The sequence below is a fragment of the Astyanax mexicanus genome, chromosome 22 (assembly GCF_023375975.1).
Source record: "Astyanax mexicanus isolate ESR-SI-001 chromosome 22, AstMex3_surface, whole genome shotgun sequence".
NCBI classification, from domain to species: domain Eukaryota; kingdom Metazoa; phylum Chordata; class Actinopteri; order Characiformes; family Acestrorhamphidae; genus Astyanax; species Astyanax mexicanus.
In genome coordinates this window covers 10,448,589-10,580,813 of record NC_064429.1, presented here as the reverse complement: position 1 = coordinate 10,580,813, position 132,225 = coordinate 10,448,589, and the positions used below count along the sequence as shown (strand labels likewise).

At 38.7% G+C, this 132,225-nt stretch overlaps 1 protein-coding gene across 1 annotated transcript; it reads right to left on the bottom strand.

Moving 5' to 3' along the window:
- Positions 1-10,832: 10,832 nt before the first annotated feature.
- LOC103024614 (E3 ubiquitin-protein ligase rnf213-alpha-like) lies at positions 10,833-98,685 on the bottom strand. Its single transcript, XM_049470847.1, has 47 exons — positions 98,182-98,685; positions 95,862-96,018; positions 95,439-95,656; positions 93,855-93,998; positions 93,263-93,430; positions 90,537-92,013; positions 85,377-85,570; positions 84,764-84,919; positions 77,752-81,318; positions 77,528-77,664; positions 71,366-71,464; positions 59,722-59,837; positions 58,676-58,798; positions 56,946-57,007; positions 56,631-56,772; positions 56,414-56,552; positions 55,643-55,822; positions 55,154-55,284; positions 54,873-55,033; positions 40,834-41,019; positions 40,364-40,545; positions 38,632-38,752; positions 38,449-38,546; positions 30,349-30,516; positions 26,905-27,056; positions 26,400-26,487; positions 24,790-24,895; positions 24,500-24,680; positions 24,225-24,421; positions 21,396-21,506; positions 20,860-20,961; positions 20,173-20,385; positions 19,954-20,026; positions 19,058-19,092; positions 18,845-18,939; positions 17,188-17,341; positions 16,827-16,992; positions 16,200-16,291; positions 15,105-15,347; positions 14,866-15,004; positions 13,642-13,719; positions 13,367-13,523; positions 13,022-13,220; positions 12,521-12,592; positions 12,001-12,198; positions 11,813-11,902; positions 10,833-11,040 (listed from the first exon to the last, which is right to left on the bottom strand). The coding sequence occupies exons 1-47, from the start codon at positions 98,683-98,685 to the stop codon at positions 10,867-10,869; spliced, it is 11,745 nt and encodes a 3,914-aa protein (XP_049326804.1). The 3' UTR covers positions 10,833-10,866.
- Between the last annotated feature and the right edge of the window lie 33,540 nt (positions 98,686-132,225).

Sequence of the window (132,225 nt, the reverse complement as noted above, 5' to 3'; positions counted from 1 at the left end):
TGATTGAGGAAACTTCACACTAGACCTCGAGCAGCTTGGACTGTGTCTCTCTCCACTCTTCCTCCAGACTCTGCTCCCTTGATTTACAAATGAAATGTAAAATTTACTGATGATCAGTGATGGTTTGGAGAGTCATATCTTGTTAATTGTAAAATCAGGAACAAATATAAACTAAGCAAGGAAATGAAACCCTAAACCTTTATTTTGTGTCTATAAACAGTGTATGATTGAACTTCTTTCTATAATCATTACTCGAAATAAACACTTGGTGGTAGTTTTCCAGACAGGGATTAAGACTAGTCTTGGACTTCACAGCATTTTCACAGAGATTTTTGCATAGAAAGGAAAATAAAATCTATTAGACTAGTCTTAATCCCTGTCTGGAAAACTACTGTCGTTTACCGCTGTCTCTTTGCTGTGAAAATGCTTGAAGATGAGGAAGAAGACACCGCAGACATTGCCTTAAGTGTAATACAATTATTTATTACAAAGACTAAGACAATATCTTCAAGGCTTCCTAGGCCAGCCTTGGAGAGAGAGGTTGCCCGATCTGATCTTGTTCTCTGTTCTCTCTCCAGTACAATGTGTAGGAACTGCTTTTAAAGGTCTGTGGTACACATCTGGAAACACTTAAACCTACACAACCATACATAGCCATAGGCGGAGCCTACAGTACATGCATTAGAGAAAAAGTATAAAGAGAAATAAAGGAGAATATAGCCGCAAGCGGCAATCATCGGGTTCAAGCACCAACTTGCACAATGGTGCCTACTGGAGCATTGAATGGTGATGTGTAAGAAGGTCTAATATGATTGGAGATGCCCTGTCACATTTAGAAATTATCAAGTTTTTCACCTGTTATTAATGTTGAGCAGAGGCCTTTCAACCTGATCAGTGCTTAAATTCACATGTAAATCTAGTGAACTTTGTAGGATATTCATTAAGTGAGTTAGAACTAGTCAAAAGGTGTCTACATGTTATTGGTATTGATCAGGTGGCTTCAACCAGAATGTTCACAAAGTGGTATTCAGATTGACCTTTGAACCTTTGCAGAACAAGCTGAAATGTTTGACCAAACAAGTTTAAATTAACACAAAGGAGTGAATGTTCTGATATGACATGTAATTACGAAGTTATTATAAATCTAGTTCTGAATTAAATGGCGCTTCATCAAGCACCAACTAGCACAATGGTGCCTACTAGAGCATAGGATGGTGATGTGTAAGAAGGTCTAACACAATTGGAGACATTCTGTCACATTTAAAATGATCAAAAGTCTTTCACCTGTTATTAATGTTGAGAAGAGGCACAAAGGAGTGAATGTTCTGATATGACATGTAATGTCAAGTTATTCTTAATCTAGTTCTGTATTAAATGGTGCTTCATCAGAGTGATATTGTACAGAGGTCTTTAACATTGTGAGATTACAGCAAATACTGCAGAGTTACAGCAATTTAGGTTAGAAATTCCAAGGACGCACAGATTGCTTGATGCCTGGAGAGTATTGTATGTGAAATTTTCACAAATGTTTTTAATGAACATTTACCTAGAGACTCTACAGTGTGCAGCAAGACTGAAATGGAGGTGATAGGCCAAATATCCAGAGAGTAGTTTCAATATAGCTATTTTCAAACAATTAGCAATTATGAATGAACAAAGCACTTTTTAAACATAGTTGTATTGAGAAATTTGTCAGAGCCACTGTACTAAATATGGCAAAAACAATTAGATGTCAAAATAGTACAGCATGATTGACATATACTCGTTTTTTTGGAACAGCGCCCCCCAGTGGGCGGATTGTTTCAGCACTTTGCAGGTCACTACAGTGTCTCCACCTGAACATAACTGCCAAATATCATCCAGATTGGGCAACGTTCAGCCTGCCAAAATGTCTGCTGAATGCTGATTGGCTGATGGTGTTCAGCCATGTTGATTGATTAAGTTGCCCTTTGAACATCCTTTAGAGGCTGTATGTTAGATTCTGCATGCAAAGTTTCAACTTGCTAGGTTGCACGGTTGCTGAGAAACAGTGCTCCAAATTTACCTCTTGAAGTGAATGGGGCATATATCCGGAAGGACTAATTTGCATATGGCGGCCATATTGTTTACATATTTCAACTTTTTCTTAATGAATATTGAAGCGCATGCTCTCACGAGTGTTTTGATACCAAACATGCCAGGATTGGTCAAAAATCCTAGGACTAGTTTGCAAAAGTAGGTTTTGCATATTATGCAAATTAGCACAAAATCTATATAGACGGAAGTGCATGGTCCAAATTGGAAAGTTGTTGGTATTGACCCAAGGAATCCAGCAAAAAAAGAATTTTGAATGTAGGTCTTATGGTTTTTGAGTTATTGAGAAAATTGTGAAAAATGAATTTCCTTGTTTATAGCGCCACCACTTGACCAATCGGTGCCATTTTTGTTGTCCACCGAGATGCACTGATCCTACATCTACCTACCAAGTTTCATTTCTCTATGACTTACGGTTTAGGCTGCACAACTGTTTTTACAGGAGAAAAAGAATAATAATAATAATAAATATAGCCGCAAGCGGCGATTTACGGGGTTCGAGCGTTACAGGCAAAGAGACCCCTGGAGGCCAGTTAGGCTTAAAACATGTTGCCGGTTGACCGGCATCGCCAAACTGGATGAGGATGACCAGCATGACCGTGAAGACCAAGCTAGATTACCAGTATGACTAATCTGGATGACAAACTTGTTGACCATATTGACCAAGCTGGAAGACCATAATGACCAAACTGGATGACCAGCATGGCAAAGGTGGTTGGCCAGTATGACCAAGCTGGAAGACCACCATTACTATGAGGACAAAGCTGAATGACCAGCAGGACCATAATGACCAATGTGAATGGCCAGCATGACCAAGCTGGGTGACCAGCATGACCATAAAGACCATAATGGCAATGCTAGATGAGTGGTGTGAGTAAACTAGTTGAAAAGCATTGATAAATTGAGCTGTAGTGTTCATCAGGTTTTATGTGGTGTCTTACTGCACTCTAGTGGGCATTTGGTGAAACAAATTCAGTTCTTAAATTGAAAAAACACAAGGCATAAAAAGGGCATATAAATAACCCATATATAGTATATAAGTTTTGACCTGATTAACATTCCGCCTGTTAAAAACTTGCTGGAATGTGATTGGCTAATAGTGACCACAAAAGTGTCCATATCAAATTTTCATTTGGTGTACCATTAGTGCATGGGCCATAGATGATAATTGGCTAGGATGACCTTGATAGCTTGTATGGTTCTAGAGAAACAGCTATCGAGCATTGGCCCCGCCCCCTGGGGGGGTGTATGTCTACTTAAACTGACAGGGTATCTGAGAATCATGTAATGATCAAAGAACTGAAGTGGTATTAGTGTCAGGTTAAGCATTCAAAAGTTATAAGTGTTAAAGACATTTTACTGCACCATGGTAGAACTCATTTGCATATGGCGGCCATATTGTTTATAAATGTAAATATTTTTTTCATAATTATTGAGGAGTAAGCTCTGCTGAACTGTTTGACACCAAACATGTCATGATTGGTCAAGGATCCAAGGACAAGATCTCAAAAGTAGGTTTTGCATATTATGCAAATTTAAAAAAAAATTAAGTGGGTGGAGCATAAACAAGAATGACCCAGGCGGCTGACCAGCATGACCAAGAAGGATAAAGATGTTCAATTAAGCAAGACAAGCAAGATTGAATAAGTTCAGCAGAGCTTTAATTTAGATTAATTCACCTGTAGCTGTTTCACCAAATGACCACCAGAGCGCAGCAAGAGACCACATATAACCTGCTGGAAATCTATCACTCTATCAGAAAGACAGAACATTCCCTATCAGTGTGTTTCTATTTATTAAAAAGAGAAGAAAAGTCCGATTGGGCTCCAAATTGGTACTCATGATCAAGTGGTCTGTATATACATGTATGTAAATTTGTGTGTTGATAGGGTCAAAGGTTCCTGACTTCTGACCATTTAGGTTTGAAAAAAGTGATAATACAGGCTTATGGCCTACAAAATGGCTGTTGCTCTTTGGCCATATTAGAGGCAAAAAATATCTGATTTGGCTCAAAATTTGCAATCAGGATCACAATATCAGTCTATATATGTATGTCAATTTCTGTGTCAGTAGGGTCAAAGGTTCCTGACTTCTGTCCATTTAGATTGGAAAAAAGCGATAATACAGGCTTGAGGCCTACAAAATCGCTGTAGTTTTCCAGCAGTTGTAGAGGCAAAACATGTCCGATTTGGCTGAAAATTTGCAATCAAGATCAGATTATCAGTCTATATATGTGTATAAATGTGTGTGTTGATAGGGTGAAAGGTTCCTGTCTTCTGTACATTTAGGTTGGAAAATAGCGATAAATAGAATAAATTGAAAATAGTTATTTTTTCACTGTAGAGCCTACTGAAGACTTATTTGGCTCATACTTGGCACATGTACTTCAAATGTCATTGTTAATTAGTAGCTTCAACAGTTTTGGCATGTTTTAAACTTTGACAGAGTTTTGGCCAAATAACTCTGAAAAGGCTTTCACGTACATGTTTGATCAAGGTTTATGGGCCTCAAATAGTTAAAATGTCAAGATTTTTTTGATAATTATTTACCTACAGGGTCTCAAGATTGCATCAAGACCAAATTTGTTTTGATTGATTAAGGACTTAAAGACAAGTTCGAAAAGAGCAATTTTTACTCTTTTGGCCACTGATGAAAATCTTTGCATTTTTGGTAAACATATGTAATTACAAAGTTGTAAAAGCTACAGCAAAGTATGCAACTAAAAAAGAATAACAAGCCTAGGCTACTTGTACCTTTAGATATAACTGATTTTCTGCTATAGCGCCCCCTTGAGGCCAATCAACGCCATATTTTAATGGATGATAGAAGGCCCTGAGATACATGTAGGTTATAAGTATCGTCCTGATTGGTGATTGTTTAGCCTGTCAAAAGCTTGCTGGAATCTGATTGGCTAATAGCGATCGCAAAAATTTGCATATCACATTTTCCTTCTGTCAAACATTAGAACATAGGCCATAGATGATACATGCCAAAGGAGAGCTTCGTAGCTTGTACGGTTCCTGAGAAACAGATTTTTAGCTTTGGCTCCGCCCCCTGGAGGCGTATGTCTACACAGATTGACAGGCTACCTTAGAATCATGTTGGCATCAAAGGTCTAAAGTGGCATTAGTGTAGGTTTAAGCATTCAAAAGTTACAGCTGTTAGAGTAAATTTAGGTGTGCTACGGTAAGATTAATTTGCATATGGCGGCCATATTGTTTACAAATTTCACAATTTTTTTGATAATTATTAAGGTTGGGACTCTGTTGAGTTGTTTGACACCAAATATGACAGGATTGGTCAATGACCCTAGGACAAGTTCTCAAAAGTAGGTTTTGCATATTATGCTAAATAGCAAAAAATCTAAGTGGGCGGAGCTTAGTGGTTCTATTGACCTTTTTGATTTGCCATTAACCAAGGAATCATATAATGCAAGAATTTTTGCTCTAGCTATCAGGGCGTGGGAGTTACAGGGCAAAAGGCGTTTTGCTTTGCCATAGCGCCCCCTTGAGGCCGATAGGGCTCATCTTTTGAATCTGAGTAGCGGTGAGAAGTACTACCATATGACCAAGTCTCAGCCCTGTGGGCCTTACGGTTTCTTCTGCCCGATCACTTCTATGGCAGAAAAAGAATAAGAATAATAATCAGAACAATTACAATAGGGTTTCTAGCACTACGTGCTCGAACCCCTAATAATAATAATAAATATAGCCGCAAGCGGCAATCATCGGGTTCAAGCACCAACTGGCACAATGGTGCATACTAGAGAACTGAATGGTGATGTGTAAAAAGGGCTAATATGATTGGAGATGCCCTGTCACATTTAGAGATTATTAAAAAATTTTCACCTGTTATTAATGTTGAGCAGAAGCCTTTCAACGTGATCAGTGCTTAAATTGTAAATTGTAATTGTAATGTCAATCTAGTGAAGTTTGTAGGATATTCATCAAGTGAGTTAGATCTAGTCAAAATGTGTCTACATGTTATTGGTATTGATCAGGTGGTTTCAACCAGAATGTTTACAAAGTGGTGTTCAGATTGACCTTTTGACCTTTGCAAAACAAGCTGAAATGTTTTACCAAACAAGTTTACATTAACACAAATGAGTTCATTGTCTGACATGACATGTAATTACAAAGTTATTCTAAATCTAGTTCTGAATTAAATGGCGCTTCATCAAACAGCAACTGGCACAATGGTGCCTACTAGAGCATAGGATGGTGATGTGTAAGAAGGTGTAACACAATTGGAGACACTCTGTCACATTGAGAAATTATCAAAAGTCTTTCACCTGTTATTAATGTTGAGAAGAGGCACAAAGGAGTGCATGTTCTGATATGACATGTAATTACAAATATATTCTAAATCTAGTTCTGTATTAAATGGCGCTTCATCAGAGTGATATTGTACAGAGGTCTTTGACATTGTGAGATTACAGCAAATACTGCAGAGTTACAGCAATTTAGGTTGAAAATTTCAAGGACGCTCAGACTGCTTGATGCCTGGACACTATTGTATGTGAAATTTTCACAAATGTTTTTATTGAATCTTAACCTAGAGACTCTACAGTGTGCAACAAGTCTGAAATGGCGGTGATAGGCCAAATATCCAGAGACTAGTATCAATATTGCTATTTTCAAACAATTAGCAGTTCTGAATAAACAAAGCACTTTTTAAACATAGTTGTATTGACAAATTTGTCAGAGCCACTGTACTAAATATGGCACAAACATTTAGATGTCAAAATAGTATAGTATGATTGACATGTATTCGATTTGTTGGAACAGCGCCCCCCAGTGGTCGGATTGTTTCAGCAATTTGCAGGTCACTACAGCGTCTCCACCTGAACATAACTGCCAAGTGTCATCCAGATTGGGCAACATTCAGCCTGCCAAAATGTCTGCTGAATGCTGATTGGCTGATGGTGTTCAGCCATGTTGATTGATTAAGTTGCCCTTTGAACATCCTTTAGAGGCTGTATGACAGATTCTGCATGCAAAGTTTCAGCTTGCTAGGTTGCACGGTTGCTGAGAAACAGTGTTCCAAATTTAACAATTGAAGTGAATGGGGCATATATCCGGAAGGACTAATTTGCATATGGTGGCCATATTGTTTACAAATTTCAACTTTTTCTTAATGAATATTGAAGGCCATGCTCTCACGAGTGTTTTGATACCAAACATGCCAGGATTGATCAAAATTCCTAGGACTAGTTCGCAAAAGTATGTTTTGCATATTATGCAAATTAGCAAAAAATCTATATAGACGGAAGTGCATGGTCCAAATTGGAAAGTTGTAGGTATTGACCCAAGGAATCCATCAAACAAAGAATTTTGAATGTAGGTCTTATGGTTTTTGAGTTATTGAGAAAATTGTGAAAAATGAATTTCCTTGTTTATAGCGCCACCACTTGACCAATCGGTGCCATTTTTGTTGTCCACCGAGATGCACTGATCCTACATCTACCTACCAAGTTTCATTTCTCTATGACTTACGGTTTAGGCTGCACAACTGTTTTTACAGGAGAAAAAGAATAATAATAATAATAAATATAGCCGCAAGCGGCAATCATCGGGTTCAAGCACCAACTTGCACAATGGTGCCTACTGGAGCATTGAATGGTGATGTGTAAGAAGGTCTAATATGATTGGAGATGCCCTGTCACATTTAGAAATTATCAAGTTTTTCACCTGTTATTAATGTTGAGCAGAGGCCTTTCAACCTGATCAGTGCTTAAATTCACATGTAAATCTAGTGAACTTTGTAGGATATTCATTAAGTGAGTTAGAACTAGTCAAAAGGTGTCTACATGTTATTGGTATTGATCAGGTGGCTTCAACCAGAATGTTCACAAAGGGGTATTCAGATTGACCTTTGAACCTTTGCAGAACAAGCTGAAATGTTTGACCAAACAAGTTTAAATTAACACAAAGGAGTGAATGTTCTGATATGACATGTAATTACGAAGTTATTATAAATCTAGTTCTGAATTAAATGGCGCTTCATCAAGCACCAACTAGCACAATGGTGCCTACTAGAGCATAGGATGGTGATGTGTAAGAAGGTCTAACACAATTGGAGACATTCTGTCACATTTAAAATGATCAAAAGTCTTTCACCTGTTATTAATGTTGAGAAGAGGCACAAAGGAGTGAATGTTCTGATAAGACATGTCAAGTTATTCTTAATCTAGTTCTGTATTAAATGGCGCTTCATCAGAGTGATATTGTACAGAGGTCTTTAACATTGTGAGATTACAGCAAATACTGCAGAGTTACAGCAATTTAGGTTAGAAATTCCAAGGACGCACAGATTGCTTGATGCCTGGAGAGTATTGTATGTGAAATTTTCACAAATGTTTTTAATGAACATTTACCTAGAGACTCTACAGTGTGCAGCAAGACTGAAATGGAGGTGATAGGCCAAATATCCAGAGAGTAGTTTCAATATAGCTATTTTCAAACAATTAGCAATTATGAATGAACAAAGCACTTTTTAAACATAGTTGTATTGAGAAATTTGTCAGAGCCACTGTACTAAATATGGCAAAAACAATTAGATGTCAAAATAGTACAGCATGATTGACACATACTCGTTTTTTTGGAACAGCGCCCCCCAGGGGGCGGATTGTTTCAGCACTTTGCAGGTCACTACAGTGTCTCCACCTGAACATAACTGCCAAATATCATCCAGATTGGGCAACATTCAGCCTGCCAAAATGTCTGCTGAATGCTGATTGGCTGATGGTGTTCAGCCATGTTGATTGATTAAGTTGCCCTTTGAACATCCTTTAGAGGCTGTATGATAGATTCTGCATGCAAAGTTTCAACTTGCTAGGTTGCACGGTTGCTGAGAAACAGTGCTCCAAATTTACCTCTTGAAGTGAATGGGGCATATATCCGGAAGGACTAATTTGCATATGGCGGCCATATTGTTTACATATTTCAACTTTTTCTTAATGAATATTGAAGCGCATGCTCTCATGAGTGTTTTGATACCAAACATGCCAGGATTGGTCAAAATTCCTAGGACTAGTTTGCAAAAGTAGGTTTTGCATATTATGCAAATTAGCACAAAATCTATATAGACGGAAGTGCATGGTCCAAATTGGAAAGTTGTTGGTATTGACCCAAGGAATCCATCAAAAAAAGAATTTTGAATGTAGGTCTTATGGTTTTTGAGTTATTGAGAAAATTGTGAAAAATGAATTTCCTTGTTTATAGCGCCACCACTTGACCAATCGGTGCCATTTTTGTTGTCCACCGAGATGCACTGATCCTACATCTACCTACCAAGTTTCATTTCTCTATGACTTACGGTTTAGGCTGCACAACTGTTTTTACAGGAGAAAAAGAATAATAATAATAATAATAATAATAATAATAATAAGAAAAATCTTAGCAAAAACAATAGGGTTCTACGCACCTTCGGTGCTTGAACCCTAATAAGAAAAATCTTAGCAAAAACAATAGGGTTCTACGCACCTTCGGTGCTTGAACCCTAATAATAAGAAAAATCTTAGCAAAAACAATAGGGTTCTACGCACCTTCGGTGCTTGAACCCTAAATATAGAGAAAATACATATGCTGAAAATATACGTCACTACCACCAAGTGTTTATTTCAAGTAATGATCATAGAAAGATGTTCAATCATACATATTCAGTTGAACACATGAATAAAAACAAGGCACACTGCATTTTATTAAGTATTCATTTGCTTGAAAAGAGAAGTACAGTAATGATTAGTCAGAGAACAGCAAATAAAGACAAGAAAAAAAGCATCCTAAACAACTTTCACCATTTGCATTTATATAAAACATTTAATCAATTTCTCAATTAACCTCAGCTCATACTAACAAATTTTTAATTTCAGGTTTTGGCTTTCTCTGAAGGATAAGCTCTTCTCCTCGTTTTTACAGAATACAGGAGTTTTGTGTTTTCAAATCTGAATCACTTCAAACCTGTTTATATATTTGATCCATTTTAAGTTTAGAGCTACCGTTTTATAATGTTGTAAATGTTTTTTTTATACCAAGTAAAATAACCTCTCCCAAATAAGTATAATTAAGAAATGAGTACAATTACGAAAAGTAGAGAATAAAAATCATATTTTAGAGAAGAGTTAGATAAATCCACACACGGCTGCAAGAAATGAACATTATCCTGTTTTAAGGTCCTACATGTGAGATACATTTGCATATGCAGAATATTTCAGTGATTTTACCAAATGCTAAATTTCTTTCACTAAACAGCATGATGAAGCCTTTGTTGTCACATGTAGGAAATGCAGACAGCCATTTTTTTTTCAAAGATATGCATGATTATGGAAATTATATATTTTTTAAGTTTTAAGCACTAAAAATTTATAATTTGACTGTCAAGCTATACGCATAATAAATCAGAGTATATAAAATAATGTAGAGTACATAGAAAATGAACATTTACTAATGGATAACTGTACTCATATCCTTATATCCTTATTCACTTGGAGAGAGTGCCTTTAACACCCTTCTTTATCTGCACAGCTAGTTTCCACAGAGCAATGCCATGGCTCATCTTCAGGTCCTGAAGATCCTCCAGACACTCCACAGCCTTAGTGTCAATCTCGTTGGAGTCAACAAAGGCTTTAAAGGTGTCATAGATTCTAGAAAAGGGAAAATATGTAATCAAACTAATGTACATAAATGGACATTTGAGGCACAGTTGGGTTTATATAAAACATGAGTGATATGAACAGTGTATGCAGTTATGGAGAAATTAAGAAAAACTTTGAGACCAATTTCAGTTAAACACTTACGGCCAGTCTGGACCGATTTCTTTGAACTTGATGTTCATGATCACATAGTGGAGCTCAGTGATGAGGACATCGATGTTCGTGAGATGAGCTAGAGTTTCTTTCTTCTCCTTCTTTTGCTCTTCTGTAAAAACTTCATGAAAACGTTGATCCTCAATCATGAAGAATGGATTCTGAAAGACGAGAGATTTTTTTAACGTTTAAGTTTGATATAACAGAAATTGGACTTGGGACAGTAATATTGCAACATTTTAGGGCTAAAGCAATACGAGTTGATCAGAGAGATGTTGTAAAATGTTGATATAAACCAGTGAATTCATGGCCTTGCCCCCCCTCGGTTCAAGACCGCCCACAGGCCCGACACTGTCTCGTTTGCTATAGGAGCTAGCAGGTCTGTTTACTTCGTTTACAGCTTCTGTTTACAGAGCTAGCTAATGTTAACTGTTGATTTTGTAGTGGATTAACTGGGATTTCCTTCACTACTTGGACACACGCACAAACACTACCCCCCACTTTATGGTCTAAAAGGAACTTTAACCCCATCTAAAAGCCTTGGGGTAATCTTTTTCAAACAGCTTTAAATTTCAAAATGACATTTACTGACTTCAGCCTGGCTAAAGAGCCATAAATGCAAGTTTAGGGTAAACACTTTAAATCTTTTGACATTCCTCCAGACTCCTTCTCTTTCTCTTTCTTCCCCCCTGTGTCTCTTAACAGATAAAGCGGTATTGACGATGAATTAATAATATTTTAATAATGGAAGTTTAAATGTTCTTTGTATAATAACAACATTTCATATTCAAACTACAATTTTTGTTGTAACTGAAATTTCCCGAAATGAATCTCAAAAAGCAGTTTAAATATGTTCAAACAAAATACAGTGTCTGAAAAAAAAATCTACAATTTCTTATTGTTCATCTCTTTTGCAGGTAAAGTGTAACATACCTGATTCATCTCAATGAGTAGCGATGATTGTCTTAAAGACAAAACTTCCCACAGAGACTGAATGTGTTTTACTTTGCTGGTTCTCAGCACCTGAAAATTAATTGATATTATTATTTAATCAGGAATGGGACGATCTAAGAAATGCAGAAACATTGAATTACAATAAAAATAAAAAAAAATCATTCTACCGGTAAGCTTAAATTCTGCGCTTTGTCCTCCAGTTTCAGGTCTTTCTTTAAATATGTCATGAGAAACTGGTCTGGTTGGGGAAATGAGAGCTTCATAAATCCAATAGCAATGTTCAGGGTTGAAAGAGCTGAAGAGATCTCGTTCAGAAATCTGAAATCATTCATGATGCAGTTTCTGTCATTGGTATTCAGGGGCTCCTAAAGTAAACAGAGGGAGAGAGAAAATGCTTTCATGTTTCATGTTAATTTTAACAGTATCATAAAGATCTTTTAAAGGTGATTTAAAATTACATATAACTATCATGTTATATAAATAAAACATTTAAATATATCAATCAACTTGTTAGTTGCTAAAATAGATGCAACAATTAATATATGTATATATATATATATATATATATATTTTTTTTTTTTTTTTTTTTTTTTTTTTAATAGTTTAAATCTATTCTACAATACTTCTTATATAGACTTGTTCGAATGAAAATAAACAGATATGTGTGTATAATTAATTGTTTTGTACCAGCTGGTCTTTCACTGTGCTGAAGAAGGCACGAAGAGTTGTTCCGGTTTTGTAATCATACACTGGAAGTGTCTGGAACACAAAAAATTAAATTAAATTTAATGAAATCTAAAGATTTGGCAAGTTGACAATTTGCAGCATGACCATCAACACAAAAAAACTGTGGATAAACCTTAAAACAGCACTGCAGCAAGAATCTCAGAGAACTAGAGAAACAAATCCTCAAACTGAAAGACTCTAAATAGAAAGCTGTGATTGTCGTAATACTAAGCTAACACTCCTGTTTAGAGTAAGTGAGCAGTTGCTGATGCTGTAGTTTGTCTGTTAAATTGTTTGTTGGACTTAATATAAGCAGCTTTAACTTCATGTGGTTGTCTTTGAACAAAAGTAAGAAAATGTGATGTTTTACTACAATACCATGCTTAAGATCTCACTGAATTCAGCATTTTCCACTTTTAATGTTTTTTTCTGTAAATTTAAAAAGTGGTCAGAAATACTTACAGAGAGCTTGATAGTGGGTTTCTCCATGAAGAACCGGTCAACCAACTGTCTTTCTACAGCTCTGAAGTTGTAGTTTGTACTTTTTTGCCTGTCCTCAAATACTATGTGGTCGATGTTTGAAATTGCAGTAGTCAGGAAATCATGCTCAGGTATACAAGTAATAACATGAGAAGGCTTGACTTCACTGGCACTGATGTACCTTAAATCAACAATAAAAACAGAATAAAAAACAAATACTTAACCATGAGATACTGAAATCATATAAAAAGTGGGATAAAAATACTGATTTTTTAATAGTAATAGGAAGTGCAGTTGTACGTAATTATCAGGTAACTGTAAATGTACCTGTCTGCTCCTGGGTTGGTGAGGTTTATGAAATCGTTCTGTGTTCTCACAAGGTACTCAGTTATAATCTGAGCAACAGATTTCTCCGTTGGTAATAAGTCCAGAATCATTAAATCCGTCACATCTTTATCCACAAGTTCCTGTGGTAACTTGGGGTCTACAACAAAACATATAATTGTTCTTTAACAAATAGTTTTCAACTACAGATTAACTGCTGGCATAAAACTCCTCTGAAATTTCTGTTATTAGAAATGATTAAATATTTAAAACCTTACATTTAATTTTCTTTAAATGTCCCCATATCTCCTTCATAGCTGCAGCATTTTCAGTGAAAGCCTGTTTAGCATCTTCCCCTGGGAACAGAAATTTGGTTTAAAATGCTGAAAAATAATATTGTAAATAAACCCAAAAGTGTAACAGAGACCTTTGTTTCATTTATTTGTTTTTTGTGTTTATTTGAATATACTGAGTCTAGTGATGAACCAAAAATAAAATTTGTCCAAAACCAACCAAATGAACATTTGACCAAAGGCTGAATACTGAATACCCGTTTCATCCCTTTTTAAACCATGGTATAATAGCCTAAATGTAAACACAACTACAAAACAATTACAAAACACAATAAAGGACATTTAAACTTTAAATCTGATTATATTCGATAAGTAACCATAAAATCTGTTGCACTTTGAGGCAGAGTGTAAGCAGACTCTGAACCGACTCATTAAACAGGTCATTAGCTCTGATCTGACCCGCCCCTCTCGCCTTCTACTACACATGCACTGGAAGGCTGATATATGCTTTAGTTGGATTTTTTTTTAGTTGGATTTTTCTGAGCAGCTCTGCACAGCTGGATTACTCGCTGACTCTTGACAGGTTCCAGCAGCATTTTGTGTAATTCATGATTAGTAACTGTGATTTGTAGTAAAGAAACTGAGTAATGTATTACGCAGTGAATATGTTTACTTCATTGGTAATACGTTTTTAAAGTGCACTGTTTAAACTCTATTATAGTATAGCTTCATTTATTGGAGGTCCAAAATACAGGAAGAAAATACTGTGGGTGTTCTAAAACCTTTGACCAGTAGTGTACTTACTTTAATAAACATATCCTATAAATGAGTGAAAGGAAATTATCTTTTAAAATATATATACCCCACATTTTGTCACCTTACAACCACAAACTTTAATGAGATTTTAGGTGACAAACCAAGATTTTTATTTTATAAAACCTTTAAAAACAATGTTTAATTTCTTTACAATTATGTCCTACTTTGTGTTGGTTTATCACTTAAAATCTCTATAAAATAATTTTAAGTTTGGGGTTGTAAGGTGACAAAATGTGAAAAAGTTCAAGGGGTATGAATACTTTTGCAAGCCACTGTATGACTCTAATTTTAGTCTTTGCTTGATGTTTTTATTTATTTTTAATAGTTTTAATTGTTCTTATTTATACTTTTAGAAATAGTCATGGGCTATACAGTTGATCTTTTTCAGCTCACCTTCTACATTCTCCCTCATAAATGTGTTTATGGACACATCCTTGTAACACTGAGGATCCACATTTTCAAACTGACACATCAGTTTCTGCTGAAGACTCAGAACCTGAGGCAGATATCTGATGTATGGAATGTGGAAATGCTGTGAAGGAAAGAAACACTCAGATTAGAGATAAAAAAAAAATGCTAAACTTTTTTACTGAATAAATGTGTCTTAAGTATTAAAAATAAAAGATTCATACTTCTTTGAGGAGTTCTGAGAGAACAGGAACATTTTTCCTTCCATCGTTCTGCTCGATTAAGTGAGTCAGGTGCTGAATGGTCATTCTCTGCTCGAAACTCCACAGCAGCGGGCGGTTAAACACTCCAGTGGTTGGAAGATTCTTCAGCTGAGGCTCTTTACTGTAGATAATCTGTGCTAAAGTGTTCATTCCACCCGATTCCAGAATGTTGCTCTGCACACTGGATAACTCTGTCTCAAAATTCTTTAAAGATAAGGAGGTAAAAACAACAATCACTCACAGCATTTTAATATAATACACCAATTAAAATAATGAAACAGAGCACAGTATTCCCCCACAGATCATAGGGGATATATACATACACAGAGAAGCCAAAACATTATGATCACTTACAAATAAATAAATAATATTGATTATTTTGCAATATTGGTCCATGCCAAGAATACCTGTATTTAAGAACAGCTGAAGTCATTTCGTAGATCATGATTGTTATTTGAGTATTAAAAAGGTGTTAAATATGTTAACCATTTTAATGAATATTATATTAACATAAAAGCGGGAGTGAAAAAAGAATAATACATGAATACATTCAGTGTATAAATAGATACAATAAAAATTAATAGATTTGTATTTTCATAAACTTTATTATTTTAATTTCTGCATTTATATATTCCTCTATCAAATTATTTCTTTATTATTTACTATTTGTGTTAATACCAATATTCGTTTTCAACACTTTCCTGATACACGTTTTTAACTTTTGTTCAGTTTATTTGTTTAATCTTTTTTTTTTCTTTAACTTATTTCTGTATTTCGTCCTTCGTATGGTAATGAAGGGGTGTGCTATTGCATTTAGGCTTAGCAATCGAGACCAGAGAAGAGGAGCTGCTTGTAGGAAAAATCCTGGTAGTCCACTAAGTTCAAATTTTAAGTTATTCACCTGGAATGCCAAAAATAAATGGGGGAAAAAAACTAAGGGTGTTCTAAAACATTTGAGCAGTAGTGTATTTACTTAATAAACTGATCCTATAAATGAGTGAAAGGAAAATATTAGTTCAATATCTCATATAAACATGAACATTTTGTTTTTAATACCTTAAAGAAATCCTTCAGTCTTTTTTCAATGGAATCCTCCCACTCTTGCCTTTTCTTCCCAGTGTCCATCATCTGAATCCTGCTGTTCGGTTCTGCCAGCACAGCACGAAAGATTATTAGCATCAACAACATTCTAAAATAAGCCTTGTGCGGCTCGAAACACGCAAAAGGCATGAACTAATCCTCTTCATTAATCATGGGTGTGGTTAATTTTGGGCGTAAAGTGAAATAAACCAATAAGTGTGCCAGTAGTCATTCACTTTAAGGGTCAGGTGAGCTCTGACTTTGGTGGATTGCTATTGTAACGGTGCAGCTACCTGGACGTGTCCAACAAATGCTTCTCTTAAAGCAGAGGAAACTGAGCTGCTGGTTGACGCTGTGAAGGAGCTCCAGCAGCTCATTTACGGGAACAGCAATGTTATTTTATTTACAGCCCATTGTCTCTTTTTATATCTTGTATGTAAATATATATTGCACAGCCCTAGTCTATACTGTTCAATTCTAAACTAAATATGTATGCGTTGCTGGAAATGAAGAGGTAGATTAACAATTTCCTATCACTTTAATGAATGACTGTAAAAGCCCAATTAACCCCAGCTATTTAACAGACAACTCAGAATGTGTTACCAGAGCCATTCTCCAACATGAACTTTAAAAACAGATGGACTGTAATTATGGCGTCTTCAGTGTTCTTTCCAATGACTTTTCCAAGCAGTTCAATGTCCTTTTGAAGATGACCCAAGAGGTGTCTCCTGACATCATCAGGTCGAGTTTGAATGACATTCTGGATCTCCTAGACAAGGAGTAATTTAATAATACAAACATTAATATCATAAACTAAAACACTAATAAAAATACACATACTAGTTCTACTAAACATAGTTTTCAGGTGTGTTTTAATCATTTAAAATAAGACAGTGTTGTGTGTAAAACCTGTACACATTTCCATTGCTCTTAATTCCTGAGAATTTATTCTCTATTTCCATACCTCAGGTTGTTCAGTGGTGCCCCAGAGCATGGATGAGTGAAGGATTGCTCTGACCAGGCAGAGATTTGCCCCGTAAAGATTCCTCTCCCCATGTTGTTCCCTCCGGCTGTTCGGGTCACCAAGGCTGTGACCCCTTCCACTTTTATCTGTGTTTCTGTAAGCACCATGTATGAATAAATTGATCAGTATATTGTAAATACTGAAGCAATTGTTTGAGAACATATAACAGATTTAGCGTTTTTATATATTAATCTAGTATGTGCTTATTATCAGTCACTTTCTTGTTAATGAACACCAGAATAAAGAACTTTAAAACTATGTAGAAAATTGAAAATCTCTCGCCACATCAGTATCAGAGGGAGGTTAACATACTATATATTAAATAATTGTACAATTTTGCTTTTGAATTTTGAGAGGTACACCTGGTAAATATTTTCTTGTAAGTGTTCTATTTATTATCATCAAATGTAATAAAAAAGATCCCTCTCCCAAACATACACTAATAAATTATGCATAACATTCTGCCATCAGACACGGTAGAATAATTATAAGAGACCATCAGGTTTCATTTTTCCCAGACCACCAAAGATGTGATGTACCAAAAAATTTTACAACTTTGGTGTGTACAGGCACAAAAGCTGTGGCAACAGCTGTGGATCTGATACACAGTTCAGAAGATAGCACTTTCTCTCTGAATCCACCCATTTTTTTGTGAGCAAAAGTATTGGAACATGTGACTGAGAGGAGGAACCAACATGAAAACCAGAGCGCTGTCTATGGGTGAAAAACAAGGAGTTATGAAGCTGAGAGAAGATGGAAAATCAATCAGAACCATTAAAGCACAAATATTGGCCATGGCCAGAACAACCGTTAGGAATTTTCCTAAAGAAGAAAGTCGTCACTGGTGTGCTACGTAACAGCTGTTGAACAGGTAGACCAAGGAAAACCACAGCAGTTGATGGCACAGAATACAGATAGAAGCCTCAGAAATTCTGGGACAAAGATTCATTGATTGATGAGATAAAGATGAACCTTTACGAATGGCAAAGAAAGGATCTTCTCATGATCCCAAACAAAATGCTCGTCTGTGAAACACAGTGGAGGTAGTGTCCCGGCTTGGGCTTATTAATCTTCACTGATGATGTCATGATGGCAGCATAACTGATTGGGAGATACTTCTTCATGCAGCAAGATGACCAAAAACACACTGACAAAACTACAAAGGAGATCATCAGAGGAAATCTCCAGACCTAATCTGCAGATCTAAACCGTATACAGCGTCCATTTTACCTGCTAAAGAGGGGACTGAAAAAACTAACCCCCTAAAACAAACAGCAACTGAAAGAGGCTGCAGTGAAAGCCTGTAAATGCATCATAAAAGAGGAATGTAAATGTTTAGTGATGTCACCGGCTTAAGGCAGTTAATGTTGCAATACATTCGCTCACAAGAAAATGGGTGGGTTCAGACAGAAGGTGCTATCTATTTTTAATGACAAACTCAAGTATTTTCAGTCTACAGCAGAAATAAAGGGATTGGCCTCACAGTTCCAATACTTTTGGAGGGCACTGTATATCAGAATTGAACAGAAGATACTATAGGATGTGATTTCCTGTAGTGTTTTTAAAAAACAGTGCTGTATAGATGCATATTACTCACTCAAATTCTTTGAAACCATCTACTGCATTGTGGTTCTCTCCACCAACTTCACTCTGACAGTTAAGGCACTTCCCTTTCATATTTGGCCATCCACACTGTGTTAAAACAGAATGATTAGCAGACAACATAATAGTAGAGCTTTATTAAAATATTCAGTACAAACAAAGAAATATGCAGATGAATATTAAACGGATAATAAACTGATAAACTCACTTCGCCAATGAAAACAGGCTCACCACAGTTACACTCTAAAGAGAAATGGTTTCGTTAACATTTTTGCTAAGAGATCTTTACATATATGTGAATCACAGTAAATTTACATTAGATAAGATGTATAGAAAAACAGAAATAAAATGCAGCAACTGGTTGTACAAGTAAAAATACTAAAAATATAGCAAGCACCATCAACTGACAATTATGATGATGCACTCTACTCACAATTTGATTCAATTCACGAGTTTTGGATTCACAATTTTTTCCTGATAATTAAAACACATTTGGATACAACTTTTTTTTATTGTATAAACAACTGTATAAGCAATGCCAAATGCATCTTAGATAAATGCTCCATGTATATGTATTTGTAGACATGCTTTTTATTATTAAGTATTTAAGGTACTGTTTTAAGCTTCAAGCAACAAAAATGTTCAACAGCGAAGTCTGACTGTTGACTGGCTTAAAAAAGCAGTTGTGTGATCTGCCTAAAATGATGTCCTTCGCCCTTTGCTTACGCCAACTGGTTCTCCGGCTGGAATTCTGTCCTCTGTTGTTCAAACAATATAACTGCATGAAATTTATAGTAACAGTACATGTTCCTGTGATGCACATTGTAAACATTTTCCAGTGTGTCGCATCGTGTCCCTGAGTGCTCACCATAATGTTTGGGGCAAAGAGACAAACAAATCAGAAACAAAATTACAACACTGTTTTACACAGCTCCTCATTTTTGGGCAACATACTGTTTGGGGCATAGCAATGATTAAAATATTTTTGTTAATAATCATCAACAAATATGTAATTTCACCAATGTTTCCAAAACTTGTTTAAATTTAAATAAAGCTGGTTGTAAATGTTTCCTATGTTATTAGAAATGTATTCTGAAAACTGACCCCATATTTTTACGTTATCAGCCCAGTCGTTTATTTCATTTATGGAACTCGGCATAGTCGGGAAAAAGTAATCCTGTGAACAGAAAAATCGGTAACATACGTGTTTATAACAATATATTTTTCATTCATTATAAAAAAATCAATGGACTATAAAGAAACAACATATGAAATATAAAAAATAAAAGCATGCATGCATAACACCAGTTTTAAAGGGTGTACCTTGGCATTTCCTGGACTGAAGCACAGGGTCTTAAGCAGCTCCATTTCTGGTGCTGTGGACAGTTTTGCGATCAGTGCCGTGTGGAAAATAATCTGAGACAGACCAGCAGGGGCAACTTCTGCCAACTGATCCTGATCCAGCACTTTTTCACACAGTGTAACCAGTTCACTCCACTTGCAGTCTGTGGTCGACATTGTCTTCATCCTTTCCATCTGAAAAGAGATGCAGAATGAGACATATTCAGTTTAATTCAACTTTATTGTCATTATACTGATACTGGGTTGTACAGTACAATGAAACATGGTTATAGATACAGCATGTACATGAGGATATTGTTAATCATAATGAATTTAAGTTACTTAATTGTATATAGAATGCCTATATTTGGATATACAATGAAGTACAATACATGGTTGAAGTTGTACAAGTTGTATTAATACAAGTGGAAGTTGTACAAGTTCAGTTTATGATTACTTGAAATGAAAACAACATTGTAAAGTCCAAAACTATTTTTTATTTAATACACAGAGCTGTGTGTTCAATCATTGCAGCCTATGAATGTGTGGAAAGCATTGAAAATGAAGGTTTTCCTCGTAAGCTTGTCCCCCAAGCTTAGCAGTAAGCTGTAATCAGTTTTTGGATTTTTCTTTTTTTTTTTTAATCATTGCAATTGTTTCAAATCTCACCAGGGATCCTTCATTATCTCTTGAAGATCTGTTTAGTGTAGTTTGCCTCACTGCGGCTAAAGCCATACACACCCGAAAAGCTGCAGAGGTTTCATCAAACGCCTGTATGAATAAGAGCATAATAAAATAAATAACAGATCTAGAAACAAACGATAACAAGTGCCATGAAATTCCTGTCTCTGTTTTAGGTTACTCTTCTGTTGGTAAGCTCTTAGGACAGCAGCAGTGTGTGGACAGGCATTGTCCTGTTGAAACAGCCCACCAGAGTGTGTGTTCAGAAAAGGTGCGGCCGCTGGTTGCAGGGCCTCACTGACATAACTTTGGGCTGTTAACGTGCCTGTAATGAAAACGGTCTTCATTACAGGCACTTTAACAACCTAATATTCCGTTAATGAGGTCCTGCAACCAGTGGCCGCACCTTTAACAGAAACGTTTTTCCTGGTAACCTTTAAATTCCTTTGAGGAGAATTACAATCCAACACTTCCTTCTTTCTAATAAATAAATAAAGTATGAAGTATGAAAATATAAAATGCACCGTGGTAATGTCATATGATGAGTCCTCCAGTGCTTTGACAGCTTCACATGTAATCTTCCCATACATTTCTCCATAGATGAGGAAATGATCCACTTGCTCAGCCGGCATGTTCTGGTGGGTTGAGTTCAGAAAAGTTAAAGTCAAAACCCCCTCACCCCAACCAATCAAACAATAGTAGAGTTTGTGCTGTTTATGGCTCATTTTCCATTTCTAATTATACATGAATATTAACCTATTAATATTAATACAGTACAGGCCAAAAGTTTGGACACACTTTCTCATTCAATGCATTTTCTTTATTTTCATGACTATTTACTATTTATTGTAGATTCTTACTGAAGGCATTAAAACTATGAATAACAACATGTGGAGTTTTGTACTTAAAATAAAGGTGAAATAACTAAAAACATGTTTTATATTCTAGTTTCTTCAAAATAGCCCCCCTTTGCTCTGATTACTGCTTTACACACTCTTGGCATCATTCTCTCAATGAGCTTCAAGAGGTGGCCACCTGAACTGGTTTTCAGTTCAGCCTTATCAGGGTTAGTTAGGGGAAATTCTTGCTTTATTAATGGGGTTGGGACCATCAGTTGTGTTGTGCAGAAGTCAGGTTACTACACAGCCGACAGCCCTATTGGACAACTGTTAAATTTCATATTATGGCAAGAACCAATCAGCTAACTAAAGAAAAACGAGTGGCCATCATTACTTTAAGAAGTGAAGGTCAGTCGGTCCGTAAAATTGCTAAAACTTCAAATTTGTCCCCAAGTGGAGACGCAAAAACCATCAAGCGCTACAACGAAACTGGCAAACATGAGGACCGACCCAAGAAAGAAAGACCAAGAGTCACAAGTTAATCCGAGTCACCAGCCTCAGAAATCACAAGTTACCAGCAGCTCAGATCAGAGAGCAGTTGAATGCCACACAGAGTTCTAGCAGCAGACCCATCTCTAGAGAGGAGAGGAGACTGATGCGCAAATCAGGCCTTCATGATCAAATAGCTGCTGGGAAAACACTGATCAGGAGATGCAACAAGCAGAAGATATTTGTTTGGGCCAAGAAACACAAGAAATGGACATTAGACTAGTGGAAATCTGTGCTTTGGTCTAATGAGTCCAAATTTGAGATCTTTGGTTCCGCTGTGTCTTTGTGAGACACATAAAAGGTGAACGGATGGATTCCACATGCCTGGTTCCCACTGTGAAGCATGGTGGAGGAGGAGATGTGATGGAGTGTGTGGGGGTGTTTTGCTGGTGACACTGTTGGGGATTCATTAAAGGTCACCTTCCGTCGTTTTTTCTTTCATTTTAAAATGTCTAGTTGTGGTCTCTAGTATGAATGAATGACATGTGAGCCGTTTTTGTAAAAAAAAAAGTGCTCAGGTGTCTCTGTATAGCTCTTTTTTAATGGACTGTTTTAGGGGTGTGTCCAAAATGACCGGATTCCAGCTTTGCTCATGAATATTCATACATGCAAACAGCATGCAAATATCTCTCCTCTGATTGGCTAGGAGCACTGCCACGCCCCTCCACCGCTCTGCCGCTCACTGCCTCCCACCTCCTAACTGATGAGCGGTGATGTTGCGTCGCTTCAGCTCCGCCTCTGGGAGTTTCTCGAGCCAAGGTGGGCTGGTCTGTGAGTTTCTGCCTACGTAGGCAGAAAGATAATTCAAAATTCACCCGTTTTTCGGAGGGGGGGAGGGGGGAGTTCTTTGCTTAGCTCCTGCAGACAATGGGGGCTGCAAAACAGTTTAATGTGCAGGTGTACACATTCAACTCGGAGAGACCTACTGTATTCCACAAAAAACAAGAAAAATCGGATTTTCGCGGAAGGTGACCTTTAAAAACTGAAAACTACCACAGCATCCTGCAGCAACATGCCATCCCATCTGCTCTGCGTTTAGTTGGACGATCATTTACTTTTCAACAGAACAACGACCCCAAACACATCTCCAGCTGTGTAAGGGTTATTTGACCAATCAGGAGAGTGATGGAGCGCTGCAGCAGATGCGCTGTCCTCCACAGTCACCAGACCTGAACCCAATCCAGATGGTTTGGGGTGAGCTGGAGCACAGAGTGAAGAAGGCAAAGAGCCAACAAGTGCTAAACACCTCTGGGAACTCCTTCCTTCAAGACTGTAGGAAAAACATTTTCAGGTAACCACCTCTTGAAGCTCATTGAGAGAATGATGCCAAGAGTGTGCAAAGCAGTAATCAGAGCAAAGGGTGGCTATTTTGAAGAAACTAGAATATAAAACATGTTTTTAGTTATTTCACCTTTTTTTGTTAAGTAGATAAAACTCCACATTTGTCCATTCATAGTTTTGATGCTTCAGTGAGAATCTACAATGTAAATAGTCATGAAAATAAAGAAAACGTGTTCAATGAGAAGGTGTGACCAAACTTTTGGTCTGTACTGTATATACATTAGTGCTGGGTGATATTTAAAAAAGAAAAAATCTGAAAATTCTTTAAATATATGAGCGATTCAAGATTACAACAGAAGCAAATCTACTGAGATTCACTCTGCAGCTTATATATGAAAAGATGTACAATCTCCATTATATTATTTAGAAAAAAATATATATTTGATGTAAAAATAAATCATTTTTCTCTTTCAACTATTCTTGCAACATTACTAAAAAGTGTTACAGTAACATTTTAACATATTTACAATTTTTGTCCTTTTTAACACACCACTTTGGTGAATCACAGTGGTTGCCTTACTGTAAACGTTTGATTCATTGGGATATATTGTACTACTATTTATATAATTGTTGGGTAATGGCTGTTTCTTTCTAATGCTTTGTAGTATTTTATAATGAGTGTACCTGTTCTTCCAAGACTTCAGTTGGTATTGTCCACTGAAACCTTTCACTCCTCCCAAGTTGATGTATAAAGCTGAATCCATTCAAGTTGCACAAGTTCCGTAACAGGAATATCTGTATCCATGGATTTCCATTCTTCAGAATGAGCTCTTTCACACTTTGCAGAAGATATTCACTCTCCTCAGGATCAGCTGGTTGCTCTACAAAATGTATTACTATATAAAATTAAATTATTTAGGGTTTCCAACCAAACAACACTAATATGATATTATGATTACCTTCAGACAGTGCAGTTGTGATGGTGTCAGCGGCGACTGAGATGGCGAATCTTAATTTTGCAAGTGTGTAAAGCTGATGTGAAATTATAGCTTCATCAGATTTCACAAACAGACAGGAATCGAGACATTCTTTAGCCTTTTTGATGAGACTTGAGCCTAGGCTTGAGAAATAGATGTGATCCTGAAGAAAAAAAATATAATTATAATTACATCACAAAATCTACATCCACAGTTAAAGTGTAATTAGTTTTTGGAAAAAACATTAGAACTGGTGTAAGTGAGAAACGAACCTTAATGCTGCGCACCACCATGAAGTACAACTCATCAGAATTCCTCTCATTAGATTTCACAACTTCTTCAATGAATCTCTGTAACTGAGGGGCTGTTTCTTCCATTCTAGCCAAGGAAAGAATTTCAGATGAGTAAAAAAAAAAAGCATTAAAAACTGAAATGAGAGAAGTCTAATAAAGAACAATAAAAATATATATTAAATGGAGGGTTTTGCCCTTTAAAAGTTGTACAAAAAAGTTCAATCTGTGAGTAATCTTGTGCTTTTGGATGGTGCTTTGAGTTTTAGTTCCCCTGAACTATTTTAGTGATCTATAGGTGAGCTGCTCCCTGTACACCGTGCAGCTTGATTTTGGGTGTCAGTGTGTCTTTGCTATCATAACGCCAGGAAAAGTACACCTTGCGTGGCTTGAAATGCAAAAAAGCCATGACGTAACATGTGGTGTGTCTGTGTTACTAAGATATGTGGACCTGTGTTTTCCGTTGTGAACACAGCAATAAGCCAGAAATGTACCTGAACACACCTAATTTCCAGACCACCACACCCATCAGTATAGATATATTCAGAAGCTCTGCTGCTATTTAAACAACGCAGATGGAAGGAGTGAAAATAGACTATTGGCACGATTTAAGAAAGCAATGGGTATCACAACGCACCTTGTGCAGGGTGTAAGATAGGACAATTGTGACAATTGTGCTTTTATTGAGGAGCAATGTTAGCCATGAGCTAACATTTTTCTAGTGGTTTAATTAACGTTTGAACAGTGCACAGTAGTCTATTGACAGACAGGTGATCCACCAACCACAATCATTTATTTTAAAGACAGCAAGTTTGGGCATCCATTATGCTTTCATGCAAAAAGCATTAGTAAAGAGCATTCTCTTCCCGTGGGCTATTTTTATTGGCTTTGTGAAGACAAGACGGCATTAGTCTGGAGCCCTGAGTTTCTGCTAGGGGTGGGTTTAAAAAAATGATTTTCGATTCAAACAGTCTTCTAATCTTAGCCTTTTTTCTGTGGGCCATCATCACCATCATCATCATCCATGAAAAGACAGCTGCAGCTACAGACCAGCAGTTTCAGACCAGTAGTTCCAAAACATGTCGTAGTTTTAGACAAGCTAAGCTAACATTAGCAGCATGTTTTATTCCTCACTCAGAGTTACTAAAGCCTGCTAGAGTAGTTAACCCTTTTTTTGTTTTCATTTCCACCTTAAATGTGGCGGAAGTAAAAAAAAAAGTAAAGGAAATTAATGCAACCATTTTTAATAATAAATTCAAAGCATTTTTTGGAATTGTGTGGTAGTGTGTGTGAATTACATGTTGAGTAATAAAAAAAATATTAGGGTAACTGTGTTGCGTTAATTCCTTATGTAAATACAAATTTTTGTAATAATAGTGATGATGTTTTCCTTATTCAGTTAGTTATCTGAAAATCTAATAGAATCAAATCTAATTGCCTTGGAAACAGAATCATATTGGGACCTTGTGAACTGGAATTGAATTGATTCTGTAAATCAGTGGTGATACCCAGCCCTAGTTTCTGGTTGTTACTTCTGTTCACTTAGAAAATGTTATAATTTGCTGAAATTTGTAAGTAAATGAGAACAGTACCCGCATTTCAGTAGAATCTTCAGCACGTAGGACTGCAGAACGTGGTCTGGTTTAATACAGTTCTGCAGTGAAGAGTGCTCAGCTGTACCTGTGGACATGCAGGATTAAATGGTAATGAGAATAGTTTCTATCATCAGTTTAAATAAATCAAGTTTTTCTTTAACCTAATCAATATAATATTATGACCACCTTGTTTCTACACTCATTATCCATTTTCCAGCTCCACTGATTAAATAGGACAGACTGTAGTCCTGTATCTGTTTCTTTTGCTTACTTGCTCATTGCTTTAATTGCTTATTAAATATGGTAATGGAGACAATATTTATTATCACATAATGTGAATTTATTTTACTTGAAACTAAAAAAAAAACATTAAAATAACCAGTGCAAATATCAAACAATGTGCACCAACTTTTCTTAAGCTTTTAATAAGGTATATTTAAATGTGAATAAAAGAATCAGTGTTTGATTGGATAAATAAATTTATATTAGTGGTGTTAATTACCTTCAGTAGATGGAATACCCTTCATATAGTCCATGAGCATGTTCAATACTGAGTCAGTCAGCTGGTCTTTGCTGCTTACAAAGTTCCACATGAATTCCACAAAAAATGAGTTGCATTTCCTCCTAAATCTGTTCACTTTCAGGAATGTTTCTCTAGAGGAAGAAACAAAAATGTTTATTTATTAGTAAAGAGTAGAACATGGTCATATAATAATTTTGGATAAAGTGCTTGCAAATGCTTAGATTGTATGTCTTTCACAACAAACAGCTATCTGACTAAATAGTTTGCCTATTAGATGGAGTAAGTCCCAAAGCCTAAAATAAAAACTGCTGTGTGTGTGTGTGTGTGATAGTGATTGAAATTCTTGCTATTTTCTAAAACCTAGCAGTGTTTTTTTTCATTAGAGTGACTGGGCGACACCTCACCAGAACATTAAACCAGTGTTAACGTAGCTGTGACTGTTCTGGACATCCAGTCCTGCCTCTGAATATATTCCGAGTACTACATCTTTTGTTTCGAGGTCTGAAAAATGCCCAGATCTCTCGCATTTACAATGACATAAAATCTGATTAATTTGTTGTTTTTTCTCCACAGATTTGTTTTTCTCATTTTTTTCTTCCCTCCTCCCTGAGCTCAGTTCCAAACCCACACACCACTGCAGTCCTGACATCATTTTGTACTCAATCCCATGTTGTTTATGCCCATATTTGGAGTTCCATATTTCTAAATGGGCAAAATTAATAAATGAATTTAGAAGAATGAATTCTGTGGTAAATAAATAAGTTCAGAATGTTTTATTCTGTGCACAGTTTTCACCTGAACAACACTCAATCCTCTAAATTACAAGATCGTTTAAGAGTCGCAATTAGAGTAATGCTAGCTATAAGCTAATGCTGCAATGCACTTAATTGACCTCACAGCACAGAACACGAGTGTACTCGATTTTGTGTAAAATCGCCAAACACTTTTTACAAAGAATCCTTTTACAGCATATTAGAGCCCAGCTGGTCCAATTAATTAACAAACTACACCAAATATAGGCATAAACAACATGAGTGTTAAATGAGTATGTAGAAAGACGTATAGGAATGTATAGCTGGTTAAGGAGTGTATATAATGGTGTATAGGAATGTATAGCTGGTTAAGGAGTGTATATAATGGGTTACAAGAATTTATAGCTAGTTAAGGAGTGTATATAATGGTGTACAGGAATGTATAGCTGGTTAAGGAGTGTATATAATGGTATATATGAATGTATAACTGGTTATGGAGTATATATAATGGTGTACAGGAATGTATAGCTGGTTAAGGAGTGTATATAATGGTGTACAGGAATGTATAGCTGGTTAAGGAGTGTATATAATGGTGTATATGAATGTATAGCTGGTTAAGGAGTATATATAATGGTGTACAGTGTTGGGAGTAAAGTCGTTAAAATTAACGGCGTTACTAACATTTCCGACACCCCGTTACTGCACGTTACTTTAGCCGCTCAATTAACTTTTTTTTTTTTTTACTTCGCTGTACCCTGGTTAATTGTGAGGCACAATTGTGACGATTTGCTGCTCTAATCAATTCAGTGATTGCCGTGGACAGGCCAAGTTCCGATTTAAGGACGTAAAGCTCTTTTTAGCTGCTCCGGTTTTTGTGGTGCTGCTGCTTTCTCTTTTAGAGCTTAGATTTTCTGCCCGAACCTGACCTGACCCGAGGACCGACCCAAAATCGGGCTCCTATTTTTATTTTATATAAAGCTCTGGTGTGATAATCACAATGTTGCTAAGTAACCAATTATTATTGTTCACTAAAGCGAACGAAATAGCAAAAACTGAAAGTGAAAAAAAAATTGTGTTAACTGAATCTAATAAGAAAAAAGGTAATTAAAAGGAAAAAACATAACTATCTCGAACTGTATTGTGTGTTTATAAAACTAACAGAAACAAACTGAAATTACTGATAGAATACCCTCATTTTCGTGTTTAATTTATTTATAGGCGCTGTTGTACAGCGGAGTTGTACAGCAGGCGGTGTTGTGCCGATTCTGTTTGTGAAGCGGAGTCGGATTCGGCACAGCAGCGGCAGCGCGCGGCACCTCGTGGTCCGTGGCGTTAGTTCTTGTGTAAAGCGCTCGCGCTAGCCGCAAAATATGAAAATATGGGTTTGACTTGCAGCACTGTGTGTAGCTGTTCTTAAAAATCATTTTAATTAAAGAAGAGTTCTATGCTTCTGTGTTACAGTGTTAATTAACATAATTCTGATTTTGCTCATTCAATCAGCCCGAAAACAGGCAGTTTATGGGGCGGGGCGGGTCGGGCTCGGACTCATAATGACAGTTCATGGTTCGGGTTGGGTTGGGTCCGATTTTTTGAGCCCGATCTAACCTCTAATCTCTTTTGGTGAAGCTGTTTGATCCAGCTGTTAAATTGTTATCTAATACCATTTTAACGGTCATTAGATTGTTGTTTTTGTCCATTATTTTGTTTTGTTTATATATACTGTGGCGTGAGGAGGCGGGGGAGTTGGGGGTCCGCCCCACGCCAGAGCGCACAGCCCTATGTGTCCCAGCTGGCCCTCATGAGGACTGATTAAGCAGCCAGCTGGGACAGGTATAAAAACTCAGCCTCTGCTCACTCAAGGGAGAGGACTCTTGACTGGGGAGCTGAGGGCTGAGGCTGCACAGATCTTTAAAACTAAACTAAAGTTAATTCTACAGACTCTAGAGCCCCAATTGGGCTGAGTTATGTTTTAAGTTTGTTTTGGGTGTGGTGGAGGGCATTTTCAAGCCGAATAAAGGTATGATTTGAGTGCATTTACTCCCCGTGTATTTGTTCTCTGTGTGCTTCCTCCTTCCGGGTCACAGTGGTCACGCCCCTAACCCCAGGGGCCTACCACAATACATATTTCCTTTGAGTGTGGTTTGGTTTGTTTAATTTCATCCCCAGACGCGTTTTTCCTTTTTTTTTTTTCGTTTTTTTTCAGTATTACCAATTTTAGTCATTTTCTTTGGTTGTGTGGAGAATTTAGTATTTTTTTTTTTTTTTAATTCGTTAGATTATATTTTTGTCAACATTTTGGGTTTATTTTCGTTTGTTATTTTTCTAATAATAATAGTAAATACATAATTGATTTCCTTTTTTTTTGACGGGCGAATAACAAAAGTAACACAATAGTTACTTTTACTGGTAACTAGTTACTTTTATAGTGGAGTAACTCCGTTAGTAACTCAGTTACTTTTTTGGAGAAGTAACGAGTAACTATAACTAATTACTTTTTCAAAGTAACATGCCCAACACTGATGGTGTATAGGAATGTATAGCTGGTTAAAGAGTATATATAATGGTATATAGGGAAAAGCTCAAAAATAGATACTGAAAGTGCTTAAATTTGACAGTTTAAAAGATGAACACTGAACAGTGCAAAAACAGAAACACTGTAAAGTTTTCATACTTATCCACAGCTCCACATGGTTTGTGGTCATGCTTTATTTCCTTTTTGCACTTCTTGCAGTGAGTGTCATTGTTGGCCTTTAAGCAGGACATATGGAACATGTGTCCACACTGTAGTTCTGCTGTGTCGTCCTCTGTGAAATCTTTATCACAGTACAGGCATACAACCCTGCAAACAAAATCCAAATATTTTTTTACTGTATCTGAAAAACAGTTGAAAGTTAATAAAATCATCAGTAAATAAAATTATGCAACAGCAATAAAACAATATTCTAGAATAAGCATCATAATTGCAGCTTGGAAGGAGTAGAATTGTTCACTTTTCTGAAAAAGTACATTTATTCTGAAACGTCTTTACATTTGTTTAGTTTTTTTCACAACAATTTTATAGACAGACCAGTGGTATTTATACTAAATATAATGAATACTAATTGACGGGTTGATGTAGACACGGTGCTTTTCCTGATCGACTCGTTTTTCTGAATATTTTCTTTTACTAGCTGCTGCAGACAATGGAGGATGAGGAAGAGTTTCATGTGCAGCATCACAAACAACTCAGAGACCAAGTGTATTTCACAAAGAACAAGAAAAAGAGGATTTTAGCGGAAGGAGACCTTTGAGCTTCCATTTTCATGGGAAGCTTTCAAATTAATGAGAAAAATGTAATTATATTAGTAAATAAATTAACAAATGAACAGAGGTAGAAAAAGTACTGAAAATTTTTAATTAAGTGAAGGTACCTTTACTATGCAAAAATTCTACTCAAGTAAAAGTACCCATCTAAAAATCTACTCGAGTAAAAGTAAAAAAGTACTCAATTTAAAATTTACTTTGAGTAAAAGTTACATAGTTACTTTTAATTATTTGATGTAAAAAAAGTACAAATCATAAATTAAATAATTATTAAATTGAATAATTTGGACCACCCCATAAAACAAGAACAAGTGGTATAGGTTTCTATGATCCATTTTTTTCTTTACTGTTAAAAATTGATGGTCATATAGGTGACTATAAACCGTAATTTTATAGTTTTACAGTTCTTTTTTTTTACTTGCCATTGCTATGCTTTAACTGCTATTTACATATTTTTTTAATGTTCAGATTGTTTAATGTTCCCAGTTAAAACTTAAGGAATTATCATTAAAAACATGAAAACAAAAAAAAAATGTTGGTTAGTGCATGCGCAGTGCCGTAAAGAAGCACATGGGTAGCATAACTCCACAGAACACCGGTTCCCCCGAGCACAGCTGATTTACACAGCGTCTCTCCCGCTAACCGTGATAAACACTGCTGGGAAAAGTTTAGCTGCCCTGCCATGGAGAACAAAACTCTTTTTTTTTTATTCAATCTATTTGTTTCTTTTTACCCAGCATTTAATTTTTTTACTCAGTAATTGGGAGTTTTAAAGGAGTAGTAAAGTAAATTACTTGTGTCAAAATGTACTTGAGTAAAAGTAAAATTACCTAATTTAAAAACTATTTTAAAAACTACAAATTACTCATAAAACGTACTCAATTACAGTAATGTGAGTAAATTTTTAAATTTTTAAAAATTTAGTTACTTTCCACCTCTGCAAATGAATGAATGAACAAATAAGTTAACAAGTAAACTTTTTAAATATTGTTGTCACTGTTTCAATGCTTTTGAATCACTACTCAACCCTCCGCCTCCTCCTCCGGCTACATGCCTTACGGCTGAAACACTTGCCTCATTCTTTACTGGCAAAGTGGCGGCCATCAGCAACCAGTTTACTGACGCACAATGTAGCAGTCCTACTGCATCCTCTACTGCCCGGTGTCCCTCCACCGAAGGCGTTGCTTTCTCCTCGTTCACTCCTCTCACTGGGCGCTCGTTCAAGGTGTCGTGGCAAGGACAGCTGTCCTCAGCCCGCTCCTTATCCACTTGGGTTCCCCAAGGTTCGGTACTGGGACCCCTTCTCTTCTCCATATACACCACCTCTCTTGGTCAGGTTATCCGCTCACACGGATTTTCCTACCATTGCTTTGCTGATGACACCCAGCTATACCTGTCGTTCTCACCTGAAGATCACTCAATCTCTGCACGGATATCGCAGTGTCTCTCTGACATATCCTCATGGATGAAGGAGCATCACCTTCAATTAAATCTCTCAAAGACTGAACTTCTGGTTATACCAGCAAAACCATCTTTTCAACACAACTTCTCTATAAGTATCGACTCTCTCTCTCTCTCACCGACAAAGGTTGCTAGGAACCTGGGTGTTCTGGTTGATGACCAACTCTCCTTCACGCACCATGTGGCCTCAGTTGCTCGGTCCTGCCGCTTTGCGCTCTATAACATCCGAAAAATCAGACCGTTCTTGACGCAACAGGCCACCCAACTCCTGGTGCAAGCGGTCGTCATCTCACGCCTCGACTACTGCAATGCCCTGCTAACTGGCCTCCCGGCCTGTGTAGTAAAACCACTCCAGATGATCCAGAACGCAGCAGCACGTCTGGTCTTCAACCAGCCAAAACGGGCACATGTCACCCCGCTGCTCATTGAGCTCCATTGGCTACCAGTTGATGCTCGCATCAAATTCAAAGCTCTTACAATCGCCTACAAGGTGATGACAGAACAGGCTCCTTCCTACCTGCACTCGCTCCTGAAGGCTTACGCTACCTCCCGGCCGCTGCGCTCCTCCAGTGAGCGTCGCCTCGCTTTGCCAAAAACTCACACAAAGCAATCCAGACTGTTCTCATACAGAGTTCCCCAATGGTGGAACAAACTACCTTCCACTACCAGATCAGGAGAATCTCTCGCTATCTTTAAGAAACTCCTGAAGACAGAGCTCTTCAAAGAGCACTTACTCTCTTAACACCTCTAACACACTAACTACTTCTAACCTCATTTCCTTCTTCCTCTCCTTCACTCCTCTATCCTATTACTCCCCTTTGTCCTCCTTTTATCCCTATCCAAAGATGTTTTACCTTTAAACTTATTTTACATTGTACTTGACTATTGTAAGTCGCTTTGGACAAAAGCGTCTGCCAAATGTAATGTAATGTAATGTAATGTAATAATGACAGTTTATGGGTCGGGCTCATAATGACAGTTTATGGGTCGGGCTCATAATGACAGTTTATGGGTCGGCTCATAATGACAGTTTATAGGTCGGCTCATAATGACAGTTTATGGGTCGGGCTCATGATGACAGTTTATGGGTCGGCTCATGATGACAGTTTATGGGTCAGCTCATAATGACAGTTTATGGGTCGGGCTCATAATGACAGTTTATAGGTCGGCTCATAATGACAGTTTACGGGTCGGGCTCATAATGACAGTTTACGGGTCGGGCTCATAATGACAGTTTACGGGTCGGGCTCATAATGACAGTTTATGGGTCGGCTCATAATGACAGTTTATGGGTCGGGCTCATGATGACAGTTTATGGGTCGGCTCATAATGACAGTTTATGGGTCGGCTCATAATGACAGTTTATGGGTCGGGCTCATAATGACAGTTTATGGGTCGGGCTCATAATGACAGTTTATGGGTCGGCTCATAATGACAGTTTATGGGTCGGCTCATGATGACAGTTTATGGGTCGGCTCATAATGACAGTTTATGGGTCGGGCTCATAATGACAGTTTATGGGTCGGCTCATAATGACAGTTTATAGGTCGGCTCATAATGACAGTTTATGGGTCGGGCTCATGATGACAGTTTATGGGTCGGCTCATGATGACAGTTTATGGGTCGGCTCATAATGACAGTTTATGGGTCGGGCTCATAATGACAGTTTATGGGTCGGCTCATAATGACAGTTTATAGGTCGGCTCATAATGACAGTTTACGGGTCGGGCTCATAATGACAGTTTACGGGTCGGGCTCATAATGACAGTTTACGGGTCGGGCTCATAATGACAGTTTATGGGTCGGCTCATAATGACAGTTTATGGGTGGCTCATAATGACAGTTTATGGGTCGGGCTCATAATGACAGTTTATGGGTCGGGCTCATAATGACAGTTTATGGGTCGGCTCATAATGACAGTTTATGGGTGGCTCATAATGACAGTTTATGGGTCGGGCTCATAATGACAGTTTATGGGTCGGCTCATAATGACAGTTTATGGGTCGGGCTCATAATGACAGTTTATGGGTGGCTCATAATGACAGTTTATGGGTGGCTCATAATGACAGTTTATGGGTCGGCTCATAATGACAGTTTATGGGTGGCTCATAATGACAGTTTATGGGTCGGGCTCATGATGACAGTTTATGGGTCGGCTCATAATGACAGTTTATGGGTCGGCTCATAATGACAGTTTATGGGTCGGGCTCATAATGACAGTTTATGGGTCGGGCTCATAATGACAGTTTATGGGTCGGCTCATAATGACAGTTTATGGGTCGGCTCATAATGACAGTTTATGGGTCGGGCTCATGATGACAGTTTATGGGTCGGCTCATAATGACAGTTTATGGGTCGGCTCATAATGACAGTTTATGGGTCGGCTCATAATGACAGTTTATGGGTCGGCTCATGATGACAGTTTATGGGTCGGCTCATGATGACAGTTTATGGGTCGGCTCATAATGACAGTTTATGGGTCGGCTCATAATGACAGTTTATGGGTCGGGCTCATAATGACAGTTTATGGGTCGGGCTCATAATGACAGTTTATGGGTCGGCTCATAATGACAGTTCATGGGTCGGCTCATAATGACAGTTTATGGGTCGGCTCATAATGACAGTTTATGGGTCGGCTCATAATGACAGTTTATGGGTGGCTCATAATGACAGTTTATGGGTCGGGCTCATAATGACAGTTTCTGGGTCGGCTCATAATGACAGTTTATGGGTCGGCTCATAATGACAGTTTATGGGTGGCTCATAATGACAGTTTATGGGTCGGGCTCATAATGACAGTTTATGGGTCGGCTCATAATGACAGTTTATGGGTCGGGCTCATAATGACAGTTTATGGGTCGGGCTCATAATGACAGTTTATGGGTCGGGCTCATAATGACAGTTTATGGGTCGGGCTCATAATGACAGTTTATGGGTCGGGCTCATAATGACAGTTTATGGGTCGGCTCATAATGACAGTTTATGGGTCGGGCTCATAATGACAGTTTATGGGTCGGCTCATAATGACAGTTTAAGGGTCGGGCTCATAATGACAGTTTATGGGTCGGGCTCATAATGACAGTTTATGGGTCGGGCTCATAATGACAGTTTATGGGTCGGCTCATAATGACAGTTTATGGGTCGGCTCATAATGACAGTTTATGGGTCGGCTCATAATGACAGTTTATGGGTCGGCTCATAATGACAGTTTATGGGTCGGCTCATAATGACAGTTTATGGGTCGGCTCATAATGACAGTTTATGGGTCGGCTCATAATGACAGTTTATGGGTCGGCTCATAATGACAGTTTATGGGTGGCTCATAATGACAGTTTATGGGTCGGGCTCATAATGACAGTTTATGGGTCGGCTCATAATGACAGTTTATGGGTGGCTCATAATGACAGTTTATGGGTCGGCTCATAATGACAGTTTATGGGTTGGGCTCATAATGACAGTTTATGGGTCGGGCTCATAATGACAGTTTATGGGTCGGCTCATAATGACAGTTTATGGGTGGCTCATAATGACAGTTTATGGGTCGGCTCATAATGACAGTTTATGGGTTGGGCTCATAATGACAGTTTATGGGTCGGGCTCATAATGACAGTTTATGGGTCGGCTCATAATGACAGTTTATGGGTCGGCTCATAATGACAGTTTATGGGTCGGCTCATAATGACAGTTTATGGGTCGGCTCATAATGACAGTTTATGGGTCGGCTCATAATGACAGTTTATGGGTCGGGCTCATAATGACAGTTTATGGGTGGCTCATAATGACAGTTTATGGGTCGGCTCATAATGACAGTTTATGGGTTGGGCTCATAATGACAGTTTATGGGTCGGGCTCATAATGACAGTTTAAGGGTTGGCTCATAATGACAGTTTATGGGTCGGCTCATAATGACAGTTTACGGGTCGGGCTCATAATGACAGTTTATGGGTCGGGCTCATGATGACAGTTTATGGGTCGGCTCATAATGACAGTTTATGGGTCGGCTCATAATGACAGTTTATGGGTCGGCTCATAATGACAGTTTATGGGTCGGGCTCATAATGACAGTTTACGGGTCGGGCTCATAATGACAGTTTATGGGTCGGGCTCATGATGACAGTTTATGGGTCGGGCTCATAATGACAGTTTATGGGTCGGCTCATAATGACAGTTTACGGGTCGGGCTCATGATGACAGTTTATGGGTCGGCTCATAATGACAGTTTATGGGTCGGGCTCATGATGACAGTTTATGGGTCGGGCTCATAATGACAGTTTATGGGTCGGCTCATAATGACAGTTTATGGGTCGGCTCATAATGACAGTTTACGGGTCGGGCTCATGATGACAGTTTATGGGTCGGGCTCATAATGACAGTTTATGGGTCGGGCTCATAATGACAGTTTATGGGTCGGCTCATAATGACAGTTTATGGGTCGGGCTCATGATGACAGTTTATGGGTCGGGCTCATAATGACAGTTTATGGGTCGGCTCATAATGACAGTTTATGGGTCGGCTCATAATGACAGTTTATGGGTCGGGCTCATAATGACAGTTTATGGGTCGGGCTCATAATGACAGTTTATGGGTCGGCTCATAATGACAGTTTATGGGTCGGCTCATAATGACAGTTTATGGGTCGGGCTCATAATGACAGTTTATGGGTCGGCTCATAATGACAGTTTATGGGTCGGCTCATAATGACAGTTTATGGGTCGGCTCAGTTTTAACACTCTGCTTACTAAAAAAGCTCAGTTTTAACACTCTGCTTACTAAAAAAGCTCAGTTTTAACACTCTGCTTACTAAAAAAGCTCAGTTTTAACACTCTGCTTACTAAAAAAGCTCAGTTTTAACACTCTGCTTACTAAAAAAGCTCAGTTTTAACACTCTGCTTACTAAAAAAAGCTCAGTTTTAACACTCTGCTTACTAAAAAAAGCTCAGTTTTAACACTCTGCTTACTAAAAAAGCTCAGTTTTAACACTCTGCTTACTAAAAAAGCTCAGTTTTAACACTCTGCTTACTAAAAAGCTCAGTTTTAACACTATGCTTACTAAAAAAGCTCAGTTTTAACACTCTGCTTACTAAAAAAGCTCAGTTTTAACACTATGCTTACTAAAAAAGCTCAGTTTTAACACTCTGCTTACTAAAAAAGCTCAGTTTTAACACTATGCTTACTAAAAAAGCTCAGTTTTAACACTCTGCTTACTAAAAAAAGCTCAGTTTTAACACTCTGCTTACTAAAAAAGCTCAGTTTTAACACTATGCTTACTAAAAAGCTCAGTTTTAACACTCTGCTTACTAAAAAAGCTCAGTTTTAACACTATGCTTACTAAAAAAGCTCAGTTTTAACACTCTGCTTACTAAAAAAAGCTCAGTTTTAACACTCTGCTTACTAAAAAAGCTCAGTTTTAACACTACGCTTACTAAAAAGCTCAGTTTTAACACTGCTTACTAAAAAGCTCAGTTTTAACACTCTGCTTACTAAAAAAGCTCAGTTTTAACACTATGCTTACTAAAAAGCTCAGTTTTAACACTGCTTACTAAAAAGCTCAGTTTTAACACTGCTTACTAAAAAGCTCAGTTTTAACACTGCTTACAAAATAAAGCTCAGTTGTAACACTTACTAAAAAAGCTAACTGCTAACGTGCTAACTAACCTAATGCTAACCTCCTACTCTTTCCTGATTCACAGCATTTAAATATTTCAGACTGACAGTTTACCAATTATTAAATGACTGATTTAAAAGTGTACATGGCGGTCACTTAGTCAGTGACCTTGTGATGGAACTTAATGCTGTATCTGATAAAAGTCTCATAAAATACCACTTTAACATGGATATCGCTCTAATGTGTTGTTTCTCACAGAAGTCCTCTATTATAACATATTCCCAGTTGTCTTCTCTTTATTGCATTTTGAGGTGTTTCTTTAGGATTTATCTCTAACTCTGCACACTGAACCCTGAGTTCCATCATTAATATCATACACAATAATAAAAACTAGAGACTCACTTGAACACATTGCAGGCATTTTTGCTGCATTTATTGAGTGCTCCTGTGACCTGTTCCACCACATACTCCATCTGCTTTCCTTCCTCTTTGTTGAGGCTCTAAAAACACAAACACAGTGTTATTATATGAAAATGATCTTTTCTTTATCCTAATATATTGAGGTTTGAAATAAATAAATCTTACCTTCCATGTGGATGTTAGGCGTCTTACAAGAACGGTCAGCAGTTTTATTTCCATTTCCCACTCGTTCTGAAGGAGATGATCCATAAGAAGGTAGATGATCCACGTACTCTGCCAGGAAAGTCTGAAAGTATATGTTTTTGTGTTAATCTAAATCTAACATATGTGTAATAAAATCTGTATGATGTGCTTTTAACTGATTGAAAATTCTAGCCTTATAGTTGTATGTGAACCCATTTATAGCTAAGGTTATCAGTCTTACAGTGAGGAAAATAAGTATTTGAACACCCTGCGACTTTACAAGTTCTCCCACTTAGAAATCATGGAGGGGTCTGAAATTTTCCATGTGCCATAATCTAAAAAAATCCGGAAATCACAGTGTATGATTTTTTTTTATAATTTCTTTGTGTGTTTCCACTGCAGATAAGTATTTGAACACCTACCAATCAGCAAAAACCTGTTAGTCCACCTCTAAAAATTCCACCTCCACTCCACTTATTATTCTAAATTTGAAGCACCTGTTTGAGGTTGTTAGCTGCAAAAATACATAAGTTATTTGGGTAAGTTACTGTGGGTAAAATACACTAAGACGTCATAGTTTAAAGGCATGCATGGCTCAGAAGGTTCCCCTGCTTAAATCAGAACACGTCCAGGCCCAGCTTAAGTTTGCCCTTGACCATTTGGATGATCCAGAGGAGTCATGGGAGAAAGTTCTGTGGTCAGATGAAACCAAAATAGAACTTTTTGGTCTTAATTCCACTCGCCATGTACCATCCCAAAAACACCATCCCTACTGTGAAGCATGGTGGTGGACGCATTATGCTTTGAGGGTTTTTTCTGGGACAAGACTACTGCACTGTATTAAGGAGAGGATGACCGGGCCATGTACTGCAAAATTTTGGGGAGCAACCTCCTTTCTTAGAGCATTGAAGATGGGTCGTGGCTGGGTCTTCCAACATGACAATGACCCAAAGCGCACAGCCAGGATAACCAAGGAGTGGCTCTGTAAGAAGCATATGAAGGTTCTGGAGTGGTCTCCAGTCTCCAGACCTAAACCCAAAAGAAAACCTTTGGAGGAGCTCAGTGACAGCCCAGAAACCTGGCTGATCTGGGGAAGATCTGTGTGGAGGAATGGACCAAAATCCCAGCTTTTACATCAACAATAAACAAAATAAAGAATAACATAACATTGCTGTTCCCTTAAATTGCCTGTTTGCGCACAGCGTGAATGCACAAGTCACTTTCCTCTGCTGTCTTTTTTGTTTTAAACTTCAGCTTCAGAATTATTGTTTTATTTTATTTCATAAATTGTCAAAAAACTGAAAGTATCAGAGGACTTTTCAAATGCACTGTATAGTTTTAGGCTAGTGACCTGGTCTGGATAACATACATACAATTGAAAATAATAAAGTGTTTGAATCACAAAGAGCTGCTCAGTCTGCATATGCTACCAATTTGCATACATGTTGAGTAGCAAAGCTAGAAACAAACATACATTTAATTTGTAGCAGAGATGTGCAGATTAAAAAAAAGTCTTGTTCAAATACAGCAAAAGGAAGTTGTGTTAGTTTAAACCCTGATTTTCCATTTCACCATCAATACTGCAGTTTTAGTGTCTCTGTCAAAGTAAGCCTATACTGGGTATTTAATATATTTGAGTTAACATATGAGTATTGTCTTGTCCTGTGATTAAAATTTATTGTAATACATGATTTGTTTATATATTAGAGCGTACCTGATTTCTGTGTTTATCTCTGTTGCATTTTCAGAATGGCTTGTAACTAATGAATCCTCTGAAAGGATCAGGTCCACAGTCAGGGACAGTGACTTTACTCTGTGTAACCACTCTTGGCAGCTGTCAAAGTCTTTCAGTACGCTCTCCTTTGGCTGAAGGTTCTTAAGTGTCTGTCTGAGTGCCTTAAAAAATGAAAAAGCAATCCATTACACATCACACCAAATTAAAACCTGAGGTTTAAATAAGATAAGCCTCCTCCAATAATGATCTAATCATATGCAGCATTTCTATATATTTATATACAGAATACTGTTGTAAAGGAGCTCATATAAATAAGTATAAGTTTAAAAAGAGAAAGGGTTTAATTGGATGTCCTAATTTTTTTACATGATTGTATTGTCAGTGTTATTATAATGATAATTATTTTGGTAAGATGTAATTTTAGAATGATACCAGTGTAAATGTTCTACCTCAGTTGCTTCTCCTGCAGCCACCAAGCTGTTATCTTGGAGGTAGAGGTTGTAGAAGAGCTGATGGTTGTCATGCATGTATTCATTAGTGACAAACAGCCAGGGCAGAGAGACGTTTTCAGGCTCATCCTCAGTTAAATCTTGATAGAGACGTGATGTGAGTCTGCGGACTGTCTCTGAAAAACACTGCAAGACAAGCACACATACACATCTTTAAATACACTATAGGGTAGTGCTGGGCGGTATACCGGAGGGGAATTTAGAACCAGTATGCATTTTTCACATACCGCCATACTGCTAGAGGCGCTGTGGAGCGCCGTGTAGAACAGCACCACCAAAAAAGCACAACAGCAGAGCTTGGAGTTTCTGCTGCTGCTACTTACAATATGAGTAACTATAGCCCTGTTTAATTAGTAGTAATACTGTAGCTTGAAGGATAATATTAATGCACACTGAACTGAATGAATTTGTTAAATGGAGAACCAAGGGAATTGTGATAAACTGATAAACAGCTACTAAAATATAAATATTTTAATGCCTTTAATGGCTTCAATAACAATGTAATTTTATATTAAACTTGAGTCTAACTTGTGCAGTAGAACATTTGAGAAATATATCTGTTGAATAAACATTGAGTATTTAGGTCTGTTTACAGTGTTTATGAAAATAAAAAATTTAGCTAGACTTGAAAAGGGAGCCGTGTTTGAGTTGCTCTTTTTAAGGTGTATTGTTTACATTCTTCAGCTGTTTTTCTGCTAATAAAGTTTGATTTCTTCATATACTGTGTAATTTTGTGGGACAAAGTAAACCCAATACTAATCAAAGACTTAATTTAAAGCCTTTTTATATTATATGCACTACTAACAGTAACACTACAGTAACTCACAAATCTACATTAAAGCGCAGTCATGTAAAAAACTATAAATGAATAATAATAATAAAAAAATTCTGTGATATACTGTGAAACCGACAGAATCTTGCAAAATACCGTGATATGCATTTTTGGTCCGACCACCCAGCACTACTATAGGGGAATATTTACTCAAACAGGAAATAATCATCTACAGCAGAGGGGTCAAACTAATTTTCACAGAGGGCAACATTGGCATAAAGGCTGTCCTCAAAGTAATAGTTAAATGTATTATTTATTCAATTAAAATATTACAGTCACATGGAAAAAAATATGTTTGCTTGTTGCTCTGTTACAACATAAATCCTTTTAATTTGTCATTTTATGAAATCCACAAACTCCATCAATCAAAGATAGAACTATTCAAGTGAATAAAAAATAACATCAAACACAAGTTATAATACTAACTTTCAAAATGTTTGATATACTGAGGCTTAATTAGTATAAAATCAAAAATTGTGAGCTGCTAAGAACTGCTCTTTTAAAGTTATTAATGCCTCGGTTTAAATGTCGGGGCTCTCTGGATTCTACCAATGAGGTGTGGAGCTACTTTGAGCCTGAATAGGTGTAAAAAACAATTTATCTGCAGGGGCAAGTGCATGCTCCGAAGCGGCCGTTGTAAAGAGTGCTGGGAAAAAAGCACAAAATTACTGGATCTCTGGAACGCTGTGGGAGAGCGGAGGTGTGCTATTCATCAAAGGTAAGAACTTTATATCATGTTTTACTACAACAAAAGTCAATTTAACACCGGAGTTCTCCTTTAAATAAAGTACATTATTGCATCTGTGCATGTCTGACTTCTGTCCAGCCATAACAGAATCCTCGGCCTACATAGGCTATATACTAACCCATCTAGCCCACTAGTAAACACAGCTATGCCCTTACCACGCACTCCTACATCTAGTTTTCCCATTTGCAAGCCTGTAATGTTCAATGGTGATCCAGAAATGTGTAATGGCCTTCTCTTACAGTGCTTGGTTTTTTTTTCAACAACTCACAACTGACCCCTGATAAGGCTAAGATAGCTTTTATTATATCCTATTTATCTGGCAAGGCACTGGAGTGGGCTACTGCTGTTTGGGACACTATGCCCAAGATCAGCTACACTGCTTTTTTGACTACCTTTCACAGTGCTTTTGATCACATGCTGTATGGATATTACAGTGGTTTCTGCTTGTGAACTTGAGTTTTGCACACTGGCAGCTAGCAGTGGCTGGACCAACCCCACACTCATTATTGTTTTTCGCAAGGGACTCAACCAGAACATTCAAAAGGAACTTGCCTGCCGGGATGAGGCACTTACCCTGGATCAACTCATCTGTGCAAACCCCTCCAGCTGTTAAACTCATGCCATTACCAGTTCCCGAGCTACCATTGTCCCATATTGCAGTTGATTTTGTAACTGATTTTCATCCATCTGAAGGTTTCATGACAATAATTGTGGATAGGTTCTTTAGGGGAGTTAAATGTGTCCCATTTCCCTCACTGCTTTCCAGACTGCTCAGGCTATATACATCCAGGTTTTTAGATATCATGGTATCCCTGAGGATATACTTCCTGACCGAGGCCCACAATTCACCATCAGGATATGGAAGGCCTTCTTTAAACATCTGGGGGCTCACAAAATAGGCGAGTGCAGTCAGTACACTGTGAAGTGGAGCAAAGCCAATGCTGAAGGCAGGAGAGTGTAGAGATGTAGAGGTCCGAGAAGCAACAGAAGAAAAAAGGATAAAAGCAGTGGGGCCCGTTGATGCAGTGGGATTAAGCACTTGATCGACCACTTTCCTGGAAGGAGCTCTGGAGCACTGACCAAGGCAAGTTGTCCTTCTTACTACGTGCTGTGTCTAACCTCTTACCAACACTAAGTAATTTAAAGATCTGGGGAAAGGAGGAAACTCATCATGCATAAAATGTGGTGCAGTACTGTGTACACTGAACCATATCTTGATAGGATGTCCAAAAGCACTGGCAGAGGGCCAATACAGATGGAGTCACGGTAAGGTAACAACAGAAACTGCCAAATAGGTGGAGACAAAAATAACCAAGCACCTCCCCCTGTAGTTACCAGTTTCCATCTTCAGGGCGGGCAGGCTCCCAGGGCAAATAGAGGTCAGGGCAGCTACAAACATACCTTCCATTTTACAGCATCCATTTGACTGGGAGTTGCAAGTGGACCTAAAAGAGGTAGCAATGACCTCACTTTATCCTGACATGGTTTTGATATTCAGGATCACCAAGACAATTATACTAGCTAAGCTCATCGTACTGTGGGAGGAGAGGCTGGTCATCTCACACCAATAAAAAAACTAAATACCAGGACTTGATAGACAAGGCTGTTATCAAAGGTTGGTGTGCAAACTCTTTTCCCATCAAAGTAGGCTGTTTAGGTTTCCTAACAACATCCCACTAAGGAGTATCAACATACAGAGTTCTTTTGCATCACCATTTGAGTAGCACTAGCAGTTTCTGCTTGTAGCAAAGCATCTTCGATGTTTATCTCATCTTATGTCAGGCCTAGTAATAGGAGTAAAAGACTTTGTTCATTCTATATAAGACTCATTTATTGATACGTTCTAAACTTAAGTGTGGTCATTGCAAAACATTCTTCCCAGTATGAACAAATAAGCTTTGCAGCATATAGGGTGTAAACTTCTCTTTCACAACTGGCACAAATCTCATTGACATGCTAATTATCTCCAATCTTATCTAAAGTCTTTGTGAAGAGAGCCAGAATACTATGTGGTTTAGTAATTACTTAGACAATTAAAACTCTCACATTATACAAAATATTAAATCACGTCACTATGGGTCAATGTGTGCTTGTGATGTTCTCATGATTTAAACTCTTTTGAATAGTTCATGCATAATCAACAACATTAAGGTCTTAATGAGCATTTGGTAATTTTCTGATTGGCAGTTTTGTCTTGAGGTGGGAGGAGTTTATGGTGGTGCAATATGGATTTTAGTATTGAGGCATTTCTGCAGAATCCATCTTTGGAGGCTTTGTGTGGTTGTCATATGTCTGATTTATTGTTGATTGCAGATTTTTATGATATTTCTGTGTCTAAATCAGCCACTAAACAGGCAATAATGGAAGTATAACAGGAGGGGTTAGTTTCTGCTGGTGTTTTGCCTTCTGAAGTTGTTGGTTCAGAGCCAGTGTTAGATACAGCCAGTCTTGATTCATCTAAACTTTCTGGTCAAAGCTCCTGTTTTACATCCTCTTATTGGCTTAGGTAATGAAGATCTCAAGTTAGCTATTAGTTAAATGCCAGGAGCATGAAACTCAGCTCCTGCGTGTTAGGCAGTGAGATGCACATGGAGCTGAAGTTGCCTCTCCTGCTCCCTGTGCAGCTTTGTCTCCACCTATGCAACCCTCTGTAGTCTTAGCAAATGCTTCTGTTGCCTCACCTGCGTTACCTTCAGTAGAAACTTCAAGTTTGGATATTAGTAAGCAGATTCATTAGGTTCCCACATTCAGAGAATCTGAAGTGGATTCGTATTTTGGTCCTTTTGAGTGCATAGCTAGTGCTTTGAGGTTTGGCCACTCTTGCTGCAGTGCAGATTGACTGGGAGAGCTCAAGAAGTCTGTTCTGCATTGTCTCTTGAGGATAGTTTGAATTGTGTTAAAGCGTGCTATTTTGAGGGCATATGAGTTAGTGTTTGAGGCTTACCGTAAGATTTTAAAGACTGACAATCAGACGTTTACAGAGTTTGCTTGTGAAAAAGAAAACCCTTTTGACAAATGGATTCAGTCCAGCAAGGTGACAAATTTTGAGCAGCTTCGTGAACTCGTTTTATTAGAGGATTTTTTAAAAATTCGTTGTCGAATAAAATTGTAATTTATTTGAATAAACAGAAAGTTTCCTCTGTAGCACAGGCTGCGGTCTGTATTGATGAATTTGTTTTGATGCATAGGGGAACTTTGTTTCGTCTCCCAGTGGGGGGACAGTCTGAAAGTCGGCAATGTTTTTATTGTCATGAGACTGGTCATCTTATTGCCGTTTGTCCAGTGTTAATAAAGAAAGTGCTTCTTTCTAAAGAACATACTTCAAAAGCAGTTGGTTTTGTTCAGGTTACTTGTGATTCTGTTGCAGATAGACAGGGCATTGATTCAGTGTATGTGCCTTTTTGAGCATGTAATTTTGGACTGTGTAGGATCATTGTCGCTAACAAAATCAGTTTCTAATATTGTAAAATGTGTTTTAAGGCAGAGGCATTCTTTGTAGCCTTTTCAGTACCTAGACTTAGCTGCTCAACCATTATTTGGATTTTGTTTAGTTTTTGTTAATCCCTACATTGCAGTGGTGATGTGGTAGGACTTTCTATAGGATCTTAATGATCCAGTTCGGTCAGGTTTTGACATTTAGACCAGAGTGCCTATGTTTGTTTTTAGATGTACATGCTGGGCTCCTAGTTTGTATATATGTGTTGTGCTAATTTTCTCTGGAGAAGACTTTTGTTTGGTTCCCAAGCTCATTGATTTAAATTTTAGTATGCAAGTGACTTTGTTTCCATTCTGTCTGTTTTTAAAATGTCTCTTTGGGAATTAGCTTAGGTTCTTTAATGAACTTTGACATTTATTATTTGCCTAATCTCCTTGTGCCAAAGCCAGATGGCACAGTTCGTTTCTGCACTGCACTGCAATGCTATTACCAAACCAGATTCTTTTCCTTTGCCTCGTATGGAGGACTGTGTTGCCAAAGGGGGGTCTGCTTTGTACGTTTCTAACAAGTTGGAAGTGGATACCAGTGCTACCGGAGTTGGTGCTTCTACAAAAGGATTTGTGTGGTATTGACCATCCAGTCTGCTATTATAAAAAAAAAATCTGAAACATCAGCTCAATTATAGCACCATTGAAAAGGAAGCCCTGGTCTTACTGCTGGCATTACAGCATTTTGAGGTGTACGTTGGGTCTAGTCCACTGCCACTTGTGTACACCAACCATGATTCGTTGATTTTCCTTTCTCGGATGAGAAATTCAAATCAATGCATTATGAGATGGGTGTTAATTTTTTTAGTTTAACCTTGAAATTTGCTATAAAAAGAGATCTGAAAATGTTCTGGCAGATGCTCTTTCTCGAGCTTCGAGTTAGAATCACACGGTATGTTGATTTTGGTAGTGGGGGTGTTACATCCCACTTCTTCACCAGCAGGAGCCCCTCCCACCTCCCTCCACCATAAGGGAAGAGGTCGCCACAAGTAATCCAGCAAACTGATATCTTTTGGGTCCGTGCTGCTACAATGGTAATGTCAGCAGTACATGTTTTCAAAACAAGTACGGACCCTGTGTGCCAGTTATCTCCCCCATTCCAGTTCTTATCAGAAGCAGAAAGAACAGAGAGTATAGGTCAGATAATGTGAATATATCCAACTTGCAGTATGTAAATTGTAACCCACAGTCTTTGGAACAAAACGCACAGGTTATTAAGTTAGCTCTACTAAATATCAGATCTCTTACAAACAAGTCTTATCTAATTAATGATTTTATTACAAATTATGGGCTTGATTTTCTGTTTTTAACAGAGACATGCTTAAATTTTTGTAGTGCTGAAAGTGTATTAATTGAGTCGGCTCCACCAAACTTTAACTTTTTAAATGTCTCACGTACCGGCAAGAAAAGGGGAGGTGTAGCTATGCTGTTTGATGATACATTCCAATGCAAGCAGTTATCACTTCGTGACTTCATATCTTTTGAATATTTAGGTGCAGTTTTATAAGGGGCACCAAGAATTTTACTAGTAATTGTCTACAGGCCTCCAAGGTACAATGCTGATTTTATTGATGATCTTACAGATATGCTGTCTTTTATTTCTACTGAATTTGATCATTTTATTATTGCTGGTGATTTTAACATTCACACTGATAATCCCAAGGATAATTATGCCAGAGAACTCTATGATGTATTTGACTCTTTTGAACTCTCTCAGCATGTGACTGGAAGCACACACTGTCATGGTCACACTCTGGATTTGGTTATTTCGAAGGGTGTCAACATATCAGCCTCTATTAAGGATGTTGCACTGTCAGATCACGACTGTGTCTTCTTTGAAATGTGGACTTCAATACACAGTGAAGCCAGAGAGATTAGGTACAAGAAAAGGCAGATAAATGACATGACAGCTGAACTTTTTGTGAGCAAAGTGTGCTCTGCACCATGCAAACCATCAGACTCTGTGGATACTCTGCTGTATAGTTTTAACTCAAAAACTGCTAGAGTTTTAGATGACTGTGCCAGTGACCTGTGGTGTACCGCAGTGTTCAATTCTTGGGCCACTCTTATTTAATATGATATATGATTCCTCTGGGTGAAATCATGCGTGACTATGGGATATCTTACCACAGCTATGCAGATGACACTCAGATCTACATGGCCCTCTGCCCAAACAACTATAGTCCCATTGACTCACTGTGTAAATGCCTTGAGCAGATAAATAAATTGATGGGACAGAACTTTCTGCAGTTAAATAAAGATAAAACAGAGATTATTTTATTTGGGAATAGTAATGAGAGGCACAGACTAGCTGCCTATCTGGATTCAAAAAGCCTAAAATCTAAAGAACTAGTGCGTAATCTTGGTGTACAAATGGACTCTGATCTTCCTTTTAACAGTCATGTCAAAGCCGTCACCAAATCAGCGTTTTATCACCTCAAGAACATCAATAAGATCAGAGATTTACTGTCTAAAGCAGATCTGGAGAAACTAACTCCTAACTGGACTTCCAAAAAAGACCATCAAACAGCTTCAGCTGATTCAGAATGCAGCAGCCAGAGTTCTGACTAGAAGTAAAAGAAGGGAGCACATCACCCCCATCCTTAAATCCTTACACTGGATACCAGTATGTCACAGACTTTAAGGTTCTGTTACTGGTCTATAAATGTCTTAATGGTGCAGGACCAGCATATTTATCTGATGTGCTCCAGCAGTATGAGCCGAGCAGAACTCTCAGATCATCAGGAACTGGTCAGTTAGTGCTGCCTAAAGTAAAAACTAAACATGGAGAGGCAGCGTTTAGCTACTTTGCTGCTCTTAAATGGAACCAGTTAACAGAGAGCATTAGAAGAGCACCAACACTAAACACTTTTAAATCCAGACTAAAAACCTACATGTTTGATCAGGCCTTTAGCTCAGCTTAAAACACTGCAGCTCTGCCCACTTTTATTCTGTAACGGCACTTTTGTATCATGTTTTATTCATGCTTTATTCTTATTTTATTTTTATTTTTAATTCCTTGTTGTTACATGTTTTTAATTTCACTTATCTTTGTTTTAATCATGTTTGAATCAATCAATATTTCCATTTTTACGGTTAGTCTTTTACATGTTTTTTAATTTGACTTCTCTGTGTATTTTCTAATTTGTAAAGTACTTTGAATGTGTATGAAAGGTGCTGTATAAATAAACTTGCCTTGCCTTGCCTGTAGTTTTGGAGATCTGTTTCTCTGTCTGTTCTCAGGTCTGCTGCTTTGGTGATTGGCTGCTCTGTTGGCAATTGGCTGTTTGTTGCTCCGCCTATGCTCACATTCTATTGGCTGGATCTACTGGCGGGAGATTTGAAAAACCTCTTTGTCTGCGAGTCCAGCTGAGCTGCACCTTTTTCCCTGTCTGAGCCGACATGTGCTGCTCCAGTGAAGGCCCACCAGCACAGACCAAACCTGTTTGTAGTGTTTTGTTTGTTTGTTTATTGTAATGTTAAGTTTTCAGGATTTGTAGGGGTGACCTGCCCTTTTTGTTGACACCTTTTGCCTCTGTTTTTTGAAGAGAGTAGGCAGGGTAGTTTGTTTGTATTTTATTTTCTTTGTTTTCAGGGTAAGTTAAATGTTTTTTTTTGTTTAGATGATTTTGTTTGTTGTTTTGGCCTTGGGTCACCCTGAAGTTATTGAATCCTGTCTTTTTTTTGTGAAATGGTCAAACGTGTCATTTAAGAGCAAATAAAATTTTACTTAATTATTTTGAGTTGTTTTTGCTTGGACTGATGCTGAGTGGGCACTCACTTGAAACCTTTTATTGCGTCCTACCCCTAGAAGACGTAATAGAATCCAAAAGAACTTACAAGGCCTTGCGGTCTGGGATTCGTCTCCCTTCCAGAGGTCAAAAAATGACTATCCCATGTTTTCTACCACAACAAGACAAACCCTCTCTCGGCCAGTTTTTTTCTGCAGATTTTCTACTAAGCTTATATTCTCCTCTGCTTGTATTTTCATGGTCTGGCCCAGTCGGTACTGATTAAGTGGTCCCATAGGTATAGAGGAAGCTCTGTTTGAGCCACTTGACATTTAAACCGATCGACTGGTTTTTGTAGGCAGTAAAATTAGCGTATTTTCTTTATATACCCTTTCAATCTCATTATTGGATATTATATCTTTCATTTCATTTCATTTATTAAATTTGACAAGGCAGGACACAACAGCATAAAACTATTTTTAAGCAGTGGGACCTGAAATGTGTCAAATATTCAACAATCAGTATCAAAACAGAAACGATTAACTTTAGAGCATTACCATAAAAATGTCTAATACATAAAACTAAGTAAGTCACTTAGAATACAATTTAAGAGCACGAGGAATAAAAGAGAGTTCATGTCTTTTAGTTTTGCTCACAGGTACTACAAATTCCCGCTGCCGACGAAGTGAGTAAGTAGATGTTGGGGCTGAAGGCAAAAAGTCATGTAGAGGGGATGATTCATCCTTAAGAATGTCGGTGAGGACGCGCAGGGTAGCCTCATCACGCCTTTCACTGAGTGGTGGAAGAAATGGGATGATGGGATGCCGATAATTCTGCAGCAACGTTTTTGAACCCTTTCCAGCTCTTCTGAGAGTTTTTTTGTCAGTCCACCCCAAACTGGGCTAGCATATTCAAGGATTGGGCGTATGAAAGTCAAGTATATCTGTTTTAGCACATCACAGGGAAGACCAGCTCTTTTGGCAACAGCGAGATAATGTATCCTGGGTCTTGTCTTTAAAATCAAATAGTTAATGTGAGCATCCCAGGATAGATCAGACGAGATCTGAACTCCGAGCAATTTGAAAGTGATGACTCTACTGATGTTTTGGCCAGAAATGATCGGAGAAGGTGGAGAGGGGATATTGTCCTGACGTCTAGCACTGATTACCATATCCTTGGTCTTAGCTCCATTCATTGTCAGTGAGAACTCCTGTACCCAGTCAGCCACTGAGTCTAGGGCTTTCTGAGTCAAGCCTGGTAGAGACCCCATCAGAAGCTCTGTGATTCTAAGATCATCTGCATATTTCACCGGAAGAAGAGAAGTAGGCAGACGAGAATCCAGGCTGTTGATACAAATAACAAAGAGCAATGGAGATAACAGACCCCCTTGTGGGACACCAGCAGGTATTGCATAGGGCTCAGATATACAGGAACCCCACTGAATCCTCTGCACTCTGTCACTCAGATAACTCCTCACGGTGAGCCAAAGGGGGCGTCTGATGGCCATATTAGCAAGTAAATGTAGCAATTGACAGTGCTTTATGGTATCAAATGCACGTGAGAAATCAACAAACACAGCATGAACATCCATCTTAGGTTGATTGTTAAGTGCTTCATGCCAGCTTTGCAGAATCTGAATCAGAGCAGTCACAGTTGATCTTTTTTTTCATGAAACCATGCTGGGAAGAGGCAATTTTAGAAGCTGTGTCCTCCAAAAGGACATCTCTTAGGATCCCTTCATATACTTTGCCAACACAGCTGACTAAGGATATCTGACAATAGTCAACTGGAAAGCTAGGCCTAGCTTTTTTAGGCACAGCTTTGACCAGTGCTTCTTTCCATGGCTTAGGAAATGTATTGTGTTGGATACATGCATTGAATATATCACACAGCACAGGTGCAAGTTCTTCATGAAAGGACTGTAAAACCCAAGAGGGTATACAGTCAGGTGCCTTTCCCCCTTTGACTCTACGGAGTCTACCTTTGACCTGACCAATACTCAGAAGGGGTATGGAGCCATTCAAGAGTTTGTTGGAAATATCCTCCTCAGAGGGAGTAGTATGAGCCACTTGGTCCCATACTGACGTGAAGTGGTTGACCACATCACATTCCTGCTGCAAAGTCTCAGGATCTTGTGATATTATAGCCTGCTTAGAATTCTCTTTTCCCATTAGTGCTGAAATAGATTTGAACCACTGTTTTGAACTGGAAAACCGCAGTTCCTCCACCTCTTTCTGGTAGTACTCCTGCTTTGCTGTCTTGATCTTTTTGACAATGACTGATTGTAGGTTTCTGTAAGCAGTTTTATTTCCAGAGCAAAACTCAAGCTGTCTCTCTTTTATCAGATGTTTAATTTGCACGGTCATCCACGGCTTGTCTTTATTAGTAATCGACACTTTCTTCAGTGGGACAGCTGTATCCAGAATAGACCCCATCATAGAGGAAAAAGCTTTAACCTTTACCTCTGGGTCTGTGGCCTCAAAAATGGGAGAGAAATCAGTAGTGTTCATGAGAAGGCCCAACTGCCTCAATGCCTCAGGAGTACGTTTACGGCATATGATGGACTGCGTGTGCTGAGAGGGCATTCCACAAGATGGTTTGATGGTCAGAAGTGCCAACTGGGGGCAAATGCACTGGTAGATCATACATGGAAGGAATGTTGGTAAAAATTGCATCAAGCTGGCTGGCCTTTCTTGTTGCCCCAGCCACCACTTGCTTCAATCCATGTCTGACACAGATGGTTTCAGACCTATACCTGTTAGTTTCCCCAAGAATGACAACTGCAGCATTCTGATATTTGCATTCAATATTCTCAAGACAGCGATCAAGATATGATGTAATCAACAAATCTGATTTTGCAGATGTTGAAGAGTGAGGTGGAATATATAACACTGCACCAATGATGCAATTTAGCCCTCGAGGTAGACGCTTAGGTCGCATCCAGAACCATAAGGCTTCAAACTCCTCTTCCTCCAAGTGAGACAATCTCTTCTGTAAGATGTCACTCCTAGCATACAGGGCTACCCCCCCTCCCCTGCTGCTCTCCCGATCCCGCCGATGTAAAGTATATCCAGGCAAAGTGATAATAGAGTCTGGAATGTCAGGATTCAACCAAGTTTCTGATACAGCAACAACAGCTGAATTGTTGTTTACTGATACCGTATACAACTCGTCACATTTGTGGCGCAGTGAGCGCACATTAGATAGAAGAAATCCAGGCAGAGATGGCTTTGGCTTATTATGAGCCATTTTTATGTGGACTAAGTTCATAGGGTGAGAGAGTCCAGTAGATGTAACCAATTTTTGACAAGTCAGCTCCGGCTTGGTGCCAATTACGGTTACACAGTCATTTGGACGGTTCCCTACAATTGTCTTTATTGGTCGAATAACATTTTTTCCAGCTTTCTTACCCCTAGGGCGAGATCTTAGTCTCAGTATTCCCAGATACTTAAGTATTGACTTAACATCCGAGGGCAAGGGTGTAGCAAATTTCCTTAAGCTTTTTAGAAAATAATTTTCAGTGCTATAATCAAACTGAGCCATTGTCCCAAAAACAGTGTTAAAAAAACAGTGTAAAGATCAGCAATGGTCTCCATGCAGAAGTAGGCCTTGTTTCCTAGAATCCATCCAAAATCTCCAAAAATAGATTACATCCAGACATATTGGCATTCAAATTCCATACCCAGGCCTACAAGGTTTTGACTTGATTGAGTATTTAAAAAAAAACAAATTGTATTAAAATCAATGTAAAATTCAGCAATAGTCACCATGCAGCAGTAGGTCTTGCTTCCTAAAATCCTTCCAAAATCTCCAAAAGTAAATTACATCCAGACAAATAGGCCTTCAATTTCCATACCCAGGCCTACAAAGTTTGACTTGATTATGTAAAAAAAAAAAAATTGTGATTAAAATCAGTGTAAAATTCCAGCAATAGTCACCATCCAGATCCACCGTGAAGGCCAAGTTTCCTAGAATCCATCCAGCATCTTAGAAGGTGTATAACATCCACAGCTCTTAGTCCCAAAATTACTCATATTCACTCTCAGCAGTTTTATTTCCTAAGTAGTTCTCAGGAAATCAATAAAAAAAATCTATAAAAACTAAAAATATTAAGATCCTTATTCGATCTTGCTTAAGGTTTCTTAATAATCTTTGAAGTTAATCTTTGTTAGCTGAATCCTTTTAGTATTGTCATCCGATACCTAGTTCATTCATTGTTTACACACTATTGTTTCAATCCAGTATCTTCTATTATCGTTTTTACTGCTTGACCATATATGTGCTCATATGTCTGTGTGTTTCAATAAAAGGCTTTTTATATGCAAGATCTGTGATTTAAGTTATTGCTTAATTGGTGGTGTAAAAGGCTTCAAATTAGTGATAATACCAAATCACATCAGTTATTACTGTCATTATGGCTGTTATTAATATTCACAAATCTATGTTATGTCTATGTTATTATCAGTACAGTGATGGCGGCGCTCGGAGCTAAAGCTAGTGTTATAGGATGTAAACAGTGGTTTTTAATAAGTTTCTTCTGCACTTTTTAAGTTATTAATGCCTCGTTTTAAATGTCAGCACTCTCCGGATTCTAGCAAGGAGGTGTGGAGCTACTTTGAGTCTGGATAACGGTGTAAAAAGTGTAATGGAATACCGTGGTATTAAATGATTCATAATACTAAAGTGTTTGAGGATGTGTAAATAGTAACATCTGGTTTTGTATGAATACTAGGTGCTGGTAGTGGGGGAGGTTTGACACAGTAGGGATCCAGAGTTTTAGTCACGTACATCAAATACAACACAGATCGGGGTGAGGGGCTGAGAGAGCGTATAAAAAGAAATGAGAAGGGTAGCTGGGTAAGCAGATTCTCGGTGTATGCAACACTGTCTGACTTCAATAAAACTTTGTTACTCGCTTCGATCCTGAGTCAGCATTCAGCATTATTCTTCCACTCCAAAACCACCAATTTTCCACAACAAAAGTGATTTATCGGGGTAAATTATGCCCCGTATCACCCAGTCTGAAGGGTGTTTGGATAAACTGTTAAAATTTCTGGATCTCTGAACGCTGTGGAAGAACAGAGGTGTGCTATTCATCAAAGATAAGAAATTTTTTATAATATTTTACTAAAACATGTTTAACCAGTGCAATGATTTGGGAATGTGGTATTAAATTTACTCTGACCTTATTCAGCTCAGCTGGGTAAGTTGGCATGAACATGTTCACAAGATCTTCAGAGAACATGGTGAAGAGCTCTTGGTCTTTTCTGATGCTTTTGATCCAGGGCAGAGTGATGTATTCCTCAAATTTCTCCAAGTATTCCTTATTTGGTTTAGTCAGTGGACCTTATGCAAATACAGAGGAACAATAAGAGATGGCCCATGTAAATCTAACTAAAACAAGATGCTTTTATTTGTCTGCCTACAGATCCAGTGCACACAGTAAACAAGGTGATGGGATGGTACCTTTTACATTGATGATGTTTGACCAAATCTGCTCAAATCTCTCTTTTATCACCCAGCTAAACGGGAAACAGCAGGTCCTTGACTTATCCTTCTGCCCACTTGTGGACAGAACAGACACCATGCCCTGAAACCTAAAGAAAAGAAAAATAGAAAAACACATTTATGAATTAAATCTTCAGAATACGTTTTACTTATTATATTTAATGTTATCAGATAAGGGAGGTCATACAACATTGACTCTGCATTTATCATACAGCTTTATGTTATTTTGGGCCCCCTTTCTATTTGACACATTTTTTCATTGAGTAACGTTACTGAGTAGTGAGTAGAGCCTCTGTAGCAGATCAAACATTAAACAATATTTTAGTGTTTGCCTAATGCACATTTGCTTTGTCTTTAATTCACTGTTTCTTGTTTATATTTTTAATGTCCTAAAAAATTAAATTACAATTAGTCATGAACAAAATCAGATAACTGTCCTGCACTTACTGAGTAACTGGAATTTTTAACAGATTACAGTTGTTTTCTTTGAATACATTCAACCACAGTTCAGACTTTTCAGAAGGCTGATCAATCAGGTTATCCAGGTTGTTGTCTCCATCAATGACGGCCAGAATCTGAGCGAGAGCCGAGGCTACAGTGTCCTCCAAATGAATCCAGAGCATGTGTCTGCAAAGAGAAACATTCAGAACTTTACTATCAATTAACATTTCCATAATTACAAAGTCCTTTAAATACCATACATATACAGATGAATGGAAGATAGGGCCCATAGATTGGGGACTAAAATTACCAGCAATTTGGATGATTATGGATTTACTGTTACAGGAGCACAAAACCTCAGTGTAACATATTGTATTTTTTGGGTGGACTGGATTATAAGGTGCACTATCAATAAAGGTCTATTTTCATACATAAGGTGCACTGAATTATAAGGCACATTTTAAGTGGCACTCACCACTGGGGGGGAGCAAGACTTATTGATATGTTATATACATATACATATATAGATATGTTAAGTTTAGTAAACAAAATTGTAATTCTTAAAAAAACAGACAAAGTCAATCGTGTGCTGAATGTTAATCTACACAGATTATCTACACAAACTGTTTAATTGGGTGAGAAAATTGCTTCTGTTTATTTACAGTAAGCTAAGATTAGATTTCCAGATAAAAAGGGTTTATAAGGCCCACTGACGGTTTTTGGGAAAATGAAAGTATTTTAAGCGCGCCTTATAGTGTAAAAAATACTTTTAATTACCTAAAAGAGCCACCTTCAGCAACAAAACGATCAGACGAGGCCTGATTAATAACCCAGTTCACTCTGTCCTTCATTTTCTCTTGGTCGTGGAGAAGGCTGATGATTCTTCTCTTCAGTGCTTGTATGAAAATTTCAGACTCTGCTTAAAACAAATTCACACCATTAGTCACCTTGTGCAATAAAACAGAGCAGATTAACTGAACAGAAACATTCTCACCAGGGTGTCTGTTATGCAGCAATCCGTGAAGCATTTCGATACGCTTCGTTGCTCTTTGGGTGTTATCTGCTTTGTCATGTAGCAGTAAAATGCCCTTCTGCAACGACGACTTCACCAGGAAGAGCACGTCAACCAGGTCAGTCTGTTATACAAATAAAAACAATTCTGTGTTTTAAAATGTATCCTATGGAACTTTACATTTAAATACTCTTTATATTATTTATTTAATGCTCTATCTATGACGCTATAAATAGGGAATTAAATAAATAAAATAAAGGGTATTTATATCACAACTATAAGAATTTTACTCCCAACATCACTTAATTCTACCTGTTCCTTAGGAAATGTGGTTCCACAGCTGTCTTGGTCATGAGCTCCTGTAAAAGTGTAAAAGTAATCTTACTTTCTGATGCAACATTGGGGAAAACGTTTATCTACATAAAATAAATGCATTAAGCATAATTTATTTTTTCATACAATTTTGATACAGTTGCAGTTATATTTGCCAAAATATTTACTAACATATATATATATATATATATATATATATATATATATATATATATTTTTTTTTTTTTTTTTAATTTAGTCATTAATTTTATTTCATAAGTACTCTCCTAACAATAAGCTGCAAACAATTCTATACCACTGATATGTATCTTGTTTGCTTTTCTTTTGTTTCTTGCTTTTACCCTGTTTCTATTCAAACATGTCCACAAACTTTTGTCTATAAATTCAAACAGATTTTTTGGTCCCTTTCTGTAGCTAGAACCTTGAAAATCATAAACTTGAAGAACCACTCGTGCCGTTTCATATGACATGCTTCTCAAACCATTATGATTAAAAGTTTTTGTAAAATTATTGTATATTCTCTCCCCATAGGAATGAATGGCAGAGAACACACATGGCACCATTTCTCTTAATTTTAATCCTAGTACAGTCTGTGTATGGAGGACAGCTTATGTTCTGATATTTAGGCTGATGTTTTTGGATTCAACCACTCTGCCAAATGTTTTTGGATGCAGCTCTATTGTCCAAACATATTAGTATTCTGCTATTTAAAGAAAAGTTATTGGACGCAGCTCAATTTTCCAAGTGTAAAAACTGCAGCATCATCTCTGAGTTTCTCCATGGCTGTGTTTACACCAGCTCAGAACCTCATATCAACACATGAGCTTGTGAACAATTTTTTTAATCATTGATTCCAATTTGAAGTAAATTCTTGAACCGATTCACTCAATAAGAGTTGACATGTAGGAGGGGCTTTCCTCTCAGACAGCTCCCAGACAAAGTTCACTATCAAAGAATGTCCATAAACTTATGTTCTTACGAATAAACATAACTGTTAAATAGTTTTTATTTCTACGTTTCTTCTACGATCTTCTATTTTTCCAATAATTTCTAATGATTTGGGTTTTTGCTGTGATATTGTTTTAGTATTGCATAGTATGCATAGTTAAATTTCATGCATAGGTTCGACACAGAGGTATAAATTGGCCTTTAGTCAAAAGCAGCAAATTGAACTGTGTAATACTTTTGTTTATCTGTAGCCAAGCTATCTGGGCATAGGCTAGCAAAACCATCACACATGAGAAAATAAAAAAATAATAATTTCAGCTTTCTGTCTGCCCAAAAGCAGTCGCTCAATCAAAGTAGTTCCTCTCAGCAAGAACTAAAAGTGTTCTGTAGTGAACAGCATGCTTTCATGCTAGCTAAGCTAATGCTAACCAGCTTCCCTCTATAGCTAACAGCTAGTATAAATTAAATCATGTACATCAGTGTAATAATTACACCAGTAAATTTACCTTAACATGCCATTCACCCACCATTATAGGTAAATTCAGGATAATACAGGCAGAATAAGTGCATTTTATAGACTGTATATACCCTGTGTTCAGAACTAAACTTAACACTGCTCTGAAACCAAAGAGAGAGCTAGAGTTTAAATCCCGCTCACAGAGAACACTCATAGTGAACACTGAAGTGAAACAAGCTAAACTAAAAGTTTGATCATACGTCTGAATGCTTGTGAATAGTGGTATTACCTTTTTGAGAGGTGAAACTTTTCTCCAGAATCTCAGCGATGGTCATGTACTGCAGTGTGTATATATCTCCTGGAAATCCTGGAGGTGGGATAAGTTCATCCAGATGAAAGGACGTCCAGTCGTCTAAAACCCAAACCAAAGGTTATTTATTAGTTCCAGAGAAGAATGAAGCCACAATGTGTAAAGACGAGATAAATAAATTAAATAACTTACACTACGATAAAAACGCACAGGCTAAGAATTAAGAATCTTAGCCTGGATCTATTGGGAAGTGAAATCTAGTACTGTGTAACGTGGCGTGACCTGGTTGTAACCAGCAGCTGATGCAGAGGCAGCCAATGAGCATGAGCGGGAATAAACACTGGCCTTGAACATGTGAGGAGAAAAACTTGGGAAATATTGTTTCACATCAAAAAGGTGTGAAAAGTACCTCCATTCTTTACTCTGTAGGTAGGAGTATAGATACTAGTGTTTAAAAAAAATACTTCTGTAGAAGCAGAAATACCAACTCAAGATTTTTACTCTTTAAGTAAAAGTGTAAAAGTACTAGTTTCAAAACTACTTAAAGTATAAAAGTATTGTAAGGGGAAAAATAAAGCCATTAAAAACAAATGCTTAGGCCACGCCCCCAGAGTCCTATAGCGCTCCCCACACCCACCCAGCACACATTTTTCTAAAAGCCATAATGATTATTTAGTAGAATGTAAATATATAAAAAAAGCTTAGTTGGACTGGAGTTTATCTGGAGTTCTCTTGAGTCTCTGCAGGGATCATCTTCATACTAGACTACATACGTCTGCTATGTTCGTAACTTGACACCCCTGGTCAACATATACACAGTGTGTAAAGTCTTGCATATATTTTTGTGACAAAGTGTATTTTAGAGTAAACAGACTGTTAGTTTCTTCTCTGGTAATTTGAGACCCTGAGTAAAACTGAAGTATAATAGTTGGATATACAGATGAAACGTTTTAATCACTTACAGGTCCACAACCATGCTACAGTCACACAAAGCAATGACGTTCCATACATAAAGAAGAAATAACCTCCAAATGAAGCAATGTATCCACATCCTCCTGAAATCCGTGGCAGGCGTGTAAGAAGAAGAACATCAAAGGTAACTCCTGCACGAATCGAGCTTCTGAGCTGAGTAATGCTGTGTCTGAAATTACAACACAGACACTTTAGATTAACATGGAGATTTTTAGAATAACATGAAGATTTCTGAGAAAGAAAAGAATCTTTGTTGCCAGGTTTCTAATAATCACAGCTGCAAGTTATTTAGATCTTAATAAAAAAAAAAAAATGTAGGTATTTGTCAAGATTAGACAGTGGAAATAGTCACTTTAGCTTTTGTCATTGCATTTTATATGTACAGGCAACTGACTTTGAACATTTCCAGGAAAACTCATTTTGTTTGTGTGGAAGGCATTAAGTGCATACACATAATTATTGGCACCCCTAGTTAAAATGTGTTAAAAGCCTTCAAATGAATATATGTTTTATTGCAAAAGCACAATCTCACCCTGGAAAAAACAATGAATAATAAAAAGGCAAATAAAAAAACTGACTAAGAAATAATTATTTATCATAAAATTACTTGTTGCACAATTATTGACACCCTTAACAATTTCTTGAAAATAAATGTATTTAAACCATTTATGTCTATTGTAGTTTATGAACTGGATCAAAGTATCTAGGAACCTTTAATTAGTAATCTTGTTTCCATGGAGTATAAATATGGTGTTACACAGAGGCCTATTTCTCATAGGCTGCGTCCGAAATCGCGTACTTCCATACTAAACAGTATACAAAAGCAGTATGCGGGCGATCGGGTAGTGTGTTCGAATGCGCAGTAGGCGAGTTTGAGTACGTGAAAAGTTCCCGGATGACGTACTGCACCGGGAGACATTTTTAAGTATACAAGCCCAGAACACTTCACCCGCTAATATTTCCCACAATCCACCTGGAGCCTCGCTGAGGGACCTGGCAGTGAGCGGCGGAGAACAGAGAGAGGGGGGCAGAGAAAGAAGTTTATGAGGTGAGGAGATTCAGATATATAAACTGTTTTGGTTGTTTGTGATATCAGGCTGTAAATGAGAGATTTATGAGGGTTAGTTTAAGTTAAAGTAGCGAGTTATAGGTGTGAGGGTTTATTATTAATGCTGTTGCAGACAGAACTTTATTTTCGCATCTGAACTGCTTTACTGAGCAGCGTTAGCCCTGTGCTCCTGAGATCAGTTAGCTTAGCTAGAGTTATCAAACTTATCACAACTCTTTATTAATCTTCTATTCTGCAGCACCAGCATTTACTAACTCACTACAGCCCTGTATAGTGCTGAAGTGCTGAGGAGCTGGGGCAGGTTTACTTTAATACCGAGCAGTCTGTACAAACTCATCTGAGGAAAAAGGCTGCTGATATCAGAGAGGCTTTTCAACAGACAGACAGACTGCGAAAATCACATTCATAAATTATAACCAAAATCTGACCATTTTATTTAGTTTTATTAAATAGCTAGCTAACCAGCCAGGATGGTTAGATGGTTAGGATGTTGTTCAGAATTTATATTATATTTGTTTAATGCCCAAGCTAAACTGATTTAATTTGTGTGTGTTTCAGATTCAACTATCCTGCCAGTAGAGAGAGGATGAAGACGAAAAGAGGGAGAAAAATGAACGATAACGAATAATAAAAAAAATAAAACCACTTAAAAGACTTGTCATTCTTGTATTTTGTGGGGAATTTATTTTATTTATTTATTTGGTAGCATATTTTATTTACATCAGTAATACATATATGTTGGCCTTTATGTTTAATGCTGTCAGTAAAAGATTATGTATAACAACAAGGATCATGTGTTATTTATGCTAGAAAAGGGAATTTTGAGGTGAAATGGTAAGGCAGGAATTAATTAACATTTGTATTTATCTTTGAAACTTTCTGATAATTGTTTTGTTGCATACGCAAATATTATTAATATACTTCATGAAAATTAAACAAGCTGTTTATATTTATTATTAAATATTTCATATTTGAGGAAAATATTAGTTTTAAGTTTTATTTACAGTCAGTGCTTATTAAATAGGACAGGTTGGGGGTTTATTTATTAATAAGAGCTGATTAATGAGGGGATTTTTATGAAATTAATTTGGGTAAAGCTCTGTAAAGTGTGCCGCTGGTTAGGAGGGGCGAGATGTGAAAGGGCTTCTAAGGTAAGATGGTGGATGTAGTGCGTCCGAGGCTGCGTGCGTACTGCGGTCTGACGTACTGAAAAAGTGTACTGCTTTGCCTGGCGAGCAGTGCGTACTCACCCCCAATCCAGTACATACTGCTTAAGTACGCGATTTCGGACGCAGCCCTACTCACTCTTAAACATGGGAAAGACAAGGGAACACACTATTCGAGTAAGACAGATGTGTGTCTACTTTCATCAATCAGACAACTGCCTTTATCTACAGTCAGAGCAATCATCACAACGTTTAAATCATCTGGATCAGTGACAAACAAGCCTGGAAGAAGGTAAGAGAAGTAAGAAGTTCTCCAAAGCTCAGTGTAAGAGATCTGAATCAAATGGAAGCATCTTGGGGATAGAAGATCTCCCAAACAACCATCAGGGGCTTTCTAAGCCAAGAAGCTGTTTGGGAGACATGCAGCACAGAGAAAGCCTTTTCTGAGTCATAATCATAAGCGTAAATGGGTGGGGTTTAACAAGCGGTACTGGGATTTTAACTGGGACAGATGAGACCAACATACAGTGCAGCCGGAAAGTATTCACAGCGCTTTCACTTTTTGTTAGGTTACAGCCTTATTCCAAATTGTATTAAATTAATATCTTTCCTCAAAATTCTACACAAAATACCCCATTATGACCATGTGAAAAAAGTTTTCTTGAGAGTTTTGAAAATTTATTAAAATTAAAAAACAAAGAAATCATATTTACATAAGTATTCACAGCCTTTGCTTAATACTGTGTAGAAGCACCCTTGGCAGCAACTACAGCCTCAAGTCTTTGAATATGATGCCACAAGCTTGGCACACCTCTCTTTAGGCAGTTGCCCATTCTTCTTTGCAGTACCTCTGAAGCTCCATCAGGTTGGATGGGAGACGTCTGTACACAGCCATTTTCAGATCTCTCCAGAGATGTTTAATCGGATTCAAGTCTGGGCTCTGGCTGGGCCACTCCAGGACATTCACAGAGCGGTCCTGAAGCAACTCCTTTGAGATCTTAGCTGTGTGCTTCGGATCGCTGTCCTGCTGAAAAATGAACCGTCGCCCCAGTCTGAGGTCAAGAGCGCTCTGGAGCAGGTTTTCATCCAGGATGTCTCTGTACATTGCTGCATTCATCTTTCCCTCTATCCTGACTAGTCCGCCAGTTCCTGCTGCTGAAAAACATCCCCATAGCATGATGCTGCCACCACCATGCTTTACTGTAGGGATGGTATTGGCCTCGTGATGAGCAGTGCCTGGTTTCCTCCAAACATGACGCCTGGCATTCACACCAAAGAGTTCAATCTTTGTCTCATCAGACCAGAGAATTTTGTTTCTCATGGTCTGAGAGTCCTTCAGGTGCCTTTTGGTAAATTCCAGATGGGCTGCCTTCTGCCTTTTACTAAGGAGTGGCTTTCGCCTGGCCACTCTGTCATACAGGCCTGATTGGTGGATTGCTGCAGAGATGGTTGTTCTTCTCTCCACGGAGGAACGCTGGAGCTCTGACAGAGTGACCATCGGGTTCTAGGTCACCTCCCTGACCAAGGCCTTTCCCCCTCTATCGCTCAATTTAGATGGCCGGCCAGCTCCAGGAAGAGTCCTGGTGGTTCCAAACTTCTTCCATTTACGAATGATGGAGGCCACTGTGCTCATTGGGACCTTCAAAGCAGCAGATATTTTTCTGTATCCTTCCCCAGATTTGTGCCTTGAGACAATTTTGTCTACAGACAATTCCTTTGACTTCATGCTTGGTGTTTGCGCTCTGACATGCAGTCAACTGTGGGACAGCGCGGGAGAGAAGGGCGGGGCTAAGCTCAGTACAGGAGCCCGCAGAGGAGCGTCGGTGGTGAAAATTAAAACTCAGAGAAAATCGATTTTCATAAAAACACATCGTCCTTATCTGTAAAAAATCTGATAAAATCGATTAATCGCCCAGCTCTAGGTTCACAAAACACAAAATCAAGCTCCTCTCATGGCCATATAGAACCATATAGAAAAGCTGTGGGGTGAGCTGAACAGAGTGCATAGGAGAAGACCCAGGACTCTGGATGATCCACCTCACAGGTATGGAGGGCTTTCTGTAAGGTGCTGAACATACATGTGAGTCTCACTTCAGGTTACCATCCTCACTCCAATGGTCAGGTTGAGAGACTGTGGGCCCTAAATTGGTGATCAATATATGCTATATTACCTTTATAATAGTATGTTTGGATAAAAAGTCTAGAGTTCACTAAGTTCTGTTAAAACAGGTGTCTGACCCTTTCTCTGAGGCCTGTACAGTCTGTACCAAGGCGTGAGGTGCTGGTTGAGGCGACCTTGGGTTTTGTCTGACTTCAGCTGAAAAGCCCAGACGTTGCTCAAGGTCAGCTTTCTCTCACGAGAAGAGTGCCCAAGCTCCCACGGGAAAGTGGAGCTAAAAGCCCCCACCTTTGTTCACCCAAATACTGTATAAAAGTGTGTGTATTCCTCTGTATTATCAGAAGACTGAAGCTTGTACCATCAGAAGACTGAATTCTCCTGACTGAAGAACAATAAAGAATCATCTTAGAAAACTTGAAGAACTTCGTCTTCTCCTTTCTTTAACTCAAGGCACTCGTCTGATGTTTATCTTCTTTCTTTTGAATTTAAAGCTTTGTAGTGATGCATGACTAGATAACCTCTTAAGAGTCTATTTTAAGCTAGCCCAAGGCTTCCCTTTAAGGGAGGCCTTAAGAGTCGTCAGATTACGAACGACATTTTGACGCCCATAACGTGGGGCACGATAAAGAGCCCATACGCAGTAACGATTAGAGACAAACAGCTGTGACATCCTGTGGCGGAAGAACAGACAATCCACTTCAATGCTGAAGGAAAGGTGAGCATAAAAACCTTTTTCAATTTAACTATTGAAAGAGAAATTTTGTGTTTTCTTGGTCACAAAGATGTCATTGCCTTAGAGGTTAAAAAGAAAATTAAAACTTTCATAAAAGACAATATAACCACTAAGTGTATTTGTAATTTAATTGTATTTGTAATTGTAATTGTAATTGTAATTGTAAAACAAGCAGACGAGCGCTATGATTTAAAGAAAGATATATACATGTTTAGAAATATGTATATAACATTATAAATTGAAACCAATTGATCAAATTTAATAAAAAAAAAAAAAAATACTTGATGAGCATTTTTAGCGTCTAGACGCCTAAATTCCAATAAATTACAATAAAATAATTATATGTTAATATCGGTCTACTGTATGTTGTATGTTTTATCTCCCGGGCGTTAAAGACGGGAAACGTCATGAGGTGCGATCTAGAAAGCACGACGTTAGACTTGATAAAAGAACATGAGAAAAAGAGAGTAATACAGAAAAAGAAAATAAAGAGAATAAAAAGAGAATAAAGAGAATAAGTATAAGAGCGACGCCAGAGAGTGAAGCGTGCGCTGAAAAGAGATATAATGAAGCGACGCCAGAGAGAGAGCGTGCGCCAAAGGCCTAAAAAGAGTAAGAGATAAAGGGGAAACGGCTTGGACACCGTCTGTTTAACAGAGGGTCGTAAGAGACCAAGTCCGTCTCTTTGTTCCATGAGCGTAAGTTGAGACACTCTATCCTTGACTGTATACAGCGGAGATTAATTCTCACTCGGAGAAAAACGCTTAGTGCAGAACGCCACTGTAACTGACGGAGAGACGAGGAAAACTATCCTAATCGGCTAGTGGGGTATATGTTTTGTGTTGTCTGTTTACTGTCTGTCTTTAATAATGTCTGAGATCTCCATATTTGTTAAAATATTAAAATAATGGCTGTGCAACATAGAGGTACCTATGATCATTTTGTGTAAATTCTTATTGTCACATGTATGAGTGTGTCAGTGTTGAAAGGGTTTGTGATGATTGATTCCCAGGAGAGAGGTGACTGCATGTATGTAAATGTTATTAGAAATGGTTGAATTTGATATATGTACATTATTGCTGTGCAATATTGCTGCATAGAATGAACTACTCTAATTAGCACAGACGTGTGCTGAGAAGAGTTGTTAGAATAGTATCTGTTAACGTAAAGCTTAACAGGAAGTTTTGATAGAGTGTTGAGTGTTGACAGAGAGAGAGAGAGAGAGATAAATAAATAACAGAGATCTCTAGAGACCTGGGAAATGTAAATGTTATGTGTTTGTTTGTCACTGTCTTTGTTTAAAAGCATATGCTGTGGTTACCATCTTGAATGTTTTTAGTATATACAGAGCTCTTAATATATGTAAATTTATAAGCACAAAGCAAGAAAATACACAAGAATTAAATAGATATATGACACAAGAGAAAAGCGCTAAAAACATAAATGTTTGTTTGTTTGTTTGTCTGTAAATTATATGTTTGTTTATAAACTATCATGAGCTTCTTTGAGCCCGAGCAGTACAGCTAATATAACGGGACAAAAACAGTTATTATAAGTATAAAATATTATTGATTCCATAGACCCCAATACACTGTATTTAATGGTAATATAACTTTTATGAGCTCCTGAGCCGAGTCATAACGGTTGAGGAGACATAGACTGAGATATTCCCGATAATGAGCATTTTGGAGAGACAGAGATGTTTGCGGTTAAACGCTGATCAACGAAGAGTGTTGAAAAATAAGCTCTGATCTACCTCTAAAAGGACAGAACAGTGAGTGTCACTGATAATTATACTAGTGAAGTGTTTAGTATTACTTATCAATAAAAATGTGTTAAAAATGGATGCTAATACTTATGGAAACATGCTTATGAGCTTCAAATTTATATTGTTAGGGTGATTATATAAGAATTATGACTATACTGAGATTGAATATGATTTAATTTTTCAGCTCTTGCTCAATATGTTTTACAAGTGAAAGTGCTATTTTCCTTGAAAAGTCGTTAGGAACTTAACTACGCTACAATTAATAGTACGTAAATTAATAATGAATGTTTAAATTAGTCTATGTTTGCAAACAAAGCCATTACTGCCTAATAATATGTGCGTCTCTTAGTCTATTCATTTTTACAGGTATTCAGTTAACCTCAGTTTGCAGAGGGAAGGAGAGACCGGGGGCGAGAGAGGGGCAGACAGGCCCTCACCCACACACACACACACTCTCACATACTCTCTTGCAAACGCACACTGAAAAACACTCTTACACACTGCGCACCTACACGCAGGCGATACTGCAAGTCAAATTATCCTGTTTCTTTCACACATGGAAAGACTTTAATCAAATTCTTTCAATATGGAAAACCTTCTAAAAAGAGTACCATAAATAATGTGACCTTTGCTGGTACTATTCCTCATCTGTCACGTTGATGAGGTTATGATAAATTACAAAATCCTTATTTTTTAATTCTGAAACTCACACCATAAGACATGGTGTCACACCATATGACAGATCACATCACACAACAATCTGAATGCAAAAATCTGTATTGTCTGCATTCAGCTAACAAATGAACTTGGTTTGGCAAATGACTGAAACCATTTTTGGTTACAGCAGAATCACAAAATTGTTGAATAACATGTGAATCATGCTCAACATAGAATACATTAGCTACTCCACTTACTGTATTCATTACACTTTAGATACAGGAATTCTATTTTTTTTTTTTTCCTTTTTAGTAAATAATTGCATTTTTTTTTTATGAATATTATTGACATGAAAATAAGCCAAACAATGTTGGATCTGAAAGCTGTTGATGTATAATTATAAACAGTGGGCTAGTAAACATTGTGACACATTTTGGTTTCTACTTAAAACACAAACTGAAGACTCATGTGTTTATGATATATGACTCTACTGTTGGACTATTTTGTGCTGAAACTGAATGTTCCGGTGTACTATAGTGAACTGCAACTGTGTTAGATGAGCGAATGCTATACAAGTATTTAATTTGTGAATAATATGCTATGAACATGAGTTAAAAGGACAACTGCTGATTTAAAAAATAATAACAATTATAATAATTACTTAATTAATAAAAATGTGATATGGCATGGCACCATATAACATTCATTTTGGGACAAAATGTTTTTGTTAGGGGTGGATTATCAATACATGATTGATAAATAAATTACTTTTTTTGTTTATTTGTATTACAGATCTAACTTTGTGAAATGTGATTGGGACAGTCACTTCATATAAATTTTTTCTGGTTTTGATTGTAAATTATAAGAAATTAAATGTTAACCCCCATTAATGCTCTGTAAGTTCATATGAAACAGCACTTTGTACACAATCTCATCAAAGTTTTTACATATTCTTCTGTAATTCATCTATATATATTTGACACGCCAATGTACAAAACTCACAGGCTGCTCAATTTCTTTGTTTTTCCTGGTTATTTTCTGGTCAATAGAACGCTATGTTAATTACTTTGGGTATGATTCTTTCGTATGTTATTTTATTTTGATGTTTGTTTTGTTGTTCCTTGTGTTAAAAATTTTGGTTAAGCAAAATATTTCTGTTCTTACTGTCCAATGCGCTGTGATTCACGTTTCCTTATTCTTCTAATGTCGGACTGACTTGTCATTTTATGTCCTTCGACCCTTTCCCTGGAGACTACAGGTCAGGGTGAAGTGCTAGTAACCTCTCCCTTGACCTGCACCGTGCCTTTCTACGTGGCGTAAAGTCACAAAAGGCGGAAGACCATCGTTTTACCTTTTTTTTGCTACTTCCTGTTTTCTGGATTTGAACTTTGTACTCGTTTCTTGATCTTTGCATTTCTTCTCCAACTCTGTGGACTACTTAATCGAGCACCCTTTGCATTTTTGTCCCAATGCTCCATCTTAATTGATTGTGTGTTTTTATTTTTTATAAGAGTGCCTTTCACTGTTTGGTGAAATGTTTCACAGTTACATATGTGTATTGTGCGCAAGGGGGGACAGGCTTAATTGGCACTTTATTGCCTAGGCTTATTTCTGGGTTATACTTTTTCTCTGCTCGCATTCCCAACATCCTCTGAAGAGGCGTGAAGCGGAGCCTCTTGACTGTGCATTGTCTTGGTAACGCTACACAATCCCATAGGGGACCTATGAGGTAGTTTTTCCGGGAAGCCACCACATGACGTTGGTACTCCCTCATCAGTAATGCGCCTTTGGTTCTAGGGGGGGTTGGCCATCCTTGACTTTGTTCCAGGGTGGTTTGCCTTAACCCTTGGTTCTTGGGGTACGCTGCTGCATGTGGGGTCACGTTGGGTCGCTTTGCCTGGTGCCATGTTTGACGTGCCGCTCTATGCTCGATTAGTCGCCAGTTACCAGCGAGGAGAAAAAGGGGAATGTGGGGTTTCTAATTAAGATACTTATGTCAATTTTGTGACAAGACCATCTCAATACTGGAGATGTGTAATTTGGACCTGTCTGACCCTCCTAGTGGACAATATATTAATATGGAACTTAAACCATATATGCTATTCAATTTATATATCATATGTAATCCATTTGTATATGTGAGTCTTCATACCTTTTGTAGTTACACCATCATTTATTCATCTGTTTTGGTGTTATAGATGCTATGTATAATCATGTATTTCCTACTACTCTGTCATATTTGCTCGCATTTTTGCATGCAAATCGTGTCGGATCAGCATGGCTTGATATGGGCTTGGGACTTATAAATAGCACGGAACCTGCACCTTAAAAATGTTAAAACTTAGTTCAAAACTTGATCTTTATTTACTAGATAACAGCAAATAACTTAACCAATCCCACCACAATTGATGCGTGGGATAAATCCCACGCAAGGGGGGAATGTGGGCCCTAAATTGGTGATCAATATATGCTATATTACCTTTATAATAGTATGTTTGGATAAAAAGTCTAGAGTTCACTAAGTTCTGTTAAAACAGGTGTCTGACCCTTTCTCTGAGGCCTGTACAGTCTGTACCAAGGCGTGAGGTGCTGGTTGAGGCGACCTTGGGTTTTGTCTGACTTCAGCTGAAAAGCCCAGACGTTGCTCAAGGTCAGCTTTCTCTCACGAGAAGAGTGCCCAAGCTCCCACGGGAAAGTGGAGCTAAAAGCCCCCACCTTTGTTCACCCAAATACTGTATAAAAGTGTGTGTATTCCTCTGTATTATCAGAAGACTGAAGCTTGTACCATCAGAAGACTGAATTCTCCTGACTGAAGAACAATAAAGAATCATCTTAGAAAACTTGAAGAACTTCGTCTTCTCCTTTCTTTAACTCAAGGCACTCGTCTGATGTTTATCTTCTTTCTTTTGATTTTAAAGCTTTGTAGTGATGCATGACTAGATAACCTCTTAAGAGTCTATTTTAAGCTAGCCCAAGGCTTCCCTTTAAGGGAGGCCTTAAGAGTCGTCAGATTACGAACGACAAGACTTAATCAAGAAATTGGACATTTTCTGCGTTCGTACTGCCACCGTAATCAACATGATTGGAGCATCTTTCTTCCCTGGGCAGAATATGCCCAAAACTCACTGATTAGCTCATCTACTGGACCCCTTTTCAGTGTGTTTTAGGGTTCCAGCCCCCATTTCTTCCTCTAGATGCTGAACCCAGTAATGTGCCAGCAGTGGATGAGTGGAAGAACAGGAGTCAGACCTGGGAGGAGGCCCATGTCAGGCGACAACGAGCCGTTCGAAGGATGAAGACCCAAGCAGATCGGCGGAGGGGGCCTACTCCACGGTTCCACATAGGACAGGGTCTGGTTATCCACTCTGGACTTGAAACTCAAGTTGCCTTCAAAGAAGTTAGGTCCACGTTTTATTGGACCATTTAAGATTGTCAAGCAAGTCACCCCAGTGTCATACCGTTTAGAACTACCATCCCAGTATCGCATTTCTCCTACCTTTCATGTGTCCTTGCTTAAACCTGTTTCTCCTTTTTCTCAGGACCCTGGGTCTTTTTCGGAACCTCCCCCTCCACTTGACATCGATGGGGCCCCGGCATACAGCGTTCACACCTTGCTAGACTCTATGCGCCGGGGACGCCAGCTTTTCTACCTGGTCCATTGGGAGGGTTACAGAACCGAGGAACGGTCGTGGGTTCCTGCGGGTGATATCCTCGACCCTTCATTAATTGAGGATTTTCACCACGAGCACCCCGATCGCCCTGCTCCATGTCCCAGGGGTCGTCCTTGGCGCGGTATCGTGAGGTCAGCCGGGGCCGACCGTCAGGTGGGGGGTGATGTTACTGATGAGCCAGGTGTTGCACCCCCACGCCTCAGGAGGTCACTCTCGCCTCTGTTTTAGCTCCTGCACACCTGCGTTCTATTGTTTATTACTCTGTGTATATATTGGCGTCTCACGTGGATTCTGGTGCGACGTCTTGTCTGGTTTACCTAGCACTTCGAAGCGTTTATATACTCTGTCTATCGTGATTACTGTATCCTTGCTCACGTTTTTTGACTTTGATTTTTTGGTTTGCCCGTCTGCTACTGTCTGCCTGGATTTTGTTTTTGTTGGAAAATAAACCTGCTTTTGGATCCTTACCCTGGTTTCGTGTGACAGTTTTTTAATTAAAATGTTTTCTTTTTACCTCACACAGAAGAGAAGTCGCTGACTTTTTTTCGGTTCATCAAAGAAAGTCTGCAGTATCAGCAGCTTGCGTCCTCTTACATCAGAGCGGAGGAATTCACTAGAATAAAGCATAAAACATACAGTGTCATGAAAATGTATTTGCCCCCCACAGATTTCATTTGTTTTTGCATTTTTGTCATACTTAACTAATATCAGACAAAATTAACCTAAGCAAATATTAAAAAAGCACTTTTTAAATGTTTTCATTTATAAAAAGAAAAAAACTATCCACACCAATCTAGCCATGTATGAAAAAGTGTTTGCCCACCATAAATTAACTGTGATTAATCAAATTTTGAAAAGCTGAGTTTAATTTCACTACTAACCACAACCAGGCCTGATTACTGCCAGACCTGTAGAATCAAGAAATCACTTAAATAGAACCTTTCTGACAACATGAAGCAGATAAAAGATCTCAAAAACACATTATTATTAAACCCCCATCTGAAGAAACTCAACAACAGATGAGAAAAAGTTATTGATCATCTATCAGAGTCTGGAAAAGATTATAAAGTCTAAATTTCGTCTCACATTTACCAACTAACATCAAACACAACATAACCACCCGTCTCACATTTACCAACTAACATCAAACACAACACAACCACCCGTCTCACATTTACCAACTAACATCAAACACACCACAACCACCCGTCTCACATTTACCAACTAACATCAAACACACCACAACCACCCGTCTCACATTTACCAACTAACATCAAACACACCACAACCACCCGTCTCACATTTACCAACTAACATCAAAAACAACACAACCGCCTGTCTCACATTTCCCAACTAACATCAGACACACCACAACCACCCGTCTCACATTTACCAACTAACATCAAACACACCACAACCACCCGTCTCACATTTACCAACTAACATCAAAAACAACACAACCACCCGTCTCACATTTACCAACTAACATCAAAAACAACACAACCACCCGTCTCACATTTACCAACTAACATCAAACACACCACAACCACCCGTCTCACATTTACCAACTAACATCAAACACACCACAACCACCCGTCTCACATTTACCAACTAACATCAAACACACCACAACCACCCGTCTCACATTTACCAACTAACATCAAAAACAACATCTTGATGATCTCCAGGACTTCGGCCACCAGTGATGGAATCCTACCAGCTGCGGTAACCGGGAGGTTAAGCGTGCAGCAAGCCAGTGGGGTGGGTTTGACAGCTGGCCCGAGCACATGGCTAGGGGGCATATGCGCGCAAGCTGTCAACACAAGCACATGGCTAGGGGGAAAAGTTGCTTAACACCACACGGGTTGCAAAAACTAACAAGCATGACGGAAATCACCCACCGCAACACAACAAAGAACACAAACACAACTGCTACCTCTGTTCTCTCCCTGCATGCTTCCTGGGTATGTTCCTGACTCAGCCTCCCCAAGGTCAGTAGAGCCCCTAGCCTGGGCTGGAAGGCTCCCCAGCCTTCCGGGAAAAATTGGGTGGGACTGGTTAAATTTTGCTTTTCTATTCTCCCCCCCCCCCCCGACACCCCCCTCCCCCTTTTTTTTGGCAGACCTGACTTTGCCCCTCTTTTTTTTTTTGCTTGTAAACCCTTGTGTTGTCGTGTGGCTCAAAAGTGACCCACTAGCATGTTTAGTTGCAGAAAAAATACCTTAAACTATTTTTTTCCAACTTGAAATTGTAAGACTTTTCCTAATGGCACCCCATCATTAGAAAGAGTGATTTTTAGTTTTTAGTTTTTAGTTTTTAGTTATGTTTCCATGTAGGCTGTGCAGCACTAGGGTACAAAGATTGTCTTACGGGTCATTTTTGACCCATGAATTATAAAAGCATTTAAACACCAGAAAACACACTCTCTCTAATACACACAGCATCAAACATCATCAGAATGACTCCAGGGCCAACAGTGTGTTCAGCTGCTCATGTGCAGCACATTTCATCCCATCCACCTTTCTCCTGTTCATCACACCAGCCATTCAAAAAATCATACTGGAGAAACAAATTTGGAGGATAAAAAATTTAATTAGGCTGCTTTATTTTGGGGCTTTGGTAGGGTGGGTCATTTTTAACCCGTTGGACTAGGGGAGTAAACAGAATGTTAAGATCACACAAGAGTTAATAGGGGTGTAACAATACATCATGGAACAATGCATCGTGAGTCAAAAATGTAGCAATGTGCATCGTAGAGATTTATGATGCACGATGACGCGCCAAAACGTGGTCTAAGGTCTACGTCTGGTAAGTGGAGATATTACTGCTTTCAGATGCCAGTCACAGCAGGCAGTATGGCTTTCTATATGCAATGTCTTCAGGATTTACAAAAAAAACAAAAACAATAAATGAATAAATAAATGTAATCGTTCAAATAATTAAAGGTCATGCTGACCTGATGCCTCCTCACCACAGGGGCTGTTTGTAGATCTATCAAGGCTGTTTCGCTGATCGTATGGTTAATAAAGGGCAAAGCCCATCCCATGAACAAACAAACAAACTTTTCTGTACTACTTGGTAAGATGATGTTCAGCTAATCATTCGAGCTTCCAGAGCAGCAGAGTAAGCGAGAGAAGGGCTTCAAGGGATCTTCATGCTGAATGACACCGCACGCTGCTGCATTTCCCACCACTGAAGTTCCATACAGTGTTTATTATTATTAATAAACATTAATATTTTTACGTTTTATAACGTAAATTTGGGAGTTTGATCCACACCCTTACTCCTCCCACTCCTCTCTACCTGCGTGTCGAACAACCTCGCATGTGGTGTTGGCTTCCGCTCCTTACCTGACCCGCGGTGGTCCTTCACCTGTATATCTCCTGCCACCGGCCGTTCCCTTCCACCCCAGCTCGTCCACCGCCACTGCTCCCGGCGCATTCCCTGGTGATGGCGTGTTTTCCCAACTGCCACGGCTGGCGTCTCCTCTCTTGGCTCCTCGGCCCGATCTGGCCACTCCCACAAGGTCGACCTCAGACTTCAGTGACTGCTTTCTCTCCCTCTCCGCTGCCCCACCCGGCGTCACCGCCGCTGCCCCACAAGGCGTCACTGCCGCTTCCCCACCCAGCGTCACCGCCGCTGCCTTTCCCGGCACCCTCGTCGTTACGGGCGCCCCCGCTGCTCTACCAGACCTCTCTGTATCTGTGTCGCCGCTGCCTGCTCCCCTCCGGTGGCTCGCCGTATTGGTTCATAGCTGTCTCTGGTTTACAGTTGGAACTTCGGTTCCGCGGCGTTCTTTCACCCGGACCACCAACTCCCGCGGCCCGTTTTCCCCCTCCGGCTGTGGCTCCGCCTCTCTCTCTCCTCATCACCATCCAACTCCTCCCCTCGTCATCCAACTTCTCTCTCTCTAATTCCTCATCATCCAACTTCTCCCCTCGTCATCCAACCCCCCCTCCATCATCCAACTCCTCCCCTCGTGATCCAACTTCTCTCTCTCTCTCTCTAATTCCTCATCATCCAACTTCTCTCTCTCTCTCTAATTCCTCATCATCCAACTTCTCTCCTCGCCATCCAAACCCCCCTCCATCATCCAACTCTTCCCCTCGTGATCCAACTTCTCTCTCTCTCTCTCTAATTCCTCATCATCCAACTTCTCTCTCTCTCTCTAATTCCTCATCATCCAACTTCTCTCCTCGCCATCCAACCCCCCCTCCATCATCCAACTCCTCCCCTCGTGATCCAACTTCTCTCTCTCTCTCTCTAATTCCTCATCATCCAACTTCTCTCCTCGCCATCCAACCCCCCCTCCATCATCCAACTCCTCCCCTCGTGATCCAACTTCTCTCTCTCTCTCTCTAATTCCTCATCATCCAACTCCTCCCCTCGTCATCTAACTTCAATCGGCGTCATTGTCGCCATGATCGACAACATCGTCAGCATCACCTTTGCCATCGTCGCGCCATCTGCGCCACCTTCATCGTCCTTACCTTCGCCATAATCACAATCATTGCCTTTGTCACCATAGCCATTGTCGCCATCATCATCACTGCCTTCATTAACGCACTAATTACCTTTAGTGCCGTCTTCGTCTTCATCTACCCGTCATTGTCACCGTCATTGCCTTCATTGTCTTTGTCTATGATCATCTTCGCCATGATCTTTGTCCTCCGAACGATCATCGACCTACTTCTCATCACTATCCTGGGTCAAGTTGGACTGCCATGGGCACCCTGTCTACCTTCATTGGTCACACCTGCTATGCGACGCGGAGCAGTGGCCTTCTCTTGGGGCCTTTAAACTACACCACGCGCATCACTCCACAAGTCGTTTGACACCATACTCCACTTGAACCGATTCTGACTCCCTGGACCTCATCCTCTATGCTGTTATTCCATTACACTCCATATTCGGATAGGCTGGCAGCACCTCAAAACACCTCACTCTCTCCCGAGACCTCCACACTGCCTTCATCATCTTGCCAGCATTTGTTCTTACCTGTTCTTCCTTTTACCTCTCTGCCTTAATTATCTCTGCCTCAATTCTTCCTCAACTGCTACTACAATCTCTTCACCCTTTCCAACCACCACCTATTCTCTGTTCATCAGAGACATCAACGAGAGCCTCGCAATCAGCACCCTCTTCGCTTCTCATATTCTGTCTTACTGTATTCTATGCCCTGTGCAGGTTACGTCTCTCCCTTCACGCCAACATCTTACCATTTCCTCCCTTCTACTTATGTAAATCTGTCTGACAGATCTCACTATCCTAGATTAAGTAACCTTACCCTCAAATCATACACATAAATTCACCAGCTCGAATCAGCGCAGCCTAAGGCTCTCCCAAGGCCAAGATCCCAAGCCTACCACAGCTACAGTCCTGCTCACAATCTTCTTGCCGTACTCGAACTTATGATCAAACTTTTTGGGGGTTCAGCTTCATGCTTTTCCAGCGAAGCTGCCCCGAACTCCTGCCCAATCATCTGAGTTCGCCCCCCTTCCTTTTTCCTTCTCTTTCAGTCAAGGGCATGGGGAAATACTAGCAAATGTTTATTATTATCATTGTATGAAACTCTGCTGGCGGTAAGTGTTGCAGCACATTTTTAGTTCTAAGTGCAATTTATAGTTCTCCCTTTCAAATAATATTTTTAGTTTTAAGTCTATTTTGGATCGGGACTCTTGCAGAAAGTTCACAGACTCGTGCCGGGTCAGGCTGGATATTCTGGTCCGAATCTAAGCTCTACCGTGAAGTAATGCGCACTCTCCACACATGGGGAACCCAACCACAGCAAAATCTGGACAATGTTGTAAAATCTAGCCCGACCTGGACTGAGCCCATGTCCTGCCTGAGCCCGCCCAATAAACTATTATAAACACACTTCTACACCACAGACCATTTTCTTGAGACTGACCCAAGTCCGACAAAATTGATGAGAAATCTTGGCCCAAACCAACACAAGTTCGGGTAGGGCATCGGTTCAGGCAGAGAATCTAAACTCTACTTCACCCGGATATTGCTGCATTTTAGTTCAGGTTTTGCGACCAAAGAAACATAAATACAGTCAATTCAGGTCATGAAAAAAGAAAAAAAAACTTTTACTGATAACAGATGACTGTCTGCGTGTTACTGCAGTAAGCACTGAGATGCTGTGGATGATCTTAAACAGGACGTTTCATGTTGGAAAATCCTTCAATGTGTCTGAATTAAAACAAAGAAGAGTGGAACTAAATTCCTCCACAGAGATGTAAAAAACTTGTTGCCAGTTATCGGTAAAGCTTGATTGCAGTTGTTGCGGCCACAAGTGAACAACCAAGTTATTACATTTAGGGGGCAAACAATTTTTACACAGGGCTCGATTGGTTTGGATAGATTTTTCCCTTAATAAATAAAATCATAATTTAGTGTTTTTTATATTTACTCAGGTCTTGTCTGATACTAAAGTTAGTTTGGTAATCATTAAAATATCTATACGACAAAAAAAGCAAAAACAAAAGAAATGTGTAGGGGCAAATACTTTTTCACACCACTGTATTTACCACATCTAAACTACATTACTATGTTCAGTCTATCATATTGTCTCATAATTTAAAGTCTTTGAAATGTAGTTAAAATAAGTAACTAAAATAAATAATATTATGAGGAACACTAAGCTCTGTTGTCCAGTAAAAAGTATTACCTGACTGTTTGGGAAAACGACTGCTCTGTGTAAAATTCATCAAGTAGAAACAGACAGGAATGATCTTCACAAATGTCAAGTTCCTTATTGATTTGTTCCACATCTCTCTTATTGAGGAGTCGAGAATACGTAGATACCTGTACACCATTCAAACAAATGTATTAAAAATGGTTAAAGCATTTATGATCTACAAACAATATTTATTATGTATGTGTTATGCATACCTCAATAGATATTCCTTCATTGTTGGTCTCCCTGTATTTTTTCAGCATCTCGATCAGGCTGCCGTGTGGTTGCACTGCAAAATACACCTGTAGCAATTTCTCAGAATTCTTCATGTACTTTGTTGCTCTCAGCACTGAGTCTGGAGTTGCACACTGAAGAAGCATTTCTTTTGCTTTTTCGAGAGTTTCTTCTCTCATTTCAGCATCCAGTTCCTGTTGCACAATCTCTGGACAGCACTGCAGAAGTACTGATGCACATATATCTTCTGTATATCCGACTATAATGTCATGTTTTTTCCTGGAGATGTTCAGATGTTCTTCGGACTGGTAAATATCAGTTAAACTGTTTGTCACAAACGAGTCGAGCCAGCGTTCCAGTTCAGCTTGCATTTGTTTAGCGTGCTCTGGAAGTATATTACTGATCTCCAAGCAGTGTTTCTCCAGTCGGTTCAGCAGTGGTGTAGGAAACTGTTCATACACTGTGCTTTTCTCTTCAATGACAATTAGTCGAAATTCATCCTTGACTCTGCACTTCACTCGATGAGATCCAAGCCCAAGGTCAACATAGTAACTCCCCCCTAGTTTAACATAACACTGATTCAGAGCATCATAGAGGCTCTCATAAAGGCTCTGAATATTTAGTAGGACAACTGATCTTCCAGTCTCCATGCAGGTCTTTACTCTGTTTACAGTGCGGCAAACCTGAGAGTACTCTTCGTCCCGTGGAAATCCTGATCCAAAAATGACTTCAGTATTGTTCTCATTAATAATCTTCTGAGTTTTCAGAATCTGAAGAGCAGCATGATTGATTGTTGGGAGTAGAAGGTACCTGGATGCGAAGCCTGAAGTTTCCATATCAAGGTTTTCTCTCAGCAGGGAGATTGTGTCACATTTCTGTGTTTTGTCTTTAAGAACTTCCCAGAAAATGTTCAGAACATCTATAGAGTCCAAACCTTCAAAATTCCGTTGCACAGCCCTTGTTAGATCTTCATTGCATGGTCTTCCATTTGCTTCTGTAGCGTAGGACACAATTAACTTCACAAGACTGTAGAAGTCTCTGAGTCCAAAGAATTCACTGGTCTGTTCGTTGAGCACTCTTAAGTAAAACTTGGTCAGTGTGGGAATTAAAAATTTCATCTCTGTGTTGATGTTTTCATTATCACTTGAACAAATGTCTTTAGCTGTGTTTTCTAGATCTTCTGATTCAGGAGACGTTCGCAGAACTAAAATCCCACGGTTCATTTTCGCTGGATCCAGTGACCAGTTGGAAATTCCAATAAATCCAACTTTTTTGAAGTCCTCTGCATGTTCATCATCAATACATCCATATTCAAGCAGAGGATGTAATGTCTTCAGAGGCATTTTTGGAGAGTCCTCTGCTAATCCAATTTCATCAAGCACAACAACAGAGACATACTCATCCAGATTTTTGCCTTTCTGAAACTGTGCACATTGCCTGAATACTGAGACGATGCCATCAGGAGACGAGTGTGGGCTACACTGAAATGAGGCCAGCTGTGCCTGCTTGTATTCTTTGAAAAGGTCATTTTGGGAGGCCTTGCCCTGCATCGCATGAGCAGCGATTGTTTTGGACAAAGATTTTGAGCTTCCAGGTTTTCCAACCAGGAACAAAGGAATTCTTAAGTTCATGCACACAACCATCATGAAAACATTTTCCATAAGAGCATCATTCTTTGCCACTTTCGTGGGACAGTCCACATTCGAAATGAATGCTTTTTTGCAAAGATCGATCTCTGTGTGAATGTCAGCGCAGGACGGAGAAAATGCATCTGAAACTCTGTTCAGGAACGCCTCTCGGTTCTCCAGCGATGCTGAATAGCAAACTCCTACTGCAAGAATGAGAGCTCGGACCAGATCGTCCACAGTTCCTTTCTCTCCTCTGATTCTGTCAATTTCAGGAAATAAAGTCTCTTTCTGATGATAAAACCACATGACCGTTTTCATGCAGCGCTCTATATCTCTGAGACTGACCATCCTGCATTCATCCTTTAACTCCATCATGTGCTTCTGAGACACAGAGATCACCTTTGTGAACAAAAGCTGGTGTTCATTAGGAAGTTTCTCTTTACGAAAGAATGTCTTAACCATCTGTGTGATGTAGAGCTCCTGTGTTTGCTCATTTAGCTTTCCAAAGTCCCACACGAGGGGCGTCAGACTCGGGGGTAGAGGCTGAACTCTGTAGACAAGCTGTCTCATTGGTATTTGGCCAAGTTTCTCCTCTGTGTTCTCACACCGAACCCTGTATCCCAATCCAGCGCGTTCCAGTTGCTCTATGGCCTCCTTCGAGTGTTTTCTGTAGGGATTGCATGCAGCAATGATCTTAAGGCGAGGTGCATCGATTTCTTCTCCATTGACTGACTTGTCACAGATCACCTCCTTGATTGCATTTACAGCCTCTGTTGTGTTCGCTTCATCAAAAAACAGCACCGTGTCCAGGTCATGCTTTTCATTTTTCTTTGCGATTTCAATGGCATCTCTCACTTTCTTGTAAATAATCTCTGATGTTGTGCCGCCATGGACCCGCACCACAATCAGGTTTTGAATTTGCCTCCCTGATCGCATCAAATCACACATGAATTGAACCAGCCGAGTCTTTCCACATCCTGTTTCACCCATGATTATTACGGGAATGTCAGACTCAAATCGGAGATGAATGGCCAGCATTTTCATGACGTTATCTAATGTCAGCTGATAGGTATCATCTGGGTCTTTCACATTCTCTACTCCAAGGACTTTGCTTATAGTATCAAGCTGCTTGTCGCGATCCAGCGTTTCAAAGCCAATGTTAAACGGTACTCCTTGTTCCTTTAACTGGGCAAACAGTTGACTATCAATGATATTCTTTTCCACTATTGTTTTAGTTCGAGGATCAATAGCATCTAGATAGCCAACGTGGAATCTAGCTAGTAGAATGGGGACTTTAGGTTCTGGAATGTGGAATCCTAAAAATGTCATGGAGTTTTTATCATGGTTGAACAAGATGTATGGATGAGCCTGCTGTTCCCAACGTCTCCTGAGCTGAAATTCACTCAGAACAGTGTCGTCTTCTGCTGCTTCTTCCTCTGTATCATCACTGTCATCAGATGTTTTAAGTGAGCGCATGGAGAAATCCTTGGACATTGTGATCATGAATTTAACCACAAAGGTCTTGAAACCTTTCAGATCATCTTTTAAAAACTCACTACAGAATACGGACTGTTCACATTTCTTTAGTTGGCTGTTGAGAAAGTGTGTGAAATTCCTCAGTTCTCCCCAAGAAGGATTCTTGATGTCACAGAACTGTAAAAGACACTCCAGCCATTCCTTTGGTGAATCTTCAGGGGATTCAGATGAGAAAGTGAAGCCCTCGACTTGATTTGATCTGTATCTTTTGAAGTACTGATATGTACGCTGAAAGGCTTCACTAATGAATTCTGAATGATCCATTAGTTGATTTTCTTCATCACCTGACCCTCCTTGCTCTAGATATGTTTGAGTTTCCTCAGGTGACAGGCATTTCACACACGGGAACATTTCAAGAAACGTTTCTTCCATCTGAAATGAAATCTGGGAGTAAAAAAAAAAAATTTGGTAAACCTAGAGAGGGAATTCAAATTTAAATGTACCTTATAGGAAGCTGTACTAGCTAACACAGTTGTGAGCTGGAATACAGTTTGGTAGATGTGCAATGCTTCTGCACTTCTCAGCAGAGGAAACTTTCTTTATGCTGTAGGTGTGTGAGCAGCTTATTTACGTGAACAGCAATCTTACTTCATGTTGTATTCTGTTTATTGTTGATACAAAAGTTGGGTTTGCATGCTACAGCACGTCCTTATGTATGTGTAACGAGCGGGGGTGTACATGCACATGTGTAGCCACGATAGATATGGACGTCTCCTGTGTTTTCCGGTGCCAAGATAGCAATACCCCAGAAATTTTCCTGAACATACGTCATTTCCAGACCACCACGCCCATCAGTGCAGATATATTTGTAAACTCTGAAGCTATTTTAACGGCTCAGGTGTAAGGTGAGAACATAGACTGTCAAAGGGGTGTAAGATAGCAATGAACATCACAACACGCCTTGCAAAGATGATGGGCAGAGATTGTGAATTGCTAGTCAATTCAAAGTCTCTGTGTCTCAAAGTGCCCAAACACAATAGATTTTCCATGATTACTCACAAAATATCAGCAGATTTAAAATCTTAATTGTCCCTTTAATGTTCTCTCCAGTGTTTTAAACCATGTTTAGTCATTTTAAAATTGTAAAAAAAAAACTTAAAAAGAAGAATGAAAATTAATTTAGGTACTTTCTCATGCATTGGTAAAAAAAGGTGGCAAAATAAATGAAAATCTTTATAACAATATTTGTTAATCTGCTAAAATGGGGCATTGTAATTTCAATTATAAGTTTTGGCTTCCAAAACCAAGCATCTTTCTGATAGCATTATATATATTTAGGAAATATTGGTATGATCAATAGTGATATGAATATGATATCATTGTGCCCCCCTGACAAGTCAAAATGTATATAATGTTTACAATATAAAGACATTGGATGTGGGTGTAGATTGGAATCAGACTAAATAATTGGGGAATTAATTTACATAATTGTTTGATGTGAACCAAATGCAACACACTTTACAATTTTGTGACTATTTGTCCAGTAGCATGTTTATAACTAATACACTGCATTACAGAGGATGAGGAACAGCTATAGGCTAGTAGGGTTTGTGCCGATGGACGATATCATCGTCATTTATGACCAACCATCGCAATGCCACGCCCACTTTTTTGTTTTTCCAGAAACATGCACTGACCTTCTTTAGGTCTCCTTCACCTAAATCTTTAGCAGGGATTGTATGGAAAATGATCAAATCAGGTATATAACTTAAATGATTTAGAGTCAGGGATGAAAATTAAAATACCCTAATGCTACAAATATGCCTATTTGGCATATTATTATATTATTCATTATTATTCTGTTATTATAAGGATATTATTATTTATATCTAGGTTACAGCTTGTCTTCGTTTTTTTTCTACATGTCTGTATTCATTTTAAACATTTCATGTTATTCACGCAGATAGAATAAGCCTGCTGGTTGTGCGTCAGGAAACTTGCTGATTGTCAACCAGTGTTGGGCACGTTACTTTGAAAAAGTAATTAGTTATAGTTACTTCTCCACTTACTAACAGAGTTACTCCACTATAAAAGTAACTAGTTACCAGTAAAAGTAACTATTGGGTTACTTTTGTTAATCGCCCTGTAAAAAAAAAAATCAAAAGAAAATAAATTATGTAATTTCTATTTTTATTAGAAAAATAACAAACGAAAATAAACCCAAAATGTTGACAAAAATATAATCTAACGAATTTCAAAACATAGAAACGAAAAACGTTAAAATGGTATCAATATAACAGTTTAACAGCTGGATCATACAGTTATAAGGATTTATATTTACGTTTAGTACACAGACTTAATAACTGTAGCTTAATATAGCAGAATTTTAACAGATGCTTATTGTCACTCAATAGCTGGAGTTTTTGAAATGACAAATTAAAAGAGAAAAGAACTCTGACTGGACATAAATTTAGTTTATTTCACTTTGCTATTATGTAACTGAAATTCACTTAATTTTTTTTTTTATATATGAAAAATAAAGCATCACCCTGGCATCTGGTGCTGCACATCAAGTATATAAACCTTAAAACATTTGAAAAGCTATATTTTAGCGTTCGTTTCTTATCCCCAGGGCAAATTTATTAAAATATTAAATATATTAATTCATTCACTAAAATCTCGTCCAGCGCTTTAAAATGCCGCAGGCACCCAGAGGAGCTTGAAAGCGTGCGCAGCATTGCAAAAAAAAATAAAAAAATAATAAATAAGGTCCTATCAAGTGTAGTAAAATGTATGGTATTAAATGGTATTAAATTCACATATTTATATTCAATCAAGAGAAATCAGGCAAAATGCACCGCGCTGCGCTCTCTCTCTCTCTCTCTTTCGCAGTGCGGAGCTGAATTCAGCGCGAGGCAACAAATAATATAAACTCAGTTTAGTTAAATAAATTAAGATAAGTGTGGACCTGTAAATTATATCAAATATTGTCAAATATAAAGGATAGCTTGAGGTTTTGGTGAGCTGTTTCAATTGTTTGAAACTGAAACTAACTGAAACTGATACTATTCTGCGCACTATTAGAAAGCCTTTGATTGTGTTTTAAATGAGTTTTTATTTTACATTAATTATTTTTTTATTCATTTTAAATATTTGTATTATTTTATTGATCAAATTATTTTTTTCTTTATAAGAAATAAATTCTTTATTTTTTTATGTATCAATTTTTATGATCTTTTTAAAGTGTCCTATTTTTCCTTTTTTACGTATATATTTTATTCGTCTATAGTAAATGTCAGTTTTATTTCTAATTTTTGAAAAATATTTTTAATCCCTTTTAAACTGTAAATTCTCAGTGGCATTGTAAATGAGGGTCCCCCTCCAGTGTAAATAACCGATTGCTTGATTAATATTTAGTGTTGCAAACCTAGTTTTTCCATAAACAATAAACAGAATAAAGAATAAAACAACATTGCTGGTTTATCTTCACAGCGTGATGGCGCAGTTTCCTATGTGCTCTTAAAATAGGAATGTACAGAAGTCAGCGCACCTGCCTCTTAAAGGGCCCCACCCCAACGATATCATTGTCCATTGCGATGTTTTACTGTAAACATCGTCATATGCCAATTAAGGAGACATCGCCCAACCCTATAGGCTAGAAGCATCATGTATCGTTTGTACTTAAAATATATCCCTTTAAAATGATTTATTACTCCAAACAGACTATGTAAATATTATTTAGCTTTCTCCTTTGTGCTTGTAAAATGCTCTATAACACTAATTTCCTAATAAATAAACAGAATTATACTCATGTTTTGGTTAAGTAACTAATTAACTATAAATTAATAATTTTTACATTATACATGCAAAATGATGTTATGAGACTTACCTCAGGGCTGTGCTGATCACATTTCCTGTGCTTTCTTTTTGTGTATTCCACCAAATAGATGTGGGAGTCATTGCACCTCCAGATGTCACCGTCAGGGCTCTGGAAGCATCTCAGTACAAACAGCTGAACAAGGAAGGTGTACAGTCCTTTGGACACCTGAAACAGAATTAGGACATATTTTCTATTTAGTATACTATTTAGAATACTGTCATAAACTAACTATATTTACTTTTTGTAAATTATTGTTTGATTATGAATTCTTAATTAAGCACATTTTGAACTAAGTTTAAGAAATTTAAGATCTAAGAGATTTTAAGAAATGTATCTAGAATTCATTTTACTTTGCATGACAAGCTTTAAATTTCTAGTCATTTAATGAATAAAGACCCCGTCACAGATATTCAGATAGTTGGAGCATGGAGATTTTCCTCCCTCTGTTTTTTATTTTATTCCAACACAACAGCACTGAATAAAAAAGTTTAATTGGAGATCATTTGCAAAAAGCTTTTTTTCAGTGACCAAAAACCTCAGTGCATATATACGAATTAACAAAAAATAAACAAATCTAGCTATTTATTCAGTTATGTATACACCACAAATTAAAAATACTGACCACAGGGGGAATGTCAAAGTGAAAGATTCTCGGGACTTTATCCATGGGCTTGTCCTCGTACTGCTGCAGCTGTTTGGCGATGTTTTCAGTCCTCAGATGTGACTCACTTATCCTTATAGTTTTGTGAGTAAATCCCTCATCTTTCAGCTTTTCTTCTGATATTCTGACAAGATTTTTCACATACAACGATTTTCCTGTTCAAAAAGTATAATCAGAAGCACTTATAACGTAAATATTTATTATATATATGATGTTATATGATCATGAGCCTAGAATACTGTTAAATATTCTTGTTTACCTTGTTCCAAATTCGAACTTTTAATGTAAGTTAAAGGAAGATATTTTATTCAGATAAATCTGTTATCCCTCTGTCTTGCCTGGTGCTAAAATCCACCTGTCTCCACCACTCTCAGCTCTAACTGTGATTCCCAGTCACAAGACTAAAATACACAGAATGCACCACTCTGTGACTCTCACAGTCACGTGACCATAGATGTGACACCTTCAGGAAGTAATTCGCCTAGTATTAACACCTGGTGGGCCAGGTACTTCCTGCATTACAACGCGTTTTCTTGCTTTGTCTGATCGCCGTGTATTACCCTTTTTTTGTGTACCTCGACTCCAACCTTTATGTGTAACCTTGTATGCTCCTGTTTACCAGTATTGACCCTGCTTTACCTGACTATCCGGTAACGCTTTCTTTTACAGTACCCTAAGTTCTAGGTATTAACCAGGTAATAGTGAGGTACAAACTCGGAAGTACTAAGTAATTATTTTGGGTAACAAGATGGTAAGTACCAGGAAAGTCTTGCCTAATTACACTGAAATGGAACTAGGTAATAAACAGGTACATGGGTGGTACAAAGTCCAAAGTACTAGGTAATTATGTTGGTTAACAAGATGGTAAGAACCAGACAGTTCAATTTAATTACACTGAAATATCTCACAGGTTCTAGGTAATAACCAGGTAAGTGTGAGGTACTAACCCCAGTAACATGATGATAAGTACCAATATAGTCTCCTTACCCTGATATACCTCACAGGTTCTAGCTAATAACCAGGTAAGTGTGAGGTACTAACCCCAGTAACATGATGATAAGTACCAATACTGTTCATTTTAATCAGTCTCTATTTATTTGACTGAGAAATCCCTAAAAATGAATTTAAGGTTTATAGAGTGGAATTCTTCACTAGGAAGACAGCACAGGAATGGAATACTTGGCCATATGTTTAAAGACATTAGAGCATGTTACAAGGTTTAAGGGTGAAAAAGTATACCATAAGAATAAAGTGTTGAATATGTGTATTTACCCCCTTTTTAAACATAATTTGTAGAATAAGGTCTATATATATATATATATTTAACTTATATATATAAATTAAAACTGCTTAAAAATCAGGGTTATTAAAACTACCAAATATTGATTTCTGAAATCTTAAAACATTATTATAGTTGTTTCTAAATTAATATTAACTGCTTTTGTTTGCATTATTTGAGATCTGAAAGCACTAAAGCATCTTTTTCATTATTTTGACCATTTCTCATTTTCTGCTCTAAATTACAATATTTTTATTTAGTATTTGGGAGAAATGTTGTCAGTAGTTTATAGAATAAAATAACAGTGTTCATTTTACTCAAACATGTACCTATACATAGTAAGATCAGAGAAATAGAAAATTTGAAGTGGCTTGGAAGGGTCAAGGGGGCGAAGGCAAGCTCCTGCCCGCAAGCTGCTTACCCCAATAAAAGCTGTCCTCAGCTTTCATTGTATATATATATAAGTTCAGTAATGCATGCTTGGTTGTGTCAAAAAAGAGATAAATAATAAACAGTAAACAGTTCTGTTTTGTTTTGAAGTTGTATGTTGTTCTTTTTGAAGTGCTTATTTGTTGAACTACATGGTAAGAACTGAGTAAAACCAGAGAAATAAGCTCTGCTCTCTTTTACAGTCCTTTTACTCCTTTATTAAGCAGAAAGTTCTGTTAGTTACACAGTGTTTTATATGGTACTTACAGAAAGTTGTGTCACATTTAAGTAGTTATTATATATATTTTAATATATATATATATATATATATATATATATATATATATATATATATATATATATATATATATATATATAAAATAATAACCATGTAATATATATTCTTTTGGGTTTCTGAATGGGTTTTTGTATGTGAAACGTGAAACATCCAGTCCTGTAGGGGGAGCAGTGCCAGGGGGCGGGCGCTAGGCTGTGGCTTAGGTGAGCAACAGGAGATGGGTCTCAGATTCAGCTGAGAACTGGGAACACCGTGTCTTCTCTGTATCCAGGTGGGGAAATATGTGGAACTGTGCAAGTATAAATGTTTCCAAAGCACTATAAGAGGGATATTTGAGTGTATATGTTCGTTAAAAGGTTTTGCTGTGTAATATGAGCCGCTATGGTCTTGTGTGTTGGTGGACGCTCAGCATCGGGGAGCATTCACTCCCGCGGCCCGCTAGCCACGCGCCTGGCCGGCGCTCTTGCCTCTGCCACTAGCATTAGCCACTGCCCCCGCTAACCGCGCTCCTTACCGGCTCCCCGCTGTTATTTCTCTCGCTCTTTTGGTCGCTAACTTCGCTCTATAACCGTGTTTAAGCCTGTAATTATCTCTCGTGTGTTCGCGCTCTAGTTTTAGCTATTTTCGCTCGGTAATTGTGCCCGTGTGTCGCTGTTTCTCAAAGTAGCTCGGGCTAATTTCGCGCCTTCATTCCTATTGTTTCTCTATACATTTACGCTAGCATTAGCAGTCGCTGTTAGTTAAATACATGTTTATTAAAAGTCAAGTCAATTTTATTCTCTTTTTAAGAGCCAGTTTGGCCTTGTTAAAGTAAATATAGAGCCTCTGCCAACCACAATAATGAGTTATTACAGCTAGATAAGCTACAGTTTAAGGTTTCTCTAAGTAATCATGTTTTTATACACTTTGTTCAAGTTTTATACTTTGGTCAATTCTATACACTCTATGCAGATACAAATATTAGAAACTCTGCTTAAAATGAGATTTAAAAGCACTAAGATGTAGTTAGTGTGCTCAGTAAAAGTTAAAGGTGTTTTTGGTAATGTAACTTAGTGTGTTAATATGAAAGAAGTTTGAGTATTGGTATGTGTATGCATATGTAAATGTATTAATATAGAGTAGTATTTTTATATTCATATATATATATATATATATTTTTTTTTTTTGTGTAGAAACAGTATTAAGAGGGTTTGCTGATTAAAAAGTAAAGGTAATATGTACTGTGATATACAGAGTTTTGTTAACTGAAAAAAAGTAAAAAAAGGATTCTCTGTGAATGTATGTAAAATGCAGATGAGATGCAATGTGTATGTGAAAATGCAAAAGAAAGAGAAAAGAGACCAAAGTAAAAGTGGTTTAGTTTGTGTATGTTGTTAAATAAAGAGATTAAGCTGAGAACTCACTGGAAACACCGTCTCACTGTGTCTTCTCTGTATCCTGTATTCAGCTGATCTAGGCCCTGCTCACCCGGGGTCGCAAACTGTTATAGCCTAACCCACGCCTGGGGAGTGTAACAGTTAGTGTTTTTACATGGTACTTACAGTAGGATGTTCTACAGAGGGTTATTTGTTGAACTACACGGTAAGAACTGAGTAAAACCAGAGAAATAAGCTCTGCTTTCTTTTACAGTCCTTTTACTCCTTTATTAAGCAGAAAGTTCTGTTAGTTACACAGTGTTTTATATGGTACTTACAGTAGGATGTTCTACAGAGGGTTATTTGTTGAACTACACGGTAAGAACTGAGTAAAACCAGAAAAATAAGCTCTGCTTTCTTTTACAGTCATTTTACTCCTTTATTAAGCAGAAAGTTCTGTTAGTTACACAGTGTTTTATATGGTACTTACAGTAGGATGTTCTACAGAGGGTTATTTGTTGAACTACATGGTAAGAACTGAGTAAAACCAGAAAAATAAGCTCTGCTTTCTTTTACAGTCCTTTTACTCCTTTATTAAGCAGAAAGTTCTGTTAGTTACACAGTGTTTTATATGGTACTTACAGAAGGATGTTCTACAGAGGGTTATTTGTTGAACTAAATGGTAAGAACTGAGTAAAACCAGAGAAATAAGCTCTGCTTTCTTTTACAGTCCATTTACTCCTTTATTAAGCAGAAAGTTCTGTTAGTTACACAGTGTTTTATATGGTACTTACAGAAGGATGTTCTACAGAGGGTTATTTGTTGAACTAAATGGTAAGAACTCAGTAAAGAGAAATAAGCTATTTCTTCTCTGTTATCAGGTATTGACCTTTTATTTTTAAATCAAATAAATAGAGACTGATTAAAATGAACAGTATTGGTACTTATCATCATGTTACTGGGGTTAGTACCTCACACTTACCTGGTTATTACCTAGAACCTGCGAGATATTTCAGTGTAAGGAGACTGTATTGGTACTTATCATCATGTTACTGGGGTTAGTACCTCACACTTACCTGGTTATTACCTAGAACCTGTGAGACATTTCAGTGTAATTAAATTGAACTGTCCTTGTTCTTACCATCTTGTTAACCAACATAATTACCTAGTACTTTAGAGTTTGTACCACCCATGTACCTGTTTATTACCTAGTTCCATTTCAGTGTAATTAGGCAAGACTGTCCTGGTGCTTACCATCTTGTTACCCAAAATAATTACTTAGTACTTCCGAGTTTGTACCTCACTATTACCTGGTTAATACCTAGACATTTCAGTGTAATTAGGCAAGACTTTCCTGGTACTTACCATCTTGTTACCATAAATAATGACTTAGTACTTCCGAGTTTGTACCTCACTATTACCTGGTTAATACCTAGATATTTCAGTGTAATTAGGCAAGACTTTCCTGGTACTTACCATCTCGTTACCAAAAATAATTACTTAGTACTTCAGAGTTTGTACCTCACTATTACCTGGTTAATACCTAGAACTTAGGGTACTGTAAAAGAAAGCGTTACCGACTATCCTTTGTACTGCCCCTTTATTTATTTAAGATTTATATACACAACTGCGTTTGTCTGAGCTCTGCCCAACTATGACACCCTCTAATTATGTACAATGTTCCATTTAAATTAAAAAACAGAACTATCAATTAGAAAGTCACAAAACAGCTTATATCATGAGTAAATCAAAAATCTTACCCATGCCAGCCTGATCTGAGAAGATCAGTTTTGTCCTCAGCTGAAACTGCTCAGAGCTTTCGGCTCCAGATGGAGTTTGATGCTTGTGTCTGAGGTACTGCTTAATTTCTTCATTTCGGTTCGGGTTCTCAGAAATTGTGGTTTTGAAAAGGTCAAAAGCAGTAGCTACGTAACTTTGATGGGCCTTTGAATCACAGAAGATGATTAAACGATAGTTACTAGAATTTGTGTTGCCAGCATTTTTGTTCAGCTTGTAGAAAATGGACTCAAACTTTCTGGACACGTCGTGATTGAGTTTGTCTGCTTTCACTAAAGAGTAGATCTTCTCGTGTGAGCTGCCGGGCTGCATCGCTCTTCTGAGGATCAGCTCCACCTCTTCTATCGTTGTCTCAGGGGTGCAGATCAGAATTTCATCAAAGGATGGCAAAGGCTGCTCGTTATCTTTGTACAGAGACAGGCAAAGTGGAAGTATTTCAGCATCTTTACAGGAGATCAGGTAGGGTTTACCCCCCTCCAAGTTAAAGGGCAGTTTTCTCTTTACTGTGAATTCTTCTGCAGATTTTACTAGATGGTTCATCATTTCTCCCAGTACATCCAGGTCCACAAACTTGTCTGAAACAAATCCAGAAAGTTTGTTGTGGTATATTTTCCAGAGCATTACAATCTTCTCATCAGAGTTTTTCAGGTTTTTAAATGCTGCTGCAGTCTGTTCTTCTGTCATTGAAAAAGACACATCTGCTGTCTGTCCACCTTTGAATTTCATTTGTGTGTCACGAACCTCATTGTCTGTTTCCTCATATTTTTTGCACCATTCTTGGACCCACTCTTTATCACCCTGGTGTTCGTCAATACATTCCATCACTGCATCTCTATGCTCTTCAGAGTTTGCAGTTCCCACTGCTTGCTGTTCTTTTTCACAGAACATTATTGCTGCTTTAATCTCTTCTTCGGTAAACCCACTCTCGAGGAAATATTCAATCATGGCTGGATAATCAGTAAGGAATTTTGTGAGATTGAGTGACGCGCCTGATTCACCACTTTCAACTGGAGTTTGAAAAGCTTTAATGAGAGCATTTCGGACATCAGCTTCTTTAATGTTTTCTTTCATGATGGACAGCATGTTCAGGAGACGGGCACTAATTGTCTCATCTTTTTGGAATTCTGCCACAGAACGACAGAGATAAACCAGCTGTTTGGCTGTGAAGTGATTGAGAGTGTAGTATGTGTTCCTTTTCTGCTCCATGTCTTTTACCCATTCAGACAGGCAGCCTCTCATGCTTTCACTGATTCCCTTCAACTCCTCAAGCAGTGGTCTGTTTCCTTTGATTTCCACATCTGTAATATGAAATATCACCCAGATTCTCACAGCGTGTTTTCGCTGGCAGTATGCTCTCATCTCCCAGTCCTGGAACAGAATGTGTCCAGCATCACGCAGCTCAAGAAATGACTTCCCCACATTTATCACATGCTCCAAAACCTGTGGAACATGCACGTATAAACAGAACTAGGATAAATGTTACATCACTAATTCAGCTGTAGACTGAAAAAAAATGGGTTTGACATAAAAGATATGAGACAAAACATCCACATTTCAGCTTATTTTAAGATATTACACTTGAATCTGAAGTTTTGAATTCAGAAGAGATTACCTTCTGTCTAAACACACCCATTTTTCTTATGAGGAAAAGTATTGGAACAGATAAACAAAGAAAATTAAAGTGAATAAGACTTACAATAAGATGCAATAACTGCATCAAAGAGCCGACCTAAGGCATACTTGAATTATGTGGCTGTTCAGGGCCCCCAAATGAAATGGTATTACACACATAAAAGCAATTTTTATATTATTCTATTGTTCGCACAACAATACTAGGTTAATGGATTCCTGCTAATGGCTGCTGAAACGGATGAGTAAATGCAGATATAAAGCACTTGGGTGGTTGGTAATTAATGTGATAAGTGAAGTAAGTGCAAGTTGGACAAGCCATGAATGCTCCCTCTGGAACAGATAAAAATAACAAAGAAGAAGCTGGAAGAAGAAAAGAAAAAGCAAGACAAAGGGAGGTCTGCATGTACAATATTACAATATCTTTATCATCATTAGTCTAGGCTAGGATGTAATCTACCAGTATGTGCATTGACCTAATAGTAGGACTGTGTTTCATTCCACGTAGGCTGTAGCCTAGTAAGTTGTATGGTAGCACCGATGTGCAAGTTAGAAATATAATATAAGATATTTTTCACTCAATGGAATGGAATGATGAAGCATCAGGTGCTGAGGTAATGGTATGGGGCCCCAAAATTAATTTCTACTTAGAGCCTCATAAAGGTTTGAGATGTCCTGCTGTATCAAGCCTGTGACCCACTGACATCACTAAACTTTTGCATTCTACTTTTGTGATGTTTTTCCATGCAGTGTGTTTTGAATATTAATGACCCAGTCCCAAAAGAAGCCATGCAAGAAGTAAGACAACATTAAGCTGTGTGTTAAATTGTGTTAATATTTACATCTCAAATGAAGACATATTTGAATGGTCTTTTCCATTAAAAAATCCATAAAATATATATTTTATAAGTAATATATTGTCTTGCTAACAGTATCAAAGTATATCGCAATCAAATCTAAACCCTGTATAAAGACAGTATGGTTTTTGCCAGTACACAGCCCTATAATTAAACAAGACTCAATGCATCATACTAAATGAATTACCCGTCTTTAGGCCTACCTCAACATAGGTTGTGATTTCATCCTCTCGCTTTTCAGCACCAGCAGTGATCAGCATCAGTTTGTTTTGTAGTTCCTTTAGCTCTGCCAGGCTGTATGTTTTGTATTCATCTTTTCCATTAGATGAACCTTCTTTGCACCTTAAAGTGATGCAGTTTTCCAGAGTAACCTAAAAAAGGAATGGAACTTGATCAACATATCATTAATTTAAATAAATAAATAAAAATGCTTTGATTTGTAATCATTTCTGTAAAGACAAATTAGAAAATATAAAATAATTGAACTGGTTTGACAGCAAATTTCTGCAGTATTAACAATATTTCAACCAATTAATGATACAGTTAGGGTGCAGCTAAATGTTTGCCCTGGAGAGTAAAAAAATATTTGTACAAAACAAGCTCATCAATAAATGATGACATCAATATAGTTTATTTCTTTACAAAATGGTGCGACCGCTGTAGCTTTTCAGCATGTTAGTCTAAAACGCACTGTTTGTCTAAAACCACCTATTCCAGTCTTACCTGTTTAATCAGATTTTATTAAAGAGGAAGTAAACATTATTAAAATACATATTTTCAAATAGTTGTGTTTACCTTTGACTGAGCTTCAGATGGTCTTTTGATGATGTACATACCACTCTCGTTGATATCGGTGGCCTGTCGCAAAGATGACCTTTCAACAGACCCGTGTGTCTCATAGGCTATCTTCAGCCACTCTTTGTTATTATAGGAGTCCCTCTGTTATTAAAAGTATTTGTAAGTTAGAAAATTAAACACATGCACATGTATAGTTGCAGAACTGGCCAAAATGTAAGGAAAAGTACAACTAATTTAAACAAACAAATATTCTTACGGCACATAGGCCAGTTACAGTACTCTTAAGTGCCTAGTCTTTCTAAATTGTTGTTTTTATTAGTAAAAAATATTTCTCCAGTGGCACATTCATATAACCATCAAAGGATCAGTTTCTGTTGATGCCTGGTATACATGGGTTTAAATCTTTACATTTGGATAAATCTTTTATAGAATAATCTTTAATATCGCTGACCAGTCATTTACTTATATTTTTTGCACAACAAGATCTGGCCTACACATCAGTTAAGTATTGCTGGTGTTTAAATACTAACTATACATCAAGGAGGACCTAACCTGGGGTGTGAACATTACAGAACTTTAAAAAAAGGGCACAGCAAAGCAAAAAACATTGACCAGAGACTACTGGTGTCCTTGTACCGTTACACCGTAGAGTGTGTCCTCATTTATGGCCTCTGCATTTGGTTCTCCAGCTAAACTGCAGCTCACAAAAAAGAGCTGCAGAGGATTGTGAGGTCCACAGAAAAACCCTGGACAAATTACAGTTCTGCCTTCAGAAAGCCCAAAAAATTGTTATAGACAAATCTCACCCTGGACACAATGTCTGAGTTGTTACCGTCAGGTAGATGGTACAGAACTATTAAAAACAAATCGACTCAAAAATATTTTTTACCCCACCGCATTACAAGCAGTAAATAGCAAAACATAGGATTTTTTTTAAATCAATTTTTATACAATATGGAACGGTGCACTATTTTATTATTTGAATTTTTTTATAAGTTCACATATTTTATTGTTTAATAAGGCAGTGTGCAATTTTTCACCATTTGTATCTGGTATCCCGGTTCACCATCGTAACGCATGGGGGTGGGCAGTGGGGGCTTGACTTAAGGCCCAACAGGTGGCGACGCAGCCAAAAGCTCTTTTACCTGGGGAGGTTCAAGCGCATTGGGGAGCTGGCTGTAAATGTTATGGTGGGTTTTGTGCCAACAAGGAAGTCAGGCCCTGCAGCTGGGCTAGGATCAACTGCAGGAGACAGGGCACACAGGAGGCAGGGGAGCAGAGGAGAGAGATGCTCTACTCTGGCTCCTCCAGACACGGGAGAGACAAGGACAGGGAAACAGGAGAAAGGGAGAAGACTAGAGGGCACGGCTGCAGCACAGGGGAAAACTGGACTTCCCGCAGACAGAGCAGTAGGAAAAAAAAATGGGCATAGATTCAGTCTTATGCAACCCAAAGATTTAGCATTGAGTGACTGATCAGTTTCCCTAAAGTACTGGTGTCCCCTCTGGTGCCCGGAGGACACCTTGGCCGGGAACCAATCCTTACAATTTCTATGTAATGTAAAGTCAACAAAACACTTACCAGTTTGTCTTCAAGCAATGGGTCATTTTCTAGCGCTGATGTGAGTTTGGAAATAGCTTGCAGGAGGTCTTTAATTCCAGATTCCTGAGGGAGCTGATATATTAAAGGTGTAGAGGCAGATATCGCATCTCTGAAGCAGCACACTTTTCCAATGTCCATGGCATTTTCTCCAGCAGAGATAGACGCAAGCTCAACAAATGCTGTTAGCTCTCCAGTGTCTTGAAAAAGAACAAACAAAAAATGCATTCTTAAGGTCATAGACTTTGTAACTGGCATGAAGAAAAAGTACTCATCACAGTGTACTTTTACTGAACAATGCAAATAAGTATGTAGCTTGCAAAAGAGTTACCTTGCATTATTAGTCACATAATTACTGATCTTTTTATTTAGTGTAAAAACACAGGCAACATGAGAAATGTTTACCTTTAATGATCCCTTTAATCCAGTCAATGAATCCTCTTGTGATACAGTTATCAAATTCCTTCAGAAAACTTATAACATTCTCTGGAATATTCTTTACACTTTCTCCAACTCTGCACACATCTTCAGTAAGATCCCGCAAGCACTTGTGGTCCATATTCTGTTAAAATATTCAAACATTACAGCAATGATTAATGTTTCCTTTCTGTTGACAGGATATATCCCCACTCATTTATTCCTTGCTATTCTCTAATTCTGCAGTTTGGAGCCCACAATTCAGTATAATTAAAGCAGAAAAAAACAGTTATTACTATAAGGGGAATACTACTGCCTTCTTGTAATTGATGTGATTGCTATCTACATTTTTGCAGTATTGTATTATAAATTAATAAAATATATTCCTTAAGTACCTGGACAATTTCAGATGGTAATTTATTTACATTTACTATTATTGTTATATTTTTTTGTAGTGACACAGTACGTCTTCATGGAAATTATTTAAAATCGAAATGTAGTTTCTACGCTAAAAAGAATAAAAAATATATATAAAATTATTTTGGAGATGCAGACAAGCATAAGTCTTTTCTTTAGTGCTAATTCAAGGTTCTTGTTACTGTGGTCATTGTGCAGGACATTGGGGGAGAACATAAATATAATGAGGTAAGAAAATGAGTAGAATAATATACAAACACAAAAAAGAGACAAACACAAAATAAAAATCTTTAGTGGTATCTGAGTAATCTGTTAAGGAGAACTTGTGTGGAGTCACTGAACGGTAGTTCAATGACCATGATTTATGTTTTAAGTTTATATTTTTCTTTTGTTTCCGTGTTTTCACAAACTAGAACCTTGTCATGGTTTAGGTTTGTGGTTGATGTCACACCTAGCAGACAAAGTGATGGGGATGGGGGATGGTGGGCTTTTATAATAGTGGAGTTGATGTGGTGATTTATGATTAGTTGTCAGATGTTTTTGAAGATGAACAATACTATAAAGCCTAAGGTGTTCAGTTAACAAAACAGTTGTTAGAGTCTATTAAGCCAATTTATATAGTTTTAATATAGTGTAGTACAATTACTTTATACTGCATAAAGTGAAGGTTAGTAGTGTTAGTCATGTTAATTTTTTTTTTAAATGTTTGTTGAGAAATCGGCAGTATTAGTTACTGAGCGTTTTCTCCATAGGTATAGATTGTTAGATCTAATTCAGATTTTGATCTATGCATTTTTAATAATAGTTTGTCTAAGGTGAGGGATTCAAATCAGTCAATCAATAATACAGCCCCCTAGTGAAGTCCACCCACCCGCACCTCACCACTATCAGAGGTACACTGCTCAGCCCAATCAGCTCTCCCTTTCAAATTTGAGCTGAGGGAGGAGTAAGATAAAATCAGGGGGTTTGCCCATTTAATTATGTGCTCTAGTTGATTTGCAGAAAGGTATTGTTGGAAATCTGGCACTTTTACTATATTTCTGCAATTTGGTTAATTTTATTCTAGGTGGTTTATTTTTCCAGCAGAATTTGAAGATGACAAGGTCGGATGGAAGAAATAGTTTACATTTGGTAATGCTGACATTTTGATAGTGGATATTCTGCCAATGAGGGATAGTGGGTTTTCATCCAGCATTGGAGATCATTGTTTACAGTTGTGAGTAATGTATTGAAGCTAAGTTTGTGCAGCTCTTACAACTGGGTGGAAATTTTGATGCCTGGGTATGAGATGTGTTGAGGGCACAAACGGATATGGAGAGACTGAATTGCTATATATGATAAATTCATGTCATGCGGTAAATCATTGCCTTTAGACTACTTAATAAAATAATTAGGGAGTTTGGAATATTTCACAGTAAAATTTCATCTGCATAAAGGCCGGATATTTGATATTTGGACTTTGTCATGTAGCTGCTGATAATGATTCTATAAAAAATTGAGAATTATCAGGGGAGAGAGGTGCATCCTTGCCTAGCACCTTCATGCAATATCTGTTAATATTGACTGTGTCCTTGGGTGAAGCTGTAAGGAGTTTTTATCCAGTCTATAAATGATTCTTTAATGTAGTGAATAGGAATTTCCGGATTACATTACAAGGAGACCCTCTCTACAATGAAAGGGAGACAAGATAGAGATAGACAAACCTCCATCGGAATAGTTATAAATTCCAGGTTCCACAGTACCATGTAAATCCTACAGATTACCTTTTGAGGTTTACGGTGTTAAGAATATTATTACATGAATTTACACTGATGTTTTCAGGGCTAAAATGACAAATGTACTAAACCCTTTCTAGAAAATTAACATTAAACATTTAAAAAAAAAAATGTACCCCAAAGTCTTTGATCCTTTCAAAGTCTTCACCCAGGCGAAGGTGATCTTTTAGATCACTTATCACTTCTACATTTTCCTCCACAGATTGAAGCTCTGTGTATCGTTTAATGTGCTGAAGTGTGTTTTCAGTCCAAGTAGGCCTGGTTTCTTTACTGAACACATCTGCCATTGTCTTCAGTTCCTTCTGAATACCACCCTTGAGGAACTTGCCCATTTTATCCTCCAAGTCTGTCAGACTCATCGAGAGATCCTTGAGTCCTTCATATGATTTCCTAAATTCTTCAAAGGTGGGTAGGTAAATTCTTTTGTAGACTTGGTGAAGAGGAATTTTTTCAACATTTCCAAATTCCGTTTCCTTCACACGTTTAGTGGTCTTCCTCCACATTTCTTTAAAGTGTTTACTTTCTGACAACAGGTCAATCTTTTCAAACATCTGGATGTTTGATAAGTATGTGTCACTGCCACCGTCTGATTCAGATTCATCTCTGTTCAGCATTTCCATTATGGATCCGAGTGAACGTTCCTCTCTGGACAGGTCTATTTTTAAAGTAGAGTCCAGCAGTTCTATATCAACTGAAACAAACAAATAAGCATTAATAAATTCTTGCAACCTAGTCTTGTGTACATACTGTGTAATTCCTAATCAAACAACCCCAATGTTGAGACAGAATGGGAAGTGCAACTTACAGTGCTTCTCATATTTACCTTGACTTTTAATTGATTGCAGACAGTGTGAGCCCAAGATATTTATTTTATTTACTACATGAACTTAAGTTCATTTCATACTATATATCCATTTAGGACGTCCAACACATTAAGAAATTTAGGATGGAGAAAATATGTGGCTAATGATGGTTTCACAACAGATGATTGTAATTATGGTTTGGAGCAAAAGCAGTAATCACAAAAAGCTGAGTCTCTGATAAGCAAAGGTTGGAAGGGAATATACAGTTTAATGCAGAACACTACATTAAAAGCAAAATATGCTGCCTTCAGGACCACATCTTTTACAAGGACATCTGTGCAGTTGTCAACAAGACAATGCTAAACCACATGCTGCACATGGCTGGCTGCGAAAGAAGTGTGCACGGATACTGGACTGGCCTAGCGGCAGTGCTGACCTGTCCCCAGTAGAGAATGTGTGGACAAAATATCAAGGTTTTAAGAAACATAGATATATTTTCGTATGAGATATAAGATGAGACAAAATAGTTTATATCGATAGAGACTATACTGTGTTTCAGTGACCTCCAGCAGTTCTCCCCGTGTCTCTGCACAGCTTCACCTTGCCGAACACGCACCTCACCCTCCACCACTGTTTCACCATGCAGTGAGAGCAGGGGTCAGAAAAACACGACAGAAGGTATAGAAGAGGAGTTGCTATACTAGCTGGCAAACTATTGAGAAGTGTTTCATTTCCACAGTGTTTATTTTAAGTGGTGTAACTTTACTAGCCTTTGTGCGGCAGAGAAGTCACAGACCAATCAGTGTAAATATCACAAATTTTTCTCTGCGTGAACGCAAGAGAGATATAAAGCTCATTTAAAGTGTGCTCTATTACACACATACTGATCTTAAGATTAGACATGCCCACTCTAACCTGAAGTGATCAATCAGCTCCTTCAGACGGGTATGAGAATAGACCTGACACCGTTTCAGCCCAGATTTACAGAAAATTCAAACTGCACTTTTTATTTACTTATTTATCTATTTTTTTAAGCGCATTAGATGCTCTTTTTCCAGAAGCACACAGTTTTTTTGTGTGTCTCTTGTTTTTGGGCTACTTGAAGAAAATCATTTATTTGAAGAATCTGTTGTTTATAATTAATTAGTGTAATTTGAATTGCCTTTCAGTTGTAGAAGATATAAAATGCTGCTAAAACTACTAAGCAACTTTGTAAGCAATAAAACTACTGCTGATGCTTCAGATACTAAACTAACCTAGAATCTTGTGCTCCCTTTTGTGCTCCTTCACTAGTAAACGTTTTTTTCTTTTGGCAAACAAATTTGAAAAAGTTTCCCAACAATCAATAAGACTAATAACATTCCATATCAGGAGACTGTGACAGAAGACTGATAATTGCTTATAATAGGACTTTATGCAAAATAGACTTTATTGCAAACATTTACATAATCAATTTTTAACATTTTAAAACCCAGAAAATTGTCTGAATTGCAAGAAAATGTGTTTCTTTTTAGAAAAGATGGAAATTTGCAAGTGATCCCAAACAGCAGTATGTACTTCATGAAATTAATTCATGATAATTAAATTGTAAAAGATATTTGTTTTTTTACAATACACTTGTAACAATACACTTGTAAAAATAGATTCAACTGCCTAATATGATTATGATAATTAATTCACATTAAACAACGCAATTAGCAGAAACAAACAAAAAAAACATACCTGGCATGCCTTGGTTGAGATTATAGAGTGCTTTTACTTTTTGTTTCCTTTCTTCAAAGGAACGGAAATCTTTTTCTGCTTCTTCTATTCCATTTTTCCATCTGGCTTTTTTCTGTCCTGTACAGAGGTGGAAAAAGTACTGAAAATTGTAATTAAGTAAAAGTACCCTTACTTTGCTAAAACTCTACTCAAGTAAAAGTACCCATCTAAAAATCTACTTGAGTAAAAGTAAAAAAGTACTCAACTTAAAATGTACTTTGAGTAAAAGTTACATAGTTACTTTTTAATTAATTAATTATTAATTATAATTAATTATTTGATGTTATAATTTGGACATTTCAGGCAATATTTGTTCAGGCCACCCCATAAAACATTTTCAAGAACAATAGCATAGGTTATAGGTTTCTATGATCCATTTTGTATCTTTACTGCTTAAAGGTTATGGTCATATAGGTGACTATAAATCATATGTTTATAGTTTTACAGTTCATTATTATTTTTTAACTTGCCATTGTTATGCTTTAACTGCTATTTACATGTTTTTATCATTCAAGCAGATTGTTTAATGTTCCCCATAAAAACTTAAGGAATTATCATTAAAAACATGAAATCATACAAAAAGAATGTTGGTCGGCGCATGTGCAGTGGCGTAAAGAAGCACATATCAATGGGTAGCATAACTCGACAGAATACCGGATCCCACGAGCCGCACACACAGACCCCAGGCTACACAGCTGATTCACACAGCGTCTCTCCGGCTAACCGTAATAAACACTGCTGGGAAAAGTTCAGCTGTGTTTCTCCCACCACCAAGACTTCCAGAACGGTAAACTCAGTTTGTGGATGCATGTTAGGCATGTAGCACAGCTCTGTTAACTTGTTAGGTAATCTAGGCAGTTTGATGTCTCCAGTTTAGTTCAGTGTTTTTAATGTCTAAAAGGGATCTATGTAATCCATTATTATTAGCTATAAGGTATTTAGGTTATATTTGCCTCAATCGCCTGTTCACATCGCGCCGACAGATGCAGTTCCTACAGCTTTTAGTGAATTTAATGTACTATTAATTTAGGCGTTAATACACGTTAGTTAATTAATTATCATACAGGATAACAAACACCCTTCGTCTCCATTAACCTTCACTGTTTTACAGAAAACCCTGAAGGCAGAATTCTGTCAAAGAATTTGTTTAGGTTGTACAATTTTTAATAAAGGGATTATTGTGCTGGATATTTTACTAAATACAGAAGATTGTATACAATGTATACGATTGTATACGAGCATACGTGCTCCGGCGCATCCGTGCCAATTTTTTTTAAATACAAACAATTGTTTTTTCCCCAGCATTTTATTTTTTTCTCAGTAACGGGGAGTTTTCTAATGTAGCGAACTAAATTACTTCAAAATGTACCTAAGTAAAAGATTAAATTACCTATTTTAAAAACTACTTTAAAAATTACAAATTACTCATAAAATCTACTTAATTACAGTAATGTGAGCAAATGTAATTTGTTACTTTCCACCTCTGGTCCTGTTCAATACATCTGGAATACATTAATATTATTTATTTATTTATTTATTATTTTACCATAGATCCTAATAATTTAAGTTGCAGGTCTGTCAGGATACCTGATTAAAACCTGATTCAGCCCACATAAATCAATGGAATCTCTCATAAAATTAGCCAACGTACCATTGTATGCATATACATGCACTCAGGCAATTACTTCATTAATCAGTTAATAGCTTAATGTGTTTCAACCTATTACATTTACATTTTTCTTGATTTTTTTAAGCATATTTATCATTTATCTATTTCTAGTTTTCGATTGTAAAAAAGGGACTGATCGTGATAGCAGGAGATATACAGTGGTGTGCAAAAGTGTTTGCCCTTCATGATTTCTTATTTTTTTGCAGGTTTGTCACACTAAAATATTTCAGATCATCAAACTAATTTAAATATTAGTCAAAGACAATACAAGTAAACCCAAAATGTAGTTTTTAAATTAGGCTTTTCATTATTAAGGGAGAAAAAAAGGCCCTGAGTGAAAAAGTGTTTACCTCTAAACCTAATAACTATTTGGGCCACCCTCAGCAGCAACTTGCAATAAGTCTTTCACAGTGCTGTGGAGAACTCAAGATTCCGGTCAGGTCACTCTGACTAGGCCACTCCAAAGTCTTCACTTAGTTTTTCTTGAGCCATTCAGAGGTGGACTTGCTGGTGTGTTTTGAATCATTGTCCTGCTGCAGAACCCAAGTTTGTTTCAGCTTTAGGTCACAAACAAATGGACGGACATTTTCTTTCAGGACTTTTTTGTAGACAGCTGAATTCATGGTTCCATTTATCACAGCAAGTTAGTGCTGGGCGATATTGGAAGAAAAAAAAATCTAGATTTTTTTTCACATCCTTGAGCAATTCACGATTATGATTTCAAAATAGTACAACAGCACCAACTAGAGCTCTTAAACTTTTCTTTTACATTTCACACATAAAAATTGTTTTTTACAGGTTTCCTGACAAAAACACAAGCCTATCATCTGTTTCAGGCTTGAGAGATGTACTGCGACAGGTCACTACTTTTCTCATATGGGACAGCACTGGAAAATGAAGTGGCTAATATTAGCTGCCTTTTAGCTGGAGTCTTGGGAGTCAAAGAGTAGTTGTTTCAGGCACTGCTCCCATTCCACCAGGTGATTGTGTCTCAAGTGCTGGAATAGATATCCACCTTTTTTTGGTATGAGTGGAGTCCTTGACGGAGTGTCAGCTGCATCCATTTTGGCTTGCTGCTTTGTTTAAAAAATATGCGCGCGTTGGTCTGTGGGAGGCGTCGGTAACCAAGGTACGGATAAAGGATGGATAAACACTTCAGAAATGAGCCGCATTTTTAGATATTTTAGATTAAAACGATAAAATGTCCATGTAAAAATCGCAATTACACTATTTTGAAAATCACATTTTAATTCAACTTTGAGACAAGCCTTAATGTTCTTTTTGCTCAGCAGTGGTTTTCGTCTTGGCTGTTTTTGCCCAAGTGAATCAAGTGAGGCCTGCAGTTCTTTGGATGTTGTTTTGGGGTCTTTTGTGACCTCTTGGATGAGTCGTCGCCGTGTACTTGGGGGTTCTCCACTGTTCCATGTCACCATTTGTGGATAATGCCTCTCACTGTGGTTCACTGGAGTCCCAAAACTTTAGACATAGGTTTATAACATTTCTCTCAATTACATTTGTTCTCATTTGTTTCTGAACTTGTTTGGATATTGGGATGATGTCTAGCTTTTGGGTGTCTTTTGGTTTACTTCTCTTTGCCAGGCAGATCCTATCAAAGTGATTTCTTGATTGAGAACAGGTGTGGCTGTAATCAGTCCTCAGAGAGGTTAGAGAAATGGAACTCAGGTGTGAAAAACCACAGTTATGTGTGTGTGTGTGTGTGTGTGTGTGTGTGTGTGTGGCGAGGGGGTTCTTTGACTAACATTTACAATTGTTTGGTGATCTGAAACATTTAAGAGTGACAAAAAAAAATCATAAAGGGGCAAACGTTTTTGTACGTAGAGGCAAGTCGCCTTAAGTAGATTAACATGAAAAAGAGGAAAAATAAACACATGAATCAGCTGCTGTCATATACAGGCAGCTTCAGGTGGCAGCTGGGACAAGCGTGAGGAAGTAGCCATTGGAGTCAAATTTATTTCAAAACATCTGGCCTTTCAAAGAGAAAAGGCATCATCCACAGCTGGAGAAGAAAAAGCATGACGTAGGGGTAGCTGTGGGAGAGGAGGGGACAGAGCAGGTACAAATGTGTGATGACACTTTGGGTGCAGGGAGCATCAAGAAGGAGAAGAAAAGATAGAGAAGGAGCTACAGAAGTGACTGGAAGAGGTGGTCATCATGTGCGACCAGGCCAAGTTCTATGATGGCAGGCAGGCGGGCAGAAAAGAGCTGACAAAGCCAGGTAAGTGTGAACCCCAACACATAAGACATTGTTGAACACATGTGATGAGAGTGGAGGATTGATAAAGGGTTGAGGAAGAGTTTTCTACCAGAATTATGTCATAACTCCTAATTATGACCAAACACAAAGTTTTTCAACTTACCAAGTAAGTAACTGTTGACTGCTGACTGGTTTTTCTTTTCAATTATGCATTTTATTAGATGGCATGGTATTGATTTGTCCACCATATCCAGAGTCAGTTGCTCCGTCGTTTTGTAAGCTCCCTCTATCAGCCCCCGTGCTTTGATTGAGAGGTGTGCCATGTAGTCATTGTGTTTTTCCTTCTGTTTCTCTGCAAGAGGGCAAAAATGTATATTTTGTTGAGGTTGAGTCAATGACAAATAATCACTACCTAAACTTTCTTCACTTTCCATTTATAGGGGCATTAAATCCCCTGATTTTTGCTGACTCCTCCCTTAGCTCAAATTTGAAAAAGGATAAAAAGAAAATTGGGAGAAGTAGTTTGGGAGGGGCACTGGGTGATGTATAGGTTTAGGGGCGGGGCAGAAGGGAGAGCTGCAGCAGCAGCAGTGTGCAGAGTGTCTGCAAACCAAAGTACACGGAAACATCATCTTAGCTTATAGCACAGTTGAACCTGAGAGGGCGCTGCAGAGGCAGAAATTACATCAATAAAAGCTTCTTTAAGGTTAAGAAATGTTTATAATCATTTTAAGCTGGATTGGTATGTTTCATTACTTCAGAAGAACACATTTCAGCTATTAACGAAAAAAAATATGGTTTAGGATTTAAAGCCCCATTAAAATTTTATATATACAGTTTTTTTTATTGAAAATACAAGTTTAAGCAATAAGTATTAAATAAAAGAGATGGACCAATCTGTGTTTTTAGCTCTGTTACTCACTGATTGGGCTGAAAGATGAACAGTGGAGAGCTATACTATGCTATTAGTGATGTGAAAACCTTTTCTTTCTACCACAAGGTGCGTTAGTCCTAAATACATAACTGCAAAAAACATGAAAACTCCAGACTGACTGAGCTGAGCCTATTTCGGCTGAAAAACAGTCGATACCAAGACATAGCTAATCGATCATCCCATCTCTATTAAATAATACTAAAGACCTTCTGAATCAAAGGCCATTTCGAATGATTTTAGCACCCCTGGTGTGTAATCCTTAGCTTGCTTAATGTGCTTTTGTGTGTGAGTGGATGCGTGAGTTACATGCCAGGACCAAAAGGCGCTTTGCATCTAAAAATCTGTTTATGTTATGGTAAAGAATAAACGTGATAAAATAGGGTATGTATAAAATATCAAAAAGAAAGCATTATCTTACCCAGTATGCAAAAAAGATTCATCAGATCTTCATCAAAGAGAAGATCAAAAAGGTAGTATTTGTGACTCACAGTCCTTGGATCACGCAATTTGTTTTCAATAATGCAAGACATCAGTATTCCAGATTCACGGCACTTCATCTGTATCAGATGATCACTCTAAAAGACACAATAGTATTGTTAGTATTGTACTGGTAAAACAATAAAATAAAAAAATCACACAATGTAGCCCATCACAAGTGCATTCTGATACAGGTATAAACAATTATGTACACTCATTGAGCACAGTTTATGGACAGCTATACACATGCCCATTTATGCATTTGCTTGTGTGGCAACAGTAACAAATTAAGATTCAAGATTTTTATTGTCACGTCACACAGTACATGTGAGTAAAAAATGTGGGTACAGATTCCCACCAATGTGCAAAGAATAATATTTACAAGAGAGTAATAAAATAAAATATAATATAAAATTACCATCAACCACCATGAGATCTCAGTGAATTTTGAATTTTAAACGTGGCATAACAGGCTGATATGAGTATTTCTAGAGTATTTTTCATATATTTCTAGAGTATACTCAATATGGTTTCATAAACACATCCAATGAGTGGCAGTTTAGTTACAACAACAAAAGATCATGTTGGGTTCCAAATTTGTCAGCCAAGAACAGAAAGCTGAAAAATGGAGAAATGTAGTCTGGTCTGATGAATCTCGATTTCTGCTAAGGAAGATAGATAGATAGATACTTTATTGATCCCCGAAGGGAAATTCTAGAATGGAATGCCACACAGCTGTAGTGGTCAGAATTTGGCAACACATGAATCCATGGACCCAACTGCATTAATAATCCAGACTGGTGGAGATGGTGTGCCTATTAAAACAAGTCATATCAAACTGGAATATTAAATCTGAAACCATCAAAACATATTTATGTGGTAGAATGACTGATTCTAAGCAAGACCATCAAGCAAGTGTGGTTTTAAAAAATATGACAATGGAATGTTGAAACTCTTGAGCTAGATGAAGTTTGGAGATGTGTAGTGATGAACTCTGAAGCTACATGAAGTTTGGAGGTGTGTAGTGATGAACTCTGAAGCTACATGAAGTTTGGAGATGTGTAGTGATGAACTCTGAAGCTACATGAAGTTTGGAGATGTGTAGTGATGAACTCTGAAGCTACATGAAGTTTGGAGATGTGTAGTGATGAACTCTGAAGCTACATGAAGTTTGGAGGTGTGTAGTGATGAACTCTGAAGCTACATGAAGTTTGGAGGTGAGTAGTGATGAACTCTGAAGCTACATGAAGTTTGGAGGTGTGTAGTGATGAACTCTGAAACTACATGAAGTTTGGAGGTTAGTAGTGATGAACTCTGAAGCTACTTGAAGTTTGGAGGTGTGTAGTGATGAACTCTGAAGCTACATGAAGTTTGGAGGTGAGTAGTGATGAACTCTGAAGCTACATGAAGTTTGGAGGTGTGTAGTGATGAACTCTGAAGCTACATGAAGTTTGGAGGTGTGTAGTGATGAACTCTGAAGCTACATGAAGTTTGGAGGTGTGAAGTGATGAACTCTGAAGCTACATTAAGCTTGGAGGTGAGTAGTGATGAACTCTGAAGCTACATGAAGTTTGGAGGGGTGTAGTGATGAATTCTGAAGCCACATGAAGTTTGGAGGTGCGTAGTGATGAACTCTGAAGCTACATGAAGTTTGGAGGTTAGTAGTGATGAACTCTGAAGCTACATGAAGTTTGGAGGTGTGTAGTGATGAACCCTGAAGCTACATGAAGTTAGAGGTGTGTAGTGATGTAGTAACTCTGAAGCTACGTAAAGTTTGGAGGTGCGTAGTGATGAAATCTGAAGCTACATGAAGTTTGGAGGTGTGTAGTGATAAACCCTGAAGCTACATGAAGTTTGGAAGTGAGTAGTGATGAACTCTGAAGCTACGTGAAGTTTGGAGGTGTGTAGTGATGAAATCTGAAGCTACATGAAGTAGCAGGTGTGTAGTAATGAACTCTGAAGCTACATGAAGTTTGGAGGTGTGTAGTGATGAAATCTGAAGCTACGTGAAGTTTGGAGGTGTGTAGTGATGAACTCTGAAACTGCATGAAGTTTGGAGGTGTGTAGTGACGAACTCTAAAGCTACATGAAGTTTGGAGGTGTGTAGTGATGTAATAACTCTGAAGCTACATGAAGTTTGGAGGTGTGTAATGATGAACTCTGAAGCTACATGAAGTTGGAGGTGTGTAGTGATGAAATCTGAAGCTACATGAAGTTTAGAGGTGTGTAGTGATGAACTCTGAAACTACATGAAGTTTGGAGGTGTGTAGTGATGAAATTTAAAGCTACGTGAAGTTTGGAGGTGTATAGTGATGAACTCTGAAGCTACATGAAGTTTGGAGGTGTGTAGTGATGAACTCTGAAACTACATGAAGTTTAGAGGTGTGTAGTGATGAAATCTGAAGCTCCATGAATTTTGGAGGTCTGTATTGATGAACTCTGAAGCTACGTGAAGTTTGGAGGTGTGTAGTGATGAAATCTGAAGCTACAAGAAGTTTGGAGGTATGTAGTGATGAACTCTGAAGCCACATGAAGTTTAGAGGTGTGTAGTGACGAACTCTGAAGCTACATGAAGTTTAGAGGTGTGTAGTGATGAACTCTGAAGCTACATGAAGTTTGGAGGTGTGTAGTGATGAACTCTGAAGCTACATGAAGTTGGAGGTGTGTAGTGATGAACTCTGAAGCTACATGAAGTTTGGAGGTGTGTAGTGATGAAATCTGAAGCTACGTGAAGTTTGGAGGTGTGTAGTGACGAACTCTGAAGCTACATGAAGTTTGGAGGTGAGTAGTGATGAACTCTGAAGCTACGTGAAGTTTGGAGGTGTGTAGTGATGAACCCTGAAGCTACATGAAGTTAGAGGTGTGTAGTGATGTAGTAACTCTGAAGCTACGTAAAGTTTGGAGGTGCGTAGTGATGAAATCTGAAGCTACATGAAGTTTGGAGGTGTGTAGTGATGAACTCTGAAGCTACATGAAGTTTGGAGGTGTGTAGTGATGAACTCTGAAGCTACATGAAGTTTGGAGGTGTGTAGTGATGAAATCTAAACTACATGACGTTTGGAGGTGTGTAGTGATGAACTCTGAAGCTACATGAAGTTTGGAGGTGTGTAGTGATGAACCCTGAAGCTACATGAAGTTAGAGGTGTGTAGTGATGTAGTAACTCTGAAGCTACGTAAAGTTTGGAGGTGTGTAGTGATGAAATCTAAACTACATGACGTTTGGAGGTGTGTAATGATGAAATCTGAAGCTACGTGAAGTTTGGAGGTGTGTAGTGATGAAATCTAAAGCTACATGAAGTTTGGAGGTGTGTAGTGATGAAATCTAAACTACATGAAGTTTGGAGGTGTGTAGTGATGAAACCTAAAACTACATGAAGTTTGGACATGTGTAGTGATGAACTCTGAAGCTACATGAAGTTTTGGAGGTGTGTAGTGATGAACTCTTAAGCTAGATGAAGTTTGGAGGTGTGTAGTGATGAAATCTAAGGCTACATGAAGTTTGGAGGTGTGTAGTGATGTAATTACTCTGAAGCTACATGAAGTTTAGACGTGTGTAGTGATGAAATCTGGAGCTACATGAAGTTTAGAGGTGTGTAGTGATGAACTCTGAAACTACATGAAGTTTGGAGGTGTGTAGTGATGAAATTTAAAGCTACGTGAAGTTTGGAGGTGTGTAGTGATGAACTCTGAAGCTACGTTAAGTTTGGAGGTGTGTAGTGATGAAATCTGAAGCTACAAGAAGTTTGGAGGTATGTAGTGATGAACTCTGAAACTACATGAAGTTTAGAGGTGTGTACTGACGAACTCTGAAGCTACATGAAGTTTAGAGGTGTGTAGTGACGAACTCTGAAGCTACATGAAGTTTAGAGGTGTGTAGTGATGAACTCTGAAGCTACATGAAGTTTAGAAGTGTGTAGTGACGAACTCTGAAGGTACATGAAGTTTAGAGGTGTGTAGTGACGAACTCTGAAGCTATATGAAGTTTGGAGGTGTGTAGTGATGTAATTACTCTGAAGCTACATGAAGTTTAGAGGTGTTTAGTGATGTAGTAACTCTGAAGCTACGTGAAGTTTGCAGGTGCGTAGTGATGAAATCTGAAGCTACATGAAGTTTGGCGGTGTGTAGTGATGAACTCTGAAGCTACATGAAGTTTGGAGATGTGTAGTGTTGTAATTACTCTGAAGCTACATGAAGTTTGGAGGTGTGTAGTGATGAACTCTGAAGCTACATGAAGTTTGGAGGTGTGTAGTGATGAACTCTGAAGCTACATGAAGTTTGGAGGTGTGTAGTGATGAACTCTGAAGCTACATGAAGTTTGGAGGTGAGTAGTGATGAACTCTGAAGCTACATTAAGTTTGGAGGTGTGTAGTGATGAACTCTTAAGCTAGATGAAGTTTGGAGGTGTGTAGTGATGAAATCTAAGGCTACATGAAGTTTGGAGGTGTGTAGTGATGTAATTACTCTGAAGCTACATGAAGTTTAGACGTGTGTAGTGATGAAATCTGGAGCTACATGAAGTTTAGAGGTGTGTAGTGATGAACTCTGAAACTGCATGAAGTTTGGAGGTGTGTAGTGATGAAATTTAAAGCTACGTGAAGTTTGGAGGTGTGTAGTGATGAACTCTGAAGCTACGTGAAGTTTGGAGGTGTGTAGTGATGAAATCTGAAGCTACAAGAAGTTTGGAGGTATGTAGTGATGAACTCTGAAACTACATGAAGTTTAGAGGTGTGTACTGACGAACTCTGAAGCTACATGAAGTTTAGAGGTGTGTAGTGACGAACTCTGAAGCTACATGAAGTTTAGAGGTGTGTAGTGATGAACTCTGAAGCTACATGAAGTTTAGAAGTGTGTAGTGACGAACTCTGAAGGTACATGAAGTTTAGAGGTGTGTAGTGACGAACTCTGAAGCTATATGAAGTTTGGAGGTGTGTAGTGATGTAATTACTCTGAAGCTACATGAAGTTTAGAGGTGTTTAGTGATGTAGTAACTCTGAAGCTACGTGAAGTTTGCAGGTGCGTAGTGATGAAATCTGAAGCTACATGAAGTTTGGCGGTGTGTAGTGATGAACTCTGAAGCTACATGAAGTTTGGAGGTGTGTAGTGATGAACTCTGAAGCTACATGAAGTTTGGAGGTGAGTAGTGATGAACTCTGAAGCTACATTAAGTTTGGAGGTGTGTAGTGATGAACTCTGAAGCTACATTATGTTTGGAGGTGTGTAGTGATGAAATCTAAACTACATGACGTTTGGAGGTGTGTAGTGATGAAATCTGAAGCTACATGAAGTTTGGAGATGAGTAGTGATGAACTCTGAAGCTACGTGAAGTTTGGAGGTGTGTAGTGATGAACTCTGAAGCTACATGAAGTTTGGAGGTGTGTAGTGATGAAATCTAAACTACATGACGTTTGGAGGTGTGTAGTGATGAAATCTGAAGCTACGTGAAGTTTGGAGGTGTGTAGTGATGAAATCTAAAGCTACATGAAGTTTGGAGGTGTGTAGTGATGAAATCTAAACTACATGAAGTTTGGACATGTGTAGTGATGAACTCTGAAGCTACATGAAGTTTTGGAGGTGTGTAGTGATGAACTCTTAAGCTAGATGAAGTTTGGAGGTGTGTAGTGATGAAATCTAAAGCTACATGAAGTTTAGAGGTGTGTAGTGACGAACTCTAAAGCTACATGAAGTTTGGAGGTGTGTAGTGATGTAATTACTCTGAAGCTACATGAAGTTTAGAGGTGTGTAGTGATTAACTCTGAAGCTACATGAAGTTGGAGGTGTGTAGTGATGAAATCTGAAGCTACATGAAGTTTGGAGGTGTGTAGTGATGAACTCTGAAACTACATGAAGTTTGGAGGTGTGTAGTGATGAACTCTGAAGCTACGTGAAGTTTGGAGGTGTGTAGTGATGAAATCTGAAGCTACAAGAAGTTTGGAGGTATGTAGTGATGAACTCTGAAACTACATGAAGTTTAGAGGTGTGTAGTGATGAACTCTGAAGCTACATGAAGTTTGGAGGTGTGTAGTGATGAAATCTGAAGCTACGTGAAGTTTGGAGGTGTGTAGTGACGAACTCTGAAGCTACATGAAGTTTGGAGGTGAGTAGTGATGAACTCTGAAGCTACGTGAAGTTTGGAGGTGTGTAGTGATGAACCCTGAAGCTACATGAAGTTAGAGGTGTGTAGTGATGTAGTAACTCTGAAGCTACGTAAAGTTTGGAGGTGCGTAGTGATGAAATCTGAAGCTACATGAAGTTTGGAGGTGTGTAGTGATGAACTCTGAAGCTACATGAAGTTTGGAGGTGTGTAGTGATGAACTCTGAAGCTACATGAAGTTTGGAGGTGTGTAGTGATGAAATCTAAACTACATGACGTTTGGAGGTGTGTAGTGATGAACTCTGAAGCTACATGAAGTTTGGAGGTGTGTAGTGATGAACCCTGAAGCTACATGAAGTTAGAGGTGTGTAGTGATGTAGTAACTCTGAAGCTACGTAAAGTTTGGAGGTGTGTAGTGATGAAATCTAAACTACATGACGTTTGGAGGTGTGTAATGATGAAATCTGAAGCTACGTGAAGTTTGGAGGTGTGTAGTGATGAAATCTAAAGCTACATGAAGTTTGGAGGTGTGTAGTGATGAAATCTAAACTACATGAAGTTTGGAGGTGTGTAGTGATGAAACCTAAAACTACATGAAGTTTGGACATGTGTAGTGATGAACTCTGAAGCTACATGAAGTTTTGGAGGTGTGTAGTGATGAACTCTTAAGCTAGATGAAGTTTGGAGGTGTGTAGTGATGAAATCTAAGGCTACATGAAGTTTGGAGGTGTGTAGTGATGTAATTACTCTGAAGCTACATGAAGTTTAGACGTGTGTAGTGATGAAATCTGGAGCTACATGAAGTTTAGAGGTGTGTAGTGATGAACTCTGAAACTACATGAAGTTTGGAGGTGTGTAGTGATGAAATTTAAAGCTACGTGAAGTTTGGAGGTGTGTAGTGATGAACTCTGAAGCTACGTTAAGTTTGGAGGTGTGTAGTGATGAAATCTGAAGCTACAAGAAGTTTGGAGGTATGTAGTGATGAACTCTGAAACTACATGAAGTTTAGAGGTGTGTACTGACGAACTCTGAAGCTACATGAAGTTTAGAGGTGTGTAGTGACGAACTCTGAAGCTACATGAAGTTTAGAGGTGTGTAGTGATGAACTCTGAAGCTACATGAAGTTTAGAAGTGTGTAGTGACGAACTCTGAAGGTACATGAAGTTTAGAGGTGTGTAGTGACGAACTCTGAAGCTATATGAAGTTTGGAGGTGTGTAGTGATGTAATTACTCTGAAGCTACATGAAGTTTAGAGGTGTTTAGTGATGTAGTAACTCTGAAGCTACGTGAAGTTTGCAGGTGCGTAGTGATGAAATCTGAAGCTACATGAAGTTTGGCGGTGTGTAGTGATGAACTCTGAAGCTACATGAAGTTTGGAGATGTGTAGTGTTGTAATTACTCTGAAGCTACATGAAGTTTGGAGGTGTGTAGTGATGAACTCTGAAGCTACATGAAGTTTGGAGGTGTGTAGTGATGAACTCTGAAGCTACATGAAGTTTGGAGGTGTGTAGTGATGAACTCTGAAGCTACATGAAGTTTGGAGGTGAGTAGTGATGAACTCTGAAGCTACATTAAGTTTGGAGGTGTGTAGTGATGAACTCTTAAGCTAGATGAAGTTTGGAGGTGTGTAGTGATGAAATCTAAGGCTACATGAAGTTTGGAGGTGTGTAGTGATGTAATTACTCTGAAGCTACATGAAGTTTAGACGTGTGTAGTGATGAAATCTGGAGCTACATGAAGTTTAGAGGTGTGTAGTGATGAACTCTGAAACTGCATGAAGTTTGGAGGTGTGTAGTGATGAAATTTAAAGCTACGTGAAGTTTGGAGGTGTGTAGTGATGAACTCTGAAGCTACGTGAAGTTTGGAGGTGTGTAGTGATGAAATCTGAAGCTACAAGAAGTTTGGAGGTATGTAGTGATGAACTCTGAAACTACATGAAGTTTAGAGGTGTGTACTGACGAACTCTGAAGCTACATGAAGTTTAGAGGTGTGTAGTGACGAACTCTGAAGCTACATGAAGTTTAGAGGTGTGTAGTGATGAACTCTGAAGCTACATGAAGTTTAGAAGTGTGTAGTGACGAACTCTGAAGGTACATGAAGTTTAGAGGTGTGTAGTGACGAACTCTGAAGCTATATGAAGTTTGGAGGTGTGTAGTGATGTAATTACTCTGAAGCTACATGAAGTTTAGAGGTGTTTAGTGATGTAGTAACTCTGAAGCTACGTGAAGTTTGCAGGTGCGTAGTGATGAAATCTGAAGCTACATGAAGTTTGGCGGTGTGTAGTGATGAACTCTGAAGCTACATGAAGTTTGGAGGTGTGTAGTGATGAACTCTGAAGCTACATGAAGTTTGGAGGTGAGTAGTGATGAACTCTGAAGCTACATTAAGTTTGGAGGTGTGTAGTGATGAACTCTGAAGCTACATTATGTTTGGAGGTGTGTAGTGATGAAATCTAAACTACATGACGTTTGGAGGTGTGTAGTGATGAAATCTGAAGCTACATGAAGTTTGGAGATGAGTAGTGATGAACTCTGAAGCTACGTGAAGTTTGGAGGTGTGTAGTGATGAACTCTGAAGCTACATGAAGTTTGGAGGTGTGTAGTGATGAAATCTAAACTACATGACGTTTGGAGGTGTGTAGTGATGAAATCTGAAGCTACGTGAAGTTTGGAGGTGTGTAGTGATGAAATCTAAAGCTACATGAAGTTTGGAGGTGTGTAGTGATGAAATCTAAACTACATGAAGTTTGGACATGTGTAGTGATGAACTCTGAAGCTACATGAAGTTTTGGAGGTGTGTAGTGATGAACTCTTAAGCTAGATGAAGTTTGGAGGTGTGTAGTGATGAAATCTAAAGCTACATGAAGTTTAGAGGTGTGTAGTGACGAACTCTAAAGCTACATGAAGTTTGGAGGTGTGTAGTGATGTAATTACTCTGAAGCTACATGAAGTTTAGAGGTGTGTAGTGATTAACTCTGAAGCTACATGAAGTTGGAGGTGTGTAGTGATGAAATCTGAAGCTACATGAAGTTTGGAGGTGTGTAGTGATGAACTCTGAAACTACATGAAGTTTGGAGGTGTGTAGTGATGAACTCTGAAGCTACGTGAAGTTTGGAGGTGTGTAGTGATGAAATCTGAAGCTACAAGAAGTTTGGAGGTATGTAGTGATGAACTCTGAAACTACATGAAGTTTAGAGGTGTGTAGTGATGAACTCTGAAGCTACATGAAGTTTGGAGATGTGTAGTGACGAACTCTGAAGCTACATGAAGTTTAGAGGTGTGTAGTGACGAACTCTGAAGCTACATGAAGTTTGGAGGTGTGTAGTGATGAACTCTGAAGCTACATGAAGTTTGGAGGTGTGTCTGAAGCTGAAGCTACGTGAAGTTTGGAGGTGTGTAGTGATGAAATCTAAAGCTACATGAAGTTTGGAGGTGTGTAGTGATGAAATCTAAACTACATGAAGTTTGGAGGTGTGTTGTGATGAAACCTAAAACTACATGAAGTTTGGACATGTGTAGTGATGAACTCTGAAGCTACATGAAGTTTTGGAGGTGTGTAGTGATGAACTCTTAAGCTAGATGAAGTTTGGAGGTGTGTAGTGATGAAATCTAAGGCTACATGAAGTTTGGAGGTGTGTAGTGATGTAATTACTCTGAAGCTACATGAAGTTTAGACGTGTGTAGTGATGAAATCTGGAGCTACATGAAGTTTAGAGGTGTGTAGTGATGAACTCTGAAACTACATGAAGTTTGGAGGTGTGTAGTGATGAAATTTAAAGCTACGTGAAGTTTGGAGGTGTGTAGTGATGAACTCTGAAGCTACGTGAAGTTTGGAGGTGTGTAGTGATGAAATCTGAAGCTACAAGAAGTTTGGAGGTATGTAGTGATGAACTCTGAAACTACATGAAGTTTAGAGGTGTGTACTGACGAACTCTGAAGCTACATGAAGTTTAGAGGTGTGTAGTGACGAACTCTGAAGCTACATGAAGTTTAGAGGTGTGTAGTGATGAACTCTGAAGCTACATGAAGTTTAGAAGTGTGTAGTGACGAACTCTAAAGGTACATGAAGTTTAGAGGTGTGTAGTGACGAACTCTGAAGCTATATGAAGTTTGGAGGTGTGTAGTGATGTAATTACTCTGAAGCTACATGAAGTTTAGAGGTGTTTAGTGATGTAGTAACTCTGAAGCTACGTGAAGTTTGCAGGTGCGTAGTGATGAAATCTGAAGCTACATGAAGTTTGGCGGTGTGTAGTGATGAACTCTGAAGCTACATGAAGTTTGGAGATGTGTAGTGTTGTAATTACTCTGAAGCTACATGAAGTTTGGAGGTGTGTAGTGATGAACTCTGAAGCTACATGAAGTTTGGAGGTGTGTAGTGATGAACTCTGAAGCTACATGAAGTTTGGAGGTGTGTAGTGATGAACTCTGAAGCTACATGAAGTTTGGAGGTGAGTAGTGATGAACTCTGAAGCTACATTAAGTTTGGAGGTGTGTAGTGATGAACTCTTAAGCTAGATGAAGTTTGGAGGTGTGTAGTGATGAAATCTAAGGCTACATGAAGTTTGGAGGTGTGTAGTGATGTAATTACTCTGAAGCTACATGAAGTTTAGACGTGTGTAGTGATGAAATCTGGAGCTACATGAAGTTTAGAGGTGTGTAGTGATGAACTCTGAAACTACATGAAGTTTGGAGGTGTGTAGTGATGAAATTTAAAGCTACGTGAAGTTTGGAGGTGTGTAGTGATGAACTCTGAAGCTACGTGAAGTTTGGAGGTGTGTAGTGATGAAATCTGAAGCTACAAGAAGTTTGGAGGTATGTAGTGATGAACTCTGAAACTACATGAAGTTTAGAGGTGTGTACTGACGAACTCTGAAGCTACATGAAGTTTAGAGGTGTGTAGTGACGAACTCTGAAGCTACATGAAGTTTAGAGGTGTGTAGTGATGAACTCTGAAGCTACATGAAGTTTAGAAGTGTGTAGTGACGAACTCTGAAGGTACATGAAGTTTAGAGGTGTGTAGTGACGAACTCTGAAGCTATATGAAGTTTGGAGGTGTGTAGTGATGTAGTAACTCTGAAGCTACGTGAAGTTTGCAGGTGCGTAGTGATGAAATCTGAAGCTACATGAAGTTTGGCGGTGTGTAGTGATGAACTCTGAAGCTACATGAAGTTTGGAGATGTGTAGTGTTGTAATTACTCTGAAGCTACATGAAGTTTGGAGGTGTGTAGTGATGAACTCTGAAGCTACATGAAGTTTGGAGGTGTGTAGTGATGAACTCTGAAGCTACATGAAGTTTGGAGGTGTGTAGTGATGAACTCTGAAGCTACATGAAGTTTGGAGGTGAGTAGTGATGAACTCTGAAGCTACATTAAGTTTGGAGGTGTGTAGTGATGAACTCTGAAGCTACATTATGTTTGGAGGTGTGTAGTGATGAAATCTAAACTACATGACGTTTGGAGGTGTGTAGTGATGAAATCTGAAGCTACATGAAGTTTGGAGATGAGTAGTGATGAACTCTGAAGCTACGTGAAGTTTGGAGGTGTGTAGTGATGAACTCTGAAGCTACATGAAGTTTGGAGGTGTGTAGTGATGAAATCTAAACTACATGACGTTTGGAGGTGTGTAGTTGTCACATATAGGCCTGGGGATTCTCCTCCCAACCACCAGAGGTCACTCTCACCAGAATACTGAATGTGGTTCTGCATTAGGCGGCCATTTTGTCTTTGTCCTTGAGCCTTTATAAGGGCAAGCTTGTGTGTGATTCTTTGCAAGGTCTTGTATGTATCTCAGTTAATGTTTGCTGCAAGTCTGAGCCTGGATTTTGTTTATATTTATCTGATCTATCGTGTTTCTGAACTTTTGGACTGTGTTTTGGATTTTTGCCTTTGGATTACCCGCTTTTGTACTTTTGCTGTGTGTTATATTAAACCTGCACTTGGATCCTATAAACCTGGTCTGCTGGGTCTTTCATGACAGAAGACCTTGCCTCTCATGGATCCAGCAGGTTTAGAAGAGCAACTAGCCCGCCAGGAACAAAGACTTGATGAACTGGTTCAGCTAGTGCAAGCTGCTCTACGACCATCTCCACCTACTGAACAACTGGACTCTACAGCCAGCAATGATCCAAGCCAACTTTCATCTGCCTCTAACCCCCCTATTGCTGATCCTGGATCCTCTACTGTTTTTATTGCGGTTCCTGAAAGGTATGATGGCTCTCCTGATCATTGCAAAGGCTTTCTAATGCAGTGCACTCTTTATATAAACCACCATCCAGCCCAGTTCCAGTCTGAGGTTGACAAGATACATTTTGTGCTTTCTCTACTAACTGGAAGAGCTAAGGAGTGGGCCACTGCTCTATGGACTAACAATAGTGATGTGTTGCATTCAGAAAGTCGTTTTTATGCTCTTTTTAAATCAGTTTTTGATCATCCTGCTGCTGGACGTGATGTTGGATCACTTCTTTGTGATTTAAAGCAGGGGTCTAAATCTGCTGCAGAGTACGCTCTCGAATTCCGAACTTTAGCTGCTGGTAGTGGCTGGAGTGAGCCAGCCTTGCTGACCATGTACCGCAGAGGATTGCGCCGAGATCTTCAGGCCGAGTTGGTGTGTCGGGGAGACGCCATGTCATTGGACCAGTTTATCCAGACGTCTATTGCCCTGGACAGTCTTCTGTGTGAAAGAAGAAGACTCCGAAATACTCAAATGGTATACCCATTTCCTGTACCCTCTAGTTCAGAGCCTGAGCCCATGCAAATTGGAAGGGCTCACCTGTCCTTAGAGGAACGGCAGCGGAGACTGCGAGACCGGCTTTGTCTGTACTGTGGCCAAGCAGGCCATATGCGTTCTTCCTGCCCTGTACGTCCCAGCTCTGCTGGGACGTCAGAGGTGAGTGAAAAAATTTCTTGCCTATTTGAAAACAAACAAATGCTATTACGTGTCAGTGTTTGGTGGTGTTCAGAGTCTTTTTCTCTTTCAGCGCTAGTCGATTCTGGAGCAGCTGGTAATTTCATGGACATTGGACTGGCTCGAAAACTTCAGATTCCACTCAACACCTGTCACACTCCTCTGAGGATCAAGGCCCTGGATGGACGTCCACTGGGTGATGGCTCAGTCACCAAAACTACAACAAACCTGAAACTCAAAGTAGGTCTGTTCCATGAGGAAACTCTAACCTTTTTTGCCATAGACTCTCCTGACCATCCCATCATACTAGGCTTCCCCTGGCTTTCCAAACATGACCCCTCAATCTCCTGGAGAAACTGTGACATTGTAAAATGGAGCGACTTTTGTTTAGCTAATTGTTTATCTCTACCTTGTTTTTCCACAAAAATTGAAAGCCCTCATGTTGACACCACAGACTCCATTCCCCCTGAGTATCTTGATCTAGCAGAGGTATTTAGTAAGAGTAAGGCCTCTCAATTACCCCCACATAGACCATGGGACTGTGCTATAGAGCTTCTGCCAGACACCTGCCCACCAAAAAGCAGGATATATCCCCTCTCTCAGCCAGAGACGATAGCTCTAGAAAGTTACATTGACGAAGCTCTTAAGTTGGGCTATATCAGGCCATCCACTTCTCCTGCAGCTGCAGGTTTTTTCTTTGTAGAAAAGAAAGATGGTGGATTAAGGCCTTGCATTGACTATAGAGGCCTAAATGCTGTAACAGTTAAGTACCGTTATCCTCTCCCTTTGGTGCCAGCAGCCCTTGAGCAGTTACGTCATGCCAAAATTTTCACCAAGTTAGATTTGCGCAGCGCCTACAATTTAATACGTATACGCAAGGGGGACGAATGGAAAACAGCTTTTATCACCACAAGAGGTCATTATGAGTATCTAGTTATGCCATATGGTCTCTCGGGCGCCCCCTCAGTTTTTCAGGCTTTTGTTAATGAGGTTTTGAGGGACATGATTGATCGATGGGTCATTATATATATCGATGACATCTTAATCTACTCCGCTACCCTGTCTGAACACATCAATCACGTCAAGCAAGTTCTGCAAAGGCTCCTGCAACATAGCTTGTTTGTCAAGGCAGAAAAATGTGAATTTCACAAGGACCAGATTTCTTTCCTTGGATATAACATTGATGCCAATGGTGTAAGCATGGATCAAACGAAGGTCAGTGCAGTAATCGACTGGCCTCAACCTAAAAATGTCAAGGAATTGCAGCGTTTTTTGGGGTTTTCAAATTTTTATCGAAGATTTATTCGTGGTTTCAGTTCTGTTGCAGCCCCCCTGACGTCTTTGCTGAGAGGACAACAGAAAACTCTGAAGTGGACTGAGGAAGCCTCTGCTGCCTTCACTGCTCTGAAAAAACATTTTGTCTCTGCACCAGTTCTTCGGCACCCAGATCCATCTCTCCCATTCGTGGTCGAAGTGGATGCTTCTGAAACCGGAGTGGGAGCGGTGTTATCTCAACACTCAGGTATGCCACCCAAATTACATCCATGTGCCTTTTTTTCTCGGAAACTAACCCAGGCAGAAAGAAACTATGATGTAGGCAACAGAGAACTGTTATCCATGAAGGCAGCATTTGAGGAATGGCGGCACTGGTTGGAGGGTGCTCAACATCCATTCCTGGTGTTGACGGATCACCGTAATTTGGAATACCTGAAGACAGCCAAACGACTAAATTCACGGCAGGCCAGGTGGGCTTTATTTTTCACTCGCTTTGATTTCACAGTGACATACAGGCCAGGCTCTAAGAATACCAAAGCTGATGCTCTCTCTCGAATCCATGGACCTGAACCCGTCCAGAAAAATGAGAACATTCTTCCCTCCTCCATTGTCATAGCTCCTATACAGTGGGACATTATGGATGAAGTTCTACAGGCACAGCAAACCGACCCCAGTCCAAGCACCTGTCCAGCTGAAAAGACGTACGTCCCTTCCAGTGTGCGCAATCATCTTTTACACTGGATCCACACCACCCCGAGCTCTGGACACCCCGGCATTCAACGTATGACCGATCTGGTAAGCAACAAATTTTGGTGGCCATCTCTGAGGAATGATGTCAAAAATTTTGTCAATGACTGTTCTGTTTGTGCTCAATCTAAATCTCCTAGGCAACTTCCAGCTGGCCATCTGGAACCCTTGCCTATCCCTAACCGACCTTGGTCACATATAGGTATTGACTTTATTACGGATCTGCCAGCCTCTCAGGGTTTTACTACCATTTTGGTTATCATTGATAGATTTTCTAAAGCATGTCGCCTTGTTCCTATGACCAAATTACCTACTGCTTGGCAAACAGCTGAGGCCCTTTTTCAGTATGTATTCCGTTACTATGGTTTGCCAGAGGACATTGTCTCTGATCGTGGCACTCAGTTTACGTCTCATGTCTGGAAAGCATTCTGCTCATGTCTCAACATCAATGTCAGCCTGACCTCTGGGTATCATCCTCAAGCTAATGGACAGGTCGAACGCCTCAACCAAGAAATTGGTAGGTTCCTGCGCTCATATTGCAGTAGGTCACAAAATGATTGGAGCCGCTACTTGCCATGGGCCGAATATGCTCAAAACTCCTTAAGACATTCTTCTACTGGTCTAACACCTTTCCAGTGCATTCTAGGTTTCCAGCCACCATTCTTTCCATGGACAGGGGAACCAAGCAATGTGCCGGCAGTTAATGACTGGATGCGGAGAAGTGCACAAACCTGGGAGGAGGCCCATGTCCGCCTACAGAGGGCGGTGCGCCGCCAGAAGTTTCACGCTGACAAACACAGAAGGACAGCTCCCACCTTGTCTCCAGGCCAGATGGTGTGGCTTTCCACCCGGGACCTCAGGCTCAAGCTTCCATCCAAGAAGTTAAGTCCTCGTTTTATAGGTCCATTTAAGGTGTTAAGGCAAATATGCCCTGTATCTTATCGTCTAGACTTGCCAGCTACATATCGCATTTCGCCTACATTCCATGTCTCTCTGTTAAAACCTGTTTCCTCTAACTCCCAGGTCCCCGGGCATGTGTCGGAGCCTCCTCCCCCTCTTGATGTGGAGGGCTCTCCTGCTTACAGTGTGAGGGCGCTCTTGGATTCCAGGCGCCGTGGCCGGCGGATGTTCTATCTGGTGGACTGGGAGGGGTACGGTCCTGAGGAGCGCTCTTGGGTATCCGCTGACGACGTCTTGGATCCGTCTTTGATCACGGATTACCACTTGGCAAACCCAGGTCGTCCTGCTCCCAGGCCCAGAGGTCGACCCCGGCGCCGGGGTGTTTTGGCGTCGGGAGCCGCCCGTCAGGGGGGGGGTTCTGTCACATATAGGCCTGGGGATTCTCCTCCCAACCACCAGAGGTCACTCTCACCAGAATACTGAATGTGGTTCTGCATTAGGCGGCCATTTTGTCTTTGTCCTTGAGCCTTTATAAGGGCAAGCTTGTGTGTGATTCTTTGCAAGGTCTTGTATGTATCTCAGTTAATGTTTGCTGCAAGTCTGAGCCTGGATTTTGTTTATATTTATCTGATCTATCGTGTTTCTGAACTTTTGGACTGTGTTTTGGATTTTTGCCTTTGGATTACCCGCTTTTGTACTTTTGCTGTGTGTTATATTAAACCTGCACTTGGATCCTATAAACCTGGTCTGCTGGGTCTTTCATGACAGTAGTGATGAAATCTGAAGCTACGTGAAGTTTGGAGGTGTGTAGTGATGAAATCTAAAGCTACATGAAGTTTGGAGGTGTGTAGTGATGAAATCTAAACTACATGAAGTTTGGACATGTGTAGTGATGAACTCTGAAGCTACATGAAGTTATGGAGGTGTGTAGTGATGAACTCTTAAGCTAGATGAAGTTTGGAGGTGTGTAGTGATGAAATCTAAAGCTACATGAAGTTTAGAGGTGTGTAGTGACGAACTCTAAAGCTACATGAAGTTTGGAGGTGTGTAGTGATGTAATTACTCTGAAGCTACATGAAGTTTAGAGGTGTGTAGTGATTAACTCTGAAGCTACATGAAGTTGGAGGTGTGTAGTGATGAAATCTGAAGCTACATGAAGTTTGGAGGTGTGTAGTGATGAAATCTGAAGCTACAAGAAGTTTGGAGGTATGTAGTGATGAACTCTGAAACTACATGAAGTTTAGAGGTGTGTACTGACGAACTCTGAAGCTACATGAAGTTTAGAGGTGTGTAGTGACGAACTCTGAAGCTACATGAAGTTTAGAGGTGTGTAGTGATGAACTCTGAAGCTACATGAAGTTTAGAAGTGTGTAGTGACGAACTCTGAAGGTACATGAAGTTTAGAGGTGTGTAGTGACGAACTCTGAAGCTATATGAAGTTTGGAGGTGTGTAGTGATGTAATTACTCTGAAGCTACATGAAGTTTAGAGGTGTTTAGTGATGTAGTAACTCTGAAGCTACGTGAAGTTTGCAGGTGCGTAGTGATGAAATCTGAAGCTACATGAAGTTTGGCGGTGTGTAGTGATGAACTCTGAAGCTACATGAAGTTTGGAGATGTGTAGTGTTGTAATTACTCTGAAGCTACATGAAGTTTGGAGGTGTGTAGTGATGAACTCTGAAGCTACATGAAGTTTGGAGGTGTGTAGTGATGAACTCTGAAGCTACATGAAGTTTGGAGGTGTGTAGTGATGAACTCTGAAGCTACATGAAGTTTGGAGGTGAGTAGTGATGAACTCTGAAGCTACATTAAGTTTGGAGGTGTGTAGTGATGAACTCTTAAGCTAGATGAAGTTTGGAGGTGTGTAGTGATGAAATCTAAGGCTACATGAAGTTTGGAGGTGTGTAGTGATGTAATTACTCTGAAGCTACATGAAGTTTAGACGTGTGTAGTGATGAAATCTGGAGCTACATGAAGTTTAGAGGTGTGTAGTGATGAAATTTAAAGCTACGTGAAGTTTGGAGGTGTGTAGTGATGAACTCTGAAGCTACGTGAAGTTTGGAGGTGTGTAGTGATGAAATCTGAAGCTACAAGAAGTTTGGAGGTATGTAGTGATGAACTCTGAAACTACATGAAGTTTAGAGGTGTGTACTGCAGAACTCTGAAGCTACATGAAGTTTAGAGGTGTGTAGTGACGAACTCTGAAGCTACATGAAGTTTAGAGGTGTGTAGTGATGAACTCTGAAGCTACATGAAGTTATGGAGGTGTGTAGTGATGAACTCTTAAGCTAGATGAAGTTTGGAGGTGTGTAGTGATGAAATCTAAAGCTACATGAAGTTTAGAGGTGTGTAGTGACGAACTCTAAAGCTACATGAAGTTTGGAGGTGTGTAGTGATGTAATTACTCTGAAGCTACATGAAGTTTAGAGGTGTGTAGTGATTAACTCTGAAGCTACATGAAGTTGGAGGTGTGTAGTGATGAAATCTGAAGCTACATGAAGTTTGGAGGTGTGTAGTGATGAAATCTGAAGCTACAAGAAGTTTGGAGGTATGTAGTGATGAACTCTGAAACTACATGAAGTTTAGAGGTGTGTACTGACGAACTCTGAAGCTACATGAAGTTTAGAGGTGTGTAGTGACGAACTCTGAAGCTACATGAAGTTTAGAGGTGTGTAGTGATGAACTCTGAAGCTACATGAAGTTTAGAAGTGTGTAGTGACGAACTCTGAAGGTACATGAAGTTTAGAGGTGTGTAGTGACGAACTCTGAAGCTATATGAAGTTTGGAGGTGTGTAGTGATGTAATTACTCTGAAGCTACATGAAGTTTAGAGGTGTTTAGTGATGTAGTAACTCTGAAGCTACGTGAAGTTTGCAGGTGCGTAGTGATGAAATCTGAAGCTACATGAAGTTTGGCGGTGTGTAGTGATGAACTCTGAAGCTACATGAAGTTTGGAGATGTGTAGTGTTGTAATTACTCTGAAGCTACATGAAGTTTGGAGGTGTGTAGTGATGAACTCTGAAGCTACATGAAGTTTGGAGGTGTGTAGTGATGAACTCTGAAGCTACATGAAGTTTGGAGGTGTGTAGTGATGAACTCTGAAGCTACATGAAGTTTGGAGGTGAGTAGTGATGAACTCTGAAGCTACATTAAGTTTGGAGGTGTGTAGTGATGAACTCTTAAGCTAGATGAAGTTTGGAGGTGTGTAGTGATGAAATCTAAGGCTACATGAAGTTTGGAGGTGTGTAGTGATGTAATTACTCTGAAGCTACATGAAGTTTAGACGTGTGTAGTGATGAAATCTGGAGCTACATGAAGTTTAGAGGTGTGTAGTGATGAAATTTAAAGCTACGTGAAGTTTGGAGGTGTGTAGTGATGAACTCTGAAGCTACGTGAAGTTTGGAGGTGTGTAGTGATGAAATCTGAAGCTACAAGAAGTTTGGAGGTATGTAGTGATGAACTCTGAAACTACATGAAGTTTAGAGGTGTGTACTGCAGAACTCTGAAGCTACATGAAGTTTAGAGGTGTGTAGTGACGAACTCTGAAGCTACATGAAGTTTAGAGGTGTGTAGTGATGAACTCTGAAGCTACATGAAGTTTAGAAGTGTGTAGTGACGAACTCTGAAGGTACGTGAAGTTTAGAGGTGTGTAGTGACGAACTCTGAAGCTATATGAAGTTTGGAGGTGTGTAGTGATGTAATTACTCTGAAGCTACATGAAGTTTAGAGGTGTTTAGTGATGTAGTAACTCTGAAGCTACGTGAAGTTTGCAGGTGCGTAGTGATGAAATCTGAAGCTACATGAAGTTTGGCGGTGTGTAGTGATGAACTCTGAAGCTACATGAAGTTTGGAGATGTGTAGTGTTGTAATTACTCTGAAGCTACATGAAGTTTGGAGGTGTGTAGTGATGAACTCTGAAGCTACATGAAGTTTGGAGGTGTGTAGTGATGAACTCTGAAGCTACATGAAGTTTGGAGGTGTGTAGTGATGAACTCTGAAGCTACATGAAGTTTGGAGGTGAGTAGTGATGAACTCTGAAGCTACATTAAGTTTGGAGGTGTGTAGTGATGAACTCTGAAGCTACATTATGTTTGGAGGTGTGTAGTGATGAAATCTAAACTACATGACGTTTGGAGGTGTGTAGTGATGAAATCTGAAGCTACATGAAGTTTGGAGATGAGTAGTGATGAACTCTGAAGCTACGTGAAGTTTGGAGGTGTGTAGTGATGAACTCTGAAGCTACATGAAGTTTGGAGGTGTGTAGTGATGAAATCTAAACTACATGACGTTTGGAGGTGTGTAGTGATGAAATCTGAAGCTACGTGAAGTTTGGAGGTGTGTAGTGATGAAATCTAAAGCTACATGAAGTTTGGAGGTGTGTAGTGATGAAATCTAAACTACATGAAGTTTGGACATGTGTAGTGATGAACTCTGAAGCTACATGAAGTTTTGGAGGTGTGTAGTGATGAACTCTTAAGCTAGATGAAGTTTGGAGGTGTGTAGTGATGAAATCTAAAGCTACATGAAGTTTAGAGGTGTGTAGTGACGAACTCTAAAGCTACATGAAGTTTGGAGGTGTGTAGTGATGTAATAACTCTGAAGCTACATGAAGTTTAGAGGTGTGTAGTGATTAACTCTGAAGCTACATGAAGTTGGAGGTGTGTAGTGATGAAATCTGAAGCTACATGAAGTTTGGAGGTGTGTAGTGATGAACTCTGAAACTACATGAAGTTTGGAGGTGTGTAGTGATGAACTCTGAAGCTACGTGAAGTTTGCAGGTGCGTAGTGATGAAATCTGAAGCTACATGAAGTTTGGCGGTGTGTAGTGATGAACTCTGAAGCTACATGAAGTTTGGAGATGTGTAGTGTTGTAATTACTCTGAAGCTACATGAAGTTTGGAGGTGTGTAGTGATGAACTCTGAAGCTACATGAAGTTTGGAGGTGTGTAGTGATGAACTCTGAAGCTACATGAAGTTTGGAGGTGTGTAGTGATGAACTCTGAAGCTACATGAAGTTTGGAGGTGAGTAGTGATGAACTCTGAAGCTACATTAAGTTTGGAGGTGTGTAGTGATGAACTCTTAAGCTAGATGAAGTTTGGAGGTGTGTAGTGATGAAATCTAAGGCTACATGAAGTTTGGAGGTGTGTAGTGATGTAATTACTCTGAAGCTACATGAAGTTTAGACGTGTGTAGTGATGAAATCTGGAGCTACATGAAGTTTAGAGGTGTGTAGTGATGAAATTTAAAGCTACGTGAAGTTTGGAGGTGTGTAGTGATGAACTCTGAAGCTACGTGAAGTTTGGAGGTGTGTAGTGATGAAATCTGAAGCTACAAGAAGTTTGGAGGTATGTAGTGATGAACTCTGAAACTACATGAAGTTTAGAGGTGTGTACTGCAGAACTCTGAAGCTACATGAAGTTTAGAGGTGTGTAGTGACGAACTCTGAAGCTACATGAAGTTTAGAGGTGTGTAGTGATGAACTCTGAAGCTACATGAAGTTTAGAAGTGTGTAGTGACGAACTCTGAAGGTACATGAAGTTTAGAGGTGTGTAGTGACGAACTCTGAAGCTATATGAAGTTTGGAGGTGTGTAGTGATGTAATTACTCTGAAGCTACATGAAGTTTAGAGGTGTTTAGTGATGTAGTAACTCTGAAGCTACGTGAAGTTTGCAGGTGCGTAGTGATGAAATCTGAAGCTACATGAAGTTTGGCGGTGTGTAGTGATGAACTCTGAAGCTACATGAAGTTTGGAGATGTGTAGTGTTGTAATTACTCTGAAGCTACATGAAGTTTGGAGGTGTGTAGTGATGAACTCTGAAGCTACATGAAGTTTGGAGGTGTGTAGTGATGAACTCTGAAGCTACATGAAGTTTGGAGGTGTGTAGTGATGAACTCTGAATCTACAAGAAGTTTGGAGGTGAGTAGTGATGAACTCTGAAGCTACATGAAGTTTGGAGGTGTGTAGTGATGAACTCTGAAGCTACATGAAGTTTGGAGGTGTGTAGTGATGAAATCTAAACTACATGACGTTTGGAGGTGTGTAGTGATGAACTCTGAAGCTACATGAAGTTTGGAGATGAGTAGTGATGAACTCTGAAGCTACGTGAAGTTTGGAGGTGTGTAGTGATGAACTCTGAAGCTACATGAAGTTTGGAGGTGTGTAGTGATGAAATCTAAACTACATGACGTTTGGAGGTGTGTAGTGATGAAATCTGAAGCTACGTGAAGTTTGGAGGTGTGTAGTGATGAAATCTAAAGCTACAAGAAGTTTGGAGGTGTGTAGTGATGAACTCTGAAGCTACATGAAGTTTGGAGGTGTGTAGTGATGAAATCTAAACTACATGAAGTTTGGACATGTGTAGTGATGAACTCTGAAGCTACATGAAGTTTTGGAGGTGTGTAGTGATGAACTCTTAAGCTAGATGAAGTTTGGAGGTGTGTAGTGATGAAATCTAAAGCTACATGAAGTTTAGAGGTGTGTAGTGACGAACTCTAAAGCTACATGAAGTTTGGAGATGTGTAGTGATGAACTCTGAAGCTACATGAAGTTGGAGGTGTGTAGTGATGAAATCTGAAGCTACATGAAGTTTGGAGGTGGGTAGTGATGAACTCTGAAACTACATGAAGTTTGGAGGTGTGTAGTGATGAACTCTGAAGCTACATGAAGTTTGGAGGTGTGTAGTGATGAAATCTGAAGCTACAAGAAGTTTGGAGGTATGTAGTGATGAACTCTGAAACTACGTGAAGTTTAGAGGTGTGTAGTGATGAACTCTGAAGCTACATGAAGATTGGAGATGTGTAGTGACGAACTCTGAAACTACATGAAGTTTAGAGGTGTGTAGTGACGAACTCTGAAGCTACATGAAGTTTAGAGGTGTGTAGTGATGAACTCTGAAGCTACATGAAGTTGGAGGTGTGTAGTGATGAACTCTGAAGCTACATGAAGTTTGGAGGTGTGTAGTGATGAAATCTGAAGCTACGTGAAGTTTGGAGGTGTGTAGTGATGAACTCTGAAACTGCATGAAGTTTGGAGGTGTGTAGTGACGAACTCTGAAGGTACATGAAGTTTAGAGGTGTGTAGTGACGAACTCCAAAGCTACATGAAGTTTGGAGGTGTGTAGTGATGTAATTACTCTGAAGCTACATGAAGTTTAGAGGTGTGTAGTGATGAACTCTGAAGCTACATGAAGTTGGAGGTGTGTAGTGATGAAATCTTAAGCTACATGAAGTTTGGAGGTGTGTAGTGATGAACTCTGAAACTACATGAAGTTTGGAGGTGTGTAGTGATGAACTCTGAAGCTACATGAAGTTTGGAGGTGTGTAGTGATGAACTCTGAAACTACATGAAGTGTGGAGGTGCGTAGTGATGAAATCTGAAGCTCCATGAAGTTTGGAGGTCTGTAGTGATGAACTCTGAAGCTACGTGAAGTTTGGAGGTGTGTAGTGATGAAATCTGAAGCTACAAGAAGTTTGGAGGTATGTAGTGATGAACTCTGACGCTACATGAAGTTTAGAGGTGTGTAGTGACGAACTCTGAAGCTACATGAAGTTTAGAGGTGTGTAGTGATGAACTCTGAAGCTACATGAAGTTTAGAGGTGTGTAGTGATGAACTCTGAAGCTACATGAAGTTGGAGGTGTGTAGTGATGAACTCTGAAGGTACATGAAGTTTAGAGGTGTGTAGTGATGTAATTACTCTGAAGCTACATGAAGTTTAGAGGTGTGTAGTGATGTAGTAACTCTGAAGCTACGTAAAGTTTGGAGGTGCGTAGTGATGAAATCTGAAGCTACATGAAGTTTGGCGGTGTGTAGTGATGAACTCTGAAGCTACATGAAGTTTGGAGGTGTGTAGTGATGAAATCTGAAGCTACATGAAGTTTAGAGGTGTGTAGTGACGAACTCTGAAGGTACATGAAGTTTGGAGGTGTGTAGTGATGTAATTACTCTGAAGCTACATGAAGTTTAGAGGTGTGTAGTGATGAACTCTGAAGCTACATGAAGTTGGAGGTGTGTAGTGATGAAATCTGAAGCTACATGAAGTTTGGAGGTGTGTAGTGATGAACTCTGAAACTATATGAAGTTTGGAGGTGTGTAGTGATGAACTCTGAAGCTACATGAAGTTTAGAGGTGTGTAGTGATGAACTTTGAAGCTACATGAAGTTTGGAGGTGTGTAGTGATGAACTCTGAAGCTACATGAAGTTAGAGGTGTGTAGTGATGTAGTAACTCTGAAGCTACGTAAAGTTTGGAGGTGCGTAGTGATGAAATCTGAAGCTACATGAAGTTTGGAGGTGTGTAGTGATGAACTCTGAAGCAACGTGAAGTTTCGAGGTGTGTAGTGATGAACTCTGAAGCTACATGAAGTTTAGAGGTGTGTAGTGACGAACTCTGAAGCTACATGAAGTTTAGAGGTGTGTAGTGATGAACTCTGAAGCTACATGAAGTTTGGAGGTGTGTAGTGATGAAATCCGAAGCTACGTGAAGTTTGGAGGTGTGTAGTGACAAACTCTGAAGGTACATGAAGTTTAGAGGTGTGTAGTGACGAACTCTGAAGCTATATGAAGTTTGGAGGTGTGTAGTGATGTAATTACTCTGAAGCTACATGAAGTTTAGAGGTGTTTAGTGATGTAGTAACTCTTAAGCTACGTAAAGTTTGGAGGTGCGTAGTGATGAAATCTGAAGCTACATGAAGTTTGGCGGTGTGTAGTGATGAACTCTGAAGCTACATGAAGTTTGGAGATGTGTAGTGATGTAATTACTCTGAAGCTACATGAAGTTTGGAGGTGTGTAGTGATTAACTCTGAAGCTACATGTAGTTTGGAGGTGAGTAGTGATGAACTCTGAAGCTACATGAAGTTTGGAGGTGTGTAGTGATGAACTCTGAAGCTACATGAAGTTTGGAGGTGTGTAGTGATGAACTCTGAAGCTACATGAAGTTTGGAGGTGAGTAGTGATGAACTCTGAAGCTACATGAAGTTTGGAGGTGTGTAGTGATGAACTCTGAAGCTACGTGAAGTTTGGAGGTGTGTAGTGATGAAATCTAAACTACATGACGTTTGGAGGTGTGTAGTGATGAACTCTGAAGCTACATGAAGTTTGGAGATGAGTAGTGATGAACTCTGAAGCTACATGAAGTTTGGAGGTGTGTAGTGATGAACTCTGAAGCTACGTGAAGTTTGGAGGTGTGTAGTGATGAAATCTAAACTACATGACGTTTGGAGGTGTGTAGTGATGAACTCTGAAGCTACATGAAGTTTGGAGATGAGTAGTGATGAACTCTGAAGCTACATGAAGTTTGGAGGTGTGTAGTGATGAAATCTAAACTACATGACGTTTGGAGGTGTGTAGTGATGAAATCTGAAGCTACGTGAAGTTTGGAGGTGTGTAGTGATGAAATCTAAAGCTACATGAAGTTTGGAGGTCTGTAGTGATGAAATCTAAACTACATGAAGTTTGGACATGTGTAGTGATGAGCTCTGAAGCTACATGAAGTTTTGGAGGTGTGTAGTGATGAAATCTAAAGCTACATGAAGTTTAGAGGTGTGTAGTGACGAACTCTAAAGCTACATGAAGTTTGGAGGTGTGTAGTGATGTAATTACTCTGAAGCTACATGAAGTTTAGAGGTGTGTAGTGATGAACTCTGAAGCTACGTGAAGTTGGAGGTGTGTAGTGATGAAATCTGAAGCTACATGAAGTTTGGAGGTGTGTAGTGATGAACTCTTAAGCTACATGAAGTTGGAGGTGTGTAGTGATGAAATCTGAAGCTACATGAAGTTTGGAGGTGTGTAGTGATGAACTTTGAAACTACATGAAGTTTGGAGGTGTGTAGTGATGAACTCTGAAGCTACATGAAGTTTGGAGGTGTGTAGTGATAAACTCTGAAACTACATGCAGTTTGGAGGTGCGTAGTGATGAAATCTGAAGCTCCATGAAGTTTGGAGGTGTGTAGTGATGAACTCTGAAGCTACGTGAAGTTTGGAGGTGTGTAGTGATGAAATCTGAAGCTACAAGAAGTTTGGAGGTATGTAGTGATGAACTCTGAAGCTACAGGAAGTTTAGAAGTGTGTAGTGACGAACTCTGAAGCTACATGAAGTTTAGAGGTGTGTAGTGACGAACTCTGAAGCTACATGAAATTTAGAGGCATGTAGTGATGAACTCTGAAGCTACATGAAGTTGGAGGAGTGTAATGATGAACTCTGAAGCTACATGAAGTTTGGAGGTGTGTAGTGATGAAATCTGAAGCTACGTGAAGTTTGGAGGTGTGTAGTGACGAACTCTGAAGGTACTTGAAGTTTAGAGGTGTGTAGTGACGAACTCTGAAGCTACATGAAGTGTGGAGGTGTGTATTGATGTAGTTACTCTGAAGCTACATGAAGTTTGGAGGTGTG

Excerpts from the sequence above, each read along its gene's own strand:
- LOC103024614 (XM_049470847.1), bottom strand. The coding sequence starts at position 98,685 with ATGGAAATGCTGAACAGAGATGAATCTGAATCAGACGGTGGCAGTGAC. Across the intron at positions 93,999-95,438 it reads CATTGCTTGAAGACAAACTG|AGGGACTCCTATAATAACAA; the intron begins GTAAGTGTTTTG and ends TTTTAATAACAG. Across the intron at positions 21,507-24,224 it reads CTGAAGTCTTGGAAGAACAG|AACATGCCGGCTGAGCAAGT; the intron begins GTACACTCATTA and ends TCAACCCACCAG.